The sequence below is a fragment of the Talpa europaea genome, assembly GCF_964194135.1.
Source record: "Talpa europaea genome assembly, chromosome: 11".
Lineage (NCBI taxonomy): Eukaryota > Metazoa > Chordata > Mammalia > Eulipotyphla > Talpidae > Talpa > Talpa europaea.
The window spans coordinates 21,121,658-21,239,617 of record NC_140078.1 but is presented as its reverse complement, the minus strand read 5'-3'; the positions used below and the strand labels follow the sequence as shown (position 1 = coordinate 21,239,617).

Genomic DNA, 117,960 nt, shown 5'->3' with positions numbered 1-117,960 from the left:
ATTAAGTTTCTGCAAAATAATACAGAGTTTCTGCCTTTCCTATCATAGTCCTAGTTCTGAGGAAATATATACAAGAAGATCCCCTACAAAAGTTTTGGGGTTCTCTGAAAAACTACTGGGTAGGGGCAAGACAAAAAAGGTGAGAGGAGACGGCTGTGAACATGGGAACATGAGTGCCCCCTCAGTCTTCTTGAGTTACCTAAGTGACATGGAGAGGACCTTCCCCTTTTCCATCCAGCCTCCCAGCCATCATCCTCTCTACAGCCCACACAAACCCTGAGCCCAGAGTCCACCACTCCATGCAGGCCACTCCTGCTGGTAGTAATAAAACAATATCATTAAAAAAAAAGTTGACCTAGAAAGAACTTATTTCACTTCAAGAGAAGCTACAGTAAAAATAAACAGTGCCAAACCTATACAAATATGTTAACAAAAGAGTTGGAGAAAGAGGCAGGGAACAAGAAAAACAAATGACAGATGAAAGGGATGCCCCAGAAAAAAAAATTAACATGAAACAGATGATAATCACGAACAACAAAGACTTCAAAGGGCTTAATGAATTTTAAAATGAGAGATCAAAGCAAAGATGCAATAGTTCAAAGAAGAAATGATGAAACAACTAGAGGAGATGACACTGGTGGAGCTCAGAAAAGAAGTGTTTAAAAAAAATCTCCATCGCTTCTCGGCCTTTTGGCTAAGATCAAGTGTAAAAATATCTCAGAAGTAAAAGTCTTTCAGAAACATCAAAAAGAAAACTACCTGTGATGAATAAAGAGGATAGGTTTGCAAAAAAGCAAGTAAAGGAGAATGAACAATTAAAAAGAAACCAGAAACAATTAAACAGAAACCAGAGTGATTAAAAAGAAAATATATAGCTAACAAGAACGGCGATATAGACCCACAAGTACATGGGTTTCTTTAATGTTTATAGCTGTAAATCTTTTTTCCCAGTTTTATTGAGATATAATTGACAGATAACATCATGTTAGTTTAAGGTATATAACATAATAATATGATATATGTATATTTATACTGAGAAATGGTTGCTACGATTAGTTAATATTCATCACCTCACATAGTTACAATTGTTTTTTCATGTGATAGCCTTTAAGAGCTAGAAATTTTTTTTAATAAATTTTATTTTTACATTCCCCATACAATTGCAACCCACTTATTTTGACCCCAATCCCTCCCCTCCCCGCCCCACCCCCCCATAGAGAGTTTCTGGCTCATAGTTTTTTGTTGATTTTGATTTTCACTTTCTTATAGTTATTCATTTTCCTGGTCCCTTATTTAAGTTTTCTAGATTCCTGCTATGAGTGAGACCATCCGGTATTTTTCTTTTTCTTTCTGGCTTATTTCGCTGAGCATGATCCCTTCCAGCACCATCCATGTTGCTGCAAATTGCATGTGTTTATCTTTTTTGAATGCTGAGTAATATTCCATGGTGTATTGTACCACATCTTCTTGATCCAGTCATCTATTTTTGGGCATTTGGGTTGTTTCCAAAACTTAGCTATTGTAAACAGTGCTGCTATAAACATAGGGGTGCAGGTGCTCTTTGGAATTGATGTTTCTGTGTCCTTTGGGTAATTACCTAGGAGTGGAATTGCTGGATCCTATGGAAGCTCTATGTTTAGTAGGTCCAGAAATCTCCACACAACTAAGAGCTAGAAATTTTAAGACACCTTTTAAACCTGATAAATGAGGAAACAGATGTAGAAACATGTTTAAAGATAGAAGGGAACTAACAATACTAAGACTGAACGGGAGCTCTTTCTTTCTCTTCAACAAGAAGGTCTAGCAAACAAGGAGATGCAGATATTTACGAAGACCCTGCATGGCAAAACCATCACCCTCGTGGCTGAGCCCAGTGACACCACTGAAAATGTCAAATGTAAAATCAAAGAAAAGAAGGCCATCCTACCTGACCATCAGTGTCTGACCTTTGCTGGCAAACAGCTAGAAGATGGTAGCACTCTCTCAGAAAACAATATTCAAAAAGAGTCCACACTACACTTGATGCTGTGCCTGCAGGGTAGTGTCCCGGGAAGGATGAGAAATGAGAAAAAAAAGAAGTTAATAATTATTCTTTTTTTTACTTGAAAATGTGTGTGTGTGTGTGTGTAAGGAGAGTGAGTTTCCTAGCTTAATGAAGTGCAGGATCCATCACAAGACAAAAATTAACTGTATTTTTATATATTATCAAACAATCAGAAATCAAAAAATTTTAAACAGCACTCATAGCAGCAAAACTATCAATTATCAGGGGCCTCCCCGGTGGCTCAGGTGGTTGAGCACAGCGCTGTGAAGCTGTCCACAGCCTCTGCAACGCTGGTTCGATCCCAGCCAGCCAGAGAGAACCCCACATAGCGTAGCAGACCTCTCCCGTCTCACCTGCTACTCCCCTCAGCAGAATATTTCGTCAATCTGCCTGTTCTGTTCCCTGCTATCTAACCCTCCCGCGCATCTGGCCTGTACCACGGTTCTTGTATGCATGCATAATTAAATCTTTAAAAAAATTATCAATCATCAAATACTCAGGTACAAATATATCAAAATATGTACAGGTTCTCAATACTGAAAACTATAAAACATTGATATAAGAACTTTTAAAGAATATCCAAATAAATACTCATGTTTATGGATTGGAAGGCTTTATATTGTGGTAGTTTTTTTTTAATTCACAAATTTAGAAATCTAATTGGCTTTATTAAATGACATGAATTTTTGGGGCAGCATCCCATCTAGATAATGCAGGGGATTATACAAAATAGAGGGTATTTACAGACAGAAACTGGTTGGGACAAGGTATTTAGCAAAAGATTATTTCAGGTAAAGTCAACTTTCCTCAGGGAAAGGCAGGGGGATCTCATCATGCAGATGTCTTCACCAGAACTGACAAGAAAACTCCAGATTGATAGGTTCAGAATTATACTTTTAGGAGAGGGTGAAAATGCAATGAGTCTGAGCGAGGGCCCAGTATGACTGACTCCATTTTGGGCCTGTTTTTTCTACATAAGATGTCAGTTCTTCCCAAACTGATCTAAGAATCAACACAATCCAAAGCAAACTCCAGAAGGATTTAATTTTAGATGCTGATGAGCTGATTCTAAAATTTGTATAGAACCAGAAAGGAACTAGAACATTCAAAGGAACTAGAAAAGTCAAAACAATTTTGAAAAAGAACAAAGTTATGTAACAGAATCTCCATAAAAAGAGGAGGTTCCATGCTACCTGTCCCATGTAATGAAGGGTGGAGCTAACACTAAAGAAGACTTGGAAAAGACTTGGGGAAGACATAAGACGACACATGGAGCAGAGAGATATGTGAAGAAGTGACACTTCTGGGCTTGGATTTACACTAGGGACTTGGAGATCATAGAAGGAAACAAATGGGAGTCAAGACGTATAAAGACACTTGGAAGAGACGTGGATGAGAGACATGGGGGGGGACTAGCAATGGCAGCCATTATACCTTGATTTGTATTTTGATTTCTCTCTATTCGCTCCTTGCCCGGCCCCTCCTGACCCTTTCCTATGGTTTCCCACCAGAAGATGCCCTGTGGCAAGGTTTTAGGCCTCAAAGGCCCCAACTTGGAGCCAACCTTGTTTGGCTGGGTGTTTATCTATGACAGGATGGGTAACTTTGGGTGTTTAATTGGGAAGCTATATCCTCTGTCTTCTTCCCTCTCTATGCACACTGATCTTTTAAAGTTTTTACACACTCAGAGTACGCTTTATGTGGCAGGAGGCAGAACCTCTTTGCATGCAAGTTTGAGGTTCTTGGGATATCCATAACAGAAGATTCCCAATACCTAATTTCAAGATTAGTATAAAGTTATAGTAATAAAGACAATGTAGTATTCGTGAAAAGATCTATAAATCAGTGAAACATAATAAAGAGCCCCAAAACAGATCCAAATGTAACCAATTCATTTGACAAGTTACAAAGGCAATTCTAGGGAGAAAGGATAATCTTTTCAACAAATGATCCTAAAAGAAATACAAGTATGTGCCCCAAAAGAATGCCCAACATTTTATACAAAAATTAACTAACTAAAAATCAGCAAATTAACTAAAAATAGATGAGAGACCTAAATGTAGAGCCTAAAACAATATAACTTTTAGGAGAAAACCTAAGAGAAATATTTGAATTTAAGTTAGGGAAAAAATTCTTAGATACAATATTAAAAGCAAGATCCATAAATTTTAAAAACAGACAAATCAGACTTTATCAAAATTTAAAAGTATACCGGTCTGGGGCCTCCCCGGTGGCACAGCAGGTTGAGTGCAGCGCTGTGAAGCTGTCCACAGCCTCTGCAGCGCGGGTTCAATTCCTGGCCGGCCAGAGATCCCCACATGTCTCACCTGCTGCTCCCCTCAGCAGTGTACTTCAGTCCTTCTGTCTGTTCTGCTCCCTGCTCTGGCTCTGGTGAATTCTCTCACCCTCCTGCACCTCTAGCCTGTACCCCAATGCTTGTATAAATAAATAAATCTTTAAAAAAATAAAAAATAAAAGTACCAGTCTGCAAAAGACACTTCTAAGTGAATTAAAAGACAAACTACAGACAGAAAACAAAGGCCTCAGATCCAGAATTATAAAGAATTCTCAAAACACAACAACAAACAAGTAATTTACATCTAGGTATACACCAAAAATAAATGACAGCAAGGACTTGAACACATACTTTTTTTGTTTTGTTTTTAAATATTTATTTATTTATGCATACAAAAAACTGGGCTATAGGCCAGAGGTGTGGGAGGGTGAGAGGATTCACCAGATACAAAGTGGGGAGCAGAAGAGGCAGATGTACTGAAATACACTGCTCAAGGGAGTTGGGGGCAAGACAGGAGAGGTCTGCTGCACCATGTGGGACACCTCCCTGGTCGGGGATCGAACTCATGCTGCAGTGGCTGTGGATAGCTTAAGAATGCTGAGACTTAACCCCTTGTGCCAGCAGGAAGGCCTCCTTGAATACATATTTTTATGCCAATGCTCATAGTGGCATTACTCACATTAGTCAGAAGGTGGAAACAACCCAAATGTCTGTCAATGAATGAAAGGATAAACAAAATATGGTATTGTACACAATGGAATATTAGTCAATCTTAAGCAAGAATGAAATTCTGATACATATTACATATAATATCAATGAACCTTTAAAACATCATGCTAAGTGAAATAAACCAAGCACAAAAGGATAAATATTCTATGATTCCACTTATATGAGGGTCCTAGAATGGTCAAAGTCAAAGAATCTGAAAGCAAAATAATTGCTATCAGAGGCTAGGGAAAGGGAGAAATGGAGGTTACTGCTTAATAGGTGCAGAGTTCCAGTTTGGGAAGATGAAAAAGTTCTGGTGCAAAGCCTCAACAAGACTTAATACCTGGGCCTCCCCCGGTGGCGCAGCGGTTGAGCGCTGGGTTGCGAAGCTGCCTGCAGCCTCTGCAGCGCCGGTTCAATCCCCGGCTGCTCCCCGGCCACCGGAGGAGGGTCCCACATGGCGTGCAGACCTCTCCTGCCGCCCGCTGCTCCCCTCAGCAGTGTACTTCGGCCCTTCTGCCTGCTCTGCTCCCCGCTCTGGCTCTGGTGAATTCTCTCACCCTCCCGCGCTTCTGACTGTACCCAGTGCTTGTATAAATAAATAAATAAATAAATCTTTAAAAAAAAAAAAAAAAGACTTAATACCTAACCTGATTGCAGGCTCAGTCTCTCAATTTCAAACCAACCACTATGGAATTTCCTGGTGAGCACTAGTAAGGTAATCTATATGGTAAGATCCTGCCTTCCCCCTGAGTAGGTTGTCTTTGCCTGAAACAAGCTCTCTTTTCTTTTGCTAATAACTTTTTCCCACCCTTTGTCTGACTATAAAAGCTTCCTGTTTTGTACCACTCCTTGGAACACCCTTCTTTCTACCTGCTAACTGGGATGCTGCCTGACTGATGAATCAATTAATAAAGTTAATTAAATCTCTCTATATTTACTCATTTTTGAAAAATATATGGTACAGCCACATTCTTAAGTACAACTAGAAATAAAAATGATTAAATAACTAGTTGCATTTTGTTTCAAGCCAACAGCCTTTTTTCAAATTGACCTTTCCACAGGTACCATTACAATTATTTAGATTGAGAGTGCTCTAAAAATTTTTCAGTTTAGAAGTTTTTCCAATACAGATAGTCCTTTGCCCTGGCCTCTGATGAGTAGGATCTTAATAATCTAAATAGCAACTCAAACCAACACACCCCAAGAAAGTGCAAAAGACATAGCCCTTACAAGATCCAGAAATTCATTCTCAAAGAAGAAGAAAAGATGGCAACTATAAAGAAAAATTTGTTTTTTAACCAACCATTTCAAAGCACAGGGGAGCATGTGTTTTTCCTCCTTTTAAACAGAAATGGCAACTTACCAAGAAGCCAAAATATCACCCATTTGTCTTTTAAATTCCCTAAGCTCCTATCCACAGCCTATTGGGCAGTCTGCCTGATGCATCCAGGCACATGTATCCTACCATTGGCAGAGACCAGAAAGAGGTACTCTCACTAATTCTAAAACCCAAAAGTCTAAAAAGTAAAGTCCTATGTTCCATAAGCAGTACCAGAAGGTGATACACTTGAATTAGGAAGCAAAAATGTTTAACAGTTCACTGAAAGCTGGCCCAGTCAGACAAAGAAGGGTTTGGATCCAAATCAATTTTTGATTGGTGCCAAAGAGGCATTCCAGTAAAGACTCCTGGATGGCAGAGACAGAAGAGGGGTCACAAAGCCTAGCTCTTGGGCACAAAACCAGATGAAGGGGAAAATCTCACCTACAGTCCCATTAGTTTTTCCTTCTTATAAGAAAGAGACAAGGAAAACAACGAGACAAGGGGAGGAATCAATCATTAAGAGTACCCACACATTTCAAATTTAAAAGATGAAGCATTTACAACCCAACAATATTCAAAACCAAGAGTCATTATGCCCATGGAACTAGTTCCACCAAAAAATTTCTCTCCCAATCTTAAATTTAGAAGAGAGAAAAAGTCTTGTAGGAGAAGCAGTGAAGGACATCCTCTGGGTCAAGTGGGTGGTGCTCAGTCAATCCCTGGTAAAATGTGGGGCTTTCTGGAATCTATTCCCAATTTCCTGAACAGGGTCTGCTGGAAACTAGGGGCACAGTTGAGCCACCAGGTGAACTTTAAATAGGAGCTCAGGCAAGTTGCTCTCTTTTGGGGCTGGCTTCTGATTGCGCAGGGTAATCCCGGGGAAAAGGGAGGTCTCAGGTTCCCTGACCCACTTTAAAAAAGGTGGAGCTACACCAAACGAAGGAGCACCAAAATATATCAGACAACTGTTGTCCTCTCTGAAAACAGACATCAGAGAAAACACATACGTAGTGGGAGACTTCAACACACCACTATCAACAATGGATAGATCAACAAGACAAAAAATAAGTAAAGAAACCAAAGCTCTAAATAAGGACCTAGAGCAATTGGGCTTAACAGACATCTATAGAACACTAAACCCCAAAAAAACGGAGTACACATTTTTCTCAAGCGCACACGGATCATTCTCCAGGATCGATCACATACTGGGGCACAAGACAAACATCAACAGATACACCAAGATTGAAATCATATCAACCATCTTTTCTGACCATGAAGGCATCAAACTAGAAATAAACCATAAAAAGAAGGCAAGGAACTTTCCTACCTCATGGAGATTAAAAACCACACTACTGGAAGACCATTGGACTAATGAGGAGATCAAAGAAGAAATTAAAAAATTTTTTGAATTGAACGACAAGGAGGACACCAATATCCTAAATGTATGGGATGCAGCAAAAGCAGTAATAAGAGGAAAATATATAGCAATAGAAGCTCACATCAAGAAACAAGAAAGAACGCAAAGAAACAACCTAATCTCAAAGCTCAAAGATCTAGAAAAAGAACAACAAAAAAACCCCAAAACCAGTAGAAGAAAAGAAATAATAAAAACCAAAGCAGAAATAAATGAAATTGAAACTAAAAAAACAATCCCAAAGATCAATGAAACCAAGAGCTGGTTCTTTGAAAAAATCAATAAAATAGACAAACCCCTAGCCAGGCTCACAAAGGAAAAAAGGGAGAAAGCACAAATAAACAGGATCATCAATGAAAGAGGAGAAATCACAACGGACACAGCAGAAATCAAAAGAAAATCAGTAACTACTATGAACAGTTATATGGAAACAAGTTTAACAATCTAGAGGAGATGGACAAATTCCTACAACTCTACAATCACCCAAAGCTAGATAAAGAAGAAATAGAACACCTAAACAGACCAATTACAATTAGCGAAATTGAAATGGTAATCAAAAACCTTCCCCAAAACAAAAGCCCAGGACCTGATGGATTTACAAATGAATTCTACCAAACATTCAGAGACGAATTAGTGCCTATCCTTCACAAACTCTTCCAAAAAATTGAGAAGGAAGGGACAATACCAAACACATTTTATGAAGCCAACATTACACTAATACCAAAACCGAACAAGGACAACACAAAAAAGGAAAACTATAGGCCAATCTCCCTAATGAACACTGATGCAAAAATCCTCAATAAAATTTTAGCTATCAGAATCCAACAATGTATCCATAAGATAATTCACCACGACCAAGTTGGATTCATTCCAGGGGCACAAGGATGGTTTAACATCCGAAAATCAATCAACGTTATCCAACACATCAACAAAAAGAAATATAAAAACCATATGATAATATCAATAGATGCTGAGAAAGCTTTCGACAAAGTACAACACCCATTCATGATAAAAGCCCTTGAAATTCTTGGGATACGAGGAACATACCTCAACATCATAAAGGCCATCTATGACAAGCCAACAGCCAGTATCATTCTCAATGGTGAAAAGCTGAAAGCAATTCCATTAAGATCTGGAACAAGACAAGGATGTCCACTCTCACCACTGCTTTTCAATATAATACTGGAAGTCCTAGCCAGAGCAATAAGACAAGAGAAAGACATCCAAGGAATCCAAATAGGAAAAGAAGAAGTCAAACTATCACTATTTGCAGACGATATGATATTATACATAGAGAACCCAAAAAACTCCACAGAAAAGCTAATTCAACTCATCAATCAGTTCAGTAAAGTGGCAGGATACAAAATCAACACGCAAAAGTCAGTAGCCTTCCTATACACAAACAATAAATCTGAAGAAGAAGAAATCAAAAAAACCATCCCTTTTGTTATTGAAACAAAAAAAAAATCAAATATTTGGGAATAAATCTAACAAAAGAGGTAAAGGACCTATACAAAGAAAACTATAAAACACTGTTAAAAGAAATAGAAGAAGACACAAAGAAATGGAGAGACATCCCCTGCTCATGGATTGGAAGAATAAACATTATTAAAATGGCCATCCTTCCAAAAGCAATATACAGATTCAATGCTATTCCAATCAAAATTTCAATGTCATTCTTCAAAGAAATAGAACAATTATTGATGAAATTCATATGGAATCACAAAAAACCCCGAATAGCCAAAGCTCTCCTGAAAAAAAAAAGAAGGGAATGGAGGCATCACACTCCCAGACTTCAAACTATACTACAAAGCCATAATCATCAAAACTGCATGGTACTGGAACAAGAACAGACATACAGACCAATGGAATCGAATAGAAAATCCAGAAATAAACCCACAGATTTATGGTCAACTAATCTTTGACAAAGGAGCAAAGAATATGCATTGGAGCAAAGAAAGTTTGTTCAATAAATGGTGCTGGGAAAACTGGGTCGCTACATGCAAAAGAATGAAGCTTGACCACCACCTCACACCATACACAAAAATCAACTCAAAATGGATTAAAGAACTAGACATAAGACCTGAAACCATAAAATATACAGAAGGAAATATAGGCGAAACACTACGTGATTTGCACATCAAAGACATCTTTACAGACACCTCACCCAAAGCAGTGATAGTGAAGGCAAAGATAAACAGCTGGGACTACATCAAATTAAAGAGCTTTTGCACAGCAAAAGAGACAATAACAAAAACAAAGAGAAACCCCACCAACTGGGAGAACATTTTTGCACCCAACACTAATGATAAAGGACTGATCACAAAAATCTGCAAAGAGCTGATGAGACTCAACAACAACAAAGAAAATAATCCAGTCAAAAAATGGGCAGAAGAGCTTAAAAGAAACTTCTCTGAAGAGGAAATGCAAATGGCCAACAGGCATATGAAAAAATGTTCAACATCACTTGTCATCAGGGAAATGCAAATCAAAACTACCATGAGATACCATCTTACACCAGTGAGAATGGCACATATTAAAAAAACTAGCAACAACAAATGTTGGCGAGGGTGTGGAGAAAAAGGAACTCTTCTGCACTGTTGGTGGGAGTTCAAACTGGTCCAACCACTGTGGAAAGCTGTGTGGAGATTTCTGGACCTACTAAACATAGAGCTTCCATATGATCCAGCAATTCCACTCCTAGGTATTTACCCAAAGGACACAGAAACATCAATTCCAAAGAACACCTGCACCCCTATGTTTATAGCAGCACTGTTTACAATAGCTAAGCTTTGGAAACAGCCCAAATGCCCAAAAATAGATGACTGGATCAAGAAGATGTGGTACATATATACCATGGAATATTACTCAGCATTCAAAAAAGATAAACACATGCAATTTGCAGCAACATGGATGGCACTGGAAGGGATCATGCTCAGCGAAATAAGCCAAAAAGAAAAAGAAAAATACCGGATGGTCTCACTCATAGCAGGAATCTAGAAAACTTAAATAAGGGACCAGGAAAATGAATAACTATAAGAAAGTGAAAATCAAAATCAACAAAAAACTATGAACCAGAGACACTTTTAGGGGGGCGGGGGCGGGAGGGGAGGGATTGGGGTCAGAATGGGGGCGCTGCAATTGTATGGGGAATATAACAATAAAATTTATTAAAAAAAAAAAAAGGTGGAGCTAGGCAGAGAAATAAGGGTAGAAAAGACTGAGAGGACTGAGAGAGGAGAAAGGACTGGGCTGAAAAGAGGAGAGAAGGGAGATCAAGATGACCTAGAGGAGACACCTGGAGCAGAGAGACATGCTGCGCTTGCTTCTCCACCTTGGACTTGTACCACGGACTTGGGGAACATGGAAGTAGACTTTTGAAACAGATGTGGGTGAAGGACTGTGGAGAAGTTAACAATGGCAGCCTTTATCTTGACTTGGGCTTTGATTTTTCTCTTTTCCTTCCATACTTGTCTGGCCCTTTCTGCCCCCTTTCTATGGGACCCAAGAGAAGGTACCTTAGATCTATGGCAAGCTTTTAGGCCTCAGTGGTCCTGCTTTGGGCCAATCCTGTTTGGCTGGGCATTTACCCACAAGGAGATGGGTAACTTTCAGTGTTTTGTGTTAAAACTATTTTATCTACTCTTTCCCTTCTCTTCATTGCACATAAATTGTATTAAAAGTTCCTTTCCATTGAAGGTCTTATGCACTAGAGTGTGTTTTGTCTCCATGTGGCGGATGGTAGAACCTATTTAGAGTAGGCAGGTTTGGGGTCCCAAGGTACCCCTCATCCTGCCCTATAACAATTGTACACTGATCTCTGCTCAGCAGGTACTATCTGTAGGTAAGACAGAGAACATCCAGTGGAGTGGTAGCCAATGACTTTTTTTTCTCTTGAGCACTTCCTTTCCTTGCTCCATATGTAATTAATTTTTTTTTCTTGTTTCTCTCTATCTGCTTTTGGGACTGGTCCTGCATTTTTCAGAATGTGGGTGAGGACTCACACAATCTGGCATCCCTTCCCCCCCTGGGTTTGCCCCAGAACAGGCTCACTAGTTATCTGGACCTCCCAGGGAGAGCTGTAAGAGGCTGAGTAGTAAACATTTTTACCTTTTTGTAGATGCTTTTGTCAAAAGTCCCAGGATCTCTTCCACTGCCATCATTCACAGGCAAGCAGCATCCAGTCAATGAATTTATCCTGTCAGTGAAACTAAACTGGGGTTCAGGGACAGTGTTCCCTTCCCCTTTCAGTTCCTCTAGACTGACAAATAGTCAAATTAATATCAGACAGACTGACAAGAGAAAAATAACAAAAAGAAGTCTAATCATAACATGCATGTTTCCTGTGTGTATATGTGTGTGTGTATATATATATATCAATTTAGTGTATATATATATATATATATATATATATATATATATATATATATATGAAAGACCCAGTAAAAACTGAGTAAGTGAAAGGACTTGTCACCTCCTTAAATAACTTCACCTAAAATCAGAGGATATTGTGGGATAAGCTCAGTCGTGGAAGGTTACCAGTAAAGGCACAGTAAACACAGTATGACTGTTATACAGATTTAAGTTGCTGTCTTACTACTGACTAAAAAAAGATTTAGTCCTCTGGTAGAGCAAGGGAAACACTCTTACAAATGGAGATTTTCCTTTATACACTTATAAGTCTCCCTCCACCCAGCTTTCAGAGTCCCTTCTATGAAATAACCCTTATTCCAAACATATATTTAGGGGTGTTCCCTACAGAAAATAAGAGCAATGGACTAGAAGTCAAAAGAATTTTGTCATCATAGAACCACTTAAATTTTTTGTACTTTGGAGTGATCCTTTACCTCTTGGTATCTTGACTAATTATCCTGCAAAATTCAATGCAAATAGACTACATATAAAAATACATTTTAAACTTAACTTGGGTCCTCTGAGTGGGCTCAAGGGTATCTGGAAAATGCCTCTAAATTATATGCAAAGTATGTAAGTGCATCCCTCTTCTAGGAAGAGATATTATAACTTCAGGCTTTTGGGAGGGTGAGGGGCTTACTGATTCATAGTTTAAAATAACTGAATCAGGGCCTCCCTGGTGGCGCAGTGAGTTGAGAACAGTGCTGTGAAGCTGTTCACAGCCCCTGCAGGGCAGGTTCGATTCCCAGCTGGCCAGGGAGCAGCCCACATGGCCCTGCAGACCTCTCCTGTCTCGCCCGCTGCTCCCCTCAGCAGTGCTTTCGGTCTATCTGCCTGTTCTGCTCTCCACTCTGTCTCTGGTGAATCCTCTCACCCTCCCGCACCTCTGGCCTGTACCCCTGCTCTTGAATAAATAAAATTTTTTTAATTAAAAAAAGACTTCCTTTAAGAAAAAAAAGAAAAAGAAAAAAGAAAATGACTGAATCAGACTTAATCTCTAAGGTTCCCTTCCATTCTCGCATGCAGTAATTCTGAAAGATCTCTAGCTATCCCATGACTCCAATAGGGATGGAAGAAATAAACTAGAACATTTCCTGATTCCAATTATCACAAGAGATCATTCCCTTTCCTGAGAGAAGGATTCAATTTTTCAATACGAAATTCTGAGCTCTTTATGGCCAGCTTTTCCACTTTTTTCAAGAATAGCTGGAAATCCAGATCTGCATGTGAAATCTCCCAATTTTTACAAGTCAGTAACTTTAAAAAATAAAAGACCTTAGAAATGATTTTTAAGAAGTGGAAATTGTTCTGGGAGGATCTATTTCTATCTATCCTAAAGAGTACATCCTATGGAAGAGGTCAAGTCTTACATCGGGGTGACTGGTGTATTGGTGATTGTTAAACAAGCCCACTCACCCTGCAGAGTTCAAAGTTACCTGTGTGTGTGTGTGTGTGTGTGTTGGGGTGTGTGTGTGTGTATGAAAGACCCAGTAAAAACTGAGTAAGTGAAAGGACTTGTCACCTCCTTAAATAACTTCAACTAAAAACAGAGGCTGTTGTTCAAAGTCTTTCATATGTCTCTCATAGGTCTTTCTAGGTGCAAACCTATTTGTGAGGCAACTGTCAAACAGAATATAATATCACTTACCAAAGTGCTGTCAGAACTACTTGCTTTTAAGTGCATCGTTTCACCGAATTCCCTCACAGCTTCTTTGAGGTAAGTTCTATTACATCCGCATTTTACAGATAAGGGGCAAATTTCTTTGTGTGTGCTGAGCATCTTAGTTCTATCTGTCACACTCGTGATAAGGTGGGTGCTACCGCCCTCCTCTTCTGACGAAGCTACAGAACTTTCTGAGAAGGGCCCTAGCCAAGTCCTGAAAAACTCGGGGCTCGATATCATCCTAACCAAGGTCAAGGAGAGCGGCGCGCGGGCAGGGGGAGGCACGGGTCACCTGTCATTCTGAGAGGAAAAGAACCCCGCTTTTCTTCTTCCGCAGCCCTCTTCCTTCTCTGCGTGTTCCTCCCGCTTCGCCTCCTCGTCCACAAGGCGAGCGGAGAGGCCCAGACGCAGCGCCTTCCGCCACGTGCTCTCATGGGCTCGCCGCGCCTCAGTTCCGGCCTCCTCCCGAGGCGACGCGCGAACGCTAGGGGGCGCCGCTCTCTGGAGCCAGGGCCGGGCTTCCCGGCGCTCGCGCGCTGAGCGGCTCATAGAGGAACCAGCGGCCACTTCCGCTTCCGGCCGGCCCCGGCGCTGCAGTCGGCGCGGTCCTGGTCAGCATCAGGTGGGCCTCCCTCGGGGTTCCGCGGGCTCTGCCCTTCGGCTGAAAACGCCTCCCTCCTTACCCCACCTCAGCGTCTGCTCGGTGCTGAGCCCACAGTCGGCCGACAAAGAGTGACGTTCAGACCCGGAGTCATGGCAGCGACCGAGGGAAGCTTGGCGGCTGCTGGTACCTCCGCGCCACCACTGGAGAAACAGGATGGAGACGGCCGGAGCTCGGGCCCGGAAGCCAAGTGTGGGGGCCCACCGCCCGCCCCCGAATCCTCCAGCCCCAGTGCCGCGGACCCCGAAGTGACTCCACCCCCCGCGGCGGCCTCCGCGGCCCTAGAACTGCCCCTCGGGCCCGCACCACTGGGTCCCGCGTCGCTTGCCGAGGCCGCCCCGCGCTCGCCTCCGGGCCTCGGCGGCTCCCGGCCCGGCCCCGAGACGTTCCGCCAGCGTTTCCGCCAGTTCCGCTACCAGGACGCGGCAGGCCCACGCGAGGCCTTTCGGCAGCTGCGGGAACTCTCCCGTCAGTGGCTGCGACCTGACATCCGCACGAAGGAGCAGATCGTGGAGATGCTGGTGCAAGAGCAGCTGCTCGCCATCTTGCCCGACGCGGCGCGGGCCCGGCGCCTTCGCCGCCGCACCGATGTGCGCATCACCGGCTGAGCTGCCAGCGGGCCGGGCTGGGCCGGGCCGGGCCGGGCCGGGCGCTCCCAGGACTGGAGCCATGATTGCCATGATTGGAGGGGCTGAACCTGGTTCCCCACTCCGCGTTCATAGAAAACGAGTTTTGGTGGATCTGGTAGTCTGTTGTGTCTCTTTCGTTCGTCCTTTACTGAGTTTGTTTTCCCGAGCCTGTTTCCAGCCTACTTTCTGGCTGATGGCGAAATTGAGAATAAAACCTTTGTTTGCTATTTGCTTGGTTTTCGTTGGCTTCTGTGGGATTATTACCGGTCCCCTGGGCCTCCACCACATCTGGGAAATTTTTCTGCTACTCACTCGCCCAGGACTGACTTAGGCTTCCTTTGTTTAGTTGGAGTAGATGTAATTGAGGGTTCCAGCGTCCTGGGTTCCATATTCATTCACCCCTTAACCTTCAGCTAGAATCAGAACTTGTTTTCCTACTTGGCTAAAGACGCCTTGCCTTATAGGTGGTTGTGGGATCCTGCAGGGCAAATACTTGGTTCTATTAAGTGCTTATTAGAGGGCTACAGGTTCTTTACCAATAATGCCGCCACAACCATCCTGTGGGCACAGGCTTTCCGAAAGGCCCACGCTATAGGTTTATTTTAATGAGATGTGTTTAGTGCAGGTCCTTGCAGAGAGAGGCTAGATCATGTTTGTCATCTCTGCTTTATTCATCAAGACTCACCAACTGCTTCCCTTTGTTAAATAAGCATAATTGCTTAGAAAGGGAAAAAGGAAGTATGCAAGTAACTGACAAACTACTTTATGGAAAAGCCCTGCCATGAAATCTTCATGTTTTTTTTTTTTAAAAAAAAGATTTATTTATACAAGCACTGGGTACAGCCAGAAGCGCGGGAGGGTGAGAGAATTCACCAGAGCCAGAGCGGGGAGCAGAGCAGGCAGAAGGACGAAGCACACTGCTGAGGGGAGCAGCGGGCGGCAGGAGAGGTCTGCGCACCATGTGGGACCCTCCTCCTGTGGCCGGGGAGCAGCCGGGGATTGAACCAGCGCTGCAGAGGCTGCGGGCAGCCCCGCAACCCAGCACTCAACCGCTGCGCCACTGGGGAGGCCCTCTTCATCTGTTCTTGCATCTACTGTTCCCTGAATCTTCTGCCCACCCAGGAAGGTGCTAATTGGGATCCATAAGCAGTTTGGGTTGGTCCCAGAATGCCCTACTTGCAGTCATCTTTAAAGAAAGAAATGCCATCTCATAAGGAAGGCCAGACCTGTCTTCCCTGCACTTGCTTTTAACAACCAAAAATCTATTAAGCCTGCAACTTGAACAACAAATCTTAGACTGGGTATAGAGACTGGTGAGGGGCATTTTACTTGAATATTAAGACACTTAAATTAATTCAAAAGTATTTTGCGTACTTTCTTGAGATTCAGGATCTTGAACTTGCATCTGCCTCCCTGCAGATGAATCTTTAGATTGTAAAAGCAGACTTCCTTTCAAAAGTAGTGACTATAAAAAATTAAGTAATGGATATTAAAAGTGGGGTAGAGAACTTTAACAATTCGATAACATTACTGAAACATGGAAACAAGAACCTGTTTATTTTTTCCAAATACATACAGAAGTTTGCATGTTTTGCAAATATTGCCTCAAAGCAACATTTCTATATACAGCGCCTTCTGTTCTAATAGCGCGTAAACATAGATACATAACCACAGTGCAATGTTAGCTCGTCAAGGGTCTACCTTGCATACACTCATCACTTAAAGAAACAAAATGATTACTCAAACCAAAACTGTTTGTCAAGGCAATTTTTTATAGATGGGTAGTTTTTTTTCTCAAAAGAAAACTTAGGTAGTGTACATATTTCTAAATGGTAACAGTAATATTTGCAAATAACAGTTATCCAGTGCTCCAACTTGGGGTTAATACAACTTGACCCAGGAATGGGGGGAGGGAGCCCCTCAACATGGCTTTAAATTAGGAAAGCACACTGAGGTTATTGGAATTTAGTCTTCCCTTGCTTCCCTAAGAACAAAAATCACAATGAGTAATATGGGATTGTTTCCTTTATAAAACTTAAATAAACAAATAATGGCCACTTGACAAAATTAGGATAATTCCACTTCTGCTCTCATCTCTGAAAAAAGACATGAGACTGACGACCTTAAAATTACAGTATCCCCAGATGTGATACTCAAATGTATTTTCAGAAAAGAAAAATTAGTATACAAGAGTGATAACCTCACAGTTGTGGCTATAGAAAATCATCCTGTTTCTTTTCTTTTCAGACAAGCATGACACAATTCTTTTAAAGTGGCTGTCTAATAATTTATCCAAAACACACCACATGTACTCCTTGAGCATTTCTTCCTGAATCAGAAAAACCAACATTAGCAATGGGAAACAGCCTTTTGTAGAGGAATTGTGTCAGCTTTATTACAGATATTACAACCACATGAACTCTCTTTGATGAAAAAGCTACAGCAGGTCAACTTCTCCTCACTTCATTCTGTATCAAATGGTGAATAAATCACTAGGCAGAGCATTCCCTGAAGCAGATCTTGATACAGAGGCCTTCACGACCACAATGACCTGTGCCTTAAAGCCTAACCATTCCAAAGGTTGCAGGAGATACTGTCATTGCTATTGAGATATTGGCTACTTCACGTTTACATAGTAAATATTTGCAGCATATAACATTACAGATTCATAAACCCATAATTAAATTGTGAATGTTAATGGACAACTGTGCTTTGATTTCTGTCTTTAGTAATTACAAAAAAAAAAACTAACTGTGAAACGGGTCACTCCTCAAATATGGAACGTTTTCTTTAACATTGCCGAGTAAGGAATAACAATATAGTAATTACATCTGACTGTTGACTGGTAACCTGCAAGAGTAACAAAATATCGTCTCAAAAGGTACAAATAGGTTGTACCTAAACCTTAAGCAGCATAATCACCTTGATCTCACAAAATTATACAAACAGGAATTTAAAATGATTGAGGATATTAAAACAACTCTGAAAATGCCAACTACTGAACATACACCCTTCAGTAAAGGAGAAAAGCGGCACATGTAGAATTTTAAGTTTTTTTACAACAATATAAAATAAGGTAAGTCCCCAAACCACATTCTTTGTAACAAATCTTTACAGTGAAAGAGTTCAAAATTTCGGGAAACATTTCTTGAACATTAAATAGAACTGGGAAGTTGTTTTATTAATAAGTGGGTAGAAAATGCTGTCCTTTGGGTTCCAGACCCTGCCTGCTTCAGCTTGGAATTCCTTCCATGTTCTTATTACAGAGAGATTCTAGTTCCTCCACAGGCTGTGTGGGCTCTGCTACAAAAGACACAGCCCAGCCAACTCTGGGGTGAAAGCATATAAAACTTGTCCCCAGTGGCATAATGTCATGCAAGAGATGTGATGAAAAAAATGAAGAGTCCCAAAGAGATGGAGGGTAGCCAAGGCCGCTGCTCCTTCCTCACCTCCACAGAATGGCAAAGTCAACATTCCCACATAGCTGAAAAAAATGAAAATGATGCCTGCTGCCTAAACCCAGGCCAGGCGGAAACCAGAAGGTTTGGCAAGTGCCCCAACCTGACAGAAAAGTCAATTAAATAAGTTGCAAGTTGAATTTACAACTGTTTCCAACTAAATATTTTTGGCTCTCATTCCATTTATCATCAGTGGCACGATTTCAAGTGAAGTTTGTGCAAAAAGACTCACTCTCCATTCAACGATGTGCACAGATGAAGGGAATCCCAAGAGTCTATTTGCCATCTTCTTGGTAGGCTTTGAGATCATAGTGCCCTCCCCTCCAGCAGCCAAAATGACCTCTTTGCTCAATGTCCATCATACCCCCTTCCCGGATCCCTGAAGTCACTCAGTATCACATGCATTCGGCATGCTAGGTTTATTTATTTAAATATGTGAAGTTCCTCCTACAGGTGCCCCAGGATTGTGCCCCCAATATTTCTGGGGGCCCAGTTTCATGTTGAGCAACAGAGTGCAATCTGCTGCACCTTTCCCAGGTCCGTCAGCAGCTGCTTGATGCAATGCTTGAGCTGCGGAAGCCTAGCCAATGGCTCCGGGGGCTCCAGTTCCCCAGTGTAGTCCAGCCAGCTCTCCAACACTAGGCAGAAGAGAGAGAGAAGACCTAGTGAGATTCCAACACATGATCTGCAAGAATGTCACTCAGAATTTCAGCACTTTAGCCCATCTAATCATATATGGGGGAAGAAGAGAGAGGGCCATTTCAGGCAACAATGACTCATCATCCTCTCTACAAAAGAGGCTGACCTTGATCATGCTCACCTGTCCTCCAGAACCATCTGTTACCCTAATATCTGGGCGAAATACCCAGGGCTATACAAATGTCTACTACACAAATGTCTCAGTCAAGTTCTTAAATTTCTACTGATAAAAAGGTGGCTGCATTTTAGGTTTTATCAGAAGCTGAAATAAAAGTCTTTTTCTATTAATCCTCAGTTGACTCAATTAAGTCAAAAAATTGGTGAAGATTTGCTCAGATCACCCATTTCCTGCAGGCATAATCCAGTTACTGTACCTCCTTTGCAGAAGGATTGGGCAAGTGAGGCAGGATCCCTGACATCACAGAGACTTTAGAAGTTCCCAATAAATACTAAAAATAAGGCTTATCCAAGCAAAGGAGAATGGAAGTGGGTAAGGCTGAAAGGAGGAGGAGACAAGAATACAGTTGTCATTGGGGAGCAGGATTGCGGGGTTCCGAAAACAGCTTGTGAGCCATTGGGAATACAAGTTGGCAGTGCCTGCCAACTGGCAAGGAGCCAAGAAAGAGTCCTACCATCCAACTCCTTTTCAATGGAGTCCATCCTATGTGTGACCTCATCCTGAAGAGATTCCACATGAGTCAGCAGGTTAAACTGCCACTGGTGCTGGGAGCTCAGCAGCCCCTCTCCACCTCTGTCCAGCAGTTTCCGAGCAGGGGCTTCCTCTGGTAGGACCTTTTTGGAGATAAAATCCCTCACCTGGGGATGCAATGGCATTTAGGTTACTGGGTGGAGTAACACTATATAGTGTTTGCAACTATATAGAAACCAGTTTAGTTTAAATACTCTAAGTCCGTACATTTCCCTTTCCCCCATCTTGGACATTGGCTAAAAGCATGTCTGTTGTAATATCCCAACCCCAGGGCAGCACAGATCTCTGATGCAGAGGATACCACAGTTGTTTCCCACAGACTGGCCCAATATGCCCAGGCCTGAAGCAGGCCTCACAGAATGGTTTTCAGAGCCCTGAGATCTGACTAGAACAGGAATGTTGTAGAAACTTCTAGAGTAGAAAGGTAGAAAAAGGGTTAGTTACATGGGAGTTACACAAACTAATTTTAAGTCCTAGCTTTGACTCTTGCTGAGTATGTGAACCTGGATAAGCTAATTCACCTCTCTGAGCCTGTGTTCTCTCAAGGGAAAGATGGAGATAGTAAAACATACTTTAAAGGTTCATAAGAAAAAAAATAAAAGTTCATGAGGATGAAATAGATTAAAGTTTATAAAAACACAGTGCCAGAGTACAATTAGTCTACCATCAATGAAAGATTTTTAACCCTAGTTGCCTTCGTTACACCCAGTATTTCCTGGTCTTTTATTATGTGCCAGATGCCTCTAGGAAATCTGTGTAGTCTGCAGGATCACAAACCTTTTTGGTGTTTGTGATCTCAACCTTTCATCTGAAATGAAACAGATTCTAACTAGTATTTTTTTAGATCTTATTAAACAAAGTAATGAGCTGAGAGCTTTTTACAGCAACACTACACAGTAACTAAGAGGGCACTGTCACTGGCCCCATCAAAAGATGGGTGAGGAAAAAATCTACAAAGAGCTGATGAGACTCAACAAAAACAAAGAAAATAATCCAGTCAAAAAATGGGCAGAAGAGCTAAAAAGACACTTCTCCAAAGAGGAAATGGCCAACAGGCATATGAAAAAATGTTCAACATCACTTGTAATCAGGGACATGCAAATCAAAACTACAATGAGGTACCATCTCACACCAGTAAGAATGGCACATATTAAAAATACTAGCAACAACAAATGTTGGCGAGGGTGTGGAGAAAAAGGAACTCTCCTGCACTGTTGGTGGGAGTGCAAACTGGTCCAACCACTATGGAGAGCTGTGTGGAGATTTCTTGGCCTACTAAACATAGAGCTTCCATATGATCCAGCAATTCCACTCCTAAGTATTTACCCAAAGGACACAGAAACATTAATTCCAAAGAGCACCTGCACCCCTGTGTTTATAGCAGCACTGTTTACAATAGCTAAGCTTTGGAAACAACCCAAATGCCCAAAAATAGATGACTGGATCAAGAAGATGTGGTACATATACACCATGGAATATTACTCAGCATTCAAAAAAGATAAACACATGCAATTTGCAGCAACACGGATGGAGCTGGAAGGGATCATGCTCAGCAAAATAAGCCAGAAAGAAAAAGAAAAATACCGGATGGTCTCACTCATAGCAGGAATCTAGAAAACTTAAATAAGGGATCAGGAAAAAGAATAACTATAAGAAAGAAAATATCAAAATCAACAAACAACAATGAACCAGAGATACTCTATGGGGGGGTGGGGGGTGGGGAAAGGAGGGACTGGGGTCAAAATAAGGGGGTTGTAATTGTATGGGTAATATAAAAAATAAAATTTAAATAAAATGTGAAGAAAAAAAAAAAAGATGGGTGAGGAGACACACCTGAAGAGGTAAAGTGACCTGTTTAGCATCTCACAGTAAGTGGTGGAACCCAGGCATGAAATTGTCCTTGTCAGCCCTACCCAGCAAGGGGAGAGGATGAATGATGCGCAATGCCCACCCACCCTTTAGGAGTTTATAATCTAGATCTCCCTCTCAGCATTATGCAACAATGCATTTAATGCTGGTGATACCAACACACAGGCTTGTGAAAGTAAGGATGATGAGGGCAGAGAAGCTCTCAAATGATACAAAGTCTCAATGATAACCTAGAATAGGGCAGAATGAGAACAGTGAACAGTTAAAGATGAACCATTGAGTAGGAGGATGACACAAGAGGGTTTCAGAGGAGAATGACTTGAATTTAAAAAAAAAAAAAAAAAAAAAGACAGTAGCTCTTGGAAAAACTGATGCAAGCAACAAATATTTTGCCAAAACATACTGTTCTGAAGTCTGGGCTATGAAGTTAACAGTCAAAATAAAGCTCATACAATTGTATAAAAAAACTAAGCCTAACAAAATACTTGATTCCTTCTTTGTTCATGCTACGAATCAGCATCTAAGGTACAATTATAAAGCTGACTGTGTTAAAGAAAAAACTCACTTTTTCAGGCTCTAATCAGTCCTTTTCTCCTTGTTATTTCCCAACCTCCATCCCCACCCCCAATAACAATGTCATTCTGTGGGTGTTTCCTGGAACCAGTGACCATGGGCTTAAATGAAATCTCCTGAACTTGCAACCATTTTGACAAAAAAAAAAAAAACAAAAAAAAACAAAACAAAACAAAAAAAAAAAACCAGCTATTATAAGCAAATATAAATACAATTTTACAATATACACAATTTTACAATAAAGATCCTCCACAGGTTTTTAAACCCTAACCTACAGCACTCAAACACTGAAATAAGAACAAGAGTATCACATACCTTTGGGGAGCTGGGTTTGGGGTCACTGTCCCCCCTGCTCCTGTCTTGGTCTAGAGGCCAGCCAAGGCGTGGGGTAAGGCAATCATCACCATTCTCATGGAGGGAGTTGACCGTATCATCAAGGGCAGAGCCTCGGGTTTCCACTACTAGCTTTTGCTCCACAGCTGGGTAATAGGCGCGGGGCTTCTGGTAGCAGTGCTCGCTAGTGATATAGGACTCCTCCACAGACCGGGGCAAGGGCAGGGGCAGAGGTTTCTCCACCACCCCATTCAAAGTTCTATAGCTTGGGGTTTCCTCCTTGCACTTGGTTTCAGTAATATGAGTATGTTTGGAATGAGATCTCCCCTCTGCTGAGTGCTGTTTCCAAGGTTGACACCACAGCTGCAGATCAGGATGCTCTCTGCTTCTGTTTGGAGGGCAAATACAGAAAAGGACTTTGGAGCAACTGCTCCCATCTGGGTCATCTGGCCACAAACCACCATTTGCCAAGCAAGATGTAATATAAATCCACAGTCTATGAGGAGACCACTTTCAAGCAAGTTTTGTTTGTTCCAGCCAGTGCTACCATTTGTGAGAACAGTAAACAGTAAGTGGGACTCACTTGTCAGTTCCCACAGTGGGACTGGACTTTGTGTTTCAATTCAGTTGTTGATTAGCAGTAAGTACAATTTAGACAAATCATTCAATCAGCCTCATTTTCATTTCCTTCTCTATAAAACTAGGCTAACTATCTGTCTGCTTTGATAAAGATTAAGTGAATTAATTCAAATAGAAGTACCTTTTTGATGGTAAAGTGCTCTTCAAATGTGACAGTAAAATAGCCTTATTAGGAGTCACAATAATCCTGGCAAGCAATGGCACTCATTAAAAAAACTGCAGTAATGATGGAGAGTGTGGGGGGAATCAAATGTCATCTATGTGTAGGCTGTAATAAAGTTTTTAAAAATTCCTCTAAAATCTTCTATTTTCACATTTTAAGAGAAAAGTTTATTAAGGAACAGGGATTTCAATCCTTTTTTGGTTCAGATTCCTCTGAGAGAATCTGCTGAGGTTTTGCCCACATGTATGCACATATACAACCATGTACAACTTTAGCGTTTCCCAGAATAATTCACTATTTGAGTTTTTCTCAATGGAGGGCCATTAAATTAATTTATTGGATCATAATCTATTGTAAAAAAAAAAAAGGAAAAATAGAACAGAAAATATCAGTGCATTTTAAGAAAGAGTAGATTTAGTGAAATACCAGTTTCAGTTTTATACAAGAGTGATACAAAATGTATTTCTTCCTGTATGATATATATAGCTTTAAAATTTAAAAGCTGCTAGTCTAGATGAACTTCACCTTTAACACTTCTTTACCATCTAGAATTTCCATGATAATATTTGCTCATTGCTCACTGAATGAAAGGAAGGAAGAAAGGAGGAAGGGAGAAAGAAACTACAAGTAAAGAGAAGGCTTGAGTGCCATCTATCAGTTACCAGCAGCTCACAGCTGGGAGGCAGTGCACTACAAGGGACTTTGGAAACAAACGGAAAGATACAGAAGGTATTACTCAAACTCAGTTCAAAGAAATGTTTAGACATGTGTGGGGGCCTTCCTGATGTAGTTCATAGAATCCAGAGATGCTAAACATCCTCTTAATACCTGAGACAATCCCACACAAAGAACTACCCCCTGGTATACAAATACTAACAGTACCTTCCCAGTCCCCAAATGAGAAACACTGAAACCAGATCAGCAGGAACACACAAGCTTAACTCACCAGCAAATTCCCTTTATGGGAACCCACCCCCACCTCCACCCCCCCCCCCACACACACACACTCTCCACTTAACTGAAGTCTTCCAGCAGAAATGAAATAAGCCATAAAATAAAGGAGTGGAGTGATCTCATAAAACCCTAGGGGCGAAAACAATCCTTTTGCAGCTCTGGCACTACAACAGTGCCCATACCACCCATCCCCTGGTGAAGAAAAAGAAGCAACCAGCATTAAGGCTGCCTAGGTTTCTGGGCCACCACCAACATAGAATCGGAGCTGGCACCCAGGAACCCAAGATCCCAGACACAACTTTGAAATCATAATTGTGTAGGGGAATATGAAAGTCACTGTTGATTTTCTAATCCGCTACAGTGTGAAATCTGTTAACACAGAACATTTAAGTTATAGCATGGGCCTCTTCTTACATGAAAATTACAAGTCTTTGGGCCTCCCCTGGTGGCGCAGCGGTTGAGCGCTGGGCTGCGAGGCTGCCCGCAGCTTCTGCAGCGCCGGTTCGTTCCCCGGCCGCCGGCAAGGGTCCCACAAAAAAAAAAAAAAAAAAGAAAAAAGAAAAAAAAAAAAGAAAGAAAATTACAAGTCTTTGCTTTATCCACCCACCGTTTCACCCTCCTAGCTAAGATCTAAAGTCCTAGCTACTACTCCACACAGGGATGACCCTGGCCTTTCCTTATCAAGCCCTGTCAGTCATAAAGAAGGTATGCATAACCAAGCATGCCACTGTTTTTATGACGAAAGATGATCTGAAGTTATTCCAAGTTTTACTGTTTATCTTTGAAAATAAAACTGCCAGGCCACTTAGGAATAATAGTTCTGAAAATGAAGATCCAGAGCCCATGACAACAGACACTATCCATATGTACATAGATATACTAGGACAACCACCCTCTAACCAGGATCTTTTGTCCATATATAATGATTAATGAGATCTCCCTGCACCTTCTTCTGAATTGTTAAAAGTCAGATTTAATTCCAGGACAGTCACTGCTATAAAGGAGAAAAGATTTAAAGAGGGATTCAGAAGGGCAAGGATCCAGCGCATGGGACATGGCAGGAGCACTGGCATTTCCGTGAAAAGAAGGAATACCATCTAATTAAATCTTAAAAAAGAAAAAAAAAATATATATATATAGACAGAGAGAGAGAGAGAGAGAGAGAGAGAGCAGTTTACAATCAGAAACATCATGTGACGTTTTTCCTAGGTGGACCTCACAAGGAGTTCCTGCTACTTTTCTCAATTTCTAGCATCTAATAAAGAAATTTATTTGGTTCATATAAAGTAAAATGGTCCAATTTATAATATATGAGGGAATATCTAGCCCCTGACATCCAGGGTCATCACTTGAATCAGTTCACTACAACAGACATTGTCACGGTGATGGCTAATTACCCCCAGCATTCAGTCTCTTCTCTTATACCCCAACTCCTGAGTTTGAGCAGGCCACCTGGCTAGCCTCTCCTGCAGTTAGGTGTGTCCATGACACTCTTTGTGCTTCCCTTTTTTTCTGTCCCCCCTGTACACGAGCAGGGTTGAGGTAGAGGTGAGACTGTTTTCACCATGCACATAAGGGTAACCCCCCATGGAATGCCAGAGCAGTAAGACAGAAGAAACCCAAGTCTATGGACAGATCTGGAGAAAGGCCACCTATCTAGCCTAGATCCCTGCCTATACCTCATATTATTTGATAAAGAAAATCCCATTTTGTTCAGCTGGGCTACAGTGATATACTATAGCAGCTTAGCTATTACCCAAGCCAATAAATATCTTTAATGAATGTACCCTGCTCAACCAGTCCTTGTCACATCAGTACTTGAAGCCAGGCCTTTGTGTACCAGAATGCAAGAGAAAGCAGACCACCATCCTGCCATCAAAGTGCTCTGGCATTTTGCCTGATGCCAAGAAGCCTCCAGGACTAATGAGGGAAATCTTGTCAGGGAGTGGCCTGTTAGTCTAACTCATGCATGGCACTAGTTTGTCAATGGTGATGACTTAACTAAAATGGTCCCCTACTGGTAGGCTCATAGGAAAACTTGAGAGATTTTCACAAAAGAGAAACTGTCCCTGCCATAGATTGTGTTAAAATCAAAAGGAAATTCATGGTATTGCTGAAGAGAGGCAATTAGAAAGGTCAGGATAAGTACCTGACAGGGGCCAGGACGGAAGTTCTAGTTCTTGCTCTACCCCTGGAAACCATGGAGAGCAGCTCCCTAACTCCAGGCCCCTGCTGCCCTTCTTGGTAAAGTGGGGTAGGTTATAAAACCCAGTAAGAACCACATTATCTTTCTCAGAGCTTATGAATGAATTTGGGACATCTGACACAAAGAAGGCAACCCCAAAAGGAAACTCAAACTCAATTTCATGCCTCAAATTTCTGGCTATTAAAAGTCAGAAGTCCAACTCCAAAAGGCCTAAAGTTTTTTCTGTATGAGCAAAACATCAAGAGGTAAATTTATTGAGCAATCACTACGTTAGAGGTCCGGCTCATCAACGGTAGCTCTTCCAGCAGTTTCCAACTTTACTTTGTTTACCAATCAAGAATGCATAGGATGAATGAATAAATAAAATATATTATATACCATGGACTATTATTTGTTTTTTCTGTATGAGCAAAAAACATCAAGAGGTAAATTTATTGAGCAATCACTACGTTAGAGGTCCGGCTCATCAACGGTAGCTCTTCCAGCAGTTTTCAACTTTACTTTGTTTACTAATCAAGAATGCATAGGATGAATGAATAAATAAAATATGTTATTATATACCATGGACTATTATTTGCTCTTAAAAAAGGCAATTCTGACACAGGCTACAATACAGATAACACCTGAAGATGAAATAAATCACACAAAAAAACAAATACTAGGATCCCACCTATATGATGTACCTACAGTAACCAAATTCACAGAGAAAGTATCAGGGTGGTTGTCAGAGACTGGGGGGAGGGGAAATAAAAAGGAATTATTTGTTTAATGGGTAGAGAGTTTCAGGTTTGCTAGATGAAAGAGATTGGTTTTACACTGTGAATATACTTAACACTACTGAACTGTATGCTTAAGAAGATTAAGATGCTAAATTTTATATTTTACCAAAATTAAAAACAACACAGGACTGAACACCAAAAAAGACCCAACAAACTAAACACAAACACCATATCTTGACTATGGGGTGGTTGCAAGGGCGTACACATGTCAAAACTCGATGAACACTTAAAATGATTATAATTATATATAAATTATATACAGATAAAATTGGTTTTTAAAGAAAGTTTATCATGTAAATGATAATTTTTAGTAAAGGTCTCAAACTCTTGTGTCTTATCATTGATTTCGTGGCTTTCCAATTTCCTAAATTTACCCTGCCTTCACAGAACATCCCAAACCAGATCTACCCCAAAGCTGCAGGTGTCACACTTACTGCAAGATGCTCATCTTGAGTTGTAGACCATGCAGAACCTCAATCACTCTCTGCACATCACCGAGAAGCTGGTGGGTGGCCACAATCTTCTTGGCATTCTGGTGGGAGTAATTCTCTTCTAAAAATGCCAGGCCATGCATATGTCCCCTGCTCAACCACTCCTTGTCATACCAGTACTTGAAGCCAGGCCTCTGACCTAAAGCAGTGACAATAAGATGGTTAACATATGGTCTGAAGGAAAACCAGACCACTTTATACCATACAAATTATCACACAAACTACTGGAAGGGTAGAGTGGCATGTCTTTTTTTCCCTTAACCATGCAATAAACATTCATTTGTCACTTACCATATGATGGGCTCTCTACTAGGTATTGGGGAGAAGGTAGTAAGTAAGGAATGCAAATTTCCTGATCATCTAGAACTGGACAGACATGGAATGGGCACTAAGAAATCTAAATTTCAATCACAGCATTCCCTTTCCTACTTAATGACCTCTGACTACACACAGAAAATCAAAGCTCTCCAGCCTGATGAAGGCAGCAGGCCAGCTCTTTCCTGCCCTCATCACCACATCTTTACAGTGGTCTCCTGTCAGTTTTTGGAACACATCAAGTTCTTACTGGTCTCAGGATCTCTGCTCTATACCCCCTCTGTCTGAGGCATTATTCCCCAAGGATTCTGCAGGAGTGACTCCTTACCACCTCTTCACAGAAGCCTTCTGTTACCTCCCAAAGCTAAAGAGTTTCTTCAGTAATTTCCTCCAGTTGTTCCTTATCTGATCCCTTTTATCCCCTCACACTATCCATTCCTATCTAACATGTTCTTCTTTATTTAACTAATTTTTACAACTGTTTCTGGCACTATCCCCACTCAAAGAAGATTTGGAGCCATCTTGTTCCTGGTTATATCCCCAGTGTCTAGCAAAAGTTATCTTGAATGGATTTATCAAATGGAAAGAAGCCACAGTCGCCCTCTGACTGTGTATCACCTATCACCTAACTAAATAGACAGCCAAGCCCCTCTCCATCCCTGGATCTCTGCTTCCCATCTGTTACAATGACAGAGAAATTGGAAAGCTTTAATGGTCCTGTTCATTACAATGATCCTTAAAAAGGACTAAAAACACAACATATGTGACTTAGCAGTGCTTACTACTCCAAAAGTACAGGAAACAGCTTTCAACTAGATTGTTGTTCACCTCCCAAAATGTATAAAAACCCTGTAACTACCCAGGGAATCCCTACTGAAGTCCATGGGTTCTTTCTGGCTTTACAAAGATACATGGTGGGGATGCATCTTGATTCTGTTAAAAATATCTTTAACCTTTAAATAATAAATCTGTTAGGTTAAACTTTTGGTCGAAGACATTGCAAAGTCAATCACAGTCTATAAATGTGACAGATATTGAGTGCTTATGAATTCAAGCAGGATTGTATTCAGTCTTGGCAATTAGAGTTCTAAGAGTTCAGCAAGTGCACAGGAATTGATGAAGGAGGCGTATATAATTTGCACAAAGGGGAAAGTAGAGGGAAAGAGTGAGAGACAGTAAAGTAGACTTAAGAGTTTTAAAAGAGTCCTGGGGATTTTGTGTGGGAAATCAGAGGCACCGGCTGCAGGAGTGGCCTGAGCAGCAGAATTTAGAGCAGCACTAGCTGTTTTACAAGACAAGGTCAGAGACATTGGTGCTCATCACCTATCTGGCACAAACTGCCTGAATGATCTTAAACCAGTCATCCCCTTTCTGAGCTTGTTTGCCTGCCTGTCAAATACTGGGGTTGAACTGAGGATCTCCAAGATCCTGACTCTCAATAATACTCCATGACTCACACCAATTCTCTGGTGACATTCTTTCCTTAGGATAATGGGGAAAACAGGCAGATTCCTCTCCATCAATATACTAAGCTGAGAAGACAAGGAGTCACAACTGAGGTCATCACACCCTGAGTGGACCTATGTGTTAGAAAATTAACTGTGGTGGCCAGCCACATCCTAGTCAATCAGCAAAATCAAGGGACTTAGTCATACAAGCCAGTTCTAATTCCAATTTGCTTTATGAGATTAGGAAAGTCATTTGTATTCTCTGGGCATCCATTTTTTCCACCAAAAATGGGAATAAGAACTCCTACCAGATTCAACTATGAGGACTGAAAGGAGGAACAGAAGCAGAGGCTCTCAAACACTGTCTAGCTATACAGGGGTCACAGGAATAGTGTCAAGGGGAGAGAACACTCAGGTTGTGAAGGGAGAAGATGTACCATTCCAATGAATCATCTGACAAGAACCACAGATTTTTAATTTACCCTGAGGCTTCTGGAAAGGGGTACCCAAGAGCCATAGGCCAGCTTGTTGCCATGGAACAATGAAACTAACCGATCCTGCTAAGGAATTAGTTCTCTGCTCTAGGTTCTACTCAGTCACACCTTTCCTCTTCCCCTCATAGGCACAGTTCTCTTCCAAGGATGCAACGATGCAAAGAAGGGCAAAAGCTACCAGAGGGTACAGAAGGTTCTATTTCTAATCACCCCGAAAAGCTAAGGACAGAGCCCACATGCCCATCCACATGAACTCTCAAAAGTAGAGGTTCACTCCGGCAGCATATATTCTAAAACAGAAACAGAAGATTTGGAGTGCCCCTAGCCAAGAATAATACCCAATTTGTGAAGCAGTCTGTAGTTTTCAACAGTGTTTCAGTCTTGTAAGATGAAAAAGTTCTAGAGCTCTGCTGTAAACATTGTGCTTACAATTAACAGTACTGTAACTTAAAAAATTATTAAGAGGGTAGATCTCATGTTAAATGATTTTTATCACAATAAAAAAAAATTCTAGCTCAAGGCAAGGCCTTCCACTAGATGAAACTCTTCATACATGCTTTCTTATCGCTATTTTCAGGATAGCTGGCCACCAGGTGGACTAGCAACAAGGGTGAGGAGGTGGAGTCTAGCCGATGCTGAAGAAATCAGTCTCAAAAACACTCAGGCTGCTTCACGGCCAGATGTGCTAAGGAAAAGGCCACATACTGTTAAGATCCCTGACTCCAAAAATCTCTACCTGGAGGATCTTGGCAAACATAACAGGTGTATTTCTCAGGCACATTTTCTTCCAGTAATCCCATGCAGACCCCATGCTGCCAGCACTGGCACTCTTCACACTGTTAGAATTAAAGAAGCAATAAAAATTAAACTCAGTAGGTAGCCTCCATCCAAATATAAGACCCACCCGTCAGGGGAGGTAGACAGGAAAGGGAAAGCACAACTGACTTACATAGGAGCTGGGATGCAACCACTCATCTACATCTGCACTGTCCAAGATGGCAGCCACTAGCCATCTGTGGCTCTTTACATTAACAAATCAAGTTAAAAAATCAGTTCCTCGTCCCAATTGCTACATCTTAACTGATATATAGCCAGATGAGGCTAATGGCTACTCTACTGGACAACCTAGATGATAATCTATTAAACAATGCTATTTTCAGAAAAATGACTGTTTTCACTCCCATTTCTATAAACTGACCTTTTTGATCATTTTACGGTGCAAAAGGAAAACTGTTCAGGTTCTTAGAGAAAGACTAAGTTGGAATGACAAAAACCTGAGTTTGGACTCTGGCTCAGATATTCATTTAGCTCTGTGACTTCGCATAGGCCACTTTTCCTTGTACTTTAGTTTCCACATCTGCAAAATGTGATACTACTCCTACCTGCCCTGAGGGGCTGTTTATGAGGAATCAACAGGCCATATATAAAAGCTCTATGGCAGTACCCAACACTCAGTACTAACAGTCTCTTACTACTACTAAGGGGCAAGCTAATCACTTTGTATCGCCTGCAGAAACCATGTGCTAGCACTTTACATTTATTCCTCTCAATCTTACCAAAGGTCACACAGCTGAAGAGAGGCAAAGTTGGATCAGAACACAAGCCTAGCTAAGAGCAAAGCTATTATTTTAACCCCCAGGTTCCAGTGCTTTCCCTAGGCATAAAGAGAAGGGGGAAGGGGTAAGAGGGAGAGAAGTAAAGAAAGAAGCAGATAGTAAAGTCAGCATCGAGAGATGTGTACAAGGCCTAGAGTAAGTAAGCCTGAGGCAAAGGGTCCAGAATAGAGAGTGAAGGGAAAAGCACAAGCCAGTGGAGATACAAGGACATTTCAAGCAGTTCCAAACCATGGCCCTAAACATTGAAACTACCAAACAGGTAATAACTCTGGAAGGTGGACAGAGGGTTTCTGACAAGACCTTGAGGGTGGAACACCAGTCTGGTGACAAGGGACTGAAAGTTCAAAGTTCAGACAGTCTTCAGTCACTTGGAGTCGGATAGACCTTGCACCAAGAGGGTTTTCATAGACAGATACAAATCCTCTAGGAGTTAACCACAATAGAATGAACAGGGGCAGGCTGAAAGAGAGCCTTCAGATAAGATCTAATCCAGATTCTTCAACTTACAGATGAGGAAACTAAGGTTCAGAGGGAAAGCAAAGGGTGCATGGCAACAAAGACTATTAGTAACAAAACACAGACTAATAATTAAGAATTAAAGTTTGTCTCAGCAATGACTTTCTTGAGTACTAGAATTCAGCAAAACTGAATCAAATACAGCCAAGTTGAAAAATTCAAAATAATAATTTTATCACATGCAGCTGGCTAAAATACATTTTTCAACTTTAAGAAGTTTAAATTTGGAAATGAACAAGAATACTAACAGAAAAGATCAAATACCTAAGAGTAAATCTAAGACTATCTAGGAATAATAATATCTCAGAATAGAATATGCAATATTTCTAAGAAGAAATTTTTAAATGTCATTATCATAAAGGTGTCAATTCTCCTTGGGTTAATCTATAAAAATAACATAATGTTAATAAAGTAATAAATTATTAACTTTGGAACTAGATAAAAGCTGATTCTAGAATTAGTAGCTAGGGAATTTTTGAAAAAGAACAATAAGAGGGCACTGGCCTTACCAAATATTTTAAAAATATTATAAAAGTATAATAATTAAAATTAAATTATACACGCAAATATAGCAACAGAAGGAACAATAACGGAAAAGAAAGAATCCATAATAAGAACAAAGTACATGCAGAAATAAAATATATAAAGCATTTCAATAGTGAGGTGTGGTTATTATGACAAGTGGGTAGCTATAGCCTTCACCTTGTAATAGGATAATTCAGGTGGGTCAAATATTTATGATTAGAAAAATTTGAAATCTCAAAAGTAATAAAGGAAACCATGAGAAAAATCTTTTATAAGTTTTTGTGACCTTCCAATGAAGCAGCAACTTCTATTCAATTCTCATAAGCAACTAAAGAAAAGTTTGATACATTCAATCTCATAAAAACAAAAAAAATCTAAGACAAGACAGATGACAAGATGTGCACAAATATTTGCAACTATTCTTACAGCCAATACAAAAAACCTTTATGAATGACTAAGAAACGGATCAACCATTCATCAGAAAAATGGGTGAAGTACATGAACAGACAGATGAAAGGAAAAATGTAATTCTAAAATAAAATGATGTTCACATTTAACATGAGAAGAATAAATGTATGTGAAGTTACTTAAGTTATATAAATTAGTATGAAATAAAACTAGACTAATAATAGGTATACACATTAGTATCTTTGAGTTTTGGGGTTGCAGTTAATTATCCATTAATTTTTCCTTTATGTATTGCCTTAAGTTTTTATAATAAACCTTTACTACTTTCATAATAGAAGTATTATACTGAGAAACTGCTTATAGACATACTTTTACATATGCATGTATATGTGTATATTCCAAAATATAAGCAGTGGTATAAGTTATCCTTGAGTGAAAATAATCTAGAAAATTCTTGTTTACTTCTTTGTAACTGTCTGCATTTTCCAAATGCTTCAGTTATGAAATCTGTTTAAAGTTTATTAAATAAAGTATGAAATGGCTATCCTAATGGACTATTTTTTCAATTATCTGAAGAGCAAAGACAAAAATGCTTGATAGACTGAGCTTTGCATCATGCCCTGCGTTGCCGAAATTATCAAACAATGGAGTCAGGATGGCTAAAGGGATACCAAGAAACTGCTCACACCTTCTTTGTGCAGACATGCAAACAGAAACATAAGAAAAACTCAGAGATCCCTGTCAATTTTGCAGAATTTTCCAAGAAGTGCTCTGAGAGGTAGATGACTGCCTGAGAAGGAAAAGTCTAAATTTGATGAAATGACAAAGGCAGATAAAGTATGCTAAGATCAAGAAATGAAGGACTATGGGACCAGCTAAGGGAGGAAAGATGGATTCCAATGCCCCCAAATGGCCACTGGCTGGGTTATTACTGTTCTGGATTCCGCTCCATAGTCAAATCCACAAACCCTTGCATTTCTATCAGAGAAGTGGCAAGGAGCTGGGCAAGATACTTACTTGACAGTGAAAAGCTGCCTTACAACAACAAGTTGGAGAAGGTGAAGTATGAGAAGGATGCCAGACCAAAGTCAACATTAAAGTTTGATGGCACCAAGGATCCCACTAAAGTTGCCAGGAAAATGATGGAAGAGAGGGAGAAAGATGAGGAGGCGGGAAAAGGAGGAGGAAGAGTCTCTTTCTCAAAAAATAATGTTTGATAATACTGTACTTATAAGGGTATTTGTTGAGACTTTTCTTTGACACAGCCTCCAGGAAAGGTTATATAACATTGCTATGACAGACAGCAATATTAGTCAACAATATAAAAGCACATACTGTTTGACCCAGGAATTCCACTTTGAAAACTGGGTTACATAGGTATACTTATAAAATTATTCATTACATCATTGTTAAGATTAGAAACAACTCAGGGACTCCCCAGTGGTGCAGTGGTTGAGCGCTGGGTTGCGAAGCTGCCGGCAGCCTCTGCAGCGCCGGCTCGATCCCTGGCCACATGGCGCGCAGACCTCTCCTGCCGCCCGCTGCTCCCCTCAGCAGTGTGTTTCGTCAGTCTGCCTGCTCTGCTCTCTGCTCTGTCTCGGGTGAATTCTCTGTCTCCCGCGCTTCTGACTATACCCAGTGCTTGTATAAATAAATAAATCTTAAGGAAAAAAAAAAGATTTAAAAAAAAAAAAAGATTAGAAACAACTTAAATGTCCATCAACAGAGTAAATAAATGATGATCCATCCAGTATGCAGTCAAAAAAAGGGGAAGAATTTTATATTTGAAAATGGAAAGTTATTTACCTTATATATTGTTAAATGAAATATACTGAAGACACTACTTAAAATAACATTTGTGTTTAAACAAAGACAGGGCACAACAATGTGAATGAACTCAATGCCAGCCAATTCACTGAATGCCATATATACTTTTTTTTTTTAAGATTTATTTATTTATGCATACAGAGCCGGGGTATAGGTCAGAGGTGTGGGGGGTGAGAGGATTCACCAGAAACAGAGTAGGGAACAGAACAGGCAGACTGACCGAAGTACACTGCTGAGAGGAGCAGCGGGCGAGTCAGGAGAGGTCTGCTGCACCATGTGGGTTGCTCCCTGGCTGGCTGGGGATTGAACGAGTGCTACACAATGCAGACAGCTTCACAGGTTGTATCTTAACCCCTTGCACTACCAGGGAGGCCCCATATATACTTAAAAATGGTTAAAATGGTAAATTTTATGTTAAGAATATTTTACTACCAATAAAAAAAATAGGGAAAATATATCTGTTACTGTTTGTTTACCCAGAATGTTTCTGGAATAATACATAAGAAGCTAATAACTGTCCTGCCATAACACAGTAGCTGAACCACAAGTATAAAGTCAAGTCAAGTCTCCCAGAAAAAAAAACAAGGTGGTCTGAAGTAAGGACATCATCACCATGCCAGATAGGAAGTTATATGTGAGGTGCTGAGCTAGGCTGGGAGAAAGGCCATGTGGAAAGAAAAGTAGTTGAGGGATAAAATAGGGTAAGATTCTTCTCTGGACAGCTATGTATATACCTTTGGATTCTGAATTATGTGATGCTTTAGCTGGTAACAAATAACCTATATTTTAAAGCAAACACAACTTTTAAAATTGGCTTCTTGTTAAAAATGCTATGAAATTTTCCTGGGCTCAGCTCTTAAAAAATATTTGTTGTTCTAAACAAAGATCAGCAAACTATAACCTAAAGGCCAAATCTGTCTAAAGCTATTTTTGGAAATAAATTTTGTATGAACACAGCATGCACATTCACTTTACATATTGCCTACAGCTGCCAGGAGCAGAGTTGAATAGCTGCAACAGAGGCCAAATGGCCATCAAAGCCTAAAATATTCATTATCTGTCCCTTTTAGAAAAAAGTATGTAGGAGGTAAAGGGGCTGGAGAAATGGGTGAAGGAGGTCAAAAGATACAAACTTCCGATTATAAATAAGTCTTAGAACTATAATGTACAGCATGGTGACTATAGTTAATGACACTAAATCATATTTGAATAGATATGAAAAAAATATAATTGTGTATGGTTGACGGATATTATCTATCTAGACTTACTGTGTTCATTTTATAATATACACAAATACAATATCATTATGCTGTAAGTTGATACCAATCAAATAATGAGAATGATCAAAGAAAATCATTTCTCTAAAGTAATGTATACATCTTCTAGAAAACAAACTCTAAACGTATTCTGGGGTTATATAAAATTGCAATGTGAATTAAAAATGTATTTTAAGGGCCTCCCCGGTGGCGCAGCGGTTGAGCGCTGGGTTGCGAAGCTGCCCGCGGCCTCTGCGGCGCCGGTTCGATCCCCGGCTGCTCCCCGGCCCCGGAGGAGGATCCCACATGGTGCGCAGACCTCTCCTGCCACCCGCTGCTCCCCTCAGCAGTGTACTTCAGTCCTTCTGCCTGCTCTGCTCCCCGCTCTGGCTCTGGTGAATTCTCTCACCCTCCCGCGCTTCTGACTGTACCCAGTGCATGTATAAACAAAACAAACAAACAAATATAATAAATAAATAAAAACATGACTCTATAAAAAAAACTAAAAAAAAAAAATGTATTTTAAGAAAAAATTACCGGTGCCTTCTTAAGTGATGAACACATTTTAAAAATTTTAAGTGTTTGTTTTCATGAGCTCCCTCTAAATTTATGCCTTCTGCTAAAGTTATTGAAAGAAAAGGTTCATTGCTCATAATAATAAGGTCAGAAACTGCCCCTCTGTAACAGTCAAATGAACCTTAAGCGTAAAGTGGAGAAAAGTCTTCTACAACAAAAATCAAGGTGCTCTGAAGTAAATTCATCATCACCATGCTAGATAGGAAGTCGTAAGTGTGGAGCCAAGCTGAGCTGGAGAGAAAGCCATATGGAGCCTTGGAAACAGGACATGGAAGTCGGCACCTAGCTCTGCCACATATAGGTGGTGTGGACAAAAGAGCTACAAGCTTAGTTTCTTCACAAAGCACAAAACAAACACATCAAGCTCAAACCCCAACACGCCATGATTCTTGTTACTTACAGAAAAGTCAACAGCAAAAGTGTTATGGAAGAGCAGAGTTGGGTTTCTTATAAAGATTAGGCAGAATAGTCTTGCTGGGAGGGGTCTTCATTACTCACCCACTGAAGATTTCTATGGACAAATGAGGATCAATTCTAACCAGGCCTCCAAAACCAGGAACTAAGCACATACCCAGAGATACAGGGGAAAAACTAACTATCTCAGCATCCTTTTAAAAAACAAATTTTAAAAAATTCTAGTAAAATCACAGTAATTTTCATGTTGTTATAAATTTTCCAATTGTAGTCCACAGAGCTTCAGAAGTTCTGTAAATGGGTGTGTGTTTAAGGGACTACTCTAAAATAAAACAACAGAACATTCTAACATGTTCCAAGCTTAAAGTTCCAAGCTTAAGGTTAAGAGAACAGAGCCCACCAATGCCCATAATTCTATACTGCTTGGCTCAGTAGTATGTTGTCCTCAAATCAATGCTTTTCTTCCCATCTCTGATTAATCAAAGTGACTATACAGCACAATGTTTAGGAGAAGTCATTCCTACAAAGGTCATATGCACGAAGCTTGTCTCACAGAGGTATGACTAAAAAGAGAAAAACAGGAACGACCAAAATGTCCAATGTCAGCGACTTGTCACTCACAACCCTAACTGCATGTCACACATCACAAGATTTGTGTTGCCATTTAAATTACCAAACCTAAAAGTGAAGCTAACCATTCTGAACTTTCAAAACTACTGCTTTTACCTGTTACATATTAGGATTCTATGAAGGAGTCAATTAGGAAAAGGGTTTCTGATGCTGGAAAAGTCAGAAAACTATTAACCTATGGTATACAGAAGGTCATAAACATCAAGCAATATGGGAAAACATTCATGTACCTTGAATCTCAGAGATTACCATGAAGGCTTTTCAAAAAGAAACTCCCTCAATGGAGAGAGAGAGAGAGAACCTGTGGAAGTGAGAGGGGATTGGTCGGCCAGGCTAGAAAATGCCACTGTTTCAAAACTTTTTTTTTTTTTTTGGTTCCCTTTTCAATTGTAAATGTGAACCCCCAGAGCTAAGGTAATATAGGGGAAAAGGACTTGACTGAGAGTTCTACATTCAAATCATAGCTTGATAACTAGATGGGTCTATAACCATGAGCAAATCATTAATAAATAGCCATATAATTTTATTTCCTAATTATAAAATGGGAAAAATAAATGGCTTAAGACAGTCTTGTTGTCACTTGTAATCAGGGAAATGCAAATCAAAACTACAATGAGGTACCATCTCACACCAGTAAGAATGGCACATATTAAAAAAACTAGCAACAACAAATGTTGGTGAGGTTGTGGAGAAAAAGGAACTCTCCTGCACTGTTGGTGGGAGAGCAAACTGGTCCAACCACTATGGAGAGCTGTGTGGAGATTTCTTGACCTACTAAACATAGAGCTTCCATATGATCCAGCAATTCCACTCCTAGGTATTTACCCAAATGAAACAGAAACAGTAATTCCAAAGGGCACCTGCACCCCTATGTTTATAGCAGCACTATTTACAATAGCTAAGCTATGGAAGTAACACAAATGCCCAAAAATAGATGACTGGATCAAGAAGATGTGGTACATATACACAATGGAATATTACTCAGCAATCAAAAAGATAAACACATGCAGTTTGCAGCAACACGGATGGAGCTAGAAGGGATCATGCTCAGTGAAATAAGTCAGAAAGAATAAGAAAAATACCGGATGGTCTCACTCATAGCAGGAATTTAGAAAACCTAAATAAGATACCAGGAAAAAGACTAATCAATACAAAGTAAAAATCAAAATCAACAAGCAACTATAAACTAGAGACACACTACGGGGGGGGGGGGTGAAGGGTGGGGAAAGGAAGGACTAGAGTCAAAATAAGGGGGGTGCAATTGTATGGGGAATATAACCAAAATGAAAATGCATACATTGTGCAAAAATGAAAAAAGATGTAAGAATTATAAAAAATAAAATATTTTTAAAAAATACAGTCTTGTTGGAGATGAAATATTATTAAAAACACTCCAGAAACATTAACTCACTACTCAATTGTACAGTTGGTAGTCGATTTATAGAAAGGGCACTACTATGGTGATCCATATCACAGAACATTACTCAACAATAAAAAGTAATAGACTCTCAAAAGAAACAACTAGGATAAATCTCACTCAAAAAAAAAAAAAAAAAAAACAAAAAAAAAACCCATGATTCCATTGACCAAAAATCACAAAATTATAGGTGAAAAACAGGCTAGTGGTGTCCAAGATTTAAGGATAGGGAGGAAGAGATAGCTGTGACTATAAAGGGGAATAAGAGTATGATTGAGTTGGGTATTAGGAATTGTGGTGGTTATTAAAAAAGGCTATATTTTCTGCAATACTGCACAGAACTATATACATACACAAACAAATCGTGTTTAACTAGTGAAATTTTATAAGGTTTATAGATTGCACCAAAGTCAGTATCTTGATTTTGATTCTGTACTATGGTTGTGTGGACTGTTGGCATAGGAGATGGACCTGGGAAAAGGCTCATGGCACTTCCCTGAACATTTCTTTGCAAATCCTGTGAAATCTAAAATTATTTCAAAATAGAAGTTGAAAATAAAAAAACAAAAGCAAGTGGTCCTACTAACACTCTGGTACTTCTGAAAGTTTTTTTTTTTTTTAAAGAACTATAACAAAGCTTCTGTGTTTCAACAAAGCAAAGGAAAAGAGATTAAGTACAAAAACTCAAAGATAAGTGGCATAAATCCAACTCTGAAATTAAGAACCAAAAGTGAATTTCACAAACTGATGCCATGCTGGCCTATAACAATATAAAGACAAGCAGATAAACTTCTAACACGGAAAATAGGCCAAGGAAGCTAGCCCTTTTTCCCATAATTTCAACAATCCACATGGACTCTTACTCTATAGTAGGTAATCACCCCCTTTTCTGGGGACAGTCCCCCAACTCCATCCACATGATAACAGAGGGAGGCCACCAGCAGCCTTTTTTTATAGTATAACCCTATCTACACTCCCAAACATCCACCACCACCAAGCCAGATGATTAGACCAATGGCATTTGGCCATGATAAACCTCTTTCTCCCTCATCACAGATGACTAATATCTGATCTAAACAAGAAGGGAATTCCTTACTCAGGAATTTATCATTGGGACTGATTCCAAGCTCAGCCTAGCCAGTGTCTTGAATACAAACATGTAAAACTGGGAGGAAAGGGGAGAGGTCATGGGTAACCACTTTGCATTTTGCAAGAAAACCCGCCAAGAAAAACTTTGCACTTTGCAAGAAAAAGAACCAAATGGACCCCACAGAAACAGGGAAAGACGTCAAACACCTCAAGATGGAATTCTAGACTCCCGACCCTGGCAACACAACCTTGCCCCTCAGTTCTAGGATTCAGTCTGCTGTGTCAAAAATATTTGTACTTACCCCCAAAAGATTACTAGCCAAAATAACCATGACTTCTTTAAAAACTCAGATTCCCTGTACAGAACAGGTAGCTGTCAAGACCTGCAGGGTATTTATGACATCCCTTGGAATTAGCAGCCACCTCCACCAGATCTGTGATTAAGAACAAAAGGACCAGCACCAAGATTGTCTTTGCAAGCAGGCAGGGAGACCAGTCCATAGGCACATCCCAAAGATAGAGATGACAAGATAAATGTCAGGAAAATAAAGAAAAAGAAATAGGTCAATTATAAAACTCCATTTCTTTAAGTCAGTAAAAAAATTTACCTCAAGAAGATACGAGTTCATAAGAAGATTAAACAGTTACTCTAGAGATGTGGGTCCCTATTGTTCAACTCCTCACTGTGTGACCACAGGCAAGGCCCTTATCATATGGGTCCCAGCTGCACCAAGCAGCACATAAAAGGTCTAGACTCAATGATCCCTCAAGTCCTCTCTTATTCTACTAATAGGCTAGCTACAACAGCCTGAAATTCAGAGAAAAATGAACCAAAAAGCAAAGCTCAACCTAGCGCTGATAATATTGCCTATTTGGGGCAACTGAGTCACTCGCTATTTTTGGTGGTTTCAAATTGCAGTGCCTCAAAATTCTCTCCAAGGACCATTTTGTGCTTCTCTACACTTATCTTCTGGAAATGCTACCTACCTGAATCATGAAGTCATTTTCCTCCTGGACTTCACAGATGCAGCGGACTACTTCAAAATCATAGCGTTCATCTCCATCAAGTTCCTCGTCTGGGTTGGTGGTCACATCGACATCTTGGCTGTATTCCTCATCACTCCAAAGAAAGCTCTCTGAGGAAGACTCACTTAGATTATCCTCCTCTGAGAGGAAAGATAAAAGAGTCACTATTTTAAATTATAACTATAAAATTCTAAAAGTTTAGATTGTTAGGAATAGAAATGATATTACAGACTGTCTCCTCTGTGAACCTTCACAAAGCCTGGAAATGGGGACTACAATCTATTCTGTGGGTCTGTCATCTAGTAATTACATCTCAAAGATGCAGGCTGGTTGGCAGTGAACTGAACTCCATTTCCTCATTTTACTGAGTTAGGCCCAAGGTAAGTGGTGCTCAAGGTCTTTGACCGAAGAGCTACAATCCCCCATGAACTACACAGATCATCAACAATAACAACTCAAACATGTTCCTCAATCTCAGCCCATCCAGCCAGGACTGGTTTATAGCCAAGTCTATATAAAGAGTCACCTATAAAACCCTATAGACAGAGAATGAGGAAGGGATAGATTCCAAGTGTAATCAGAACTAGAATCACTAGTTCATGGTACCTGATTACCTTTACTGACCACTTATTCTGTACCAGACATGGGTCTAAGTATTTTCCATTAACTTATTTACTCCTTTTAAACCACAATCACCCTATAAATTACTTCAAGGTTGACTCAGATTTCCCCCCAAGCATGTTATATAGAGAACATCAATAAATGAAGGAATGGAAAGGGATACTGGTTACAGACAACTGGCTTGGAGGTACCTAAGGTACACATAATTCACATCAAAGTTAGAGAAAAATGAGTTCAGGGAAGGCTCAGTTAATGCTGCCTGTTTAATTTCATATACATCTTACTTTTAAAATACAACACACTATACATGCAAAGGGTCTGGGCAATATCAACACAAATCCAGGCTTCTCAGTAGTACTATGCAAATGAGAGGCGAGAGCTTCCTTACCGCATACTTTCCCTTTCCCTTTGTGGTTTCCAGATTCTGCACCATGGAGCTGTGGGCTCATATAGACCCCAGGCTTGTGTGAGGACCCACACCTGGTAACAGCAAATGCCTTGGGTGGAGAAAGTTCCTGGGAGGTGTCACTGATCTCCTCACTGCAGGGGCATTCTGGAAAAACAGGGTTAGGAAAATATTAGCAACCCCAGACATCAGGGCATTCCAGAATCAATCCCATCCATCCAACCAATTCTGCTCTTCAACCACTCAAAGGCTCAGGAACAATTCAACTATTAAGTGGTAAGAACACATATTCAGGGGTTAATACTTGCAACTATCTCCAAGAACCTCAAAAACATCTCATCACCACCACCCTTCTCCCCTTCTTGAAATGGTTCAGAGTTGTGTATTTAAGAGTTGCATGTGCAAACATACAGTTATTTATCTGCATATATCCTATGAAGCTTTTATATGCACTGCCCTATAACAGGGCACGCTGGCCAATTCAGCAAGAAAGAGGGAGGAGTTCTATAAATGCTCACAGGGCTTGAAACACCCAAGGTAAGTGGGATCCTCCCCTACAAGCTGAGTAAAGGCCTTCTGGCCCTTCCTCTCCTCAGTGAAAAAGAGGCTAGAACTGGGGAGAAGGCAATCCTTGGAAAGGAAATCCAAGTAAAACACCTCAGGGGAAAAATTACCAGGTTTGGTTTTCTTTTTCTTTTTCTTTTTCTTCTTTGGCTTCACTCTCACAAACTCTTTGAATTTCTTCTCTTTATTCTTTTCTTTGTCTTTTGCAGCTAGAATTAAATACAAATTTAAGTACTGGCGTCAAATGTTTTATTTTCAACTCTGGAATGTTTTTTCTTACATAATGAAGCATGTCCAATGTGAAGAATTAAAACAGGGTGCTATAATAGAGTTCCTGGACTGACTTTACGTGGGAGGTCATTTTCCATTCCTGTCATGGATCTGGGTGGAGCCCTTCCTCTATCACTCAGCCTTTAGGCCAGGGGTCTGCAAACTCTGGCACACTTGTCTATTAAAGTTCTACTGAAACACACCATGCTCACTCTTAACATATTGACTCTTTTAAACATATTTAAAACATATGTTTTAAACATATTTCATGTTTTAATGACAGCTGAGTATTGAAGACAGAGACTCAATGGCCTGTAAAGCTGAAAATATTTATTGTCTGGCCCTTTACAAAAAGTTTGTCACCTCTACTTAGATCACTGACACTCACAATGACTACATACTGTAATGATCAGGAGAGATTTTTAAAAAGTAAATGCCTGGTCCCATCACCAGAAATATTGATTTAATTGGCTTGAGATATGACCTGAGCATCAGGATTTGTTTCCTGTTTTTTGGAATTGAGGTACAATTCACATAATATAAGATTAACCACTTAAAAGTAAGCAACTCATACTTTTCAAATACAACTTCACACTGCTACTCCTCATAGCAAGATATTTTCCATTATCAGTATACCTTGTCTAAACTACTCGCTTTATAATTTTTCCTAATTCCATTCATTTTTTTAAGATTTATTTTATTTATTTATGCATACATGAGCTGGCGTGTAGGCAAGAGGTGTGGGGAAGGGGTGAGAGGATTCACCAGAGACACAGTGGGGAACAGAACAGGTGGGTTAGCTGAAATACACTGCTGAGGGGAGCAGCAGGCGAGACAGGAGAGGCCAGCTTCACCATATGGGTTAGCTCCCTGGCCGAGGATCAAACCCATGCTACAGCTGCTGGAACCCATGCTGCAGTGGCTGCAGACAGCTTCATAGTGCTGAGACTTAACCCCTTGCACCACCAGGGAGGCCCCCTAATTCCATTCTTAAAAGCTTCCTACCTACTACTCTACCAAGTAGTATTCAAAGTTAAAAAGAGCCTCACCATTGCAGAAGTCCAGTTGTTTCTTCTATTTTCATCTGCGGAATTTCAAATAACTGATAATAACTGACTTTTTAGATATTATTTAAGCATACATATGTGTATATATATCCTATGATCAAGCTATTCCATTCCTAGATACCAACTCAAAACAAAAGGTAACATATGCCTATATAGATAATTATTCATGAATCCCCATAGCAGCTTTTGTTGCAATCGTCCAAAGTGGAAAAGGCCGAAATATCCATCAACAGGTTAATGGACAAGTAATTTGTGGTGTATCCTACAATGGGATATTTTTCAGCAATAAAAGCATTAATTGCTAATACATGAAGCACCATAAATGAATCTCAAAATAAGCATGCTGAAACAAGCCACAAAAATGAATGCATACTGCATGATTCCACTTACATAAAATTCTAAGAAATAAAAAGTACCCCATAGCAATAGAAAGACTAGCTTAGCAAACCGAATCCAACAATGCATCAAAAGGAAAATTCTTTCAAAAAATTGAAAAAAGAATACTACCAAGTACATTTTATGAGGCCAACATCACACTAATACCAACACCAAACAAAGACCACACACAAAAAAAGAAAGTAGAAGAGTGGCTGCCTAGGGATGTGAGGGAGAGAGGGATGGGAAGGAGAAATTAAAAGGGGCATGAGCTTTCTCTCTTTTTCTCCACCAATGGATTGTGTGTGCTTGACTCTCCCTTGCTATGTATTCTTACAAGACTTCCAGGATCAAGCAATTTCTGGCCAAGAAACAAAAGGAGAATCGCCCCATTCCCCAATAGATGTGAATGAGAACCGGTAATAAAATCAGGCACAATTTCAAGAGGAAACACTGCAGAAGAACCAATCTGGGTCTATAAGGAATTGCACAGGAGACAGCACACGTACTTACACTGTATCAAGATCAGTAGCATCTTACCATGTCACACTGAAAACATCACCATTAATTGGACATGTTTTCTCTTAGTATGCTTTTGTACCAAGCAAACTGGTTGTCTTAGTAATATATATGTGAGATCTTTGAAAAAATAAAAGTGGTTAAGTAAAGTTTGGAGGCAATGGATGTTTAGTTAATTCATTGCAGTAAAAACTGGATATATATATTTAATATATAAAGCTCCACTGTGCAATTAAGCATCAAACAGCTGTTTTTTTTAAAAAAAGAACAATCCAATGGTACATGGTATATTCACAATGCTGTGCAATCAGCTCCACCTAATTCCAAAACAATACCATTACTCCAAAGCAAAGCCCCTTACCATTGGTTTCTTTCCAGCCTCTGGCAACCACAATCTGCATTTATCTCTATGGAGTTATCTCTTCTGGACATTTTATATACATGGAATCTTACAATATGTGACATTTGTGTCTGGTTTCTTCCACTTAGCATAATGTTTTTGAGGGCATCAGGATGTTTTAAAACGTTCTTCAAGTGATTCTGATATGGAATCGAGATGGATGAAAAAGCAGGTACAGGAAGGTAAAAATCAGATTCAAATGGTTTAACTAAGAACTTATATGCAAAGAAACCACAAACATCTACCTTAAGCCTAACAACCACCTGTGTGTGTCAATCCTGTTTCACAGGTGGGGAAACAAGTTCAGCACCTGTTTGACATCCACACAAATAATTAAAAGAAGGTTCACCTGGGTTAGCAGCAACACGCCAGCAATGCCGCCCAGCAAATGTACCATGTACCACTGCCAAACAGGCATTCAGGAACCATCAGAGAGGGTATCAAACTGCACCTAACAGATGGCAAACTTGGAGTGTACAGGCAGATGTTAGTTCACTGGTCAATGAATACAGGACTTAAGGATGTCTAAGTTCCCTTCCAATTAAAATACTCTGCAACTGGAAAACAAAGTTCAAAAATCAAGAACTCGGGCCTCCCCAGTGGCGCAGCGGTTGAGCCCTGGGCTGCAAAGCTGCCCGCAGCCTCCGCAGCGCCAGTTCGATCCCCGGCCGCCAGGCGAGGGTCCCACATGGCGTGCAGACCTCTCCTGCCGCCCGCTGCTCCCCTCAGCAGTGTACTTCATCAGTCTGCCGGCTCTGCTCTCCCCTCTGGCTCTCGTGAATTCTCTCACCCTCCTGTGCTTCTGACTGTACCCAGTGCTTGTATAAATAAATAAATAAATCTTTTTAAAAAAAATCAAGAACTCTAGAAAAGATCTTAGTTTAATTTGCAAAAATGTTCATTTTAAGATTAAGATATCTAGGTCCAAAAAACAGGTTGACTTAGCCATGGTCAGACCACAACATACCATATGACCATGACTAGCAAAAACATGGTCAAAATGTCTCCTGACCTTCACAAAAGCCATCAATAACACTCACCGTTCTCTGATCCTAAGGAACAACCTCCCTCAGATATAAAAATACAATAGTCCATTTCTCTATATTCTCTGGGCTACAACTATATTATTAGTCATGGATATATTCATTTATTCAACAAATATTTGAGCATCTACTCTGTCCAGGCACCATTTCTAGGTCAGAGGGATAGAGCAATGAATGACAACAAAAAAGACAAAATCCCCTGCCTTCACAGAGCTACATGCCAATGGATGTGGACAGAACACAAACTAGGAGATGATTAGTACTATGGAAAAAATAAAGCTAAGGAAAGAAAGATTTGCAACTTAAATGGTCTGTTATCAGAGAATGCATCATTGAGATAGGGACACCTGAGCAAAGACATGCAGAGATCTGGGAGAAGCACTTCACAGGAAGGGACAACAAGTGCAAAGGCTCTAAGGGGAAGCTCTCAGTGTTCAAGAACAGACACACTGCCTAACTCATTCCACGAGGCCAGCATTACTCTTAATACCAAAATCAGACTGACATTACAAGAAAGAAAAACTACAAAATGATATCTTTCATCAACATTGATGCAAAAATATCAACATGATGGAACTATTACTGTCATTTTCAATCTTTTTGGATTCAGCTGGATGAGACCAACCTAATGCCTACATTCTTTCAGAAATGCAAGCATTGTGACCTCAGCAGTATGATAGATATTAACATTAGAATGAAAATACTTACTTGGGGAACTGGCAGAGACCCGCTTCCTGGTCAGGCTCTCCTGACTAGCCTTGTCTGAAGCTGAAGAGCCCCTCGTCTGGACATGCCTCTTTCCTGGACTCTCCTCTGGCTCTGGTGACTTCTCCATTCCGTGGAAATACTTCATATGATAGTGCAACAGTTTGGCTTTGCGGAAAAATTTTAAACAATCCACTATCTTGCACCTAAATTTGTGGTCTAGGTCAACAGTTGGTGCTTTAGATGTCACAAAATCATCTGTTTTCTTAAAAGTATTTGTTACTGGGAAAAAAAAAAGAATTCCTGGTGATTATCCTAGTTATTACAGTGCCTATGTTAACAAAACAATGCAGTACAAGGTAACATGTATATATATTCTGAGACAACAATCAGACTGCCATTATCTTCAAAGATTACTGTTTGGAGAGAATAAATACAACTTCAGGATAGCTAGCAGAGATTCAACTATGACTCATCTTGTGAGAGAAAAGATTTTTGTTTGCTTGCTTGTGTTTTGAGAAGCCATACAAATTCTGTGGGTTTCAGACTTTGGGGAAATAAAAGCGAAAAACACTAAAAACAAAAATCAGGGGTCCCAACAAAGCACTTGTTACTCATGAGCTGAACTAGACTCAGACTCACCACCATTCTAGTTCTTATCTGTGTGGACAGACCCAGGAGATATGCAGATGAGATCTCTTTATGAAATCTAACGGATCTTACAACAGTTTTTACACAAGAAGAGTATAACTGTTACAAAGGTTTTAGTATTGAGCCTTTGAGATTTAATGACCAAATACTTTGATAAAAAAGAATTCCAAGACTAAAAGGGAGGGGGTGAAAGGACAACCAATTAAACAGAGCTGGAAGGCAAAAGAACTCGGGAGGACTCCATGATCAAATTCGAAGAGACAAAGAAAGTCTGACTTTTTTCCCAAAACCAAATAACAAAAGGCAATGGTCTGTCAGGTACTGATGACCAAAAGTAGAGTTGTCTCAAGGACTTCATGAGTGTCAGAAACTCAGTTATTGAAGACTTCCTTCATATCAATGGAAGCAATCATCTTAAACTCGTCACTCCTACTCTATAGATTAGGTCCTGAGTGAATCAAATTTTTCCTAAATATAACAATACAATTCCCATTAGTACTGGATAGTATGTTAAAACTTTGGTAATATTATTTTTTCATGCCCCAAACCATAAAATATTTAAAAATTCTTATTTACAACCTAAATTATATTCTATTTCAAAATTAGCATTAGGATATGACTGAAAACTGACAGGCTTGATGATTTCATGGATACTATAGTATAAATAAATTAAACAAGAGAAAAAAAATGTTCACATACACACACATACCAAAGCACAAAGCCTTAAAATCACATTCTGTGGCCAACAGTCAGAGCCCAGAGAGGGCTCTAGTCACTGCTGGTGCAGACCGCAGGCACAGGGAAGTGTCCTCCTGACTCACCATTTTAGAACAGGGATCTCTGCATCTGGAGCCGACCTAGTCTGTGTGGAACTGGGAAAGGGCTATCCCCACAGCCAGAGGTGAGCTGAAAAGCCCCCACAAGCCAGGCCCCGTCTGGCAGTCAGAGCCAAGAGAGGGATCCAGTGATTTGGAGCCCAGCGGGCAATCGAGCCACTGCCAGGGCAGTCTGTGGGACCTCAAGACCCACCTCTGGAATTAAATACAGAAGGAGGAGATTTTCTGGGACAGCAACCATTAACATATCCATAGTACCACTGTCCTACTGGACTTCTGGCATAACAGTATTGGACTTAATTGGACCACCAGTTTCCAACATCCCAGAAAGAACACACCAAAGAGATACCAGCCAGTACCAGCAACAAAGTGTCCCAATGCATAGGACAAATTAGAAAACGAGCAGCAGGGAGAAGAAAAATTACAAGCAAAAAAGCGCATCCCCAGGGAAAAGACACACCACAAAAAGACAAACACCAGACTGCAACAACAGTGACTTAGAGGAACTTATGATTCTTCCTGATAGAGAATTTAAAGTCGCCATGATTAAAAAACTAAAGAAGTCGAAAATGATATGGGAAAAATAATCAACAATATGGGAAAAATAATCAATGACCAGAAAAATGATATTGAGTCCCTAAAGAGGGAAGTGAAAGAAATGCAGGAGTTCAAAGGATTAATGGAGGAGCTAAAGAACTCTGGCAAAAGCAATGAAAGCAGAACAGATGAAATGGAAGAACAAATAAGGACTCTTGAAGACACAGAAATAAAAAGAACTAAAACAGAAAAGGAAGGACAAGTACGAAGGAAAAAGACCGAAGAAAGACTTCGGGAACTATCTGACTCCATGAGGAAAGGAAATATAAGAGTTATAGGAATCCCAGAAGGAGAGGAGAGAGATGTAGGAACAGAGAAAATATTCAAGGAAATAACTGAAGCAAACTTCCCAAATGTGAAGAAGGAGCTGAAAATTGATATACAAGAAGCAAGAAGAACACCAAACTTCCATGATGAAAGGAAAAATACAGCAAGACACAAAATAGTAAAGCTCCCAAGAATCCAAGACAAGGAAAAAATAATGAAGATGACAAGAGGGAAGAAAGAGATAACATTCAAAGGAAAACCAATCAGACTGACATCAGACTTCTCCGAAGAAACACTACAGGCAAGGAGAGAGTGGAGGGACATAGTCAACAGACTCCAAGAAAACAGATGCCAACCAAGAATACTCTATCCCGCAAAGCTCTCCTTCCTCTATGAAGAAAGAATAAGGACCTTCCCAGACAAACAGAAACTCTGGAATTTCATTACGACTAAACCCCCCCTCCAAAAAATACAACAAGGAGTCTTAAAGCCAGAACCGCAGAGAGACGAATAACAACAAAAGAAGGCCAAAAAAAAAAAAAAAGTTATTAAAAGAATAAATAAATAAAATCAAAGGAAAGACAAACACAATGGCAAGTACAGATGCTAACATCAATACTAACTCTAAATGTAAATGGACTAAACTCTTCAATAAAAAGACAGAGTCGCAGGCTGGATTAAGAAACAAAACCCAACCTATTGCTGTCTCCAGGAAACACATTTAGCTGAAAAGATAAAAACAGACTCAAAGTTAAAGGATGGAAAACAATCCTACAAGCAAACAGACCAAAAAAGAAGGCAGGAACAGCTATACTTATATCAGATAAAACAGATTTCAAACTCAAAAAGATAAAAAGAGACCCCAACGGTCCCTACATTATGAAAAGGGGACAATACTTCAAGAAGAAATAAAACTCATTAACATATATTCACCAAACGAAGGAGCACCAAAATATATCAGACAACTATTGTCATCTCTGAAAATAGACATCAGAGAAAACACATACGTAGTGGGAGACTTCAACACACCACTATCAACAATGGATAGATCAACAAGACAAAAAATAAGTAAAGACACTAAAGCTCTAAATAAGGATCTAGAGAGCTTGGGCTTAACAGACATCTATAGAACACTAAACCCAAAAAAATCTGAGTACACATTTTTCTCAAGCGCACACGGATCATTCTCTAGGATTGATCACATACTGGGGCACAAGACAAACATCAACAGATACACCAAGATTGAAATCATACCAACCATCTTTTCTGACCATGAAGGCATCAAACTAGAAATAAACCATAAAAAGAAGGCAAGGTACTCTCCTACCTCATGGAGATTGAAACCCACTCTACTGGAAGTCCACTGGACTAACGAGGAGATCAAAGAAGAAATTAAAAAATTCTTTGAATTGAATGACAAGGAGGACACCAATTTCCTAAATGTATGGGATGCAGCAAAAGCAGTAATAAGAGAAAAATATATAGCAATAGAGGCTCACATCAAGAAACAAGAAAGAACTCAAAGAAACAACCTAATCTCGAGGCTCAAAGATCTAGAAAAAGAACAACAAAAAAAAAACCCAAAACCAGTAGAAGAAATAATAAAAACCAAAGCAGAAATAAATGAAATCGAAATTAAAAAAACAATCCAAAAGATCAATGAAACCAAGAGCTGATTCTTCAAAAAAAAAAAAAATCAATAAAATAGACAAACCCCTAGCCAGGCAAAAACGGAAGAAAGCACAAATAAACAGGATCATCACTGAAAGAGGAGAAATCACAACGGACACAGCAGAAATCAAAAGAATAATCAGTAACTACTATGAACAGTTATATGGAAACAAGTTCAACAATCTAGAAGAGATGGACAAATTCCTATAACTCTACAATCACCCAAAGCTAGATAAAGAAGAAATAGAACACTTAAACAGACCAATTACAAGAAGCGAAATTGAAATGGTAATCAAAAACCTCCCCAAAAACAAAAGCCCAGGGCCTGAAGGATTTACAAATGAATTTTTTTTTTTTTAGAGGCATGTTTTATTTATTTATTTATTTTGTTTGTTTGTTTGTTTTGTTTATACATGCACTGGGCACAGTCAGAAGCGCGGGAGGGTGAGAGAATTCACCAGAGCCAGAGCGGGGAGCAGAGCAGGAAGAAGGACCCAAGTACACTGCTGAGGGGAGCAGCGGGCGGCAGGAGAGGTCTGCGCGCCATGTGGGATCCTCCTCTGGTGGCCGGGGAGCAGCCGGGGATTGAACCGGCGCCTCAGAGGCCTCGGGCAGCTTAGTAACCCAGCACTCAACCGCTGCGCCACCGGGGAGGCCCTACAAATGAATTCTACCAAACATTCAGAGACGAATTAGTGCCTATCCTTCACAAACTCTTCCAAAAAATTGAGAAGGAAGGGATAATACCAAACACGTTCTATGAAGCCAACATTACACTAATACCAAAACCGAACAAGGACAACACAAAGAAAGAAAACTACAGGCCAATCTCCCTAATGAACACTGATGCAAAAATCCTCAATAAAATTTTAGCTATCAGAATCCAACAATGTATCCATAAGATAATTCACCACGACCAAGTAGAATTCATTCCAGGGACACAAGGAAGGTTCAACATCCGAAAATCAATCAATGTTATCCAACACATCAACAAAAAGAAATATAAAAACCATATGATAATATCAATAGATGCTGAGAAAGCTTTTGACAAAGTGCAACACCCATTCATGATAAAAGCCCTTGAAATTCTTGGGATACAAGGAACATACCTCAACATCATAAAGGCCATCTATGACAAGCCAACAGCCAGTATCATTCTCAATGGTGAAAAGCTGAAAGCAATTCCATTAAGATCTGGAACAAGACAAGGATGTCCACTCTCACCACTGCTTTTCAATATAATACTGGAAGGCCTAGCCAGAGCAATAAGACAAGAGAAAGACATACAAGGAATCCAAATAGGAAAAGAAGAAGTCAAACTATCACTATCTGCAGATGATATGATAATCTACATAGAGAACCCCAAAAACTCCATAGAAAAAATAATTAAACTCATCAATCAGTTCAGCAAAGTGACAGGATACAAAATCAACATGCAAAAGTCAGTGGCCTTCCTATACACAAACAATAAATCTGAAGAAGAAGAAATGAAAAAAACCATCCCTTTTATTATCGAAACAAAAAAAAAAAAAAAAACAAATACTTGGGAATAAATCTAACAAAAGAGGTAAAGGACCTATACAAAGAAAACTATAAAGCACTGTTAAAAGAAATAGAAGAAGGTACAAAGAAATGGAAAGACATCCCCTGCTCATGGACTGGAAGAATAAACATTATTAAAATGGCCATCCTACCAAAAGCAATATATAGATTCAATGCTATTCCAATAAAAATTTCAATGTCATTCTTCAAAGAAATAGAACAATGTTGATGAAATTCAGATGGAATCACCAAAAACCCTGAATAGCCAAAGCTCTCCTGGAAAAAAAAAAGAAGAGAATGGAGGCATCACACCCCCAGATTTCAAACTATACTACAAAGCCATAATCATCAAAACTGCATGGTATTGGAACAAGAACAGACACACAGACCAATGGAATCGAATAGAAAATCCAGAAATAAACCCACAGATTTATGGTCAACTAATCTTTGACAAAGGAGCAAAGAATATGCATTGGAGCAAAGAAAGTTTGTTCAATAAATGGTGCTGGGAAAACTGGGTCGCTACATGCAAAAGAATGAAGCTTGACTACTACCTTACACCATGCACAAAAACCAACTCAAAATGGATTAAGGAACTAGACATAAGACCTGAAACCATAAAATACATAGAAGGAAATATAGGCGAAACACTACAGGATATGCACATCAAAGACATCTTTACAGACACATCACCCAAAGCAGTGATAGTGAAGGCAAAGATCAACAGCTGGGACTACATCAAATTAAAGAGCTTCTGCACAGCAAAAGAGACAATAACAAAAACTAAAAGAAACCCCACCAACTGGGAGAACATTTTTGCACACAACACTAATGATAAAGGACTGATCACAAAAATCTGCGAAGAGCTGATGAGACTCAACAACAACAAAGAAAATAATCCTGTCAAAAAATGGGCAGAAGAGCTAAAAAGAAACTTCTCTGAAGAGGAAATACAAATGGCCAACAGGCATATAAAAAAATGTTCAACATCACTTGTAATCAGGGAAATGCAAATCAAAACTACCATGAGATACCATGTAACACCAGTGAGAATGGCACATATTAAAAAAACTAGCAACAACAAATGTTGGCAAGGTTGTGGAGAAACAGGAACTCTCCTGCACTGTTGGTGGGAGTGCAAACTGGTCCAACCACTATGGAGAGCTGTGTGGAGATTTCTTGACCTACTAAACATAGAGCTTCCATATGATCCAGCAATTCCACTCCTAGGTATTTACCCAGAGGACACAGAAACATCAATTCCAAAGAGCACCTGCACCCCTATGTTTATAGCAGCACTGTTTACAATAGCTAAGATTTGGAAACAACCCAAATGCCCAAAAACAAGTGACTGGATCAAGAAGATGTGGTACATATACACCATGGAATATTACTCAGCATTCAAAAAAGATAAACACATGCAATTTGCAGCAACATGGATGGCGCTGGAAGGGATCATGCTCAGCGAAATAAGCCAGAAAGAAAAAGAAAAATACCAGATGGTCTCACTCATAGCAGGAATCTAGAAAACTTAAATAAAGGACCAGGAAAATGAATAACTATAAGAAAGTGAAAATCATAATCAACAAACAACTATGAACCAGAGACACTCTATGAGGGGTGGGTCTGGGGAGGGGAGGGACTGGGGTCAAAATAAGGGGGTTGCAATTGTATGCGGAATATAAAAATAAAATTTAAAAAATAAATAAATAAATTTAATTAAAATTAAAAAAAAACTTCAAAAACATGAAGAAAGTTAACAGAATTAAAGGCAATAAAAGACAAACCTATAATCATTATTAGAGATTTTTGACACCTCTCACTTATTAACTGATACAATTAGACAAAAAATTATCTATGGATGGATGGATGGATAGATGGATGGATGGATGGAAGGATAGATAGATAGATAGATAGATAGATAGATAGATAGATAGATAGATAGATAAAACACCATCAATCACTTTGACCGAACTGACATATAAAGAACAGAGAAGCAAATCATTTTTTTTCAATTGCATATGGAGCAGTCTCCAAGACAGATCATATGCTGAGTCATAAATAAGTCTCAATAATTTTTAAAAGATTGAAATCCTATAAATCATGTTTTCTGACCATAATGGAATTATATTGGAAACCAGTAACAATAAAGTACCTTTAAAAAATCTCAATACTTAGAAATAAGACAACACTTCTAAGCAATCCATGATCAACAAATTAGTAGTTATTTTGAATTCAATGAAAACATAGCATATCAAAATGTGTAGGATACAGCTAAAGTAGTATTTAGAGTGAAGTTTATAACTTTAAATGCTCACTTGAAAAGTAAGATATAAATCAATGATCTAAGTTTCTTGAAAATTTTAAAGAAAGAAAACAAGGTCAAAACAAAAATCAGTGACATTTCAAAAAGACAGAGAAAGTCAAAAGGTTTGCTCTTTGAAACAATAAACAAAATTGATAAATACCTAGCCATACTAATCAAGAGAAGGAATACAAATTAGTTTTATCTGAACTGAAAAGAGTATACAGCATTAAAATGATATAGAATTATTAATGAGGTAGGAAAAAAACATTACAATTTTTCTTCATTTCACAATCAAAGCAAAGCAAATATATGTATTAGAAAATTATGTTAACTTTAAATATGAACCTGCCACAGTAGAAATCTCTTGTAACTCAGCAAGAGGACAAGCTGGTTCCGTTTTCATATTGTTTTCTCCCATTGACTTGCAATTCAAATCCAAGTCTGTAGGCCCCAATCCATCCCCAAAGGAGTGGCAAGTTAGTGCTGATGAGATCTGGCCAGCTTCCAAAGGAGATTTCAACTGACCTGGAATTTTAAAAAAAGCGAATGTAGAGAACATATATGTATATTTAACCTGGGAAGGGAAATTCCCACAACACTAAAAAAGCCAGGGAATTTTTTGAGGATGTCATCATCTCCCAGCATACAAGAATATATTCATAGGTTCCAGTACCATAAATCAGAAGCAGCTCAAAGAAAACAGGCCAATAAAGAGAACTATGAGTAGCACAAAGAAAAATAAATAAATAAACTGACAAGACTAAAATGAAGGGAGGGTCTGCTAGAAGTGTTAACCAAAAAACAGAGACACTAGAGTGAGATGGCACCAAAAAGACAGAGAAGGGCATGGGGTCTTCAAGCACTGTGTCTCCAACCCAACATTCAGTATATATAAGCAAAAACATTCACAAACATATAGAAAGTTTGTCTACTGAATCATCAGTGAAGAACAATGCAGCTCATTCAATAACTTGCAGGAAGCAGTACACAATGACTTAGACTGGTTCTCACTAGATAGGCGTCAGGTTGGCAAGATAAATCCAGAAGAGACTCTTACCTTTTTCAGATTCCTTGGTACTGGATGATGCGTTCTGCAAAGGATCAGTATTAACTGTATCAACCAAATCCGACACAACCAAGTCAGGATCTAGGATCTCCTGGGTCCCATTAGTGGACAGCCTGGAGGATCGTCTTCTCGACAATTCTTTGTCAGTGTTTTCCAAGTAGTTTTTTGACTTTTCCTGGGCTATAAACCATTAAGAGAGTTGTAGTCAAGAGATGAGTAAAAAGAATAACTTTGCCACTACAAATTCCTGAACTAGTTGCCTCTATAAGAGTTTTACAGAGAGTCTTCTAGAATATTAGAATTGTGATAAAAGAGAGTACCCTTCCCTAGTTTATAGTTTTATTTAAAGGCATAGTTTCTCTGCCAGGATAGAATTTTCCTTATTTAAGGATTCATGGTTTGAACATATGTGCCCAAGTCATGTCCCAATCTTGACAACTAAGTTCTATTTTGGGACTTCTCAACATAAAAGTCTGTGTACTAACTTCCAAAGTCAATACAGTTTATAGAACTTTAGAGTCAATACAAATCCTTTTTGGAGCCAAAGGACTTGTTTGTTTTTTTAATCAATAAATGGTATTTTTAAAGCTTCACTTAGGAAGGGATCCTAAGTCACTAAATTTCCAGTAGAATCCAAATCAAATATAATTTATAGTTATGGAGATGACACCACTGCAATATTCTTTTTGAACCAAGCACAGATCACTCACATTAGCTTCTGTGATCAAGGACAAGCATTAGAGCCCACTGAGTATAGGGACAACATGGGTATGGGGGAAGCTAACCCAAATGATGTTAATTTCTAGCCACACATATACAAACTGGAAACTCACATGAATTTTTGTCAAGTCGAGGTCGTTTTAAGGGGACTTCACTTCCTTTTGATATTTTCCGTCTTCTCAATTCCAATGTTATTGGTTGCAAAGTTTGAGAGTTTGAATCCACAGCTACAATGTATATAAGATTACACCAAAAAAGGTATGTAATTTCTTAGTGTCCAATCTTCATTATTATATATATAAACAAAATATATATGTGTATTTATATACACATATGTATATACACATCTATATATATATATATATACACACACACACACACAGACAACTTTGCACGATAAATAGATCAAGGGCATTCTTACTTAAACTAAAGAACAAAAAAGTGAAATGCATGAGAAATTATTTTCTTATGGGAAATGCTAACACCTTGCTGACTGATCTGAATCTTTTTTGATCTCTCCTATGATCCAGTTGTAGTCACATACTTCTTTCCTGAAGCCCTCTTTTTAAACACCACACCCCAACTTGACTGCTTTAAAACATGAAAGTAGAGGGGCAATAAAAAGGTCATTTTATCACCATCAAATCATTTCTTCAAAATTTAGTTTATTCAATACTCAGGAAATCCATCATGCAAGCTAATTCCTAAAATGTGCACCCTATGACTATAGCTTGATTATTGTTTTCAAGCGCTACTTGCTTGGCATAGGTCCTAGTTTTGAGGGACAAAACATAACCTTTTAAAAACCATTCCAGAAAAATCTCAGGAGAATAGGCTATTCGATAGTCAGTGTTCCAGAGAAGACTGTTGATCCCTAGCAAATCCAGCTCTGGCATAATTTAACAGTGTAGATGCCAAACCCTTGGATAGTACTCTCTTTATTTTTAAACCTAACACTTACAAAGCTCTCCCCCATTCAGGAATTTGAATGGTGGGCAGAAGAAAAAAGAAAAGAAATTGGGAAGCATGGGGGAAGGGAGGGCTATCAGAGGGGGGAAAAGAGGAAGAGGGAGAAAGAAGTATATGGGAAAGTAAGAGGAGAAGGGAAAAATATGAGAGGAGGAATGGGAAAGGGACTAAGAGTCACTGAAGACCAGAAGCTTCAGAAAGCTATACAAGAGACAGAGCTAAGCTCTGAGGCAAACCTGATGTGAGTATAAAACTCCCAGTCTCTTCCTGTGCTCAGTCTTCCTAGTGTATCAACATTGTTTTGTTCCAAGTAGAGGGAACATGGAGATTACACACATTTCAAAGTAAACACAAATACAAACAACCCTCCTTAAATAACTCAGATCCTGTTCCAATTTGGCCTGTACAATCAGCTCAAGACTCCCGAGTCAACCTACTGATAGATTCCAAGCAGTTTTTTGGAAACAATTTGAAGTACAGATGAGATTTTTGGCAAGTCTTCACTTCGATACCATATACAAACTAGGGCTGACTACACAGAATTTCAATGTTTCCCAAACTCTTCTTACCATAAGAATTATCTGGGAAAGTTATTAACAATCTGCATCCCCAGATCCAACTCCAGACATTCTGATGGGAGGAGCACCCCAGGCAAGTTTAACAGTAAGTTTCGAAAACACTATTTCTCTATTAAAATTGATCTTATTTGGTATGAAACCTTACACATATGAAGTAAAAACAATAAACTGAATGCCCCAAACCCAACTGCTGCTTATTTTTTATCTGAGTGAAGTCATGTCAACAGAAACAGTCTGCAAACTGGGGTGCAACTACCCCAGTATATACTTTCCAAGAGTACAAGCCAGAGCTGAATAGCTAATGGGGATCAGTTTCAGAACACTCAATTTCCACATATACTCTTTCCTAACCTGATATAAGGGCACGTCAGATTTCTGCTAGTTCACATTTTCTACCTCTCTTTGCATAAGTGCTCTTCCCTCACTTACATAAAAAGATCTGCCTCTCACTCACCCCACACCTTAAAATGAACATTGCCTAGAGATTTAAAATCTCCACTTTTTCAGTTAGGGTTCCTCATGTGAACAAAGGTTTCTCAATCCTCAATTCTTAATTCTCCCAAAGATGGTTTACAACTAGTACCATTCTCAGTACAAAAGAGAAGTTAATTCATTACAGATCCTGCCTTGGGCATTAGGGTTTATTTCTCTCCCAAAACCCTGTTGAGAAGTCAGTAAATTTAGGTCAATGCTATCCAACAGAAATATAGTGAGAGTCACAAATGCAAGCCACATATGTAATTTGTAATTTTTAATGGTCACTTTAAAGATACTTTATAAAGTGAAAGTAATTTTATGACTATATTTAACCCATCCAAAAACCTAATTTCAACATGTAATCAATATTAAAAAATTGATATAATTTACATTCTTGGTTCTTTTAATACTAAGTACTTGAAATCCGGTGTATATTTTATACTTATAAAAGATCTCAATTCAGACTGGCAACACTTAAAGTGCTCAATAGTCACATGTTGGCTAGTGGCTACCACATAGGAAAGCACAGGTCTGAGCCCTTTTTAGAATTAGTGACATTTCCAGCATGCTCCACTCTGGAAGGCAAAATCCAGATACAACAACTGAAGGAAGAGATATCTAATTTAATTTCATCTAGGAACAAATCAATCTATATTCAGTTTCCCACCTGAAAATTTGAACTCATATGTGAAAAGATTGTCTACTGGGAATAATAATGAATTTATTTAAAGTTAATTAAGGTAGATTTTTTTCCCCCACATGAAGTCTGATGTACCTGTCTGATTAAATAGAGAAGACTGATTTTGAGATCTTTCATCATAAGAGAACAATGAATAAGCTAACTTTAGTTTCATGTTTTGACGAAAATATACTTGATGCTTTAAAAATATCTTTTGTAGTTAAATTTGTGAGGAAAAAAACAGATATCATTTAAAATGTGCTAGGGGACTCAGTTGTTTAATATTCATGAAGGGAAACGCAAGAAAGAATATCTGAGAGACCCACTGCCTTACATCACAGGCAGTGTTCAATCTAGAGAGTCTGGGGGCTCTTCATGGCCCTGAATCAATCTAGAGAATAAATGTCTGGCTTAGGAATAACTTTAGGGTTTGTATTATTCTGAAAGAATTCCAAATTTCAACTTTTTAAAATAATTGTATATTCTTCCCTAAGTTTGTACTATAACCTCTAACCTGATTCTTACTAATTAGCCACCTCACCGTTTTTACTTAAAATTATGGAAATTTCCAATTGACAATCACTCTCCAGAGCACTCAATTTCAAAGTGCACCAATGCCTCCCTAGGTCCAGGGTTCTTGGACCTCATATCATTCAGAGACTTAGACCTATTTAATACTTCTCTGCCTTTCCTCTTTCACGTCTCTCATGGAGACTATATTTCCTGATTCCAGGTCCTACTAAGTTTATTTCAACTAAGATCATTTGAATAGGCACAAGCAAAAGGTTTTAGCTTATTAGGTTTTATCATATAAGCTGAGGTATCTAGTAGACAGTTATCTACCACCCCAGAAGTGCAGTTGTGGAAATTTTGTTTCGCAACTTATATTTCTCTGGATACACGATGTGTGAGCTCCACAGACACAACTTGTTTTCAGATCATGGGACGAATCAGTCAGTCACAAAAATGAAGAAATGAAGTACTGGAGTTAAAAAGAACCACAAAGGGCCAAAGAAGAATACTCTGGCATTGCCCATTGCAGAGCCCACTCAGGAAACTCACCAGTAGGAGCTATGGAAGGGGGTCTGCCTCGTTTTCTTTTTGGCTCCCTCAAGTTTTCCTGTGGATTCTTCACAATGTCATTTTCAGGTTTCTTGTCCACTTGAGCATCTCCAGAATATTCTCTGTCATTTTCTGAAATGTTCTCCTTATCTTCCTTCTCGTTCTTGGGAAGGTTTTTCTCTGAAACCTTCCCTTTTTCAGAACAGATTAACTTTCCTTCTTTATCAGGCTGTTTGGATCTTTTTTCTGTCTTAAAGGCTTTATCCTCTTTGTCTTTCTTCACATTGACCGTAGTTTTTCTCTGCTCTTTAAACTTCTCTCGTTTATCAGGAGATGATGAAAGACTTTTGTGATCTGTTTCTTTAGGCCTAGCATTACCCACAATATTCTAAAATGAGCAAAATAGCGATGAAACATATTTTGTGATTACTTGCAAATACAAAAATCAGGTGGCTTTTTTTTTTTTGCAAACATATGGAGACAGACAAAAGAAATAAAGAGGACATATGCCAGGTCACATATGGACATATGATACGCACGACTGAAAATATCCACCCAGACTCTTAAGGTTGAAAAACAACCCTAAGTTTAAAGAAAACAACAATTCTGTTCAATTCCTTCTGAGACAAAGCAATCTTCCTTACTATAATTGGTAAGTCACTAGAAAATAAAGTAACAGCTACTTACAAGGATTTCTTCTAGAAAGCAATCTATCTGACAGAGGTGTTCTAAGAAAAACCCTTCATGCCCTGTCCTCCTCATCCCAAACATGACTAAATAATGTCAGAGGACTGGCTCAGTTTGCCAGAGGTGACTAAGTACTGTGTAGTGAAAAACTGGTAACTAGAGGTTGAACAGTTAAGATATAAAGATTGTCCAACTCAAAAACAGGGTCTCTACTTCTGTGCCCAGTCCAACAAGCCAGTTACACTGTTCCTGAGCTCCTGAGATTTTGTCCATTAAGAGGACTGCTTCTTGGTTACTTTTCTTATAAACTACAGGCTTTAAGAAGCTATCCTAAAAATTTTATGCTCTAGTGTGACTGTGTGAAAGCCTGAAGTTTCCAAAACTACAATTAAGTTTATTTGTATAGGCATCTCTTTTTCAAGTCCTCATGAGAAGAGCAGGGTTCACCATACTTCATTCATATGGGATTCCCCAACACTTAGCATACACTATGCACACAGATTTTTCCATAAACAGGAAACAGGAGTGTCTAAACTACTCTGTGAATGAAAGCTTAATGTATCCCATAGGGAAAAATAACAAACAAAGAGAATCCCTGAAGCTAAAACCTAGAAGAAAATATTTTCTCAAGCCCCACAATTTTTCTGAAAATAGCCAGGTTTGAGAACAAGCACTTCTCAAATATAAACTGCAACCATGGCAAAGAAGGGCAATTTGGATCACAAGATTTAAAAGTTTGTATTTATGAACTATAGTGAATTCCTAGAAATTAAATTTGCTAACAGAATAATCAGGCTTGTGCACCTATATTTACAAATATCCTTAACCACCACTAGATAATTGATTGCACAAAGTAGGGTTACATACAATTACAGAATATTAGATAGTCATTAAAAGTCTCACACAGTATTAAGGAACTGTGAATAGAAAAGAGCAAGTTATAGAACAGTAAGATACCTCATGAATCCCATTGTGAAATGAGAAATAAATACACACACACATATATATTTAACAAGAAGCACAGAAGAACATGCATCAAAATGTTCAGCGCAATGGTATCTATGTAGTTTTTACTTTCTAGTGCTTGTGTCCTAAATTTTCCTAAAAACAACATATATTGTTTTTACAACTTCAAAAAGATAAATGCTCCTAAAATAAAAATTATCAAAACATTTAGGGAAGCATGGGTCTACAGAAAAAACAATCTATTCTAATACTGTTAAGAAAAAAAAGCTTTAAAGTTATCTACCAGAGATATTTTTTAAGTTTTGCTTTGAAAGTGGCCCTTATAGAACCTTAGACTTTTAAAGCTGAAGAGACCTGTAAAATCATTTCTCTAAACCACTACACCCTTAGAAAAGAGCAAACAAAAACAAGTAGGAGCCACAATCTATGCTTGGCCACCTGCCAGTTGTGAGATGAGGTTAAGACATTCAGAGGCAGCTGGGAATTGAGAACTGAGGTACCCACGATCCACAATGGAAAAGGTGCCCATCTCCAAGTCAAAGCACCTTGAATGCTATCAATCAATTTATTGAGTACAACAGAGTAAAGAGCTAAATGTTATCTGGAACTCTGGTGAAATTTTTAATATATCCATCTATCTCTACTAACTCTCCATAAACATAACAATAAAAAGTTACCAAATTTAAAGCCAAGATAATGTTTTAGAGTACTTCATAGCTCCATAGATGCCTGAGGGGAAAAGATATTCAATACTAGTGCTTTATAATTTTGTCAGTTTTCTGAAAAGGAAAGCCAGCAAAAGGCAGTAACATTCTTGGGGCTATCTTTAAAGATACCATGTGTCAACATCCTTTGGAACTGCTAAATCTATGCACAGAAGAATTTACTAAAATCTTGGTAAGCAGAAGCATTTGATCATAAGAAAAGATACAAGAGGTTCCAGCATCCCCAAACACTGTCACATGAACAACCACCCAAAAAGAGGTAACCGGTTATGACTCATTGATAAAATCCTTCACTAACTTGCGTCAGCTGTCTCAATAGCTAAAATTAATTAAAATCAGAACTTTTTAAAACATTAGTATCCAAATTTTGATCCTTAGGTCATTCTGACAAAAACATGAAAAACAATAAAAGGGTAAAAATCATGAAGAAAGTAGGCAACACTTCTAGATGGGCCATCTCTGTAGCCCCACACATGCATGGTGACTGGGACAATAGGAAACAAAATTTCAATCCAGGCACATCTTATTCAAGTGATTGCCAAACTACCTCAAACTATAGTTCTGAAGTTATGGTCCTAAGCTTAAGGACAAAGTTAGATGACCAAAAAAAAAAAAAAAAAAAACCACCTAGGGCTCCTCAAGCATTTCAGCAAGTTCCCTGTGATGGAAAAAGCTTGGGGGGCGTGATAGGGGTAGACAGAGGACAGAGAAGACAAAAAAGAATAATAACCAGATACTTTTGAAAAAAGACAAGGATAACAGGTATCCAAGTATTTGGCACGTTCTGAAAGAATAATCTGTATTAAAAGAAAATGGCAGAAAGACAAAAATTTACAATTCTGAAAACTTGTGTATTACTTTCTGGTGAAATTGTATCAGATGGAGGAAATAAAGACTTTGCCATCATAAACAAATGTAATGTCTTTATTTGAGAAACAAAACTGCAATGTTAGCATTATTCATACCACAAAGCACAAAACCACATTTCTCACCTGATCTTTGGAAAAAGCTTTGACATGAATATGTTTGACAGTCTGAACTACTCCATCATAAAATTTCACAGTGTAAGTACCTAAAATTTAAGAAGATATCATGACTTTAACTTGCAGTTTCATGAAAGCAACAAAACTTTTCAAAGCATAAACACAAGGAAGTGCCAACCACAATAATAAAATATGGGAATTAAATAATTGCTTAAGACCCACATTCAGCTTACATATGGCTAAGATAGTATGCTTGCCTTCATTTCTTAGTCTAAAGATTACATAGCAAGTTTTCTTTTTATTTCTAGTAGATCAAAAGCCATCAAAAACTAATTCATTTTCATGTTTTATTAATATAAAAAACTTGCCCTGTCTTTAGACCAAGAATAAGGCCAATAAAACAATAAAGAATGTGATGAAAATACAGATTTATTCCTTAATGACTTACTCATTTTAATCACTTGATCTATTTTCTGAGCACAAGGTAGATATCTTTCAAATTTTAAAGGGAATATGACCATTCTGCTAAAGGTTATCATGTTTTTGAAGGTTATATTAATCTCAAAATCCATATAAAATCCTAATGATTACAATATTTAAAAATAGAGACTTGGTCAAAACACCAAATGATGCCTACTAATGTTCAGTTCTATTCCATTAGGAAAAAAAAAAGTCCAACAAAAATCACTCTGCTGAAAAACTAAAGCTAAAAATCCAAAAATTATCTTCCTAAAGAAGAATTCCAACTACAAAAGTTCTCATCATTACACCCTAATACAACACTATCAAACTTTCATATCTTAGAACCCACTAGTTCCTTTTTGTTTTTCTTTTTTGTCCCAGGGATAAAAATAGAGATTCATAGTTAATCTTGTCAGGAGTAGCAGCAAACCACAGGTAACTGTATACGGGGCTACCACAGGCTAAACATGGACAATTTTCAGGACTAATTTCTCACTCAACATGGAAGAAAAAAAGCCATGAGAGCAGGGAGCAGAATGCAACAAGGAATTTTAAGACCTTTCAGCTGGTTACCTCCTTCTTATATGCTCTCTCCCCTCTCTAATTCACCTCTCTTCCAGGCCTAAATAGGGCCCTATCAATCGCTACTCATATGTATTAAAAGCATCCCTTCTCCAGTAGTCAGTACAATCTGAGTCCAATAATTTTCCAATCTATTTCTCACTATTAGCATGCAATGTATATCAATTCAAAGTGACTAACTACTTGCAACCCACTGAAACTGCCTTGTGTCACTTCTACCTCCACACCTTTATCAGTGTTTTATTGCCTGGAATGTGCCTTCATTGATTTTAAGCACCCAGATGAAGTGACCACAGTAGTTCTTCAAGTTCCCTGACTTCCCAGCTACTGGTTTGAACTTCTCAAAGATTCATTTGGCACTAGTCTGCAGAGCCTCATACATAGTTTACATTCAGATGGAAGATCCCAAATCTCAAAGGCAGGATCTTTAAAACCGGAGACCACATCTTACACTAGTTTCTCTTTCACACAGCACCTGTTTCATTGTAGACGATAATCACTATAATAAGTGCCTCTCAAAGTATGGTCCCCAGACCAGCAGCATCAGCAACCTGGGAACTTGTTAGAAATGCATATACCAGCACCACCCCAGATACACTGAATCAAAAAACTCTGGGAATGTGTGTTTAACCACCCTTCAGATAATTCCAGTGCACAGTGAAGTCTAAGAACCATAACAATAAACAATTAGTAAATATCAACTGATCTTTACTCCTGGTAGTTACAAAATAAAGGTGATTATATGTCACAAGTGTCACTTATACAGGAAGAAAGTAGTTCACAAACAAGATGGATATAAGGACATATAGTTATGCTTGGTTGTTTAAAGCAAGCAATTAGATGACAAGCTAAGATAAAGGAATCCTAAAGATGAGAGCATAATTCTACATAAAATCATGAAAGCATGATTCTGCAAAGGCAGCTCAGCAATGGTGAATACTTACAACAAAGATCTAGCTTCCTGTCTCTATTTGAGAGTGTTAGTAAGCAAAGGAGCAGTGATAAGCATGCTAAGGAACTCTAAACAGACCCTTTCCAGGCAAAGATGGTACAGCTTTGGTGAGCATGGGGGTGGAGGTATGGAGTGAAAGTTTTAAGAACTCAGTTCTCATGAAATTGTAATATTATGTGTGCCAACAAGTAATCCATGCCTATACAGGTATATTTCATTTATTGTGTTTTGCTTTACTGTGCCTCCCAAATATCACATATTTTACAAACTGAAAGTCTGTGCCAACCTTACATCGAGCAAATCTATTGGCACCATTTTTCTAACAGTAAGCTCTCACTTTGTGCCTCTGTATCACACTTAATTAAGGTTATGAACATGGAGACATAATGCTATTGCACACTTAACAGAGGACAACAGGCCAGTGTATATTTAACTTTTACATGCATTGGGAAACCAAAAAAATTGTGTGACTTGCTTTATTGTGATATCACATCACTGCAGTGGTCTAAAATTAAACCTACAGTATCTTCCAGGTGTGCTTTTTAGTTTTAACTATTTTATCAACAAGGAAAGTACAGCATCAGTTACATCAAAATAAAAACTGTCCATTTTTACACACATTTCAAACATAAAGAAGGACAACATTAAGTAATGCTATCCAAAAGTCCAACATTTTCAGCTATTTGAAGTCATTTCTGAATTTAGGCAGGCTCAAAAAAGGAGGCACAGATGAAGGAGTGTGCCCCAAGTTCTATGTTAAGTCTTTGACAGAGCTAGGATTAGAATCATAACAAGTCTGCTAATCTTTCACCAATTCCTCTCCTACCAATCCACACTATTCCCCAAGTCTAAACCTAAACTACATACCCAGAGCACTTGGCCACTATGAAATAACCTAAAGGTGATCAGGAACTACTGTCTTTGGATAACAATATCCCAACTCTGACCCTCTGTAATTTCAAAGACAAGAATAATCTTGATAATGTAGACAGTCTAACCTGGGTTTTAACAAATCAGAGGGAACAAAAACAACACATCCCACAGACAACAGTGAGCTAGGACCACTGCTGAAAAGAGGCCCCAAACCTACTTTTGTGGTTTCATGTATGATTTAAAAGAATGTTTTCCCATGTAATCTTCCCATGGGTCACTGACAATAGTGCTCTCCTGTGACCTCAAACAACATCCAACGAATAGCATGTAAATGAGAGAAAAATAAGTATATCATTGGCACAAAGGCCACCTGTCTTAGGCTCCTTACCTGGCCTTACCCACCACAGGTGAGGAATTTAACACATCAGAAAACATTACAGCAGTTAGTAATAACAGAAGGGATATAAGAACAAAACTAGATAGTTAGCAAGCTCTTCTCCAGGACCAAAGAAACAGGGATACACAGGTGACTCTGGATAGGACAGATTTCTGTTGCTCTTAAAATCTACCACAACTGAATCCTGGGGCCCTTCTCCCGCCCACTAAATCTCCAGGAATCAGAGAATGCCAGAATGCCACGGGAAGGAGATTCAAAACTTTCAAAGTCTTGAGGCCTCAGAAGGCAGGCAAAAGAATATGCATGTGTTTGCAACGCACACCCTTCACTCCCCACCAAGTCTTTTCCTCTTAGAAACTTTACATAATGGGCTTAGGTTCTGTGATCAAAAATTCCCAAAATGTTCATCTATTCCAAGTCATCTATTCCTTTTAATTTCCAACTGCTCAAAAGGGCAGTGAGCTGCCTGTAATCATCAAGAACGGACTGAAACTAGATCCTGTCTCTGTCAAGGCCCTCAAGATACCACCCAGTCTAGAAAGCACAGACCATCTATATTCACCCTAGTATCACATGTGGCACATGCACGCACACTACCCCAGTGAACACCTGCAGGAAAACCCTGCTTTAGAGAGCTGGGACTGTGAGAACTTCAGTTCAGGAACTTTGGAGCTCCATGGGCCGCCACTGATATCAGCAATCCATTTAGGTATGTGCTCTCAAGCAGATATATAATTCATGGGTTTAGTTCCTCATCTATAAAATGAGGATGGGATTGATGACAACAAGCTTCCCATATTTGTGTGAAGACTAAATGAGATCATATATGGAAATGGTTTAGCATAGGGGCTGCCACAGAGCAAGATATCAACAGTGGTTATGACTATTATCACCCACCAAGTCACTTTAAAAGGGAAGCACCAACCCTCCATCCCCCATAGAAGAGCTAAGCTAGCACCTAGGGTGAAGGGGGAATATTCCTTTCATCTCTGTGAATAGCTACTAACATTGTCACAACCTCCCAACATTTCAAATGTAGTATCAGTTACAGTCTGAAAAAAGCAAAAAATAGGTAACTTCTTCAGCCAGAGATTCTAGAAATAATATCATTCCATAGAATCTCCTGTTACAAAGACTTGAAGCACTGGCCCAAAGAAAATGAACTGGGGATGAGGGTCACATGATTTAAGAATATGCATAATTTTAAGAAGCTCATTCGCTTGTTCACTCAAGTTAAAGAACCACAAATCAACAGGAAGGAATACTTCCACATTCTGTTGCAAATACAAACCTACTTTCAGTTTCCCCCAGAAAGATGCCTTGCAGAATGGTCCAGAGTGGGATCACAAAGCCCTGCCAGACAAGTCGCTCTGAATGCCAGGTGTTAAAAGGGGCAGCTAAGCAGCCCTGGCAAAAAGCTGAGTCCAATTCACAAGAGATGGCTTCCAAACAAAGATCCCCTCTCTGCAAGTAGAATCCATCTTTTACTCCCAATACAGAGAAGGTCTAAGAAGGCTACCAGGTGTGGCTGCCTTCACACTCAATGACATTGAATTGCCACTGCCAAAAAACCATTCTAGGTGAAAAGGGTTACATAACATGGCATTGCCCTCCCCAGTTTCCAAGTGCTAAATAACTAGTTAATTGTCATTCAATCACACCAGACTCCCAATGCTGGCAGTCACTTTCCCACTCTGGCTAAAGCCCTTCCCACCAGCCAGCTCAGTCAATGCTGAGCTTCAACAAACTACCAAAACATGAAAAGTGGCAAGAAAATCAGACCAAGTATTCCAAAGACGAATCCACAGGGCATGACTTCATATCTCCAGCCTCCTCCTAGCAGCACCAAGCCAGAATTTCCTTACAGAGCATAAAAAGGGTAGGTTATTAGTAGAATAAGCTATGGAGGCCCCTGCTACAGATAATACTGAGGCAGGGCAGGAAATACCAAGGAAAAGAGCAAAAAGGGAATTGAGAGTTGTCCCTCCCAAGTGCTAGAATCAATCATGATGAACCAGAAACTGTCCACCAACAACCAGAGATAGAACTTACGCCAAAGGCAACACTTGAAAGTCACTCTTACCTCAGAAACAAGCAGTTCTGAGCTCCCACAAATGCTAATCCTTCACAATCCACAAGGTGGCAATAACATCACCCACTCAGTTCCACTAACTTTCAGGTTTTCCCACCCCCATGTCCTCCCTCTCCTGTTTCCAATTAGTATCAAGACTGAGTAAGTGTTGAACCGTAAGATCTTTCGAAAGACCTTTGGAAAAAACAGGTTTTGGCAGAAATCTCACTTTCAACATTCTTCAATTAACTAAAACTCAAGGACAGAATTGGGAGCTCACAGAACCAACACACAAAGAAGGGCTGCAAATGACTGTTTAAGGAGCAATCATTACCACAAGACTCCCCCACATATAATTTTAGCTCATGGAGGAAATAAATTGAAAAGACTTTTAAAACAACCTCCAAAGCACTGGTTGCTCCAAGTTAAAAGACATTTTAAAACCCTAATTAACTATGGCCAATAACATGGCCCAGGACTCAGTTCCTAAATTACTGTTTTAAAACATTTCACATCCACCCACACATAAAACCCAGTAACTACAGAGAAGGGTACCTCCCCTATCCCATAAGATTAATCTGCATCATCCTGCTCCTGCCTTGAGCTCTTCCGGGTGGCTATGTATCAGCACCAAGTCACTCTGCTGTGAACAAGGGTTTTGGTTTTTTTAATCCATACTGCCATGCTCTAGACTCTCTAGATATTAGATGCAAATTGTACTGACAGGTTCCTAAGCCTTTACTATCTCCCCCTTCCATGAGATACCTCCCAGAACTCTCCAAACCCTTCTTCCTTAATCTGGCCCTCCTTTGTTATTCCCTAGTCCAATCCTCTTCACCTCATTTCTATCTCCATGTGACTCTGGGACTTTACTGGAACAAAAGAAAAATATTCCTTTCTTCCTGCTACCTCTTTTATCTATCTACAAATTTACTTTCTTTCAATCTAACTTTCTTTCAATCTAAAGGACAGTCATGTCCCCAAGGGAGCACACCTCCAAAGGATATTATTCAGGGGGAAAAAATGACTTTGTCAGCATAATCAACCTAATTGACTTTTTTCAGGAAATATCTATGCACATGAAGAGCATCTGTATTTCATACCACATGATATAAAATCCAGTAAGAGCAGAAAAATGACTAAGCTTGAAAGTAAGACTGAAAAAGTGTCTTTTTTGTCTGAAGAAAACTGTCTTTTAGGGGCCTCCCCAGTGGCGCAGTGGCTGAGTGCTGGGTTGCGAAGCTGCCCGCAGCCTCTGCAGCGCGGGTTCGATCCCCGGCCGCCAGGCGAGGGTCCCACATGGCGCGCAGACCTCTCCTGCCGCGCCCGCTGCTCCCCTCAGCTGTGTATTTCTTCAGTCTGCCTGTTCTGCTCACTGCTCTGGCTCTGGTGAATTCTTTCATCCTCCTGCGCTTCTGACTGTACCCAGTGCTTGTATAAATAAATAAATAAATATTTTTTAAAAAAAAAAACTGTCTTTTACTTAAAGGATTTAAATAGTTTAATAAAATGTAAGTTTTCCTTTAAAATAAGTTTTTTAAGGTTAATGTGATTCACATAAAATAACAATGTATTTTATTTTGAACACAAACTTATAAAAATAATTCAGGAAAACAAGGGTCTATTCAAAAAGACTTAGTCAATCATGAATTTGTGGATCGGTAATTCTTAGACAACTTAGAAGATTCAAACTTGCTTTGGTGATCTCAGGCAAGAGGAATGTGTTCTAAGAATAACATACATCTGGTACAAGACTTACAACATCTATTTGTTAACACACACTGGTCTAGTAGTTGAAGGGATGGGAGTGGGGAATATAGTGAATATAGTGAATATAGTGAAAGAGAAACTGAAATGTCTGCTACATACAAATGTGTATTTTTAAATATTTCAACACATTCTCAGACAAAACTCCTTTTTCAGTTCAAGTTCCAGCATTTAACAGAGTGCTGAATAAATAACTGAATGAAAAGTCAATATGGCCATAAAGTCACCCCTATCCATGGCATTAAGAGGCTTGATTACCCTAAATAGTCTGCATAGATCACAGACATACAGTTAATATTCTGATAGAAAATGTAAAAAAAAGGTATCCCTTAGATGCAGGGACTATTCTCTGAGTGTTAGGGTACTAACCATATATATTATCTTAATAACCCTCCTCTTGCCCTTGTGCTAGTAAAATGAGCCTCTTTTTGGTCAAATTCCCTGTCCTGACTCCCTACATGTTCTAAAATCTGGCAAAGGCATCCCAACCCAGTGTTGTAAATCCCAGCACCTACATTTGAACTAGCAATATTATAGACCACCCTTATCACCTTGCACCCAAAAAGAACATTTTTAAGAAATGGGGCCTCCCTGGTGGTGCAAGGGGTAAAATCTCAGCACATTATCAAGCTATTGGCAGCCACTACAGCATGAGTTCGATCCCCAGCCAGGTACAGCAGACCCACATGGCACAGAAGACCTCTCCTGTCTCGCCCACTGCTCCCCTCAGCAGTGTATTTCAGTCAGTCCACCTGTTCTGCTTCCCACTCTGTCTCTAGTGAATCCTCTCACCCCCCTCCCATACTCCAGCTGGCCTATACCCCAGCTTTTGTATGCATAAATAAAATAAATCTTTAAAAAATAAATGATTGTTGGTGCTCACTCATCTCTAGGCCATTCACAAATAAGTGAAAAGAGTATTAGGGACTTATTTCATCAATTATATCAGGGATTCACAGACAGCAAGAATCTGCACACTTCCCAGTGAAGTGCAGGTGAACCATAACTGTCTTATGAAACAATGACCACAATTTAGGAGGCAAAGAATTTAATCTCCCTTTTCAATCCAGCTTTCTCACCATTTATAATCTTTTCCTAAATCCTAACACCATGATTAACTTGAAATGAGAGCATTCCTAGGCAACAGCACATATTGAAAATATATTAACAAACTATAAAATACATTATCAAACATTATAAACTACGCCCTAAGGCTGAGCAAAAACAATTGAAATTCAAATAAATGCCTTACCATCCTTGTTAACAGCAGTGACTTTAGCTGGGTAAAAACGACAATCAGACCAGCAAGCAAGGACCTGCTCATTTATTTGAAATTCCTAGAAAACATTAAAAAAAAAAATCCTATTACCAATCCATTATCATATGAACTGAATTCACTGTATCAGAATTCATAAAAGAGACTGGAATTGACAAGAATAGGAAAGGGAGATGGATAATGCCATAGAGGAAGATGTTTCTGCTATTCGGCACTGGGAGTCAAAACAAAAGGTCTGGAAACAAGACTTTTTCCAGTCATGGAGTTCTGGGCAGGTGCAAGAGAGCACTGATGATAATCCTACACTGTCTCTGAAAGTGAGGCTATGTTCCCAGAATTAACAGGAAACACACATGGTGTACAAGCTGGAAGGAAGGAGGCTACTTCATCTTCAGAGAAGCAGCATTCATGCCACTTAATGCCACCCACATTCTTAAAGGGTCTTTTGCCAAAGGAAACACCCATTTACTTTTAATTTTTCATACTATTTTTCCAGAACACAATATGCATTAATATTTGGTAGAATAAATATTGAGCAATCAAATTGAACAACAGTGAACAATCATAAACTGGGGAAGGAAAAAAAGCTAGCAAGAGTTCAAGTTTACAGGGCAGGATTAAAATGGAAAACAGAATCTAGGGTTGAGTCAAATATAAAGGTGGCAGGATTTCCACAGATGTCTCAACGGCTATTTAAAAAACTCAAAACTAATACTTCACCCTTCATTCTGAAGTCAGTAAAAACTCCAGGCATAGTGATGAAATTTAGGAAACCAAAATATAGTCTAATCAAGTCCAAGTTGAAGCTTCAAGGGCTTATAAAGAGCTTGATATGAAGCTTCCATAGTGTACCACATGAAATGATTGCTTAATAAAGGATAAGATATCATAGCACCTTAAAAAATGATCTAAAGGGATATACTGGTATAAAAGAAAGAAATAAGATCTGTTCACCATCAGTGCAGTCACAACCAAATTAGTTTATGAACTGCCGTATCAATCATATCATAGAAACAGATGAAACTGGGATTCCTCAAGAGCCCCAGGTGCCATGCAGATCTCAGAGCTGTATCTTCAGGCCTAAATAAGGACTGATTCCCAGTTTCACACTGAACAGCAAAGGCTGGAATATAAACTGCCCAAAGGCTTATGTGGCTCATTACAGAACTTCCCAGATTTGTTACTCACAGAAGATCCTTCCTCTTCATGTAAGCCCTCTTTCCTCAGCTGTATTTTCTCTAAAGGGCGTAAATAAGGACTATCCCAACAGAACCACTCATCATAACGATGGTTCCAACGCTTGAAATGGATGAGTACTTTTCCTTCTTCGTAGTCAATATCTTCTATGTGAGCTGGATACCTGAGTCAGGAAAAAGAAATTAAAATTCTTTTAATATCTACCCAAAACAGTACCCTTTCAAACCTTTTCCCAGAGGAGCTGGTTACCAAAGTACTAAGTAAAGTGTATTTGAAGGCTCTACGTAATTGTGTCAAGTCACAAACTATAGAGGCTAACAGAGTTGGGGCTCAAATCCCGACCTCGATATTCTATAGTTTACAAACTATTAAATTAACTTTTCAGAGCTTGACTTCCCTCATGTAAAGTGAAGGGAGGATACAAGTGATGACATACACACAAGACCTAAGCACAAAGAAAGCTTCAGGAAGCAAACATTTAACAACTAGATTATATTTTACACATGCCAATAAATTAGACTAACCATGCAACCTAGATTGTATGAGATTGCTGAATTTCAAAAATTTTGCAATTCATATAGTAGAATACCATGTAGTATTCTACATACTTGTGGGGGGAAAAAAACAGTTCTTTGTCATGATACAGAAAGTTCATCCGTGATATACTATTAGATGGAAAAAGCAAAGTACACAATGCTGTGTACTGTAAGTTACTGGCTGTTTGAATGAAAAAGAATACATATTCATACATACTTATATATGCATAAAATATCTGGAAGGATACACAAGAAACTAACAATGGTTACCTATGGAAGAAAGGTCACTTCAGTAGATGGGTTCTTTCAGTCTCCATATTCCACCCTCCTTCTAGATTGAGATTTGGGAAAATCAACAACTAAATTTCCCTGACTCCCTTACAGCTGGTAACGACGGTCATGGAAACCTGCAGGCTTAGAGGTTACTGCAGTGACCAGATCCAGTGCTCCACTGCAGTCTTACAAACTTTCATGTAATGCAAATCACACATCAGAGGATCTTGTTTAAAAACGTAGATTTTGAGTCAGTTGATGGAGCTAGAGCCTAAGATCTTTAACAAGCTCCCAATGAGGCTGATGTACTAATCTACAATAACAAAGATCTAATGCCTAGTTACCAGCTTTCTGAGTGTCAAGCAGCAGCAGCGGGGATGGCAGTGGCAGTAGTGACTTCCTGACCTCCAGATTACAACCCAATGGTGAGTCTTCCAAATGAGTAAGTTCAACAAACCCTCCCCCCCCCCCCACTTAAGTCTCACTCCTCCAACCCTTCCAACAATTTTTAAATACCTAATTTCTTGTGTCAAATCTTTTTGTGGTTAAAACACTCAGAGTGGTTCTGTTTCCAGCATTTAAACAGAACTGATACAAGAGGGGAACTTTATATGGAGACAGGTGAAGGCAAAAATGAGAGGGATAATTTTTGTAATACAGCTTTTAATACTTTGTATTTTTCAACCATATAAATGTATTGCTCACTCCAAAAATTAATATTGGGTTCTTGGAAAAGTCGTAACGTATATTTTTTGTTTTTCAAGCAAAAAGGTATCATGACTTTTCTGACAACCCAATAACCAAAAACAACAGTGTATGTTATTGTTCTTTTAAATATATTTATATATTAATTAATTAATCAGATTATCAATCAGATTATTATTCTAGATTAAGAAAGTTTAGATTCTACCTGTATTTTCTCCCTACAACTTGAACTTGTACAATTTCCTTCCTTTCTTGTATCCAGAAGCTAGTACAGAAACTGCTGTCTTAATAAATATGTACTACCTAAACAAACAGGCCAGGCCTCCCCGGTGGCGCATCGGTTGAGCGCTGGGCTGCGAAGCTGCCTGCAGCCTCTGCAGTGCCAGTTTGAGCCCCGGCTGCCAGCAAGGGTCCCATATGGTGCGCAGACCTCTCATGCTGCGCCCACTGCTCCCCTCAGCAGTGTACTTCATCCGTCTGCCTGTTCTGCTCCCCACTCTGGCTCTGGTGAATTCTCTCATCCTCCCGCGTTTCTGACTGTACCCAGTGCTTGTATAAATAAATAAATAAATAAATCTTTAAAAATAAATAAATAGATAGATAAATAAACAGGCCTGCTTCCTTATGTCTGTATACTGTGTACTCAATACTACACCAGTATCCTCTAAGCAGTTTGTTTGGAGTTAACCTATCACAGCAGACTGCACATACTGGGCATTCAATAAAGGTTCAGCAAATGAATTCACTCACCCTATTTTTCCCAAAGATCACATGTCTTGTGAATTCCTCAATCCCAAGGCTCTCAGACTCTAGCCACTTATTCCAATTTAAGTTAATCTCCAAGTTCAGGGCCCCATCATTTAATGTGGGTACTTCTCACACTGGACTGACAGGGTATGTTTTTCAAAATCCCTTATGATACTATGTGCATACATTAATTCTTCAGAAAACATTAACAGAAGGAAGCTAGTCTACAACTAGTCTCCCTAAACCAACCAAATGGGCATACAGCTACTATAGATATGTCTTAGCAGATTAACTGTGCATTTGATAAACTGAATAGTATAACTATAGGAGACAAAAAAAGTTTTCCTAAAACTATACTCTGTAAAATGGGAAGGAGGACATACATATTTCAATTATATGACTCTTGCCCTTTCATTCATTGTCTACGAGAAACTAGTGAACCCCTCGAAAATGATATTATTTTGTCCCTAATACGCTCCTATTCAAAGTTCTTTATTTAAGGTTTACTATCTCCAGCAATAGTTTCCAAACACAGGTCTTTGTCCTAAAGTACAGAATTAATTCTTCAGCAAACTAAATTTATTTAGTTTACTGAACTTTCCTCTTTACTAAAATCACATTCTTCTTTATATTTAAATATACGTCTTAAATTAAAACAATGGTAACTGTTTGTAATATTCTTATTATGTAATTATTAAAAAAAGAATGAGGCAGCTCTCTATATAGTGATTTTTAAGGATCTCTATGAAAAGTGGAAATAAAAAGCAACTCAAGATACAAAATGGTATTGAATGCACTACCATTTGTTTGGGGGAAGGGAGAGAGCCAATACTTTCATACCTGTTTTTAAATGCGTGGGCTATCTCTGGAAGGATGATCAAGCAACCCGGTTTGCCTCTTGGGAGAGGAACTGGATAGTTAAGGAACTGGAGAGGAAGTATAAACTTATTCAATATATATCCTTTTGTATGTTTTGAATGTTGTTCCATGAGCAAGTATGAACTATAAAAAGTATATAATTAGAAATGCATTTTAAATATCCTTATTTGATAAAATAATAAGTTGGCAACCTCAGGACAAACCCCAAGTTCTTTTACATTTGCACCGGTCAGTGCCTAATTGTACGCTAGGTCTGGACACACCAAATCAACTCCAAATTCCTAGTCTAGCGACCCCACTGCACATACTCAGGACATGAAGGACTTCTGAGCCCTCAGTTAGCCTAAAGCTTCTTCCATGCTCAAAACAACTCAAAGTTCCCCAGCATCCCACTGTCTGTTAAAACCTACACAAACCTTTCTAGGAGGTTCAACAATAACCAAAGAGTCAAACAGGTTTTCAGGAAAAAATGTTTCTTCACTTTTCTAAACTGTGACAAGAATGAAGGTCACTCTTAGGAAATGAGGAACCCAACTGCATTTTAGAGAAAAGGGTGGCAGTGAAGAATATCTTAGAGATCAATGTAGTAAGACTTGGTGGACCAAACTGCCAGGTGCCTTGGGGACAATTCAGCTTCATTAGTTAACAAAATTAGTAAGTGGCTTTAATGTGGTCCATTCCATGTCTTTTTGGATTACAGACATGTGTGTTCTGGCCCCAGCCCTTGAAGTCAATCAGACACATGAACCAATTAAGTTTTAAACAATTAAATGGAACCCCCAGAAACTACTGATAATCATCCCTTTTATCTACAGAAATAGTAATTTTATTTCATTCATCCTAAATTATTTGGCCAACTATAGGGGAGCTGGAAAAAATGTGGCAAGGTTAACAAAAGAGGAAATGTGAAGGAAATCTAAACAGACAGGAAAGGGGAGAGAATTTTCAGCTTCAATGTGTAACTAACAGTCACTGATGAGACTCTAGTTTCCAAACTAAAAAATGCAGCTGGGAGTCATATTTCTTTTTTTTTTTTAATTTTTTTTTAAAAGATTCATTTATTTATTTATTTATTTATACAAGCACTGGGTACAGTCAGAAGCGCGGGAGGGTGAGAGAATTCATCAGAGCCAGAGCGGGGAGCAGAGTAGGCAGAAGGACCGAAGTACACTGCTGAGGGGAGCAGCGGGCGGCAGGAGAGGTCTGCGCGCCATGTGGGATTCTCCTCCGGTGGCCGGGGAGCAGCCGGGGATCGAACTGGCGCTGCAGAGGCTGCGGGCAGCTTCACAACCCAGCGCTCAACCGCTGCGCCACGGGGGAGGCCCTGGGAGTCATATTTCTAATGGACATAGTCAGAAAGGAGTAGGTATTAAATACCATACTGATAACAAGCTAGCTCTGGGTAGGGTAGAAGGACAAAGAATGACCAAGAGACATGCTTGTGTGAATTTTTACAATGATTTAGTTACATAATATTTGTGTAAGTAAAAATACTTTCACTTGAACATACTTTTTCAAGTATTTAACGAGCAGATATCAACCAAGTGCTTCACTGCAGTGCATTTTTTTTTTAATAGAGGCATGTTTTATTTATTTATTTGTTTGTTTGTGTGTTTTGTTTATACATGCACTGGGCACAGTCAGAAGTGCGGGAGGGCGAGAGAATTCACCAGAGCCAGAGTGGGGAGCAGAGCAGGCAGAAGGACCGAAGTACACAGCTGAGGGGAACAGCGGGCGGCAGGAGAGGTCTGCGCGCCATGTGGGACCCTCCTCTGGTGGCCAGGGAGCAGCCGGGGATCGAACCGGCGCCGCAGAGGCCACGGGCAGCTTCGCAACCCAGCGCTCAACCGCTGCCCCACCGCCGTGCATTTAACGGGCAGATATCAACCGATTGCTTCACTGCAGTGTATTTAACGGGCAGATATCAACCAATTGCTTCACTGTAGTGTTTATATGCTTCTTAGCACAGCCACAAAAGAAAACATTGTGCAGCTTTTGAAAAAAAACTATGAATTACTATAGAAAGATTCCCAAGACATTAAGTTTTTTAAAAGCAGGCTACAAAATAGTGCATATCTTATAAAACCTTTTAACAAACAAGGGAAATAATTTGTTTTTACTTGTATTTAAGTTAAAAAATGCTAGTCCCTCAGGACTCCTTTCTGCTCAGAAAACTTTTCTGTGCTGCTCCTCATCTGCCAATAAATCTTATTAAAAGTTTAAAATTTTTTTAAATAAATTTTAAAATGCTAGTAGAAAGACAGAAACTAAACAGGGGACCAACAAGGGGTAGAGTGGTTACAAGATAAAGAGATAGAAGTATCATTATCACTGTGTATCTAGTTACACTGTTGATTTTTTTAACCTTCAAACTCTATCCAATGATTTATCAATTAATTCCCTTACATTTCCCAAGTAGACTATCTTATGACAATATAGTCATAGGCACTGTGACTATGTAGTCTCACTTTCAATACTGATAACTGCCAGTTATTTTGTTTGTGTGATCATATTGATTAGTGCTTCTAAGATGATGTTGAAAACTAACAGTCAGTATCCTTTTCTTAAATGAAAATGTCTCCAATGTCTTATCATTAAATATAAAGTTTGTAAAGGTTTCAATTAACTTTGTAAAGTTTCCCTCTATACCCAACTTACAAAGGATCATCAAGAATGATTTTGAGTGGCCTCCCTGGTGGCACAAGGAGTTAAAAACAGCATTGTGAAGCTATCTGCAGCCACTGCAGTACGAGTTGATCCCCAACCGGGGAGGTGACCCACATGGCACAGCAGACCTCTCCTGTCTTGCCCACTGCTCCCCTCAGCAATGTATTTCAGTACATCTGCCTGTTCTGCTCCCCACTCGGTCTCTGGTGAATCCTCTCAACTCCCGCATCTCTGGCCTTCACTCCAGCTCTTCTATGCATAAAAAAATAAATCTTAAAAAAAAAAAATGATTTTGAGAATTTTCAGCCTTTTGTCAAGATAGTTATTTATATAGTTTTTCTCTTTACCTCTATGAATATATAATGAAATAATAGATTTCCAAGTTTAAATTATCATTGCCCTACTAAAATGAGTCATGTGTGACTATGTGTGTCATTCATTTAATAAGTATCTGTTTGGTGTTCTTAAGTATTCTGCAAACAAGTTTGTGTCCTTTTGTAAGTAGAATCTGTCCAAGTTTCCTTGTGTTAGTACCTTACTGCCCAGTTTCAGTAATAGATTATACTGACCTCATAGAATGCTAGAAAACTTTATTTCATTTTCTATGAAACTGCCTACTTTTGGGACTTTTCCTAAAATAAAGTTCTTTATATACCTTTTCCAATAGTCTAAGTTTTTTTACCTGATCGAGTATCCTACTCCTTGACATTTTTTGCCTAGCAAGTAAGAGTTGAAAGTCATCAAGTACAAATTAAGTATTAAATCAATAGTTTTTGTTTGAAGAAAAAGCTCGACTCAATAAAAACATTTCAAACTCAAGTCACAAATAGAATTTTGAAATGGCACATATAAACTAGATTGCTAAGCACTTTACAGGGCAGAAACTATGTCTTATTGATCCCATTATTCAACAAACATTCCTTAAGGGAAGGAGGGAATAGGGAATGACTATTAACTGGTGTGGGTTTTAGAGAATAATAAAATGGTTTAAATTTGAGAAATAAATATAAAAATGTAAAAATAGTCCACATTTGCATTCTAAGACAAACTGCTGCGCCCTAGAGATATAAAATAAATGACCAATCTAGGATGGCAAGGGTCCAAAGAAAAATTTGGTAACCTCCTTGGGATCCCCACCCCTCTCCACAAGCAAATAAACCAAGAACAATCTTGACTTCTGAAGGGAATAAAAAGGAGTACAGCCCTAGAATTACCCAACTTGCCTATATCCCATAACCAGGACCAGATGGAAAAGAAGTATTGTCTCTTCATGGCCTGAACTGAACTGGAGGGTCTGTATTTTTGTATCTCTCTCTTATTCCCCTGTTAAGCACCTAAATGGACCCTTCTTAAATTAAAGTACACGTCCTACTGCTCACTTCCTAATCTTCCTTAGTTAATCAAACCTACTTACTCTGCTCAACTTTCTTAGAGGCAACAACTGAGTGGGAGCCCACTTTAAACTTTTTATCCATTCCTGAAGGATTGGAAAAATGACTTAGAGAAAAAGACTTTGGGTTGAACCTCGAAAGGCAAAGAGAAGTGTTTACCAAATGTCTGAATTTCTCCGGGGTGTTACACACACACACACACACACTCACACACACACAACACACACACAGCATTCCATAAATGTTCATGAAATGTACTTTCAAAAGATTTTATGATAAATACCTACAGTCACAAAACAGCAATAGGAATGTACACACAAACTAGGGTGAACATGAAAATAAAAAATACTATCCACACTGTAGATAGCAAAAAGATTTCAGTAAGGGAATTGTCAAATTTGACGGGGTATGTACACATGTTCTAGTCATAATGGTAAAATTAGTCACAAAACAGCTCTTCCAAAAGTCAATATGTATCAGAATCTCATATTTATCCAAAATTCAATTTGGAAAAGACAGATAACCTAAACTTCATAGTAAACTAAGTTACTATGATAAGTTTATGATCAACTATAAAGGAAAAAAAAGAATGGACAAAAATTAGAGGAAGAAAAATTCATTAATTCCACAGACATTCTCTGAGTACTTACTCTGGGCCAGGAAGTATGCCAGGGTTTGAAAATACCAGATCTATTAAGAATTATGATCACAGCAGCTGATAGAGAGAGACAGACTCTATACAAAAAGACATTCATTTCCTCAGACATACTACATACCTTCCCATACCCTGGAAAGCTCCCTTTACCCAAAACACAACACCCTGACCACGCTCCCAGGCAACAGCCTCAAACTCCTGCAGTCTCAGAACCTCTGACAACACTATCACAACAAGCCCCATCTCCTTCCAGTCTGAGATTCCCACTTGCTTCCTTCATAGGATTTACTCCAATCTTTAAATATTTCATTTTTTTCCTCTGCTTACTTGTTTATGATCTGTTTCTAGGAGACAACAGACACCCTTAAAGGCATCTGTCTTTTATTCACTGCAGCATCCTCAGAGGGAATAAATGGGTGTGATATAAACACAAATAATAATAAAGTAACACAAGTGCAACAAACAACTACTTAAGGCAAAGTAGGATACAGAGAAGCAAAAGGTCAATTGTAGGGTAGAGGGTGATAGGAAGGGGTCTAGAAGGAGGAGAGGCCAAGACAACTATAGTTTAAAGAAGAAACTTAATCTCAATTTTGAAACATGAGTAGAAGACATTTTCCAGGTGATCAAGGAAGCAGGAAGGTTAGTATCTATGAGAGAATGTACAATATGAATAAATCAGCCTATGCACAGAAGAAAAGCACAAAAGAGGAAAAGGAAGTGCATGAAACTGAAGGTGAAAAAGGAAAGCACAACTCTGTACAAGAGCTGAACAGGAACCTTATGAACTCCACACCTACTGCATGCACCAGCAGCTGGGACCTAAATGAGTATTTCCCAACAGCAGCTCATGGACCAGTAGATATTGACCAGAGTTACTGTTCTACAAGGTCTCCATAAAGAATGTTTTATTGTACTTATCTATGATCTGGACCATCTTTATCAGATCTTCCCAAATGAGAAGCCACAAATAGGTTACAAGTAAGCAAAGACATGAAAAAGGTTGAGATGCATTAACCAAGATAACCACCATATAATCAAGCATTAGTAAAGTGTGGGTATGTGTGTACACGAATGCATGTGTACAATTAACCTGGCATTATATGATCACTCCCAACAGACAGATGTAGTGACTTTAAATATGTCTGTAAATTCAACACTTTTTTCAAATGGGGGAAGCTAATTATCCTCCCCTAAAATGTAGTGGAAGTGACAGTGTGGGATGTCAAGTTTGGCTCATCAAAGGCACTGCTGAATACCACTCCTGTGCATGCATCCAAAGGAATTTAAAGCAGGTACTCAAACAAGAAACTTTACACCAATTTTTAGAGCAACATTATTCACAACAACCAAAAAGTGGAAGCAACCCAAGTGTAAATAATTAAAGAAAATGTGATACAGTAATGCATCAATTAACAATAAGAATACAATGATGGATTGGAGAGACAACAATGCCCAAGAAATGTATCATTAGGCTATTTTATTACTGTGTAAGCATCAGAGAATGTCATTGCACATCATAATTACACAAACCTAAGTGGTATAGCCACCACTGCAAATGTGGTCCATCATTGACTCACTTGTCATTAAGCACAACCCTGACAAAAATAGGGTGTTACTCATTCATTCCTTTAAAAGGAATGAAATTCTGACACATGCTACAATACAGACGAACTTTGAGAACACTATGCTAAGTGAAATAAGTCAATCACTAAGGACAAATACTGTAGGATTCTACTCATGTGAGATACCTAGAGTAGTCAAATTCACAGGGACAAAAACTAGAAACGTGGTTACTGGGGTGGTGATTGGGAAATGGAGCATTATTGTTTAATGAGTAGAGAGTTTCAGTTTGGGAAGTCAAAAACATTCTGAATAGTGGTGATGGTTGCACAACAATGTGAATGTACTTCAAGTCATTGAACTATACACTTAAATATGATTAAAATGGTAAACTTTCTGTAATATAAATGTTCACACACACAAAGCACTGCTGCTTCTGCCTTCCACTCTCTTGAATTCCCCATTCTGGGGAAGCTATGTGCTATGTCATAAGAACATTATAGGTGCCCCATGAGAGGTTCATGTCACAAGAAACTTGTAATTATGAGGCCTCTGGCAGTAACAGCACCAACTTTCCAGTGGCAGGAGTGAGCCACCTTGAATCACAATACCATGAGATCCTGAGACCCTGTTAGGCTGTTCCTGGATTCTCCACCTACAGACACTGACTGAAAGGGTACCAAATGTTCACTGTTGTTTTAGGAAACTAAATTTTGAGAAAATGTAATAAGTAACTTAACACAATAAGTAACTTAACACACTGTAGCACTCTGCCAGAATGCTGTGGTTTTTGAAAGTGGGATCCATAAACATAGTATATAGACTGGAGGCACCAGTCCTGCTTTCAAGTTTGAGAAACACTGCTCTAAGCTACCAGATAAGCCAAGCTACCCTCAGGCTCCACCAAGAAAAGGAGAGGTCACTCAGAGAGTGAAGTTCATACCAAATTAGAGGGACTAACTCCATGTGTATGTCCAGAAAGACAGAGAACAGTCCAGGACTAACATAATGATACAATATTGGCTTTTCCACAGTGAACGACCTCAAGTCCCAGGAAGGCTTGCTGCTCAGTATCTACTCTTTACTCCTCAGCTAAGTAAAATTAAACTGCCTAATATCACACACTGTGCACATGCTTAAATTAGAGCAGCCAGACAGTGCTTGGCAGAAAAATCTGTTTGGTCCCCCAACACATACAGGAAATACAAGCTGAAGAAGTATTACAGAGGAAAAAAAAGAAAAAAACAAGGAACCAGAAAGGATAACAACTTCCCTCTGATTTACCATTCCAATGGGTTAGCAGCATTCAGTCACGTGTGGTGTGTAGCTCTATTGGTTATAAACTGCCTTTACACAAGGAATCTCGCTGGATCTTAACTACAGTCCCATGAGGACTTAAGGAGCTGTTATCAACACTGCACCCATTTCTCATCTGTGGAAATGGAGGTTCAAAGAGAGTAACTGGGGGACCTCCCTGGTGGTGCAAGAGGTTAAAAAACAACCTATGAAGTAGTCCACAGCCACTGTAGGAAGAGTTAGATCCCCGGCCAGGGAACTACCCACATGGTGCAGCAGACCTCTCCTATCTCACCCTCTGCTCCCCTCAGCAGTGTATTTCAGTCAATCTGCCTGTTCTGCTCCCCCACTCTGTCTCTAGTGAATCCTCTCACCTCCCCACACCTCAGGCCTATACCCCAGTTCTTGTATGCATAAATAAATAAATTTTGGGGAAAAAAAAATGAGAGTAACTAGGACAATGTGTAACCAAGTTCAGTATCCAAATTGTGTTTCAACCCAGTGAAGAGCTTCTGTTCTCTGTTTTTTCTTAAAAAATACAAAGTTTTATTAAATGAACTGGGATCCATAGTATTATTACATATTCTGTAATTTTCCTAAGATATTATATACAAATCACAGCGATTTTCATTACACAAGGATTAGAAACAGGCTTTTATTTTCTCTCCCCACAGGAGAAGTTGAGAGGACCCAACAGGAATCCCCTGGCAGGCTAGCCAGGTAAGACTCAACTGCAAAGACAAAGAGGCTCCAACCTGCAGCCACTGTAGGCCCGCAGCACAGCACAGAAATTAATCTTCTGTTCTTAATATGACTTCGCACGTAAGTGTCCTCATAGTGACGCACATCTACAGAGTTGTCTTTTGTCTCAGCCAACTAACAGTCTACCTGGTGGCTAGCCCTAAGTTTGCCACAATTTTCCCTTAGAGGTTGGGAATTAAGGCTTTCTTTAACAGCCTTATAGTGGTTCTTTCCTAAAAAATATTCCTGCAAACATACAGCATTCATTTTACTTCAAGAATCAGAACAGGCCTCTATTTTGGCTTAAGGCACACAACAGAAGCAAAAGATTTGCATGCACAAAAGTAACATTCTAATTATGTCATCCCCACTCATTGCTGGAGACCTGGTGATGGAAGTTGTATTTAGTGAAAAACAAAGGGTTGACTATTAAGCTACAGGGAAAATGTGCTGTTTTGGATGCCTTAACTCTTTCCCTATCCCTTCACCACTTCCATTAATCAACATTTAACACTTCTATTTTTGAAAATGTCCTGAATTCATCTCTCCTCTCTACCCTGGTCATTTCTCACCAGCAACAATTGTATAATCATTACCTACAACCAACCCCTAAGCCTGCAAAGGTACCCACAAATGACAATATAGAGACTCAGTAAATATTTGGTGACTGAATAAACACCACTACTTTTCTGTTCCTCTTCTGTTCCTAAGAGGGATCTGACCATGACTCTCCTGCTTAAAACCTCTCTTTTCAGCCTAATCGCCTATCATTCCTAATCTGTTCCCTCTCTGGATTCTCAGAACACACCTGTTCTCTGAGCTCTGAATACTTATGGTCATGCTGTCCTTCGGCCTGTTCTTATCCTCATTCTCATCCTGGAAATCTCATCTTCTAATCTACATTCCTTGCACACACCCTCAACTCCTTGGCCCCTCTCTCTCTGCATAGTAAAATATTCCAACCGCAGGTGAATCAGATTTTCCACATGCTCCACTCCTGAGCCCAGGCAACTGAGCATGTATGGAGAATACACCCAACATGCTGAGGATTCTCACCTTAAATGATAACCACAAATAGTAATTTGGGAGGGTTGGGAAGGGAAGGGTGACTGGGTGGGAGAAAAAAGGTTATAAAAGTGCCCCAAGTGTCTATATCTGGGTGGTGGTTACATAGGTGCATACATGTATAAAAGTCTACAAAGAGACATACTTAAGATCTATACACTCTAGGGAGCCTCCCTGGTGGCCCAGGGGTTAAGTCTCAGCACTAATAGTCTGAGTTCGATCCCTGGCCAGAGAGCTAACCCACATGGCGGAGCAGACCTCTCCTCTCTCGCCTGCTGCTCCCCTTAGTAGTGTATTTCAGTAGATCCAACTGTTCTGCTCCCCACTCTGTCACTGGTGAATTCTCTTACCCCTGTATCTCTCACTTACACTCCAGTTCTTCTATGCGATAAAATAAATATTTAAAAACATGTATACACTCTAATATGAGTTATACTTCAACAAGAAATTACTTATAAATGAAGTTTAAAAAAATACAGCATCTTTGTTTTCTTATTTCAGTGCCTTGAATCTTTATTTAAATGCCCACAAAAATTTATAAAACAAAAAATATCTTTAAATCCAGGGCCTACCACTGACTGCTGAGCAGGAAAGAGTCTGAGGAAAAGGTGCAGTTCAGACAGCTACAGGAGACCTGTTAGGTAGGTACTGCTGAAATCCATAGATCCACAGTTGGGGACAGGGGAATGGAGAAGGGAGATTGAGCCAGGGTGTCAGGATGAAAGTAGCAGCCAGTGTTAGAATCTGAAAGTAGATTCTGGGGCCTCCCTGGTGGCACAAGCGGTTAAGTCTCAGCACTTTCAAGCTATCAGCAGCCACCTGAAGCACGAGTTGGATCCCCAGCCAAGGAGCTAAACCACATGGCACAGCAGACCTCTCCTGTCTCGCCCACTGCTCCTCTCAGCAGTGTATTTCAGTCAGTATGCCCGTTCTGCCCCGCACTCTGTCTCTGATGAATCTTCTCCCTCCCCAACCCCCACCCTTACCTCCCTCCACACACCTCTGGCCTACACCCCAGCTCTTGAATGCATAAATAATCTTAAAAAAAAAAATTAGATTCTGCAGGTGAAGGTGCCAGATGATGGGGTGGAAAGAAGGAATCAAAGAAGCTTCAATTTGGGGGAATATAATTCAAAGTATAAAATAAATAACTGCATATTTATGCATACTAATATATAAATAAAAGATCAATAAAAAGCAAGGAAAATCTAGAAACTTACACAACCAAAAGAAGTCTAAGGAGACATGACTACTAAATGTAATGCATCCTGGATAGAATCTTGGGATAGAAAAAGAATATTAAGAGAACACTTTACAAAATGTGAATAAAGCGTGGACTTCAGTTAATAATAATACACTTACATTGGTTCATTAATTTTTACAAATGTACCTTACATTTCTATTCTATTAATATGTTAATAGTATGGAATACTAAGAGTGTCATATACAGGAATTTTCTATATTATCTTTGGAATTTTTTTACAAATATAAAACTATTCTAAAATTAAAAGCTTACTTAAAAAATTCCTTGATTACCAATCTCCAGTGGGAACTTTGTGGCACTTAATGGCACCATTAATCCTACCACCTTTCTCACATCCAATCCCTCTTCTACTCTCCTAATTGAAATTCATACCTTATCTTCTTTCCTCAAACCCAAGTACTCTTCTTCCTTGATATTCCATCTCAGCTGAGGACTTTAATTCTTATTTTACTAAAAGGCAAAATCAACCCCAAAATTATTGTCATTACTGGCAGGAATGTAAAATGGTGCAGCAACTGTGGAAAACAATTTGGCAGTTCCTCACAAGGTTAAACAGGTTAATTACCATATGACCCAGGAATTCCATTCTTAGAGATATGAAAACATATGTCCACACAAATACTCATACACAAATATTCATACCAGCATTATTCAAAAGAGACAAGAGAAAAACAATACAAATACAAAAGCACCAGATGAGGTGCAAATACCTCAAATGATGAATGAATAACAAAACATGAAAGAATGCCAATCTATGCTACAACACAGATAAAGCTTGACAATATCATGTTAAGTGAAAGAAGCTAATCACAAATGAACACTTGTGCGATTCTGTTTCTAGGAAACATCCAGAATACACAAATCTATAGAGACAGGAAAAAGATTGGCTGTTGTCAATTTAACATACACTGTCAGCTCCCAAATTTCTATAGTCCAGAGTTCACACATGAACACACTTAGTTATTCAACCATCTACTCAACATCTCTACTAGTCACCTTAAAGAAATTCATATTGAACACGCCCAAATCCAAACTGCTGATTATCCCCATTCCAACATATAGTAATTCTACCAGTAATTACAACCAAAGCCCTTGGAGTTATCCTTGATTCTTGTTTCTCATAACACCATCAGCAAATCTGTCAACTGCACCTTCAAAAAATACCCGACTCTTTGGGCTTTCCCAGTGGCTCAGCGGTTGAGCACTGGCCTGCGGAGCTGCCCGCAGCCTCTGCAGCGCCAGTTAGATCCCCAGCGCCCGGGCGAGGGTCCCACATGGCGCGCAGACCTCTCCTGCTGCCCGCTGCTCCCTTCAGCAGTGTATTTCTGTCAGTCTGCCTGTTCTGTTCCCGGCTCTGGCTCTGGTGAATTCTCTCACCCTCCCACGCTACTGACTGTATGTACCCCAATGCCTGTATAAATAAATAAATAAATCTTAAAAAATAAAAATAAAAAAATACCCAACTCTGATCATCTCTTATAATCTCCATTGCTGTTTTTTTTTTTTAGTTCAATCTGCTATCAACTTTAATCCAGGTTACTACAAGACTCCTGACTGTTTCCCTATTTTTCCCTATTACAACATATCTACATATAATAACCACATATATATAATAACCACATATAATCTACATATAATAACCACATATAATAACATATAATCTACATATAATAAACACAGCCACTTTTAAAAACTGAAATCAAATGTCACTTTTCAGTGACTTCCTACTGCATTTAGAATAAAATCCAAACCACCTATTACAACCTGACCTTTTTAGACTAATCTATCTCTGGCCTCTCACTCTTTATACACCTTCTACTGCTTGAACATGCCCAACATATTGTGAGCTGGTTGCCTCTCCCTGGAATCCTCTTCCCCTGACATTCACCTGACTCATTCCCTCATTTACTTTGGATCTCTACTCAAATGTCTCCTTGTCAGACATAACTTCCCTGAGCACCCTCTTTATATAACAGTATTCTTCATACACACAAAGTATGACTCTCTTTCTACCTACCAATATTTACTCCACTTCCTGGCATTTATCACCACATAATCTGACACATACCGGTCTGTTTGTTTTTATCTACCTCTACTAGAAATAGCCTACCTACAGACTGGAATGTCAGCTACTAAGGACTGTCAGAGTCTACATCTGTCCTTATCTACCCCTATCTCCAGCACCAAGCATTGAATGAATGACTTGGCATCAAAACATCTTTGTTATGTGTAGGGGCAGGAATGACACAGTGCAGGTCCCCTCTTTGGCTGTGGTTTCCACCACAAGCCATGTTCCCCACCCATTCCTCAAGGACGGGTTCCTCAGCTCCTCACCCTCACTCAGCCATGAGCAGGGCATCACTCACAGGTGACTTTAAGAGACTCACTGGCCTTCTTTAGCTTACTTAGTGCTTAACAGCCGCTCAGGGCTTCTCAATCTCAGTACCAGCTTTTGCTTTCTCAGTTGGCTTTTTTCTCTGCCTGGCTGCAGAGAACTTGGCGAGGGTTTCCTCCCTCAGCCAACTGTGGGCTCTTATACCAAGGCCCACTGGCCATGCCTTGATTTTAAACGATACCATCCACCCAGGGTCCCCAAAACGTAACAACCTGCCAAGGTTCCTCTGCCTTTTGGCAGGATAGTCCAAGCCCATCAGTCCATGTCCATTAGGCCTCTCCCTGCATCAGCACTGGCGAGCTCCAAATCGTGGTCCTTTCTTCCCTGACAATTCAGCTGCCTCAGGGGTCACTGGCTGGTCCTCTCAGGTGTCTCCTCCTCCAGGCGAGGTCTCATCCCGCAGCTCCCAGACCTTATCCATCTCCTGTGCCTCCATGACACATCCAGCATTGTCAAAGGCAAACACAGTCTGCTACTCAGTCCCTCCAGGTCTTCGGAGGGCTCCATACCCATCTGCATGGATCATCCTGACGACTACGCCAATTGTAGGGGCAGGCATGACACAGTACAGGTTTTCTAATCCAGCAGACTGGGTAAAGGAGGAGAGGAGAGTCCTAGAGCCCTCAGTGGCTTTTCAGGCTTTTTTGGGATTTACCAGGTATACAGCAGGCAGGGGTGCTGGGGGGCCGAGACGCTGGTAGGCAAATCTTCACTCTGTCTGGGCTCTCTGGTGATCTCTGCTGCTCTGCTCTCTCGTGGTTCTGCTTCTGCTTCTCTGCTTCTACTGCTTTTCTTCTCTCGGCTTCTGTTGGTGTCCCCGTGACACCGCCTTAAAAGCCCAGTCTTAGCCCAGGTGAATCGTATTTACATATGCCCAAACCCTAATCCAGGTGCCTGTCATCAGGCATGCATTTGGGACCACAGGGTTCCGTCATCCATTCTAATGGCAGGAGGGCAGAAAAGCCTGATACTTTTTACCTTACCCTACATTATGTCTTCTGAAATACCCCCATACTAAGTTAATTGTTCTCCCGCAGAAGTTTGTAGATGAACTCTGTACAAGTAAATACCTCCTCAGGATATAAATTAATTTCAGGGACTTTATTCTCTGTTCTGGGTAGAGGACATAGGATAAGAATGAAAGCCATACCTTGTCATACAAAGAAGCCACACTACCTGGATTCAATCCTAAATCCAACATTGACTTGATGTACAACCTGAGGCAATGATTTAACCACTCTGACTCTATCTCCTCAGGTATAAAATGGGAATAAAAGTACATAGTACTGTGAGACTAAAAGGGATACAATATGTAAAATCTTTAGACTTATGTCTGGCACAGAGTAAATCACTCAATAAATATTAATTATAAGCAAAGACATAAGCATGAAAATATATGATAAACAATATTGGGTCAGAAACCTAAGTGCCAAGGCCAAATTTCCAACTAGCCTCTAACTTCCTGAAGGACTTATATAGCATTTTTCTTCATTCCAGAGTACCTAGCATAATGCCTGACTGACAGTAGATGGATGTAAGGCTCAGAAATGAAAGGTTGCTTTAAAAGAAAAAAGGGGGAGCAAAAAAATGAAGAGGTATGAACCAGGAATTCAGACTTAATCAATGCAAATAATCCCAATGAAAACTATAAAGAAAAGAAAGAAACCTAAAGACATTATGAAACTGAGATTTTAAAAATCCCTTGCACAAGAAATGGAAAATCAAAATCAATTTAAATGCAAGCAAAGTAGTGAAAACATGCCACAGAGTCAGGAAAGCAACAGATAGAAGGCATTTTTTCCCCCACTGTGATCAGAAGAACAAAGAAGCCTGGCCTATATGTAGGACAGATGGTGAGCTTCTGACAGGGATGATAAGAATAAGGCTGAAGGCGGCATAACAAGCAGCTTCCATTCTCTACACCAAAAATCATTACCAGGAAATTGCAGGCAGTTCGTTCCCTGGAGGAACTACCCTAGAGGCAGTTAGAACTCTGGAGGTAAAGACGGCTGGCAGGGGCCTCCCTGGTGGCCCTGGAGTTAAGTCTCAGCACTACATTCACTATCCTTACTTCTATCCCGGGCCAGGGAGTTAGCCCACAAATGGAGCAGCAGACCTCTCCTGTCTCACCCACTAAGGGGATCAGCAGTGTATTTCAGTAAATCCACCTGTTCTGCTCCTCACTCTGTCTCTGGTGAATCCTCTCACCCACCACCTGCACCTCTGGGCTACATCCCAAAAATAAACATTAAAAAAATGGCAGATTACTCTCTCTACAGAGTAGGAAATTGATATCCAGAAAATTTACCTCAAAGTGACAGGTCCAAAATTAGAACATGGACTCTTATTAATATTCCATTGTGTTTGGTAAGATAAACTTCTTTAAAAAAAAAAAAAAAAAAGATTTATTTATTTATTTATTTATTTATGCAAGCACTGGGTACATTCAGAAGCGCGGGAGGGTGAGAGAATTCACCAGAGCCAGAGCGGGGAGCAGAACAGGCAGAAGGACCAAAGTACACTGCTGAGGGGAGCAGCAGGCGGCAGGAGAGGTCTGCGCGCCATGTGGGACCCTCACCCGCGGCCGGGGATTGAACCGGCGCTGCAAAGGCTGCGGGCAGCTTTGCAGCCCAGCACTAAACCCCTGCACCACCAGGGGAGGCCTGGTAAGATAAACTTCTTTAAGAGCCAATGATATTCAGTGATACACATGGAAAACCTAAATCTGTATCTTACAAAATCCCATCTCAAAAAAAAAAAAAATTAAATACTAATTTCAGAATTTCTTTGGGATCCTATAATTTAATAAAAGCTGGCCTGGGGGCCTCCCTGGTGGCACAAGGGGTTAAGACACAGCACTATGAAGCTGTCAGCAGCCACTGAAGCACAAGTTCAATTCCCAGTCAGGGAGGTGACCCCATGGTGCGGCAGACCTCTCCAGTCTGGCCCACTGCTCCCCTGTAGGGAGCAGGAATGGACATGGAGCAGGTTCTTTATGATTCTATGCAGACCAGGTAAAGAAGGAGTCCTAGAGAGTCCTCGGTGGGTTTTGCAAGCTTTTTATTTAGATTTAACAGGCCCATGGCAGGCAGGGGTGCTGGAGGGCCGAGAGGCTGGCAGGCCTTCCAGCCCCCTTCAAGTCTTCACTCTATCTGGGCTCTCCGGCCTTCTCTCATGTTCGCTCTGCTTCTCTGCTCTCCTGCATCTCTAGGCTTCTCTTCTTCTTTCTTGGCTTCTGCTGGCGTCCCCGCGACGCCACCCCTAAAAGCCCAGTCTCAGCCCAGGTGAATCCCATCTACATATGCCCACACCCTATTCCAGGTGCCTGCCATCAGGCATGCATTCGACCGCAGGGTTCCGTCATTTATCCTAATGGCAGGAGGGCAGAAAAGCCTAATACTTTTACCTTACCCTACATCCCCTCAGCACTGTATTTCAGTACATCTGCCTGTTCTGTTCCTCACTCTGTCTCTGGTGGGCCCTCTCACTCCCCCCGCATCTCTGGCCTGCACCCCAGCTCTTGTATGCTGTAGGGTAAGGAAAAATGTCAGACTTTTCTGCCCTCCTGCCATCAGAATAGATGATGGATCCTTGCGGTCCTGAATACATGCCTGATGGCGGGCACCTAGAATAGGGTGAGGGCATAGGTAGATGGGATTCACCTGGGCTAAGACTGGGCTTTTAAGGGCGGCGTCAAAGGGACGCCAGCAGAAGCTGAGAGAGGAGCAGAGAAGCCGAGAGAGGAGCAGAGCCATGAGAAGAGCAGAGAGACTGTGAGAGAAGGTGGGAGAGCCCAAAGTGAAGACTTGCTGGGGGCTTGGAGGCTGGCAGCGCCCCTGTCTGCCGTGTACCTGGTAATCTAAATAAAAACCTGCAAAAGCCACTGAGGACTGTGACTCCTCTGTAACCCAGTCTGCTGGATCAGAAAACCTGCTCTGTGGCCTTCCTGACCCTACATATGCATAAATAAATAAATCTTAAAAATAAATAAAGGGCCTCCCTGGTGGCGCAGGTAGTTGAACACCGCACTGTGAAGCTGTCCTCAGCCTCTACAGTGCAGGTCTGATCCTGGCCAGCCGGCAAGAATCCCACGTGGCGCAACAGACCTCTCCTGTCTCACCCGCTGCTCCCCTCAGCAGTGTATTTCAGTCAGTCTGCCTGTTCTGCTCCCCTCTCTGTCTCTGGTTAATCCTCTCATCCTCCTGCGCATCGGGCCTATACCCTGTTCTTGTATAAATAAATAAATCTTTATAAATAAATAAATAAATGAAATAAAGGCTGGCCTGGATGATTTAGAAAGCAATTCTAGAAAACAGATGCATCACTGACTAATTTGTGACCTTGGGCAAGTCATTTTATCTCCCAGCCTCAGTTCCAAACTGGCTTGATACTGGTGATGAAATGATACAACCCTGACCTCCCTGATGGCGCAAGGGGTTAAGTCTCAGCACTATATGAAGCTATCTGCAGCCACCGCAACATGAGTTCAGTCCCAGGCCAGGGAGCTGACCCACATGGCACAACAGACCTCCTGTCTCGCCCGCTGCTCCCCTCATTAGTGTATTTCAGTGGCTCCACCTGTTCTGCTCCCTACTCTGTCTCTGGGGATGAAAACTGTCTCATCCCTACCCCCTGCACCTCTGGCCTGCACCCCAGTTTTTGTATGCATAAATAAATAAAATAAATTGTTTTTAAAAAAAAAAGAATGAATGCAATGATATATTATCACAGATCAAACTTCTCTAACTCAAAGCTGTTAATTCCTACAAAATTAATTATAAATTCAATATAATTTATTTCAAAACTCCATAGCCTCTTTCAAGAAACTAGGCAATATAAAAATTCAAATATAGAGGGCCTCCCCAGTGGTGCAGCGGTTGAGCGCTGGGTTGTGAAGCTGCCAACCCTGCAGCGCTGGTTCGATCCCCGGCTGCTCCCCAGCCACCGGAGGAGGGCCCCACATGGTGCACAGACCTCTCCTGCCGCCCACTGCTCCCCTCAGCAGTGTATTTCAGTCCTTCTGCCTGATCTTCTTCCCGCTCTGGCTCTGGTGAATTCTCTCACCCTCCCGCGCTTCTGACTGTACCCAGTACTTGTATAAATAAATAGTTAAAAAAAAAATTCAAATATAAAGAACAAAGATCTAAGACTACAACATGGAAAATATAACAAAAATGGGTAAAACCTGGGCCTCCCCGGTGGCGCAGCGGTTGAACGCTGGGTTGCGAGGCTGCCCGCAGCCTCTGCAGGGCCCATTCGATCCCCGGCTGCTCCCTGGCCAACGGAGGAGGGTCCCGCATGGTGCGCAGACCTCTCCTGCCGCCCGCTGCTCCCCTCAGCGGTGTACTTCGGTCCTTCTGCCTGCTCTGCTCCCCGCTCTGGTGAATTCTCTCACCCTCCCGCACTTCTGACTGTGCCCAGTGCTTGTATAAATAAATAAAAATTAAAATCTTAAAAAAAAAAAAAGGGTAAAACCTGCCTTAACAGATATCAAGACTTATTTTAAAGCCATATCAGTTAGATAATGCTATTAGCACAAGAGAAACATAAATTAGTGGAATAGAACAGCTCAAAACAGACCCATACTATGGGATTTGATATATAGAAATGGTATTGCAGATCAGGAGAGAACAGATGGACTATCTTACAAATGATGTTGGGCCAATTAGTTATTCATATAGTGAGTTAGAAGTGATAATTAAATACTAAGTAATTCCATACATTCATCAATTCAAGGTAGATTTAAAGAATGGAAAACCAAAAGTTTTAAAACTTTTAGAAGAATAGTTTTAAATCAACCAACAGGGAAGAAGAATTTCCCCCCTCTCCCAAAAAACAAATATCACAGTTCAATACCATTTTTCTTAAATTAGAAAAAAAATTTTTAAAGATTTATTTTATTTATACAAGAACTGGGGTACAGGCCAGATGTGCGGGAGGGTGAGAGGATTCACTAGATAGCGAGTGGGGACAGAACAGGCAGACGAAATACACTGCTGAGGGGAGCAGCAGGCGAGACAGGAAAGGTCTGCTGCGCCATGTGGGTTTCTCCCCGGCCAGACAGGATGGAACCAGTGCTGCAGAGGTGCGGAACAGACAGCTTCACAGTGCAGAGCTCAACCACCTGTGCCACCAGGGAGGCCCAAATTAGAAATTTTTAACTTAGGTGCCATGAAAGATATCATAAACAAGTTGAAAAGATGAGCTACAAACTGATAGATTCGGCAACACAAATTGACAAAGAATTGTAATCCACAATATATTACTAAAACATTTTTAAACATCTAAGAGAAGATAAACAATCTAGTAGGAAAACAGACCAGAACAAGTCACAAAAGACCCATATTAAAAGATGCTCAATCTCGGGGCCTCCCCGGTGGCGCAGTGGTTGAGCGCTGGGTTGCGAAGCTGCCGGCGACCTCTGCGGCGCCGGTTCGATCCCCGGCTGCTCCCCGACCACCTGAGGAGGGTCCCACATGGCGCGCAGACCTCTCCTGCTGCCCGCTGCTCCCCTCAGCAGTGTACTTCGGTCCTTCTGCCTGCTCTGCTCCCCGCTCTGGCTCTGGTGAATTCTCTCACCCTCCCGCGCTTCTGACTGTACCCAGTGCATGTATAAACAAAACAAACAAACAAAAAAATAAATAAATAAAACATGCCTCTATTTAAAAAAAAAAAAAAAAAAAAGATGCTCAATCTCACAAGAAATAAGGACAACACAGAAAAAAGCAAAGTTTCATAATCAAAAGATCAGCAACACCATAAAGTGGCAAAGAATTGGTAAGAATGTAAAGACAGGAAGTTTTTACGTACTACTGAAGGGAGTATTACTTAGTGGAAGCATTGTGGAAAGCAATTTAGCAATTTCCAGTAGAACTGAAAGTGTGTATCTCTTATTACTCAACAAATTCACTAAAGTAGGGCTTATCAAACTGCAGTTCATGACTCATTAGCAGATTTCAAAATCAAATTAATGTTTCTTGACCAGCAATTTTGCGTGTATGTTAAAGAAACACACACACACATAGAAGGAAAACATCAGCATATAATGTATATAGTAAGGTTAAGTACTGTTTCATAAATTTTTTGCTTCAATTAAATTTATTATGTATATGGGTAGGTACCACACAGGTTTGAAAATATACTTCTTGCTACAGATTGTGATCAAAAAAGTTTGAGGGCAGGCCTCCCTGGTGGTGCACGGGTTAAAGTCTCAGAGCAATCAAGCTATCTGCAGCCACTGCAGCACGAGTTCAATCCCCGTGCGGCCAGGGAGCTACCCACTTGGCATTGCAGACCTCTCCTGTCTCTCCTGGTCCTCCCCTCAACATTGTATTTCAGTCAGTCTGCCTGTTCTGTTCCCCATTCAGTCTCTGGTGAATCCTCTCACCTCCCGCACCTCTGGCCTATAGCCCAGTGCTTGTATGCATAAATAAGTAAATCTTTAAAAAAAATCATAAAAATATGATACATGACCAAAAAAAAGAGAGAAAAGAAATAAGCAATATGATCCCACGTTTTTTAAAAAATACACAAAAAATTACATTATTTATGGATACATATATATCCACATATATAGAAAAAACTGAAAAAATGGACTGAAAAGATTCAACCAATTTCAGGATGCTAGTTACCTCCACATGTATGAGGCACATAGTGTATTTCAGTGGCTCCACCTGTTCTGGTCCCTACTCTGGAGAAAGGGGAATTGAATTGGGAAGGGTATAAATGGCACTTACAATATATCAGAATTGTATCAGAAATGCTTTATGTTTTATTTCTAAAAATACAAATAAAATTTCAAATGTTAATATTTAATAATTCTAAATCACAATTACACAGGTTATTTTATGGTTACCTGCACTTTTTTACTTTTTCTGTATTTTACTTTTTTCCCCAAATTTAAAAAGAATTCCTTCCCCTGGTTAAGTAGTCTTCAAAATACCAAGAGAAACTGAAAAAGGGAACAGTGATAGCTAATACAAACAGCCTACAGACAACTAAGTGTTCAAAGTGTCTGATTCCGGGCCTCCCTGGTAGCGCAAGAGGTTAAGTCTCAGCACCATGAGGCTATCTGCAGCCACTCCAGCACAAGTTCGATGCCTAGCCAGGGAGCTAACACACATTGCACAGCAGACCTCTCCTATCTCACCCGCTACTCCCCTCAGCAGTGTATTTCAGACAACCCACCAGTTCTTCGTCCCACTCTGTCTCTAATGAATCTTTTCATCCCTGTCCCCCCTGCACCACTGGCCTGCTCTCCAGGCCAGTGTTATTGTAAACATAAATCAATAAAATAAATCTTTAAAAAAAAAAAAAAGTATCTGATTCTTATGTCAAACCTCCCAGCCCCAAAAGGCAGCAAAGACATTTCCTGCCCCAGCTACTTTCCTACTTCTCTACCCACATTCCAGATGAGTTTGTCTAATATGAGATAACCCCCCAAAAGGGCTAACTCTTCCTTATGAAAACTCAGAAAGATGTGAGTTCTGAAATCCGCCTTTTTACTTCCATCACTGACAAACGACCAAACTCTAGGATGGCCTCAACAACCATCATTTTATATTTTATAAGACCTTTCCCCATATATTCTAATATTTCTTTTTCTTTTTTTTTTTTTGCACAGAAAGATTTAAGTAGTTTATTTTTTTAATTAATAATAAATTTTATTTTTATATTCCCCATACAATTTCAACCCCCCCATTCTGACCCCAGTCCCTCCCCTCCTGCCCCCCACCCCCAAGAAGAGTCTCTGGTTCATAGTTTTTTGTTGATTTTGATTTTCACTTTCTTACAGTTATTCATTTTCCTGGTCCCTTATTTAAGTTTTCTAGATTCCTGCTATGAGTGAGACCATCCGGTATTTTTCTTTTTCTTTCTGGCTTATTTCGAATATTTCTCAGAAAAACTCTGCAAGGATGATATCATTAGCACCCACATTTACAAATGCAGCTGATGTTCCAGCGGCAAATTCCCAGAGGTCACAAGCCAATGACAAAGTCAGAACCACAAACCCTCAATTTTTTTTTCTTAAGATTTATTTATTTATACAAGAACTGGGTCACAGGTAAGAGGCACAGGAGGGTGAGAGGATTCACCAGAGACAGAGCAGGGAGCAGAACAAGCAGACGGACCAAAATACACTGTTGAGGGGAGCAGCAGGAGAGACAGGCGAGGTCTGTCCTGCCATGTGGGTATCTCCTTGGCTGGACAGGAATCGAACCCGCACTGTGGAGGCTGCAGACAGCCTCACAGCACTGAGCTCAACCCGCTGCGCCACTGGGAAGGCCCACAAACCCTCAATTTTTTTATCTAATCAGCCCTACCATGTGGTGACTACATCTCAGCCAGACAACACACCCAGAAAACAAGATTGTTCCAATCTATCCCCTTCTTCATTCTTCTGTCCCTGATCTCTCTCTCCTCTTTTCTTCCAGTCAGACAGTCAAGAGCAAGAGAGCTGCCAATATTAACTCTTCCCTTTCCTGTAACTTCTCATGCTTTTTTTCCATAACTCCTTCAGATGAACCAGCAAAAAGGAGAAACAAATATAAACAAAAGGTCACAGGATGATTCCGGTGACGCAGGGATCCTTACACCAAAGAAAATGAACATCCCATAGCTCTATATTTTAGTCTCCTCCTAGGGAGCAAGGAAACACTACAGAAAAGCCCAGGCTACCCCATTTATTGGTGCTACCAAATTCCTTTACAGAAGGGATTTAATTAACAGAAAAATGTAAAAGTACCAGTTTTTTAATCGGTCCCGGGCTTCCAACTGGGCTCCCACTTCAAAGCTGATTCCTCGTCTGTTAGGTGGATGCTTTGTCATTTTCAGTCATCAACGGGGCTGCCTTTATACTCCTGAAAAAGCCAATTAAATATTTATGAAACTTAGGCAAACTCTGCCCAGAGTGTAGCATCACTCACTACACATAAAGACAAACAGGCATTATTAAAACACAAAGCTCCAGGAAACCCTGTCAGCACACTTTCACTCCAGCCCTCATCCTAACATAGGAGTCCCTCCAATGGTTCCTTCTTCTCCTTTATGCAGTATTCTGTGGTCTCTGGAATTGTGAGGCAACCCTCCCTCAACATTGCTTACCAAGGACTCACCTCTTAGGGGCACCCCCTCAGAACTCCAAAAAACAATTGCTCTCAGGATTAACTACATTTGCTGATGTATTCAATTAACATCTGCTGAAAGTCTCAAGGAAAACAGTCAAGACCAAAAGGGACACGGTCCCTGCACTCATGAAGTGCGACAGTCCAAGGAGAAAAGACAAAAATCAGCCATTAAACAGACAAATGAAAAAATTGCAAGTTGTAGGCGCGCAGACCTCTCCTGCCGCCCGCTGCTCCCCTCAGCAGTGTACTTCGGTTCTTCTGCCTATTCTACCCTCCGCTCTGGCTCTGGTGAATTCTCTCACTCTCCCGCACTTCTGACTATACCCAGTGCTTGCATAAATAAATAAATAAATCTTTAAAAAAAAATTGCAAGTTGTAACTGCTCTGAATGCTAAGTATTATAAGAGGAACAAACAAATGGTGAGATACTAATTTCTGGCCCTGTTTTTGGGAGGATGGACAAGAAAGATCTATTTATACTTTCATCTATATTTTCTGCCCCTTTTTTAAGACTATTCTGACCGTTTATATTTTCTGAAGTAATTCTTTATCAAGGCTTTGGATACTGGAATTGGTGGTCATCTTCTATATGAGCAAAATTTATCTCAGAGGGGCCTCCCTGATGGCACAGAGGTTAAAGACACAGCACTATCAAGCTATCACCAGCCACTGCAGCACAAGTTCGATCCCCAGCCGGCCAGAAAGCAACCCACATGGAGCAGCAGACCTTTCCTGTCATATCCGCTGCTCCCCTCAGCAGTGTATTTCAGTAGATCTGCCTGTTCTGCTTCCCACTCTGTCTCTGGTGAATCCTCTCAGCTCCCCCGCCACCCCCATTGTTGTATATGCATAAATAAATATTTAAAAAAAAATAAGTAGTCACTCTGAGCCTCCAAGGCCCTTCAGCAGGCCATATCCATACAGCAGACTACTGCTGACTGAACTGTCTCCCAGTAAACTTTGTCTTTTGACAACCTACAATGCCCAAGTAATGCCAGAGCATTGCCAGGGCAACACCTGCCTCATACATGGGACACAATCTTTGCAATGAAGGAAGGTGAAAAAAAAAAAAATCACAAAAGTAGTCCTTATGTCGGATACATAACAGCACCACATCTGAGGAAGAATTTACTTGCAATATATCACATGAAAAGGCACAAACAACATTACATTACTCTGAGCTCCACTAAAACCCATGCATTAAAGAAAAAAACCAAAACCAAAAACACGTTGGAAATAAAATGTTTTTTTTAGTTTCCTGGATTTTAGTTTTTCACAACAAAAATTTTCTACCAGAAAAGTAAAATGTGGGCCTCCCCGGTGGCGCAGCGGTTGAGCGCTGGGCTGAGAAGCTGCCCGCAGCCTCTGCAGCACCGGTTCTATCCCCGGCCACCGGGCAAGGATCCCACATGGCACGCAGACCTCTCGTGCCGCCTGCTGCTCCCCTCAGCAGTGTGTTTCATCAGTCTGCCTGTTCTGCTCTCTGCTCTGACTGGTGAATTCTCTCACCCTCCTACGCTTCTGACTGTACACCATGCTTGTATGAATAAATAAATAAATCTTTAAAAAAAAAAAAGTAAAAGTGATGTAAAAGATGAATTATCAATTAAACAACCCATTCTGAAAGGATGATATTGGGGGACACACAAACCAAAGCAAGGCAGGAATTACACCTATAATTAAGGAAACTAAAACCTAATAACCTGGAAAGCTATGATAGCAGGAGTGTTCTGATTATCTGGACCCTAAGAAAGGAAGAGTCAGAGGTTCAACAGGATTTACCTAAATACCTAACACTCTACAGATAAATGAGATATCAAATCTAACTATAAGTATTATCCAATCAGTTAAAAAAGACTTCACTTTGGCTTGCCTGAATTAGCACCTCAAATTATCTTTATCTCTAACTTCAGGCAAATCAGGCAACATTCTGATTAATAGCTGGTCTCCTAGATTTACGAAAAGGTGATGCCCAGGGCCTCCCTGCTGGCATAGAGTTACGTCTCAGCACCATCATGCTATCACTGCTGTGGTCTGAGTCCATCCCTGGCCAGGGAGCTGACCCACATGGTGCAGCAGACCTCTCCAGTCTCGCCCACTGCTCTCCTCAGCAGTGTATTTCAGTAGATCCACCTATTCTGCTCCCCACTGTGTCTCTGGTGAATCCTCTCAGCCCCTGTACCTCTGGTCTATATCCCAGTTCTTTTATAAATAAATACATACATACATACATACATAAATAAGTACATAAATAAATCTTTATAAAAAAGTTTTAAAAGGTGATGCCCAGTAAGCAGCAAGGCAGAATAGAATTGAATACTCACTGGGTAGCTATTATTTGTCAGACTTTATGCAGAAGGACAGCCCCCTTTTATACATGTCACATAATGTACTGGGGTTCAGTGACTGGCCAAGAATCCCCAGTTCCACCCCTGATTAGCTGAATAAATGTGGGCAAATTACAGCAGGTCCTCAAATAACATTATTTCATTGTGTTGCAAGGAGACTGACATGCTGCCCCCGGTGCCAAGAGGTCCCTTCCAATCAATATCTAATAAAATGATGGATCTGGTTTCCAAAACCCCACCCACAATATTAAATGAAGATGTACTGTGCTTACCCCCTCTGTATGTTTCTTCTCTGTAAAATAGGGATGATAACAGTTTCTATCTCCACGAAGTAGGTGTGAGGATTAAATGACATAATCCACTTAAAGAGCACAGGGCTGGTACAAAGTAAGGACTATACAGTTAGTAATTGTTAATGATTATATTAACACAAATGAGAAACCTAGGCTTAAAATAACCTGAACAAGGTTCAGGTGCTAAGTGACAGGGCCTAAAACAAAAGCCCAAGTCTGCTTGACTTCTGCTAGAATTCTTTCCATCACACAACCCTAGAAATCTTTCACTAAAATACAGAAGAGAGGGAACAAGGGAGTGAATAAATTAAGATGAGCAGTTATTCCCAATGGCATAAGCAAACCAATTCCTCTTTAGACTAAATCGTCAGGTCTTTCTAATCATGAACTAAAACCTGTCTCATGATTGATTCTGACCCATTTGTTTGTAATTTGACTCTTTGGTATCACACAAATAATGACTAAGGACTAATCTGGCTTTCATATACCATTCCCAATCTTCCTCTCCCACTCTGGGTGGGCAGAATTCATTTTTCCCCCACATTAACTCATTCAACAAACCATTAGTGAATCAGGCATTGTGTTGGAAATTAGCACTAAACATTCCAATTCAGTTCCTACTCCAGTTCACCCAAAACGACGAACGCTGAGAAAAGGTGAACCAGCTCTAATAAACATAGAAAGGAGGGACAAGAGGGAAATTATCTGCAAGTCTCAATTTGACATCTAGGGGTCTCCCTGGTGGCACAAGGGGTTAAGTCTCAGCACTATGAAAATATCTGCAGCCACTATAGTAATAATAAATAATAAAAAATAAATAAAATCTTTAAAAAAATCATTTGACATCTAACAAATAAGAGTTCGAGACAGAAACAATTTTTTAATATTTTTTAAAGATTTATTTATTTATGCATACGAGAGTGGGGTACAAGCCAGAGATGCAGGGGGTGAGAGGACCCACCAGAGACAGAGTAGGGAGCAGAACAGGCAGATGACTGAAATACACTGCTGAGAGGAGCAGCGGGCAAGACAGAAGTCCACCACTCCATGTGGGTTTCTCCCTAGCTGGCCGGGGATCGAACTCGTGCTGCAGAGGCTGTGGATTGCCCCATAGTGCGGTGCTCAACCCCTTGCACCACCAGGGAGGCCCAATATTTATTTATTTATGCATACAAGAACTGGGGTGGAGGCAAGAGGTATGGGGGTTGAGAGGATCCACCAGAGAAAGTGGGGAGCAGAAACAGGCAGATGTACTGAAATACACTGCTCAGGGGAGCAGCAGGAGAGACAGGAGAGGTCTGCTGCGCCATGTAGGTGAGCTCCCTGGCTGGCTGGGGATTAAACTCTGAGCTGCAGTGGCTGGCAAAATAGCTTGACAGCGCTGTGTCTTTAACCCCTGCACCACCAGGGAGGCCCCCCAGAAACAATTTTTTAATTACATAAGAAATACATTTTTATTTCTCGCATTTAGTGTAAAACACAAAATCCATAAATTTTTATCAAGATGCAGAGTTAAGATTCTACAGCTTTTAATTTATACATCCTTCATTACCTTAGCTTTTTCTTCCAAAAATCCCCAGCTTCCAGGATAAAAGGATAAGGGAACATACAACAGGACTTCCAAAGAAAACAGAGAAAAAATGCTGATGCGATTTGTATTTATGAAGGATCTATTTTAAGGACCTTGGCAGGACTTCAAAAGACTCCTTCTTTACATTTAAATTTCCCTACAGTGGGAGCCTACACAGGAGCCTACACATTTAAATTTCCCTACACAGGAGACAGCCCAGTTTATTTCCTTAAACATCCCATTCAGTCACTATTCCTACATCAGCAATAATGAAAACTTTAAACATATAGTTTTTATTTTTTTAAAGAATTATTTATTTATGCATGGGCCTTCGTGGTGGTGCAGCAGTTGAGCGCTGGGCTGCGAAGCTGCCCGCAGCCTCTGCAGCACCGGTTTGATCGCCAGCCAGCAACGGTCCCACATTGCACACAGATCTCTCCTGCCATGCCCACTGCTCCCCTCAGCAGTGTATATAGTCAGTCTGCCTGTTCTGTCCCCTCTCTGGCTCTGATGAATCCTCTCACCTCCCGTGCTTCTGACTGTACCCAGTGCTTGTATAAAATAAATCAATCTTAAAAAAAAATTATTGATTTATGCATACAAGAACTGGGGTACAGGCAAGAAGTGTGGGGGATGAGAAGATTCACGAGAGAGAGTGGAGAGCATAACAGGCAGATCTACTGAAATTCACTGTTGAGCGGAGCAGCAGGCGAGACAAGGAAGGTCTGCTGTACCATAAACATACAGATTTTTTTTTTAAAGATTTATGTATTTATACAAGAACTGGGGTACAGTCAGAGGTGTGGGACGGTGAGAGAATTCACCAGACACACCAGGGAGCAGAACAGGCAGACGGACCTGCTGAGGAGAGCAGCAAGTGAGGCAGGAGAGGTCTGCCGAGCCATGTGGGTTTCTCCCTGGCCGGCCAGGAATTGAACCCGCAGCTGCAAAGGCTGCAGAGAGCTTCACAGCACAGAGCTCAACCCGCTGTGCCACCAGGGAGGCCCTAAATATACAGTTTTTAAAGGATACTTTCACAACAGAGAAAATAACTGCTACACATGTGACGAAGAGCTAACTTCCTTTATTCACAAAGAATACATACAAACCAAGGAAAAACATGTCAAGTAATTAACTTATAAAATAATTCTTGGGCCTCCCCTGGTGGTGCAGGCAGTTGAGCACAGCGCTGTGAAGATGACCACAGCCTCTGCAGTGTGGGTTGGATCCCAGCCGGCCAGCGAGAATTCCACGTCACAGCAGACCTCTCCTATCTCGCCCGCTGCTCCCCTCAGCAGTATATTTTAGTTAGTCTGCCTGTTCTGTTCCCTGCTCTGTCTATAATGAATCCTCTCACCCTCCCACACATCTGGCCTGTACTCTGGTTCTTGTATGCATGAATCAATAAATCCTTATATATAAATACATATATATGAGCAGATTGAGGGAGCATGGGACTACTTCAAAGGTCTAATAAGTGTGTTATTATATCCACATAGCCTTACCCTAAATAAAAGGAAATATAAACCAAAATAACAATTTTTCACTTCTCAGGCAAAAAAAATTAAAGGTAGGATACCCAGTGTTTGCAGGGATGAGAAAAAAAGAATATGCCATACACTGTAATAGCAGCATAAACTGGAAGTCTTTCAAGAGACAACTTGGCAGTATCTACAAATAAGCACATACAGCAACCAGGCATTCCTACTGTCAGCAAGTGATCCTATAGATCCATCACCCAAAGTCTGCCAAATTACCTGTAACGCTGGTCACTATAATTTTATAGCTTTCCAATTTCTGCAGCTAAAATGTACATCAAAAAAGGCCTTAAAAATGAATTGTGGGGCCTCCCCGTTGGCGCAGCGGGTTGAGAGCAGCGCTGTGAAGCTGTCTGCAGCCTTCGCAGCGCAGGTTCGATTGCCGGCCAGCCAGGGAGAAACCCACATGGTGCAGCAGACCTCTCCTGCCTTGCCTGCTGCTCCCCTCGGCAGTGTCTTCAGTCTATCTGCCTGCTCTGCTCCCCACTCTGTCTCTGGTGAATTCTCTCACCCTCCCGCACCTCTGACTGTTCTTGTATAAATAAATAAAAAGAGAGGAAAATAAATGAATTGTGGTTCATCTATATAACAGAATGTTGTACAACTATTAAAAGAAATAACGGGGCCTCCCCTGGTGGCACAGGCTGTTGAGCACCGCGCTGTGAAGCTGTCTGCTGCCTCTGCAGCACCGGTTCAATCCCTGCGGGCCAGCGAGGGTCCCACACGGCGTGGCAGACCTCTCCTGTTGTGCCCGCTGCTCCCCTCAGCAATGTATTTCATCAGTCTGCCTGTTCTGTTCCCCACTCTGTCTCTGGTGAGTCCTCTCACCCTCTCACACATCTGGCCTGTACCCCAGTTCTTATATAAAATAAATAAATCTTTTTTTAAAAAAAGAAACAATGATAATCTGGAGGTGCTGATATGGAAGACAACACATCCAAGATATTTTGTCAAGTAAAAAAAAGGCATGACATAGAAGCATGTAAATGGTATTATCTCTTCAACAGAAACATAAAGAATTATTATAGCATATGCATAAGATGATGTAGAAATCACAAAGAATTTAGAAATTGTCTACTTCCTTTAATGAGAGGTACAGAGCATGAAAATTTTCGTTTTCATTTTTTTATTACTTTTTTTTTAATTTTTTAAAGATTTATTTATTTATTTATACAAGCACTGGGTACAGTCAGAAGTGCAGAAGGGTGAGAGAATTCACCAGAGCCAGAGTGGGGAGCAGAACAGGCAAAAGGACTGAAGTACACTGCTGAGGGGAACAGCGGGCAGCAGGAGAGGTCTGCGCACCATGTGGGACCCTCGCCGGCAGCCGGAGATCGAACCGGCGCTACAGAGGCTATGGGCAGCTTCGCAGCCCAGCGCTCAACCACTGAGCCACCAGGGGAGGCCCTCATTTTCATTTTTTACCTTTCCTTATTACTCATTTTTTCTAACTTTATGAATGTATTATTTTTTGGTCAGCAGGGATTATCTAAATGGTGAAATTTTTTTATTTTAAGATCCATTTCCATCCATTTATGCATATAAGAACTGGGTATAGGCCAGAGGTTCCAGGGGTGAGAGGATTCACTAGAGACAGAGTGGGGAGCAGAAGAGGTGGATCTACTGAAACACTTTGCTGAAGGGAGCAGTGGGCCAGACAGGAGAGGTCTGCTGTGCCATGTGGCCATGTTGATTAGTTCCCTGGCCAGGGCTGGAGAACTCATGGCCCACAGTAGGTGGTGAAGCACTGAAACTTAACCCCTGTGCCAACAGGGAGGCCCCAGATGTTGAAATTTTATTTATGGATTAGTCTTTTATATTTCTTTTTAATGCTACTTAAATATGCAAATGTCCTTCATTTCTTATACTGTATTACTGGATCTTCACAATCTGCAAAAGATGTTGTGAGGGCTAAAAGTGATGTTCCAATGGTGAAGAAAGGAAACTGAGGTGCAGAGAAGTTGCAGAGGGACTAGCAGCTGTTAAGTCTTCCAAGGCAGGACACACCCTTTCTATCACAGGTAACAGGATTTTCCCACTACTTGAAGGCCCTTCCCCTGTCCCCCACCGAAGGTGTTGCTATGCTTAGATTCATGCCTTTAGATATATTTAGATGATTTGAAATCAGGAAGATGAAGCAATTGGATGTTTTTCAGGTGTTGCATCAAAATTATATTATATAACAATTAAAAATATTTGACTTTTCAGAGAGGACAAAGCCTGACACTGTCCCAGCTATTGGGAAATTGGAACACCTGAACATAGCCTCGGGTCCTGAACGTGACCATCTTTTTATACCTCAATCTGGAAGCAAAGAACAAGCTGTTCAACTGTTTCTACACTTGGACTCAGTAATTTGTCTGAATAAGGCCCAAAATTTAAAAAGTCATTTTTGAAAATTAAAAAAACTCATTACATACGATTTGGGAAACTAGATAGGGCTCATATAAACAGTAAAATATTTAAACAGGGCCTCCCCTGATGGCACAGCAGTTGAGCGCTGGGCTGCAAAGCTACCTGCCTCTGCAGCGCCAGTTCAATCCCCGGCCGCCAATGAGGGTCCCACATGGCACGACAGACCTCTCCTGCCACGCCCACTGCTCCCCTCAGCAGTGTATTTCGTCAGTCTGCCTGTTCTGTTCCCAGCTCGGGCTCTGGTGAATTCTCTCACCCTCCCGCACTTCTGACTTACCCAGTGCTTGTATAAATAAATAAATAGGGCCTCCCCGGTGGCGCAGCGGTTGAGCGCTCGGTTGCGAAGCTGCCCGCAGCCTCTGCGGCACCGGTTCAATCCCCGGCTGCTCCCCGGCCACCAGAGGAGGATCCCACATGGTGCGCAGACCTCTCCTGCCACCCGCTACTCCCCTCAGCAGTGTACTTCGGTCCCTCTGCCTGCTCTGCTCCCTGCTCTGGCTCTGGTAAATTCTCTCACCCTCCCGTGCTTCTGACTGTACCCATGCTTGTATAAATAAATAAATCTTTAATAAATAAATCTTTTTTTAAAAAAAGCTTTTAAAAAAAAATATTTAGGGCCTCCCCGGTGGCGCAGCGGTTGAGCGCTGGGTTGCGAAGCTGCCTGCGGCCTCTGCGGCGCCGGTTCGATCCCCGGCTGCTCCCCGGCCACCGGAGGAGGGTCCCACATGGCGCGCAGACCTCTCCTGCCGCCCGCTGCTCCCCTCAGCAGTGTACTTCGGTCCTTCTGCCTGCTCTGCTCCCTGCTCTGGCTCTGGTGAATTCTCTCACCCTCCCGCGCTTCTGACTGTACCCAGTGCATGTATAAATAAATAAATAAATCTTTACAAAAACAGACAAACAAATAAATATAAATAAATAAAAAAAAATATTTAAACAAAATCTAATATAGTACTACACTATATGCTCTATTGGGGAAAGGAATGACTGAAGCTCAACAAATGCCTAGTAAATTAAATAAAGAATGCTACTAGGGACCTGTCTGGTGGCACAAGGGGTTTAAGCACAGCACTGTGAAGCAATCCCCTGCCAGCCAGAGAGCTATCTAAATGGCGCAGCAGTCTGCTCCCCTCAGCAGTGTATTTCAGTAGATATACCTGTTCTGCTCCCCACTGTCTCTGGTGAATCCTCTCACACCCCAACCTCTGGCCTACCCCCCAGTTCATGTATGCATAAATACACTATCTTTAAAAAAAAATGCTACTAAGCTACTAAAATGATGAGAATGTGAATGACCCTTATAGGAGAGTAGATACAAATTAACACCCTTATGCAAGCCACAAAGATGTATATTAAAATTTTATAATGATAATAATAGTTAGCCATTACAACAACAACAGAGGTAAGTACTATCATTAATCCTCAATGCAGAGGTGAAAAACAAAGGAACAAACAAAAGTTAAGGAATCCCTAGAATACTCTTACAGTGTGGGAGTGAGTCAGGATTTGAATGTAAATCCTGCAGCTGCAGATTCTTAACCACAACTCAGATTTTTTTTTTTATTAACTACATACACCTTTGAGTTCTTTTTTTTAACTCATCAAATGGTGATTAGGCCCCTAACTTTGGTGCTAAAGGATTAAATGAGAAAAGATTTGCAATACTATTTGTCTAGCCCAAAGTAGGTAGTCCATAAAGGACAAGAGGATTTACTGAATTCATTATACATTTACAGTTCTCATACTGACAAGGACTCTGGATTTTATTTCAGAAAAGGTGAAAGAGTACTGTAGTATTATAACTGGAGGTCCTACTGTTAGGGGGGAAAGGATGTCCTAAAGCTAATTCCATACAGGCTTTGTGGACTCCACCCCCACCCCAGGCCAAAGCCAAAGACACTGGGAACTCCAAATCCCATCACCACCAAAGGGAAGGTGGCTGGGACCTGAGGGTGGGGTTAAGCAGCCAGGTTGATATAAAGGCAGACAAGTGGGCTTTGGGGGGACCCCCCCATTTTGGCTCTCCGCCAGCTCGCAGCGTCCAGCCAGCTCTGAGAGTGACTTTGGGTTTCCAGGTCGTCGGATCGGGTAGGACGCATTAAAGACTTTATTTCCCTATTTTCTCCCTGAGTTGTACATTTTCTTTATTTCCTTTTCCCTTGTAAATAAACCTTTTATTAACCTTTTGTGTGTGCCTGTAGTGGAGTATTAATAAGTTCCTTTCAAGCGCGCGGGTGAGGACCCACAGCCAGGAACCCGTTCAATATCGGGGCTGCTCTATAACAGCTTGGCGCCCAACGTACTTTCCAAGCTTCACCCGTGGTTGACCAGCCCAAAGTAATTTTTCTTGCGTTGGTCACCATAAAGCGCATTAGGTCTGCAGGACTCCATCCAATATCAGGGCTGCTCTATAACACTACCAACAACACCCTCACTGTACTCAGGGAGAAGGGAGTGATGACTCAAAGCAGTAAAGAATTAAAGTGGTAGCTGGATACAGAACAAGACCTCTCAAGGAGTAGTCTCTGAGACAGGGTTAGGTGAAAATAACTCTGGGACACTCAAGAAAAGAATGTCAATCACGGGCCTCCCTGGTGGCCCAAGGGGTTAAAGCACAGCACTGTGAAGCTATCCACAGCCTCTGCAGCATGATCCCCAGCCCACCAGGGAGCTACCCACATGGCACAGAAGACCTCTCCTGTCTCACCAGCTGCTCCCCTCAGCAGTGTATTTCAGTAGATTTGCCTGTTTTGCTCCCCACTCTCTCTGGTTAACCCTCTCACCCCCTGCACTTCTGGCTTACACCCCAGTTCTTGTATGCATACATAAATCTTTAAAAAAAAGTCTTTGGATTATCCAAACACTAATAACATTAAGGGATTACTGTCAACTTGTTATGTGTGAAAATAAGGGAAAAAAATTTAAGAGTATTTTTTGTTCACAGATACTACTAGCAAACACGGTCCATGGCGGGATTTTACATTTTGTGAGAGGAATAAAACAAAATAATGGAAACGTACACAAGTCTTCACACGTGGTTCACCAATCAGGTTTTCTTATTTCTGAATAAAAATATAAATTATGAGATAGAGGGAAAGGGTAACATTTACTGATTCTTGCAATAATCCATGTGAGGTAGCCACTCCATTCTTGAGTTAAGAATGAGAGGTCCAGAGAGGTTCACTTACCATGCTGAAGTCTACCTCCAATGTCCATGCCGTGGTAGGAGACCCAGGAGATGTAAACCACAGGCCCAAATAACGTGTGGCTCCAAGAGAGTAGCAGATGCTGGAACTCAAACTCAGGTGTTCTACCTTCAAATCCTGGGTCCTTACCACCACATACCAAGGTAAGCCTGGACATCTCTAATGTCCTTTCTGAACTGCTGCTGTCTAATTCTCATATAGGTCACAGCATGACAGATCTCCTACTTATCAAAGCACACTAGATAGCATTTGCTACTTCACTGGGCCAAGGGACAGTCAAGTAGCCCATATCAGATATGCCCAGGAGCCTGAAGAAAGGAAAAAGCAGCCTGAGTTGGGAGAGCTGAGTTTCTACAGTTAAGGATATTTGCATGAGGGCCTCCCTGGTGGTACAGGCATTAGTCTCAGTACTATCAAGCTATCGCCAGCCACTGCAGCATGAGTTCGATCCCCGGCCAGGGAGCTAACCCACAAATGGCGCAGCAGACGGCTTCTGTCTTGCCCCCTGCTCCCCTTAGCAGTATATTTCAGTAGCTTCACCTGTTCTGCTCCCCACTCTGTCTCTGGTGAATCCTCTCACCTCCCACACCTCTGACCTACACCCCAGTTCTTTATTCATGCATAAATAAATCTTTAAATTTTTTTTAAAAAGGGTATTTGCAGGAATGGAATTTGGGGGGAGGTAGAAAGTCATCCTCTCTCAGCAGTGCCTCAGTCCTGGATTCCAGGCTGCCACCTGTTTGATACTGTGATTAAAGTGACTTATTCAAACGTCTGGGGTGGTTGGGAGGTGGCAGTAAAATAGCTATAGAGAGGATATAAGGCCACCAAGACTGCAAGCAAAGAAACCTACATTAGCCAAATAATCTCAGACAAGTTACTGAATCTCCGTTTCCTATCTATTAGATGTGAATAAGCGACAAGTTGAAAAGATTCAATAACATCCAATAGAGTGCTCCCCCCAAAATGATGGCTTTAGTTATTACCTGAAAATGCCCACATTTTCAAGTCAGGTTTCTACCCCAGAAATCTAAACACCTTTGCACCAGTAAAAGCAAGGAAGGTATGCCAATCCATCTAGTCATGCACCTTTTTAAGATTTATTTTTATTTATTTATGCATAGAAGAACTGGGGTGTAGGCCAGAGGTGTGGGGGGTGAGAGGATTCACCAGAGACAGAGTGGGGAGCAGAACAGGCGGATCTACTGAAATATATCACTGAGGGGAGCAGCCAGCGAGACAGAAAAGGTCTGCTGCTGCTGCGCCATATGTGGGTTAGCTCCCTGGCGGGCGATAGATAGCTTGATAGCCCTGAGACTTTAATCCCTGCACCACCAGGGAAGTCTGTCATGCACCTTTTTGATGCAGGAAAGAGATCTCTCAAAAATCAGGTCTCTATTAGGATAAAGAGCCAAATATTCACCTAAAATATCTAAGTCAGCTTTTAAAATCCTAAAATTATGTTACCAGCATGGGATAAATTGTCATCAAATAAAGCCATCATTTTAAATACTTCTCCAGTCCACTCATCTCCTTCCCCAAATTCCAGGCTCCACCCCCGCTTCCATACAACTGCCCTATTTATACGTGGTGACTCATACCAGGCTTCTAAAATTTTACAGAATTTCTGCAAGCTCATTACTCCCATTATTTGGCTAAAGTAAACAAGGTATAGCTGAAGACTTAGCCCAAGATCTAGCAAAGTTGTCAAACTATTATTACAAATTGGGGTTTCAATTTTTAATATGTTTCCCCAAGATCAGTCAGCAACCTGTAAGGGGCAGTGCTGAGAGACAGATAAAACAGAACATCTTCCCTTTCTCCAGGCTTTCAGTTTAACCAAGGAGACTGACCAGGCAACCTTTTGGTTTAAAGAATGCTTATCAACAGGGGCTCCCCTGGTGGCGCAGCGGTTGAGCGCTGGGCTGCAAAGCTGCCTGCACCTCTGCAGCACCGGTTTGATCCCTGGCCACCGGGGAGGGTCCCACATGGCGCGACAGACCTCTCCCGTGGCCCTCTGCTCCCCTCAGCAGTGTGCTTCGTTGGTCTCCCTGCTCTGCTCCCCGCTCTGGCTCTGGTGAATTCTCTCACCCTCCCATGCTTCTGACTGTACCCAGTGCGTGTATAAATAAATAAATAAATCTTAAAAAAAAAAAAATGCAGGAAGAGGAGCCTCCTGATGGCACAAGGGGTTAAGACACAGCACTATGAAGCTATCCGCAGCCACTGCAGTATGAGTTCAATCCCTAGCCAGGGAGGTGACCCACATGGCACAGCAGACCTCTCCTGTCTTGCCCACTGCTCCCCTGAGGAGTGTATTTCAGTCAAATCTGTCTGTTCTGTTCCCCGCTCTATCTCTGGTGAATCCTCTCATCCCCCATACCTCTGGCCTGTACCCCAGTTCTTGGATACATACATACATAAATATTTTTTTTAAATAAATAAAATAAAATAAAATGCAGGAATAATTATGAAGTAGAGGATCCCTTGGGGGAAGAGGACTATGAGCATTCATCTCACTTTCCCCAAACTCCAACCAAAGACAAACTACTTGCTTCACTTTTAAATTCCCTGTGGCCTACCCTATTTCAAAGCAAAAAAAGAAAGCTGGGGTGGGGAGGAGAAAACATTTTTTAAATACACACCAGATAAGATAACATAAATATAAACATGGTTGTATGTAGATTACAGTCTCCCGCTTAATGATGTTGGGAAGTAGCTATGTTAAATGGAAAATTCAAAGACTGCTTTGAGAATTTTAGGCAGTTTTGAATGAAATAAAGCATAGAACTGGCAGAAGACATAGAGACAGCAGAATGCTGAAGTTGGGTATGAAGTCAAGCTAGCTGCCTTAGCTAAAAAAGAGGCAGTGGCAGAAGCGCCTCGGACAAGGGAATGATTGGCAGCCTGCCCAAGGGAGCACGTGAAGGAAACAAGATCTGCCATAACAAGCTCCCACAGACACTGGGTCTCTAAACAAGGTACTGACAAAGACTAGGAGCAAAGTAGACCTTGGAGATAATCAGCCTCTTATCATACAATTGGGGAGAATGAGACCCAGTAGCATTAAATGAAATGCCTGAGGTCTCAGCGAGTGGAAGAGGTGGAACTAGAGCCAAAACCAGACCAAATGCAGTAACTGAAGAGGATCTGACTTTCATGTGAGGGATGGGGAGAAGGAGAGAGGACTCGGACACAAAATAGTCCAGTCATTCAGGTTTGTCCTGATTAGGGCCCCAACCAGGATCATGCTGGCAATGGGCCACAACAGGTGACAACCAAGAAAATAGGTATAGATAACCTAAAAAACGGTGGGGGTGGGGGGCGGCACAACTCACTAAGACTTAGATATGAAATGAAACAACATCATAAGCATTGTTCCCCATCAAAGAATGTTTTCTTCCCACCAGCATTTGAGTTTGTGAAGCACCCAATCAGAGACAGGTCAGCAGCTTCCATTCAAGGTCCAGGCACCTGCCTTTCACAGGTCAATTTCCAAAACCTAGGAAATCAAGAAAGACTAGAAATTCCAACACCTGTGACCCTGATGAACTGGAATACCTCAAACTTCACATGCATGGTAGATGACCAGTGAGGAAACAGAGAAACAAGCTAGTTGATTATATTGGCTAGCAGTATTTATGAGAATGAGTCTATCAAAATGTGATGTTCAGGGCCTCCCTGGTGGCGCAAGGGTTAAGTCTCAGAGCAGACTGCTCCTGTCTCGCCCACTGCTCCCTTCAGCAGTGTATTTCAGTAGATTGCCTATTCTCTAGTGAATCCCACTCTGTCTTTAGTGAATCCTCTAATCCCTGCATCTCTGGCCTACACTCCAGTTCTTGTATGCAGAAAAAATAAAATAAACCTTTTTAAAAAAAAATGTGATACTTATATTTAAGCAAAAAAATTTTACCAATTTTAACTTGACAAAATATACAAACGTCAAACTTCTGGAGAAGTTTTTAAAGCTAGATACTAAAGGGCCTCCCTGGTGATCCAAGGGTTAAGTCTCAGCGCTGTCACCACTATGGCCTGAGTTGGATCCCCTGCCAGGGAGCTAACCCACAAGGTGCTGCAGACTGCTCCTGTCTTGCCCACTGCTCTCCTTAGCAATGTTTTTCAGTAAATCAGCCTGTTCTGCTCCCCACTCTGCCTTTGGTGAATCTTTTCATTCCCCACACCTCTGGCCTACACCCCAGTTCCTCTAAGCAAAAATAAATAAATCTTTAAAAAAAAAAAAGCTAGATAATAGAATAACTATAATTGAGTTAGTAGTCCTCAGAAGACATGACCTTTTACAAATATCAAGAGAGACCTGATTGGATTAGAAAAAAATGGAGGACCTCCCTGGTGGCACAGGGGTTAAGTCTCAGCGCTATCAAGTTATCAGCAGCCACTGTAGCACAAGTTCGAACCTTGGCCAGGAAGCTAACCCACAGGGCGCAGGAAACCTCTCCTGTCTCGCTTCCGTTCCCCTCAGCAGTGTATTTCAGTCAATCTGCCTGTTCTGCTCCCCACTCTGTCTCTGGTGAATCTTCTCACCCCACCCCGCACCTCTGGTCTACACCCCAGCTCTTGTATGCATAAAATAAAGTAAATCTTCAAAAATAAAGAAAAAATGGAAAATACCCAGTATAAAGTTAACCACCATCCTAATCTATTTCCACAGAGAAATATTTGACTTTACATATAGAACCTCGCTACTCAGTCTAATTCAGTAACATTAGAATCACGTGGCAATGAGAAATGCAGATAATTCAGGCCCCACCCTAAAGCTACTGAATCAGAACTAGCATTTTAGCAAGACACTCCCTCTACCAAGACTTAAATGCACATTCAAATTTGAGAAACACTGGCATAGAGTGTAGGGTACTTCAAGGGGGAATGATAAAGCAGTATAGAGATAAAGTACCCAACAGGCAAATAAGGAGACAAAGTAGTACCTGTTCACTTTCTGTATATCACATTTTATTAGGTAATATTCAGACAGATCGCCAATGTATTTTAATGTATTTTTATTTACTACCCCTATTTACGATTGTACATAATGATCATAGGATCTAAATATGGGATCTGAGTGATCTGAAGTAACACAACTATGCTCCAGGACTTTTAGGCAATATGCAATATATATAATAGTTTAGTTGTTCTGAGAATACAATCATGGTTAGGGCCTCCTTGGTGGCCTAGGGATTAAGTCTCAGCTATATCATCCCTGCAGCCTGAGTTCGAGTTCAATACTGGGTCCCCGGCCAGGAAGTAACCTACATATGGTGCAGCAGATATCTCCTGTCTCACCTGCTGCTTCCCTTAGCAGTGTATTTCAGTAGATTCGCCTGTTCTGCTCCCCACTGTCTCTGGTGAATCCTCTCACTCCCCCACCACCACCTCTGCCCTACACCCCAGTTCTTCTACGCAAAAATTATACATACACATATTTTTTTTTTATGGTTAATTTTATTCAAGTCCCAACACTGAGTTCATGGCACTTCTCCCCAAGCCCCATTAATTCCTACAGGTCCCTGTGAGTATCATTAAATCCCCAACATCCCTAAGAAACAGGTGCTTGGCAAACATCCAATCTCCAAATGAGATTCAGAACAATGCAGTCCTGAAAACACAGTATTTTCCTGTCTTGTCCTGCCAGTGTAGCTTCTCATGTCCAAACTCTCTCTTCCCTCCTGAGGCCTCATACAACTGTACACTTAAGTACTTCCCCAAAGGGAGACAGGTCAGAGGTATCATTATCCCACAAGCACTTGGGAATCCAGCTGTGGAGAAATTAATCTGATATTGGGTTCAAGCCGAGAAGCCCTGAGTAAGATCTGGAAAGGCAGAGGGAAATACAAAATAAAGAACCTACTGAGAAGCTCTTAAAAGATGGGAGGACCCAGATATTTATACATTTTGCGGTAGAATTAAGAGCATGACTTAGTATATGTGAGAGGATAATGGGGAGAGATAAGGTTCATTCCACACCTACGACCTACACCCCAGGACAAGAACAAAGTGACCAAGAGATTCCACCAAATATTCCTTGTTAAAAGAAGGAAGAAAGCCAATGTAGGGGGTTGGGGGGGAACTAACAGGTTGGAAGCAGGGCTAGAATCTCCTGAGGTTTTATTCCCCAATACAAGGAAATAAAACAAAGAAGAAAATAGCCAACCAGAATCTTAAAGGAAGCAACCACCAGGAAGATTTGAGTCCCATTAAAAACCAAAGAAATGGGAGGGGATTCCTTTTCAGTTAAAACCTAGTGCTGGGTTATCAGACAGTTATGAAGTCACTTCCAGCACAAAGGAAAATCTCTACAGCCACACAGTGTCCAAAGGGAGTTAGAAACCAAAAAGTGCCTCAGGATAGCACAAGTCAAGAG

The 117,960-nt window shown here is 40.4% G+C and overlaps 2 protein-coding genes across 2 annotated transcripts; one reads left to right on the top strand and one right to left on the bottom strand.

The window, feature by feature from the left end:
* Window positions 1-14,615: 14,615 nt before the first annotated feature.
* On the top strand, window positions 14,616-15,317 carry SCAND1 (SCAN domain containing 1; the record flags this gene model as incomplete). Its single annotated transcript, XM_084248056.1, has 1 exon — window positions 14,616-15,317. The coding sequence occupies one exon, from the start codon at window positions 14,616-14,618 to the stop codon at window positions 15,129-15,131; it is 516 nt and encodes a 171-aa protein (XP_084104182.1). The 3' UTR covers window positions 15,132-15,317.
* Window positions 15,318-18,984: 3,667 nt separating this feature from the next.
* PHF20 (PHD finger protein 20) lies at window positions 18,985-99,918 on the bottom strand (the record flags this gene model as incomplete). The annotated part of the gene is made up of 17 exons (XM_084246817.1): window positions 18,985-19,248; window positions 19,942-20,125; window positions 22,776-23,181; window positions 27,969-28,164; window positions 31,019-31,118; window positions 41,544-41,722; window positions 42,592-42,756; window positions 43,284-43,382; window positions 47,556-47,834; window positions 55,770-55,949; window positions 56,482-56,670; window positions 57,324-57,437; window positions 60,976-61,363; window positions 64,346-64,425; window positions 72,693-72,777; window positions 73,905-74,076; window positions 99,836-99,918. The coding sequence occupies 17 exons, from the start codon at window positions 99,916-99,918 to the stop codon at window positions 19,106-19,108; spliced, it is 3,042 nt and encodes a 1,013-aa protein (XP_084102943.1). The 3' UTR covers window positions 18,985-19,105.
* Window positions 99,919-117,960: the final 18,042 nt, after the last annotated feature.